The sequence below is a fragment of the Eptesicus fuscus genome, chromosome 6 (genome assembly GCF_027574615.1).
Source record: "Eptesicus fuscus isolate TK198812 chromosome 6, DD_ASM_mEF_20220401, whole genome shotgun sequence".
NCBI lineage: Eukaryota > Metazoa > Chordata > Mammalia > Chiroptera > Vespertilionidae > Eptesicus > Eptesicus fuscus.
This window is the reverse complement of record NC_072478.1, coordinates 86,675,226-86,819,404: the sequence shown is the minus strand read 5'-3', so window position 1 is coordinate 86,819,404 and position 144,179 is coordinate 86,675,226. Positions and strand designations below refer to the sequence as shown.

At 47.5% G+C, this 144,179-nt stretch overlaps 1 protein-coding gene across 1 annotated transcript; it reads right to left on the bottom strand.

Moving 5' to 3' along the window:
• Window positions 1–28,189: 28,189 nt before the first annotated feature.
• ABLIM3 (actin binding LIM protein family member 3) lies at window positions 28,190–129,895 on the bottom strand. Its single transcript, XM_008152183.3, has 24 exons — window positions 129,649–129,895; window positions 129,165–129,264; window positions 90,450–90,587; window positions 83,569–83,752; window positions 81,120–81,232; window positions 75,234–75,360; window positions 70,937–71,030; window positions 65,283–65,370; window positions 53,607–53,665; window positions 51,388–51,459; window positions 47,303–47,458; window positions 45,735–45,764; window positions 45,115–45,244; window positions 44,307–44,405; window positions 42,909–42,956; window positions 40,921–41,055; window positions 39,186–39,250; window positions 37,721–37,868; window positions 36,641–36,670; window positions 35,904–35,962; window positions 34,136–34,196; window positions 33,437–33,444; window positions 32,820–32,900; window positions 28,190–30,331 (listed from the first exon to the last, which is right to left on the bottom strand). The coding sequence occupies exons 2-24, from the start codon at window positions 129,175–129,177 to the stop codon at window positions 30,218–30,220; spliced, it is 2,052 nt and encodes a 683-aa protein (XP_008150405.2). The 5' UTR covers window positions 129,178–129,264; window positions 129,649–129,895; the 3' UTR covers window positions 28,190–30,217.
• Window positions 129,896–144,179: the final 14,284 nt, after the last annotated feature.

Here is a 144,179-nt window from a genome sequence, read left to right as displayed (position 1 = left end):
CGCTTCTGAGGTTCATGGCTAGAAAGTGTCCCTTGAACCCTCTGTTTTTTTTTTTTTAATATATTCTCTTTGATGGACAATGACCAGATATGAGTTCATGCCATAGATACTAGTGACCAAGTCTTACTTTCTCTGCCTCACTAGGAGGTTCCAGGGCACAGGGACCCTGAGTTTTTTCTCTGTCACCCCTCAGAGCTGCACCTGGTTGCTGGCGAGAGGTGAGGAAATGCGACCCGCCTCTGGCTTCCCAGCACCCTCCTAGGTCAGTTTTCTTCTTGGTTCAAGTGGAGCTAAAAAAAAATCCCCCTTGGTTTCTTATCAGCTGGATCTGCTCTCAGCAAACCCTTCAACAAGAATGGGCAGGAAGAATAAATATTTATTCTACAAATGAATAAATCTGATTCCATCTTCAAAAGAAAGCTTTAGTATAAATTATCATAATTTCTCCATTCTAAGATGCCACTGATTTTAAGATGTTTTATCTATTAAAAAACAGCTTTTTTGGAAAAAACACACAGAAAGAGGAACAAATTCATATATCAATTATAAGCTATGTTCTGATTTGTTTTCAAATTATAAGTGAAATTTTATTTAGAAAATTATAGAGGTGGTAGGGGTGAGTCAGCTGGGCTGCACAGGCTCAGGAAACAAGTTACAAAAGCAAAAGAAGCTTAGGAGAGAGGAAGGCAAAGGCAAGGCGCCTGGGGGGAGAGGGGGAAGAGAAAGGCCCCAGCATGCTCCTGAGGGGGAGAGCGCCAGATATATTCTGATTTTTAAAAAATATGTCTTGGTATCAATGAAATTTAAAAAAATATGGTCCGATTCAATTTTTATTTTCTTTTGGCTCGGTTGGTCTCAGATAAAAGGCCCCCAAACCTTGACCAAACCACTGTGAAGCATGAGCAGGTATCGGCAATGTGTCTTGGCCAAGTCCCAGCCCTGAATCCCTGTGGGCTGCTGGGTCAGGGAGGGCATGTCATGGCCACCCATGCACTAGTGGCAGCTCTGAGCCCACAAATGAGTGGACAGGTGTTTTCTCCACAACGAAGATATGTCTGTGCTCTACCTGTACCTTATGACCACATTAGTGGTGCCGTGGAAAGCCAACTGTGACCTTAGGCAACATGCTGCCCATTGGGCCTCAGTTTCCCCAGTTGTAAAATGAGGGGCCTAGGATTAGATAGGTGGTTTTCAAATGCTCTTCTGATGAGGCTGTGGCATCTGTGTAGCTTCCTTAGGGGCTGCCTTGGGAGTAGGAGGGATGCAGTGGGCTGTACTCAGTGTTCTCATTTCTACTTCACCCAAAGCAGCTCTATTGCTTAAGATTTTGTTTGCAAAAGGATTCTGGGGCTAAAAGTAGTTCAAAAAGCACTGGTAAATGGCCTTCAGCCAACACTACTCTTAAATACAAACTCTTGTATGATCTAAGGACAATGCTTCATTCCTCAGTCTGAACACACCCTCAGAATCCTACTCACCACGGTGCTCCAACAGACACGCCCAACTCTACATTCTAATCCAGGGACTGGCAAACTTTCCCTTATTTTAGGCTTTGCAGGCCAAACATGACCACTATGACAACTATTCAACTTTGCCATTGTAGTGAGAAAGTAGCCATAGACAGTGCATAATGAATGGGCATGGCTGTGTTCCAATAAAACTTTATTTACAAAAAGAGGTGGCAGGCTGGAGTTGGTCCACGGCCTGAGGTGTGCAGATCCCTGCCCTATAATACTTCGACCTGACAGGTGAAGAAACTGAAGCGCAAGGAAGAGATTCAAGGAACTGGTTTGTTTGGGATCCCCGTCTCCCGGGCCGTGAGTGTAGGTTCGCTCCCTCGCCCCTGCATTGCTCACTTAGCCGTGACTCCTACCCTGGGACTACACAGCTGAGGGAACGGTGCCTGGAAAAGGCACGTGCCCACTTCTCCCTCTCAGGAGATCAGCTTTCCCTGGTTCCTAGAGGGCTATAAAAAGCCTGAGCTCGCCTCCTATGGGACCTGCTGTCAGAGCTGGAATGACTGCAATGCTGCCACATTCTGCCCCCAGTGTAGCCTGACAACTGTGTCAGGGAGAAGAATCCTGCCTGGCTGGCTCTGCACCTCCACCTTGACCTGGGTGCGGCTGGGATTCCCGAATGGAATTTTAGATGGAGCACAAACCCTGCCTGGGCCCTTTGGGGCAGTCTCTTTGTTAATTCCAGGAGGATCAGAGCTTCTTGAATTCTAAATACCAGAACTCCTACGGCCTCAGCAGTAATGTGAAGGCTAAGAAATCAAATCTCACTGGCAGCTGCCTGGCCCTATTGTTCAGATCCCTTTTCTCTCCCCTGTTTCTTGGCAGCCTCCCCGCCCCTGCCGTGAAATATTTACCTGGTAAGTTCTTGCGGTTTCTCTAACAGGGCCTTCATATACTGACCTGGGAATGACTCTTCAACATGCATGGAGAAGCAATAGAAAGCAATGGTAAAGGACTTAGGTTTGAATGTAAAGGACTTAGGTTAGGCAGGGTGGGTAAATAAACCTTTCTAACCTTCAGTTTCTTCATCTGTAAAATGGGGAAATTGAAATATATACATATAATTGAATTTATAACTATATATATAATATATTTATAATTATGTAATGAAAATAAATAACAGAAAATAACTTGAAAATGCAAGAGGGGACAAAGTCATGATAAATATTCCCATTGAATTTCCTTGGGGGGATGGAAGGAAAAAAAATATCACAAATATATCAATCACTTCAAATAGTCTATGAATTCACACGCTGACATGAGCCACAAATACCTCTCTATAGGGGCTGTACTCATTAGCCTACCAGATTTTTGTCAAAAACTACAAAACTTTTAATACAAAATTGTGCTTATATATTGACTAGAGGCCTGATGCACGAAATTCGTGCAAGAGTAGGCCTTCCTTTCCCTGGCTGCTGGCACCGGCTTCCCTCTGGCATCTGGGACCCGGGCTTCCCTCCGGCAAAAAGTATAATATGCTAATTAGACCAGATGTCCTTCTGGACGACCTTCTGGATGAAGCTAGGGCTGCAAGGGAAGCCCGGGTCCCGGGTGCCAGAAGGAAGCCAGTGCTGGCAGCCGGGGGAAGGAAGGCCTACTCTTGCACGAATTTCATGCATTGGGCCTCTAGTAGATAATAAAAGCCTACTATGCAAATTGACTGAAAGGTGGAATGACGGGTGGAATGACCAGTCGCTATGACGTGCACTGACCACCAGGGGGCTGACGCTCAATGCAAGAGCTGCCCCTAGCCCATAGGCCCGAGGCTGGCCAAGGTGGGTACCAGCAAGGGCCCCTAATGGACCTGCTGGTTGCCTGGCAGAGGGATGCGACTGTTGGTGGCGGCAGGGGGCAGGGCCAGCAAGCAGGTGGCGCCAGACCTGCCAAGGTAGGTGCCAGCGGGGCCCCCCTATTGTCCCAAATATTGGCCCTGATTGCTAGCCAGGCCTAGGGACCCTACCCATGCACGAATTTTGTGCACCAGGCCTCTAGTATATTGATAATTCATATGCATGCCCTATCTGCGATTTTAGAAAATAGAAGCTACACATTGTACAGACACTCAGAACTCATAGCAGTATGCAGCATTTTTGGATGGAATTTCTCCTGCAATAAAATTAATGGCATATTTTATGGACATAAGGCTAAGTTGCTTCAACTTCATGCTTGTTGAGAGGATTAAATGGCTCGACATACACATGTAAACTGCCTGAGTCATGGTGAACACTCATTGGCTATTATTATTAAACATCTGCTCTGTATTAGACATTGGAAATGAGATGAAAAGACAGTTTAAGACCATAGGACTCATATATACATGGAGGAGGCATTTCAGTTAGTGCAGTGAAATCTTCTAAAAGAGAGTGGAGGGCCCAGCTGTTGTGGCTCAGTGGTTGAGTGTCGACCTATAAACCAGGAGATCGAGGTTTGATTCCTGGTCTAGGCACATGCCAGGGTTGTGGACTCGGTCCCCAGTGGAGTGTGTGCAGGAGACAGCCTATCAATGATTCTCTCTCATAATTGATGTTTGTTTCTCTTTCCCTCTCCCTTCCTCTCTGAAATCAATAAAAATATATTTTAAAAAAAGATGGTGGAGGTAACCCAAAGTCGGAGAAGAGGTCAAAGCTGGGATGTGGCAGGGGAGTTTTCACAGGGAAGTAAGTCTCTTTCAGGGAGGGAGAGTAGCAGAGTCATCTTTTTGAACCTCACTTTTTACACCTGTCCAATGGGAAGAATGTTTCAGCTGTCCACTTCACAGGACTTTTGCCAGAGTTGAGAGAAGCCACAGGAGAGAAGCGCAGGGCTGGAAGGGTCCCAGAAAAAGGGTTTTAGTGGTCAATTCTCTGTGTGAATTCCTCTTATCACCCAGGTTCCTTCTTACCCATAGCAGCCCCCCAGTGAATGACTGCTGAGTGAGAGCATGTGTGATCTCCAGAGGTTGCCAGGCTCTGAAGGAAGCATGCTATGATGCTCCACACCCCTGACACCAGCTGAAATGGGCAGAACTGGCAAATGTGAGAAAGCTTCTGAAAGTTAAAAGCTTCCTGAAAATGTATGTTCTCATACTGCAGAAGTGCATGGATGAGCCAGGACTAAGGTGTGGGATTTCTACTTCCATGTCCAGATCCATTTCTGGCACCGTGTGCTGGGACATTTATTGGGGGGTTTGTCTTCTCAAGCTAGAGTTCATATAAGCCATGGCAGAGTCCATGGCAGAGGCAGGGCAGGTATGGAAGGAGAAGCCTCTGGGTAAACACAGTGCATCTCTGGAGGAACACTGCACAAAGATTTTTGGGGTGGGAGTGTGTTCAGATATACAGGGTATCCCCCAAAATGTATACACACTTTAGCAGCTGATGGCTCAATTTTGAAGATGAAATGTACTTTTAAAAACACTGCCTTTATAATTATTCAAAATGTGTGCATTCATCTTTTGGGGACACCCTACATTATGAACTATAGTAGAAAATTTGCTTGGCTTTTTAAAGTTAAAGTGAGACATTTCAGAAGGCTACTTTGTGTAGCAGACCCAGACCCCAGAGTCCCACTTGGTAGAAAAGTGTGAAAGGCAGTGCTAGAGTGAGCAATAGGTGTTTGAGCAGGTTCAAGGGTCATGATAGAAGCAGTACATTAGAACAGTAAGGAATCAGACTCACCTAGAAGCTTTGCAAAAAATGCCCATTCCCAAACCTCACTCCATTGATCAGACCCATTGTAGGATATATTTTCAGTAGGCTTCATAGGAGATGATTCCGAGCCCAGCTGGACTCAGCTGGTTGAGAAACACTGCTGTAGACAAATTAGGAGTAGTCCTTAAGACAGGCTGGAGAAGGCGAGAGTAGAAAGAGGAAGCTCCTATAGGAGATGACAGTATATAGGAGAAGAAGCCATCCAAGATATGTTTTTCAATAGAAGTCAATAGGATTCAGAGTCTTATTGTATAAAGGATGAAGGCAAAGGAAATGATGAATAATGATTAAGTTTATGTTTCTGTCCCTAAAATGAGAATCATTGAAATGGAGAAGCCTGGAGCTTAAAGGGGCCATATCCAATTCCATTCTGTGAATTTTGTTTTTCCCCTTGTTTCATTTATTCATCATCTCAACAGACATTTTTTTAGTACCTACTATGTGCCAAGCATTAAACTAGGTGCTGGAGAGAGCTGTGGACAGGTCAGAAAGGCCCTGCCCTCACAGAGCTCATATTAACAGCTAATTCAATCCCACAATTAATTGTGATTGTGAAAATGGCAACCAATGAGAAAAATAGGGTGCTAAGAGCACCTTGAAAGGGAGATGTAGCTTTGGAGATTGGGAAAGATTGCCTTGAGGAAGTAATGTTTGAGCAGATTACTAAGGATAAGTAGGAGTTAACCAGGTGAAGGTACAAAGGCCAGTGTGAGGAGAGCCCACAGTAAGAGATGGACAGGGGCCCAAAATAAGTTTGTGACAGCCAGGGAAGAACCTTGAGGGTGACCACAAGGATTGTAACCTATTTCTTAAGAACATTGGGAAACTACTGAAGGTTTAAGCATGATCAGATCTATAGTTTTAAATAACTGTCTTTAATTGCATCAGTTCCTCTTCCCAAATTCCATCCACAAGCAGAGATAATTTATAAGTCCATTAAAATCTCTGATATAAGGTATTCTATATATATAAAAGGCTAATATGCAAAGTGTCCCTTTGGGAGTTCTACTGGGAGATCAGGAGTTCAGTTGCTCGCTATGATGTGCGCTGACCACCAGGGGGTGGTGCAGAATGAAGGAAGGCCCCAGTCTGCAGCCGGAAGGCCCCCATCGGCCCTGATCGCTGGCCAGGCCTAGGGACCCTACCCGTGCACAAATTTTGTGCACCGGGCATCTAGTATTTAAATAAAAGATGAATGCTTTAGGTTGAAGTATATACTCCTCGAAGTCCTGTTCTCTATAATTTGCAAAAGGGCCATCTCTATGGAAACACTGTGAATATTAAGTGACAGGTGTTCTTGACCTATATATTACTGTGGTCCCACAGGAGCCATTCTGTGGCTTCTCTGATTTGTGACCATTCAACCTCTGCTTCATGATGTCCCTGAACAACTCCAATTCTATTATTGATAACTCTTCATTTGTACACTTCTAGATCGAGCCCAAATTAAGCGTCTGTTTTACTTCTTGAATAGCTTTCTGGAGTCTATTACCTCTCTACAGGACTGATCCCAGATCCCCCCTTCAATTTTAGTCTCACTCACAAACAGCTCCATTTCCTTCAGTAGCTCCTCACGTGGTTGTGTTGTTAGCAGAAAAAGAGAAACAGGAAGGGTCATCTGATTTGGTGGTGAATAAAATGAGTTCAAAATTGGGTCACTGGGAGGCTGAGTTGGGACCTCCGAATGGAAATGTACCACAAGCAGGAGGTAATGCAGGAGTAACTCATGGCTGAAGATGGACATTGAGAGTCTCCTCTTAGAGGGCTTGGTTTTCTACAGGAGTGAGTGTAGAGAATGGGCTGAGGTGGAGGGGGGGGGGGATGGTAAGAGGAGAGAGAGGGGCAAGAGCCATCAAAGAAGAAAAAGCAAGTGAGCCAGTGGGAAATATGGGACATAACAATTAGTAAGCACCCAGCATGGGCCAGGCACTGGTGCTGGGCAAATATTACCACATCTCAGTGTCTCAGTACTGGGTGTCATTCTTGCTGCTTTACAGACTGCAGAACAAGACTTAGTTGGGTCACTTGCCTTAGGGCAGGAGAGGCAGAGGCCATGAGCATGTATAACCCTGGGACTGGGGGATGGGAGAGGCAGAAAAGGCTTCCTGGAGGGATAGAGTAGTGGCTATTTAACCTAGACTTGTTTGATTCCCAAATCCATGCTTTTCCCATCTCTTTAAAGTTGGAGAATACATTTAGAAAAAAGTAGAGGGCCAGCGGAGCTACAGAGAAATCCAGGAGAGGAGACTTCAAGTAGGTGAAGGTTAGACAAAATAGAAATCATTTGTAACCCTTAAGAGTGGGCTTTCAGCAGAAGGTGTGATTAGAAGTGAGACGGTAGGGAATGAAAGAGAGTGTGGGAAGGAACAGGAAGCCAAGAGTGATAATTTATTTGAGAAATTTGGCCAGGAAAGGAAGGAGGACAATGTTTAGGGGTGGCGGGGGTATGTGTGTGTGAGGGATTGATTTTTTGTGTAGTTGCAAGTTTTTCTTTTTTTAAAGGGTAAGAAGGGTATGAGAAGCTGATGATATCCAAAAACAAGGTTGTTTTTCCAAACCAGAGATCAGAATGGAATAATGATATGCTTTTGGCAGAGGGTGGGGAGGGAAGAACTTATTTGGCAGGGTGCTCACCCACGTGAGAAGGGGGGCTTGAAACTGATATTTGAGGGAGAGGCAGAAAAAACCCTGACTAAAATGGAGAAGCCAAACACTAGGAAGACTGACTGGGACAAGGAGATGGAAGTGGTGCCCAGTGACCAGCAGAAGCCTCTACAGGGAAGAGCGTGAGCTTAAATGCCGTATGACCACATACATCCATTGCAGAGGGTGGCTAAAATCCAAGTAATTATATTTGATAAATATAACATCTATCATTTATTGAATATTTCATAAGTGCTAGCTTTTCCCATGACACTCCAAATGCAATGGAACTGGAGTTCATAGAAATTAAGTAATTTACCCAATTCATACAAGATCACACAGGTCAAAAGTTGCAGTCACATTCAAACCCCAATTTGTTCATTCTCTGACCCACTCAGTTCTACTGAGTTGCCAGGCTGTTAAAGGTGACCTCACAGATGTTCGGATGGAAAAGATGAGTTTGGATGAGTATGCCTTTCAGAAGGACAGTAACTGATAGAAGTGGTGGAGGGAATGAACTCGGATGTCAGGGAAGAGGTATGGGAATTCACAGCCATGGGGACAGGCTCATCATAGAGTAGCTACAGGCTGGATGGTCAATGGAAGCTTTGGATAGGGAAGATGTGGCTTTCCTAATCACCTCAAAGCTGATCCAACAGAAGGCAAGACACAGTTAGAATGGGTTCTTTTATCATCTCTTGAACAATTTCACTTAATGAAAAGCAGAGCTTCAAATTATTTCTTGAATTGCCCAGTAGACAATATGATTGCCAAAAGAATATAGAATGCAGCAAAAAACCTCCCATCTTGGGTTGAATTTGATTAATTGAAAAATAACTAGGTGTGAAGTGAAAAGGAAAAGAATCTTAGGGAAATCAATGACTTTATATGAGCCAGGCAGATCAGAAAAAACCTTGGCCATTAATTTGGAAAATCAGAGAAAATTTAGACCAAAGATCTTAAAGAGAAGATGGCTTAAAAACACTGGAAAGTTCACAAAAGCAAAATTGTGAAGACACAACCACAGTCAGTAGGCATGAATATGTATAATAAATAAGAGAAAATGGACACTCAGAAATGTCAGTTGGATAGTGGTCCAGTTATTGAACTTGGATTTCCAAGAGACAAGCACCAAAGGGCTCCAGAATACAGAGAAGGTCATGACATGGGTCCTGTCTCTGAGTTGTACAAAAGCTGACCAAAGTAGGAACTCAAAAAGTGTCACCAGAGTCAGACCAGCATGTGGAGGGACCAAGTAAAGCAATTTTATTATGTTAAATCTGATTTTAAAAGATTGTAATTATCATAAGAGCCAGCATTTACTGAGTGGGTCCCATGTTCTAGGCATTGTTTGAAGTATTTCCCATGCACTTAATATGTACAACAACCCCAAGAAATAGGTATTATCAGTATTCATATTTTATTCTCATATGAGGATGAGTTAATTACTTGTCCGGTAGAAGGTGGTGCATTAGTCTATAGCAGGGGTGGGGAACATCCAGCCTGCGGACCCATAAGGCCTGAGAAATCATTTGGTCAGGCCCTGCCAAGGCATTAGGGTTGAGTTAATTAAAGGTTTGATCAAATATAGCAGGCAGGATTTTAAGTTGATAATTTCGTATGGCCCTCGAATGATGTTATAAATATCCAAATGGCTCTTGGCAGAAAAAAGGTTCCCCACCCCTGGTGTGTGCAGAGAAGAGGCCATGTGAGGACACAGTGAGAAGGCAGCTTGTCTACAAGCTCAGAAAAAAGGTCTCACCAGAAATCAACCCTGATAGATCCCGATCTTGGACTTCTAGCCTCCTGAACTGTGAGAAAATACATTTTTTGCTGTTTAATCCAGCCAACCTGTGGCATTTTGTCATGGCAACCCTAGCTGTCTACTATACCTGCCAAGCCTGCTTTCCTATGACGGGGGGAATAATGATTAGTGCCTGATCATGGCCCCTATCCCACCACTTGTTCCAAGAGTAGCCATGTAAAAAGCTGAGCGTGGTGCCTGGTGCATAGTAAGAGCTTGATGATTTCAGTTGATAATGTTGTTAATGCAGAAATGTGGTTTCCTCCACAGTATCCTGGCCATGACAGTCCCCCTCCCCACATGTAGGTGTGGGGTTGAAACTAGACCTGCACTTCTGAAACCCTTTTGACAATGGAAGATTATGCACACACCCTCTTGGGGGCAGAGGCACAAGAAATGTCTGCTGGAAAGATTTTTCAAGTCTCATGTTTTATCTTCAAAGCACATACAGATTTTGCATTCTAATGAATACTTAGTCATGTTTTGCTGATGAAGTGCAATAATTTATCATGGCAGACAATTACAACTAAGGATCTAGACAGATAACTGGGCCTGTGTGCCCCATCTACTTTGCTGGCATTTTGAGAAAGCCTTTACAAGTCACAAAGAACTGTTCTGATGTGAGGACTTAGTAATATTCTCTTTTTAAAAAAATCAGCATTACAGTTAACCTGAGGTGCACTATAAAGTATGTTTCAGATAACTAACTGAACCACTGTTAGTGAGCTCCTACTGTGTGCCAGCCATTGTGTCAGCAGAGTGTCATCTACTTCCAGCCTTCCAGAAGCTCACAGTGGGGCAGGGGAGGTACATGCTAAACAGTGATGGGCAACCTTTTGAGCTTGGTGTGTCAAACTTCGCCAAAAAACTGAGCATAACTCGGGTAGTGTGTCACTTTGAGGAAAAAACATTATTTCACAAATGTTTCATCCTCAGGAGCAGCAAATGTTTCATCCTCGGCATGCGGCCGCCTCGGCGGCCGCGTGTCATCAGAAATGGCTACGCGTGTCAGTGCTGACACGCGTGTCATAGGTTCGCCATCACTGTGCTAACAGGTAGTTGGATAACTAACTTAGTTATGGCCCATTGTGATGAGAACTGGGAAGGAGAAGGAAAGGAGCCTTGGAAAGCCTGCAGTGGGGGAGAGGGTCAGAGCCCTGGAACATTCTGAGCCCTAACAGATTCCCGGGAAGTCCAGCTTCCTGGGGAGAGTGCTCCGGAGGCTGCCTTCTGAAGTGAAGCGTCGGTTATTAAGTACTTACACTTGATCTTCGCCAAAAGGCCGAGAAGCGATCGTTTATTAAGTATTAAAACTAAGTGAATTATTGTCACCCTTGGTGTGTCTGAGGAAGACACAGTCTGCTTTCCATAATTCTGGATTTTTGTACCGGGGCCTGACAGGGTGGAATTTGACAGTTTGGGGGGGGTGGCGGCTAATTGGGTGGGGGAGCTGTGCTCTGCTTTAGATGTGTGATGTGGGAGGTGGGGACAGAGGAATGAGGGACATCAGAGGTGCGTCTTTTCTCTTTCTCCTTTTCCTCCCCAGGAAGTGTGGATACTCTTTCCAGACTTGTCTGGTGAGAACTGCTTTATAAACCTTGAACTGGGAGCCACGGGTCCTCTGCAGCCCTCTGGACTCTGGCTTTATCTGTAATGCGAGTGCAGGGGAGGCTGCCCTGACACTTGCTCATGCACAGGTCCCTGCCCCCAGTGCCCTCCTAATTGCTTCCACACCCCTGGCCGCTCTCCCCCCCACCCCCCCAGCCTCAGCACAGCACACAGGAAGACGGAGGAAGTGTGAAAGATGATTGTAGGGAGGGGGAAGAATTTTCCACTTAACCATAATAACAAGAATAATAATGCCCCACACTCACCAGTTTATCAAGCGTATTCACACAGGCGGTCTCTTTGGATCCCCGAGGTGGGGGTTTAGGACCTTGGGTGTCCCAGCCTTAGACACGGTCCCCATGTCCAAGCAGGCCACCTCTTTACAGCCTCATGCCCTTTGAGATGTCTAGGCCTTTTCTTAAGCACAGCCCCTACTCTCTTTTCTCAAGTCACTTCTGATTTCTGCAAGCCCCCACCACTTCTGCGCAAGTTCTATCAAATACACTCATCTGAGAGTTCAAGCGGGAAGGGGTCTGGGAGACGATGGCACTGGCCCAGAGAGCAGAAGGGACTGGGCTAAGGCCACACAGCGTGTCAGGAACAGAGCCAGGGCTCAGCCCCCGAGCGCCTGCCCTTTCTCCTCCCAGTGCCCTGGGCAGCTGCGGGCTCCCATCTCCCCGGGCCTCCCCCCAAGGCGCACAGTGGGGTCTTCGCATGTGGGGTGTTTCTGGACTGTAACCTGTCAACCTTGGTGTACCCCTCCAGAGGGAAATGGGGTGGGAAAGCCCGCCGGACTCGGGAATCTTGTGGGGGATTCTTTTATGAAGTTAAGACGGAGTGTATGAAACGCTGGTTTTACACACAGGAGACCACTCCGCTCCAGGACCGACAGGCGCCGGGCTGCCTGGGGCAGCAGGAGGCACCTGCACACGCAGCACCGGGCCTTCCATTCCCCGCCCCGCCGCCCCACGGTGCCTCTCCCCGCCACCCTCCTCTCTGGCCTCCTGTTTGCCCGGTTCTCCCTTCCCCGCCCCGTGCAGCAAGTGCGGCCTTTGCGGCTCCTCTTACCCCGGCCTCGGTCCATAGCGCGGGCCAATGATCGCCGCGGGGCGGCCTGGGCGCTCGGCGCGGGTTGTGGTGGCTCCGGCGGGGCTGGCGGCGGCGGCGGCGGCGGCGGGCGGGCGCGCTGCACTCTCCAGTCCGCCCCGCGGGAGCGCCCTCCGTGCGTCCCCTCCCCCAGACAGGATGCCCGCCCGGCACCCCGCCCGCCCCTCCACGCCTCTCCTGGAAGAGACCGGGAGCACGCCTCGCCCCCTGGGCCGCCGGCCGGCCGGTGTCCCCTGTCCCGCACACGCCCGTGCCACGCCCTCCCTTCCGCACGCCCTCCAGCCCCTCCCGCTCAGGCCCGGAGGACTCATTTTCCGGTTGCCGCGCTTTCGTTCCGCGCCGCTGTCCTGTCCTATCTCCCAGCCCAAGCCCTCTTCAGATTGCCGAGGCGAGTTAGAACATGCCTCCCCCCTCCCCCATGGAATCAAAACCTCTCTCTCGCTCTGCGGCGGCCACCCATTTCCTGGCTTTGGGTTTACCATCTTCAGTGGACAAGGCTTTCTGAGCAACGTCTAGTGCCAGACAGTGGAGCAGGTGCTATGCCGGTGTCACTAAGGGTGTGAAAGAGAGAGGAGTGAAGTAATAATAATAAAAAACAATACCTTGTACAAAGGCAGAGAGATGAGGAAGGGCCTGAGAAAGAGCATCCGGCCTTTTCCTGGACTGGGGATTTTTTCTTTATTGCTTTTATGGGTAGGTTGAAATTAATGTTGGCTTTGCAAAATTGCCTGGGCAGTTTGTTTAGTGTGCCTGTGAGCACTTTGAGGAAATGTGGTGCAGTGAAAAACAACAATGGAATTTAAGTCTGAAACTTGTGTGTGAGGTCTTACTCCACTACGTTTTAAATGGGTAATATTCTGCCTTTGAGGCTTGCTTGCTCATCTGTGCTGCGGGAAACCTCATACTGGCCTAACAAGACTGTTCGCAGGGCAAATGAAATGATGATACAAGCCCACTTTCTAAACCATAAATAGCTATAAAAATGTGAACATTATTAGTTTCCAACTTCCTCTTTGTTCCTGCCCACTTTTCCAATTTGAAAAGGTCAGTTTAAATTCTAAAGCAGACAACCAACAATTTACAAGTGGATGAAGTCCCAGAAGTTCACTACTTGAACTCTGAAACTCTTGGAATTAAGATTATAAATTGTAAAGTTCCAAGACTAGCCCGTTAATAGTTTAAAAACATAATATTTATTTCACTTGAAATAATTTTATGATAGAGAACGTCACTATTGCAAAAACAGATGGAGGCTTGGGTATTAAAGCAGTTCTCACCAGACAAGTCTGGAAAGAGTATCCACACTTGCCGGGGAGGAAAATGAGAAACTTTCAGGGACTTTGGAGGTTTATCAGAGAATTGGAAAGAAAAGTCAAAGGGCTAAGAAGGATTTCTATGTATCTGTAGAAGAATCTATGTGTGGATTAACTGAACTCTGGTCTGGAAAAGATGTAAAAAACTGGAGAACATGGTTTGTGCACAGTTCTAAGGATTAACAAAAAGGTGTACTCTGGTTTAGATAATTACCCATAATGTCCACTTGGTGGCAGTGTTGACTAAATTGACTACAGCTTGGTTGTGGTCAGGAAAATGGAATGAGATGGATGAGGAGGCTGCTTGTGGGTTTTGGCAAGGAATAATTATATATATTTTTTCTGTACTTTTCCTTTAATGAACTTTATAGTTACCCTAAAAGCTATACCCACTTATCATCAGTTCACTTAGGAATGTTTATTGCACTCTGTGTAAGTTTCTATTGGGAGAACTAACACTAAGTAGGAATAATCTCTTCAAGTAATCTACAATCTAGGAAATAAATATGTACAAAATAATTTAATTACAAATTATTATGTGAAAATCACCTGAGTAGGAAAGAGTGCTTTTTTAAAATGATGTTTTTATAATAGATTTTCAGAGAGAGGAAGGGAGAGGGAGATAGAAACATCAATGATGAGAATCTTTGATTGGCTGCCTCCTGCACACCCCACACTGGGGACTGAGTCCACCACCAGGGCATGTGCCTTGACCTGCGACCTCCAGGTTCATGGGTCGATGCTCAACCACTTATCCACACAGGCTGGGCAGAGATAAAATGTTTTTTAGTTAAAACAAAGCAAGAATTTCTCACTAATCATGGCGACAATACTGGAAGACAGACATTTGGGTGAGTCTGCATTGAGGAGATAACATTACAAGCAGAGAAAACATAAGAGCAAAGACACAGAGATAGAAAACTGCAGGCTCTATCTGCAAACCATTTGGTTTGGCTGGACTGTGGGGTGTCGGGTGGGAAGCACTGGGGAGAGAGTGGAGAGGGGGCTGTGGATGCCTGGTTTTCTCCTCCCCCTCACGTTTCCCTGTTAAGAGTACAACTACCTGGAAAGGGTTTTTAGGATCTGCCTCATGCCTTCCCTTTCGTTCTTGCTCAGTACCAAGTCTTCCAGGTTCGCCTGGTGCTGTCTAAAGAATTCTGGGTGAAGAGCTTCAGCTCTGTAAAAAACGATATCAAATTCGGTCCCGGGAACAATACCAGGAAGAAAGCTTTCAACTCCCTCATGCTGCCAGTCTTGTGAAAACAAATGATACTCTCCAGCCTCATTCTTAGCTTATCAGGTGGAACTGGGAAGCCATGGGAAAGGAGTATTTGGAGGCTAAAGGTTCTTTGTCCCAGTGAGAGAAACATACTCTAGGCTTTTAACTTGTCACCTTGTCCCCAGGTCTGCTTCCATGCTGGCCACCAGAGTGATCATTCCTTGATCCCAATTAGATTCCCCCTAAAATATGCGATGGCTCCCTCTTGCCCTCAGTGTAGAGTCCACATTCCTTATTAGTTATTTAGGGTGCCTTCTTCACTGAGCCCCAACCTCAGAGTAGACAAACATTGATCTCAGGAGACCTTGGAAGACCACAGGTTGGGGGTTCGAATCTGGATTTTTGAGCTGACTCTGTTGCTGTGTAAGTCTCAGTTCTTCCATTGGGTCATCGGTGTAGAATTTCCTACTTACTTCTCTCCTTGCCTCTCCCTGGCCCTTGGATTGCAAGCACTGCAGGGGTGAGTGCTGTGTCTTACTTACTGCTCGATCCTTAGCGCAGTGCCTGGCACTTAGCAAGTGGTAATGTCTTGTGGAGTAAGCCAGTGCGTAAATGCTCAAGTATTCAGGAGGCTGCTGTGAACTCATGTGTCATTGGGGGGTGGTGGTGTCATTTACCCTCTAGGATTGTTTGTTTGCTTATTTGCTTGCAGAGGGAAATGACATTGCATTGAGGTGTTCTGGGAGCAATGCCTCTGTGCTTTCCGCCCTCATTGCGTGTTGCTGTAGACGTGCAGCCCAGCCCGAGGGGCTTCTCCTCGCCTCAGGGCCCCTCTCCCAAGCTCCTTTGTGCAGGGCAATCCCCCAAACCCCTTCCTCGAATGTCTGCTCAATGCTGGTCACTGGATGAAAACCTCTCTTGTTCCCCTCAGCACAATGTTGCCATTATAGCCCCTATCCAGGAAAATGACACATGCCTGCTGGTCCACTCTGGGCCCCGGAAAGCAGATAGAGATCTGAGGGGCAGCTGCTGGGAGAGAGAGTTTCACGGATGGATGAAAACTCCTGCTTTTGTCATACCTTCAGTTTCCGTTCCAGGGCAGGGGCTCCTACCTGCACCCAGGCTTCAGGGCTTAGTCTCAGTAGTCAACAGTGGCTACTGCACTGGTTGTATCTGGAGGAAAAGGAACTTTTGTTTTCATGTCCAAATGCTACATGAAGCCTCCTTTTGGGTCCTTCCTCCAGAAAAGAGCACCCTTGGCTCCATAAATGAGTCGCACAGACTGAAGCACCTGCAGGGCCAGGGGGAGGGGGAGGTGTGTGTGAGCTGGCCAGGGGGGCAGTGGCAAAGCAGGGCACTCTTGTTTCAGCAAAAGGCCAGTAGCCAGCAACCTGGGCCAGTGTGGCCAGTGAGAACATGGGACTGAAGTGGCCAGATGTTCAGACTTTTTAGGAGAATCCATAAATCCAGATTTTAGTGTAAAATCTCTTTTGATGTAAAAATGTTGGTAACTAATACCAATTGATTTAAGACATTGCAAAAGCCAGTTAAAACACCCCTGTGGCTTAATCTGGCCTACAGCAATCCCCCCCCCCCCCCAATATGGAACTCTGAGGAAAACTGTGGCCCCAGGAAGACTTCTGGGGAGTCTGTCCAGCTGGGTGCCTCCACCCTGAGGGACGAGATGATGCCCAACAATACAGCACAGACTAGCTCTCCCCCAAAAGGCTGGGCACATGCCCATCTTCACCTCTAGGCATCGGGCTGACGCCAGGCTGCAGGCCCAAAGTGAATTTCTTAAACCTGAAACTAGAAAAACTCTCGAGCCAAGAGGAGCCTGAGAGATTAGCCAGTCTGGAGCCTGCCTTTGTCAGATGAGGAAATTGAGGCAAGAGAGGAAGAGGTCTTGCCTGAGATCACATACGACCTTAGGGGCAGAACCAGGAGTGGTACCCCGAGCTCCACTCGATGACACCAGAACCCCACTCCTCCTGCCCCCACAGTGTCACTCTCTTCAGTTTGTGGGACACACAGAGCTTGACTTTGCAACAAGGTCGATCTGAGTTTGATACCCAGTTCAGAGCATGATCTTCAACCTCTCTGAACCCCAGATGCCTCAGCTAAAAATTGGGGCTAATGACACCGCCCCCACAGGGTGGTTGTGAGGCTTAAATCGACCATGTATGTATGTAAAGTGCTTGGTGCCTCACCTGGCACGGAGGAAGCGCTCTCCAAATCCCTCTGTTTAGGGAGGACTTGTGCAGTGGCCACAAGCATGGGCTTTGGGGTGAGACATCCCTGAGTTCAAGTTCAGGCTGTGCCTCTCACCTACAGCTCTGAAACCTTGAATGATCTTATCAAAGACTCAATTTCCTCATCTGTAAAATGAGGATAAAAGTAGTGCCCGGAGGATTAAATGAGACATCTTAAGCACTTAGTGCAGGGCCTGACCCACTGGCGGAAGTGTGAGTTATTACTGTAATCAAGGTGGGTTTCCTCTGACGATGCTTCTGGGAATTGTAAGGGCGACTGAAGTCCCAGCCACACACCCAGGCTGCCCCCTGCAGGGTACTTTTTGTAAATCACAACATTAAATTCTGCCAGGTTCCCCCTTCTCTGCAGGGACACCTGATAGTGCTATCATTTTGTCAGAAGGACACATTACTTGGGACAATTTCTCCTGATCCAGGTGGGCAAGACGGTGTGTTAGAGAGGCAGTCACACTTCTTTTGTATCCACACGAGGGCTTTGGGAACAAAAGGGCCCTTGGGTCCAGGTCCTACATGCATCTTTCAGTGACTGACCGAGGCAGATTTTGACCCCTTCATATGTATTCACTTGGCTGCCCTGGCAAGTTTTCCCTCTCACCCCATGATCCCTTGGGGCAGCTGCCTGCGCTATTTAACCCTTTGCACTCGCTTGCTTTTTTCATACGAGCTGCTACCGATGCTAACCGTGTCGAGTCACACTCAACATCCGAGTGCAAAAGGTTAAGTTGTCGTCACTCTTCCTCACTCGGACAGTAAAGGCATGCATGCCAGACTCCACTGTCAGTGCTGATTCACTCTGGAAGCCAGTGTGTCTTTCATGACTCCTTTGGTGGCAAGTGATAAATCACAACTCAAAGCAGTTTAAATAAAAAAGGAACTTATTTGCTCCGAGGGTGACAGGGAGTTGAAGGGGTGAAGTTGGCTTGAAGGCAAGCTCAGATCCCCAGGAATACAAACAGTGTAGTTGCTACTTTCTCTCAATCTCTTACCTTCCTCTGTTCAGTCTTCATCTTTACATGATTCCTTCTAACTGGCTAAGGCCTCAACCTCTCCAGGCCCGCACGCCTTGGTAGCAGAGGTTCCGGGGGACAGCGGCATCCCCTCTCCCTGTAGTCCAGCACCGGCCCAGAGGGGGCACTGACAGTCTGGCCAAACCACTTGATCTAAGAACGAGGGAAATGCTGTGGGGCAGAGGCGCACCTCTCCTGCAGCCACGTACTGTCCCCGAAGCACATCATTCTGTCCTTGCCACCCTATGAAATAAGTGCTCTGATTCCTATTTTGCAGGTCTAATTGCACGTGTTGTATTGATGTGCTAGGGTCGTCATAACAAACTACCACAGACTGGGTGGCTTAAACAATTGAAATTTGTTTTTCAACAGTTCTGGGGGCTGGAAGTACAAGAGCAGGTGTTAGCAGGGTTGGTTTCCTCCGAGGACTCTCTCCCGGGCTTGCAGATAGCTGCCCTCTTTGTGCCTCTTCACGTGGTCTTTCCTCTGTGCATGCAACCCTGGTGTCTCTCCCTGTGCCCTGATCTGCTTTTATAGGGACCCCAGTCAGAGTGGATTAAGGCCCACCCTAACAGCCTCATTTTTACTTAATCATGTCTTTAAAGGTCCTATTTTTAAATACAGCCACATTCTGAGGTGGGGGGGGGGGGAGATGGGGGGAGGAGGGATGGGGCTTCGACATATGGATTATTTTTGGGAGCAGACACAATTCAGCCTATATAACCTGTGCCTGGTGGTGAGGCTGAGTCCAGTTGCTATGCTATAATGTCCCTGCCGAAGCTCACGGAGATGCCCCTGGAGGCAAAGGCTTTATCCCCCAGAGCAGCAGGGGAGGGCAGTGTATCCAGGGAAAGCCTTAGCAAGGGCCAGGGACTTCCTGCTGGCATGATGCCCCGGACCAACCGGTGGTACATGATGGTCTTGGCTCCCTGAGGTGGGCGGGGTTAACCCGGGCCCTGTTCGATTGTCAGAAGAGCTTGTGTTTTCTTCTCTCTGTGGCACCTTCTGCTAGTTTTCCCTTTGGCTCCCCAAAGACCAGTTGTCATGAGGAATTGAGGGAATACACGTCCTCTCTTCCCAAAGGGTGGAATTCAGACTACTGGTGAAGAAGTGAGATAAACTCAGATGTTACACAGGCCAACATATTTAAAGATTCGATGAAGTTGTCTAAATTTGTATTTAAAACATATAACCAGTCCTTACAAACCCATAATTTCAATGATATTGCTTAAAATAGAAACCGGGTATGAATTAATTGAAATGAAAATATTACATAAGCAGTACTGACTAAATAAATAATCTTATGAACATTGTGAAGGTGATGTTTGAGTGACTGCAGTTTGGGAAACACTGGGATAGTTCCGCCTGAGAAGGAAACGCTTCCTGTCATGGGCATAGTTGTCGCTTGACTTTTGTGACCTGATTCATCTGCACACCTGGCCCTCATTTGCCGAGAGGACTAACCCTGGGGCTGACTGCAGGCCTGGGGTCCCCCTGCCTGTGTCCCTCCTGTGCCAGCTGGACCAGGCTCAGTGAAGAAGCCAGTGGGCCCTTGGGTGGTAACGAGAGGCTGGCCGTCATCTCCAGGGCTTCTGGGTTTTATTTATTTAAAAGGGCCTCGCTCCAGGGCTTCCGAATAGCTTGGCTTCCGAATGGCTTGGCAGCGGCTCAGAGCTGTGTATATAGAAGCAGGTGTTTATCACTGTGTAGTCAAGGTTTTTAGCAGCTCAGAGTCTGATGAGGAACGAAGCATGTAAAACTTAGTTCCCAGGGGCATTAACAGAGCCGGCATCATCCTGCCATGTTAATTGCTATGAACTTCAGCAGTGCTCTGTTCTCTTTAAATGTTAAGCCCGTCTGCACTGCGTTCGGCTCTGCTCAGTGGCTAGTGTAGCTGCTGACACCTTCCACAGCCGGTCCCCATGTTTCCGTGCCAGGTGCCCAGTGAGGACGAGCGGCGCTGGAGGCAGTGGAGCTGCTTCGTCCTGATCTGCTCACTCGGTGGGCCTGATTCCGTGGCTGCAAAATGTGGACATTACGCTCTAACCTCCTGTGACTTCTGTGCTCTCCTTCCCTCCTCCCCCCCCCCCCCCGCAATTGTGTTCTGGTTTATTAATGTAAGATTGCCCCCCAGTGTCCAAAAAGGTTATATGCATGGGGAAAGGGCTCCTTTCTAGAACTTCATTAAGCCTAGACACAAAATGATGTTGCGTTTGTCCTAAAAGGATGGTGGTTTAGAATAGTGCTTCTCAAACTGCACTATGTGTATGGAATATTAAATTATTAATGATTATTATCTTATTAAAACACAGAGGCGGATTGACTAGGGACACGAGATACAGCATTTTTTACAAACTCCCAGGTGACCCCAATGCTGCTGGTTGGGGAGCACACTTCAGTAGCAAGGCTTAGAGCGATTCTCTCTGCACCCGATATATTAACAACCACAGTGCAAGCCAGACAATCTCCACAAAGTTTGAATGAATAAGAGGTGTCCTTCTAGACCCTATGCACGTTCTGGTCCCTGCTTGCCTTCCCACCTCTTCTAATCTCACTCGCCTCTTCATCTCCCTCACTTGCTCTACTCTGTCCTCAGTTGCACTTTTAGTTTCTCAAATGTATCAAGCTCTTACCCACCCCAGTGCCTTTGCATATGCTCTTCTAGAGTGCTCCCCCCACCACTTTTCCCTTTTTATCCTTCAGTAAATATATGAACTGAGTTCCTTTCTGCTTCTCTCTCCAGCGGCGTATTTATTGTTTCTGTGGCAGTTATCTTCATGCACCATCTCTTTTTTGTTTATTTACTTACAGTCTGTTTTCTCCTCTAGACCAGAGCTACACGAGAGCTCACACCTGCCTTGCACATTGCTGGATGCTCAGAGCTCCTGCCTGGCAGCATATGCTCAATGAGTGAATGTTGGTTGGGTGCACGTGTAGGCAGGGAGCAAAGGAACATTCCTGACTATCCTTTTGCGCATTTGAGCCACCTGAATGGAGGGCTGTGGTGGGGATGGTACTTAGAAGAATGACAGAATGAGAGGTCAGGAAAGGAGCCTCTTTTGAGTCACATCTCATCTTCAGAGATGTCAAAACATGAAAAATGTGTGTATCTTAGGATAGATGAAATACAGGAAGTCTAACATCTCTTAATCAGAGTTTTGTCAAAGTAGTTTGTGAATTATTGGATTAAACAAAGTTACTATAGTACTTTGCAGACTTTTGCCAATGAGCATTGTGAGTGTCTAAGCAGGGGCGGGCAGTGGCTGTGACTGAGACACTGTGATTCATTTATCCTGAGGCTATTCCTTGTCTGCCCTGCTTCTCTCCCTTGTCAGCAGGACATCTGCCTCCCACTATAGAGGCTGAAAATGCCAAATGCTCAGTTTCTGAGCCTTCTTTGCAGTAAGGTCATGGGTCTATTCCCCAGTTCTGGCCAGTGGGACCTGCGGAGCAGTCTCCTGAGGATTTCTGGGAAGGTCTTTTGAATTAAAAGAGACATACGAAGGGAAGTTTCTTTCCTGCTTTTTGATGTGGTTGTGTGAGGACCTGATGGCTGGAGTCACAGCAGCCTTTCGTAAACATGAGGGGGTCACACCTGAGGGCACAAGCCAGTGTGCTGATGGTGAAGAGATGCAGAAACACCTGGGCTTCTGATGGAATCACTGAGCTGCTTAATTGACTAGCCCTGCACCTTGGACTTCCGGTTGTGCAAGACAATGTGTGTTCTCATTGTTCAAGCCATTTCTAAGAAGGCACTCTTTTCTTGGAGCTGAACACATCCTGACTGATAAGAGTGGATAGATAAGCCGGTCTCTCCAGTCAAACAGCTTGGAATTGGTCCATGACTACCAGGGTAATTATGTACCTTCTTCAAAACTGTTTCCTCATCTGTGAGACAGAGATAAGAATAATGGCCATCTCTTCGGTTGTGACAGAGGCTTAAATGAGATGGTGGATGTAAATTCCTCAGCATAGAACCTGGCTCATTGTTGGTACTTAATAATGAGGAACTATTACTATTATAATTTTTCTTTTTTTTTTTTTTTTTTTTTTAAATTTCTTTATTGATTAAGGTGTCACATATTTGTCCTCATCCCCCCATTCCCATCCCACCCCTCTCCCCACGCATGCCCCAATCCCCTGTTGAACTTAACCGTTGGATAGGCTTATATGCATGCATACAGGTCCTTTGGTTGAACTCTCCCCCTTCCCCCACCCTCCCCCTACCCTCCCCTATCCTCCCTCTGAGGCCCGATAGTCCGATCGATGCCTCCTTGCTTCTGGTTCTGTTCTTGTTCCTCAGTCTATGTTGTTCATCATTTCCCCTAGATGAGCGAGATCATATGTCACTAGATATATACTAATAAGAACTGAATGTGAGACGAGCAATAATAGTTATGCTGACAGGCAAATGAATCAATCTGTAGCGAGCTTCCCCCTGGAGCAACAGTTCTTTTGAGACCCAATTTCAATGTCCAGTAGTTCCTTATGTGTACATGTCAGCACTGACCCCTCAGCTCTGGATGGTGGACAAATGGTGGTAATGGAGGTCCGACTCCCTCTGGTTTGGTCTCGGCCGAACCCAGGGGCACGGCGTCACCCAGACTAAGGGGCACGTGGCCTCACCCTTACCCAAGGGGTGCGTGGTCACACCCGGGCCTGGGACCCAGCCTCACCCGGATGGATCCAGGGGCACACGGCCTCACCCGGACCCAGGATCTGGCTTCACCCGTACCCAGGGACTTTTGGCCTCTCCCAGACCCAGGGGCACGTGGCCTCACCCGGGCCTAGGTGCACGAGGCCTCATCCGGATCCAGGGACACATGGTCGCACCCGGACCCAGGGACGCTTGGCCTCTCCCAGACCCAGGGCCACTTGGGCTCACCCGGGCCTAGGTGTACGAGGCCTCACCCGGATCCAGGGACACATGGTCTCACCCGGACCCAGGGACGCTTGGCCTCTCCCAGACCCAGGGCCACTTGGGCTCACCCGGGCCTAGGTGCACGAGGCCTCATCCGGATCCAGGGACACATGGTCGCACCCGGACCCAGGGACGCTTGGCCTCTCCCAGACCCAGGGCCACTTGGGCTCACCCGGGCCTAGGTGCACGCGGCCTCACCCGGATCCAGGGACACATGGTCTCACCCGGACCCAGGGATGCTTGGCCTCTCCCAGACCCAGGGCCACTTGGGCTCACCCGGGCCTAGGTGCACGAGGCCTCACCCGGATCCAGGGACACATGGTCTCACCCGGACCCAGGGACGCTTGGCCTCTCCCAGACCCAGGGCCACTTGGGCTCACCCGGGCCTAGGTGCACGAGGCCTCAACCGGATCCAGGGACACATGGTCGCACCCGGACCCAGGGACGCTTGGCTTCTCCCAGACCCAGGGCCACTTGGGCTCACCCGGGCCTAGGTGCACGCGGCCTCACCCGGATCCAGGGACACATGGTCTCACCTGGACCCAGGGACGCTTGGCCTCTCCCAGACCCAGGGCCACTTGGGCTCACCCGGGCCTAGGTGCACGAGGCCTCACCCGGATCCAGGGACACATGGTCGCACCCGGACCCAGGGACGCTTGGCCTCTCCCAGACCCAGGGACGCTTGGCCTCTCCCAGACCCAGGGCCACTTGGGCTCACCCGGGCCTAGGTGCACGCGGCCTCACCCGGATCCAGGGACACATGGTCTCACCCGGACCCAGGGACGCTTGGCCTCTCCCAGACCCAGGGCCACTGGGGCTCACCCGGGCCTAGGTGCACGAGGCCTCACCCGGATCCAGGGACACATGGTCTCACCCGGACCGAGGGACGCTTGGCCTCTCCCAGACCCAGGGCCACTTGGGCTCACCCGGGCCTCGATGCACGAGGCCTCACCCGGATCCTGGGACACATGGTCTCACCCGGACCCAGGGACGCTTGGCCTCTCCCAGACCCAGGGCCACTTGGGCTCACCCAGGCCTAGGTGCACGCGGCCTCACCCGGATCCAGGGACACATGGTCTCACCCGGACCCAGGGATGCTTGGCCTCTCCCAGACCCAGGGCCACTTGGGCTCACCCGGGCCTAGGTGCACGAGGCCTCACCCGGATCCAGGGACACATGGTCTCACCCGGACCCAGGGACGCTTGGCCTCTCCCAGACCCAGGGCCACTTGGGCTCACCCGGGCCTAGGTGCACGAGGCCTCATCCGGATCCAGGGACACATGGTCTCACCCGGACCGAGGGACGCTTGGCCTCTCCCAGACCCAGGGCCACTTGGGCTCACCCGGGCCTCGATGCACGAGGCCTCACCCGGATCCTGGGACACATGGTCTCACCCGGACCCAGGGACGCTTGGCCTCTCCCAGACCCAGGGCCACTTGGGCTCACCCGGGCCTAGGTGCACGCGGCCTCACCCGGATCCAGGGACACATGGTCTCACCCGGACCCAGGGATGCTTGGCCTCTCCCAGACCCAGGGCCACTTGGGCTCACCCGGGCCTAGGTGCACGAGGCCTCACCCGGATCCAGGGACACATGGTCTCACCCGGACCCAGGGACGCTTGGCCTCTCCCAGACCCAGGGCCACTTGGGCTCACCCGGGCCTAGGTGCACGAGGCCTCATCCGGATCCAGGGACACATGGTCGCACCCGGACCCAGAGACGCTTGGCTTCTCCCAGACCCAGGGCCACTTGGGCTCACCCGGGCCTAGGTGCACGCGGCCTCACCCGGATCCAGGGACATATGGTCTCACCTGGACCCAGGGACGCTTGGCCTCTCCCAGACCCAGGGCCACTTGGGCTCACCCGGGCCTAGGTGCACGAGGCCTCACCCGGATCCAGGGACACATGGTCGCACCCGGACCCAGGGACGCTTGGCCTCTCCCAGACCCAGGGCCACATGGGCTCACCCGGACCTAGGTGCACGCGGCCTCACCCGGATCCAGGGACACATGGTCTCACCCGGACCCAGGGATGCTTGGCCTCTCCCAGACCCAGGGCCACTTGGGCTCACCCGGGCCTAGGTGCACGAGGCCTCACCCGGATCCAGGGACACATGGTCTCACCCGGACCGAGGGACGCTTGGCCTCTCCCAGACCCAGGGCCACTTGGGCTCACCCGGGCCTAGATGCACGAGGCCTCACCCGGATCCTGGGACACATGGTCTCACCCGGACCCAGGGACGCTTGGCCTCTCCCAGACCCAGGGCCACTTGGGCTCACCCGGGCCTAGGTGCACGCGGCCTCACCCGGATCCAGGGACACATGGTCTCACCCGGACCCAGGGACGCCTGGCCTCCCCCAGACCCAGGGGCACGTGGCCTCACCCGGGCCTATGCGCACGAGGCCTCACCCGGATCCAGGGACACACGGTCTCACCCGGACCCAGGGACGCCTGGCCTCCCCCAGACCCAGGGGCACGCGGCCCCACCCGGACCTAGGTGCACGAGGCCCCACCCGGATCCAGGGACACATGGTCTCGCCCGGACCTAGGGGTGCGTGGCCTCTCTCAGACCCAGGGGCACGTGGCCTCACCTGGACCTAGGTGCTCGAAGCCACCCGGACCCAGGGGCGCGTTACCTCTCTCAGACCCCTGGTCGCGTGGTCTCACCCGGATCCAGGGGCTCACGGCCTCACCCGTACTCGGGACCCAGCCTTACCCGGATCCAGGGGCCCACGGCCTCACCCGGACCCAGGGTTCAGATTCGCCCGGACCCAGGGGCACATGGCCTCACCCGAACCCGGAATCCAGCTTCACCTGGACCCAGGGGCGCGTGGCCTCACCCAAACCCAGGGGCATGAGGCCTCACCTAGACCCAGAGGCGTGTGACCACATCTGAGCCCAGAGGCTCGCAGGCTCGCCTGGACTCGGGTCTCAGCGGGGTTTCGTCTTCTTGATCCCAATTCCTGTTGGTCAATTCCCTCTCAGCAATTCCTTCGGTCATTTTCTCAGAGCTCCAGGGCGGCTGCCGCAGAACTCGTTGGGCGGCGGGCTCGGCAAGGCTCCGGTGTGCCCGGTACCCGGCGGTGGGCTGGTCCGGTGTCGCTGCGTCGGCCCTTGGGTGGTCTGCAACGGTGGCCAGTCGCTGAGCGTGCGCACCTGGCCACTTCGGGGCATTGAGATTCTTGAAGGACTCGGAGGTCAGCAAGCACGGAGTCTCCCACCCCATGTCTCCCAGGGGCTGGTCTGTCCGTGCTCGGCAGCGAGTGGAGCCGTCCCCTCAGCCGGAGACCGCCGGGGGAACTGCGCCGAGCACATTCCTGGCCACCATTGTGTCGCCTGAGCCATAGTTCTTAAAGTGTGGACTTTGGGTCACCGGCATCAGCATCATCCTGCGTACCCCTCTCTTTTATTCTAGTTGTAGAGCATCTGCTCAGCCAGCCCCCCGGTCTTTCTGGCTGGTGTCTGCTCTGCTCTCCCGTCATAGTCTCAATATTGTTGTGGTAGGCAACGATCAGGCTGCCGCCCTATGTCTCCATCTTGGTCCTCCTTTGTACAGTTAAGACTTGATTGTTGTTGGTGTCACTGGGAGGAATTGTCCTCCAGGCCAATTGGCCGTGAGGACCCTCTTTGTCCATATAGGAAGAGTTGCTGTGCAGGAGACATGTTTGTGGGCCGGGTCTTGATGCAGCAATGCCTTGGCGCTCACTGAGTCTGCCTCTAGAATGCCTCCCTTATGCAAGTGATTGAAATCTGGTGTCATCTCCCACCAACCACTAGATGCCCTCGTTTTTGGGTCTCCAATGCAGTGTGGGTCAGCCACTACCTGAGGCACTCAGCAGGAAAAAGCTTCTGCTCAGCTTGGCTGGGGCGGAGCTACAGGGTGGAGCCTACAACCTTGGCTTCCTGTCAGCCCCGCCCTATGAGGCTCCTGGGTCTGTGTCCCTCTGTATTCCTTGCAAACACCTCTGAGAGAAACGCGCCCTGGAGTTTCGCCCACTGCCAAACAGTCCAGTCCCTCCCCTAATGAATCTGGACTCCCAGATTCTCGCCTGGAACTGGGCTTCAGTGCAATTGGAACTGGGTCTCAGCGCAGTCTGGCGTCCCTGTCTCCTTCCCAGCAGGGCCACCCAGTGGCGCAGGCAAAAGTTCGTCCTCTGCGCACCTTCCAGTGCGCGCGTCTGGAGCCGCCGCTTCTCTGTGCCTCCGCCACCACAGCCCAAATTCATTCCCCCAGCGTGCGCCTGGCTTCCCAGGGATTCGCCCGGAACTGGGGTTCAGTGCAGTCGGAACTGGGGTTCAGCACGGTCCTGAGCTTATGTCTCCTTCCCGCTAGGGCAGTTCAGTGGCGCAGGCAACAGTCCGTCCTTTGCGCCCCTTCCCGTGCGCGCCTCTGGAGCTCTGCCTTCCCCCGCTCCTCTGTGCCTGCGCCCCACAGCCCAGATTCATTCCCCCAGCCTGCGCCTGGCTTCCCAGGGTTTCGCCCGGAACTGGCGCTCAGTGCAGTCGGAGCCGGCGCTTAGCGCACTCCGGAGCCTTTATCTCCTTCCTGCCAGTGAACGCCGGCCAGGCCGTCAGCCGCCCCTTCCTCTCCGGCTCCATCCTCCCCGCAGGCGCGCGTGCTCGTGTCTCCGCCAGTTTCTCCATACCTCAGGCTTTTACGGCTCCCCCGATTGTCCCCGTGGCCTTCTCCTTCCCCCCATCTGTGGGCATTTCAGTCCGCCAGCTCTCCTGTGGTTCTGGACGATGTCCGTTCTGACCTCTAGTTGTGCCTTTGAAATTGTTGTGCCCGGCTGCAGGTTAGGTGTTTCACCTATGCCGCCATCTTGGTTTCTCAGCACTATTATAATTTTTCGATCACAGAATCTTATTTGTCCTTGGAACATCCTCTACCATCTTGCAGGACCTGTGTTCTGCAAGACCCAACCTGGTTGATGCTTACCTCATCAAACTTTCTTATTTTACAGAAGGAGAAACTAAGGCCAAGGGAGATCTGCTCTCTAGACTCTTATTTTGAAAAAAATGTGTGTGGTTCAGTCTCTTCCCATGTCACTCGTTTCCACTCCCACTACGAATGACAGAAGGACACAGGTCTGGGTTGAAATCATGTGCCTTTATGGGAAACAAAAATATCCAACAATAACAAAAGCCCTTCAAATCTTGCCAAGTTCTCAACCAGTGACAATGAGGCAGTTTCAATGATTGCGTCTGGCTGGGGACATTTCTAAGGGGTCAGGACAGTTGAAAGATATTGGCCATAAAGAGAAGTAACCGAGGGGGTTGATGTTTTAAATGAGAGCATAATAGACCTCCCTTCCGGTCCCTCATCCTTTCACCCTTTCAAGTTACAGTCTCCTCCCAGTTTACAAAGAAGCTTCCCGAACTTTGCTCAAATGCAGTCTCCTCTAGAACGCTCTCCTTCGTCTGCACCGACTGCCATCTGCCTTTTCAGTAATGTCACAAACACTTTCTCATGCCATCTCCCATTACTTTCCGCCTTACGCCCATCACATTTGAGTCCATGCCTTGTTAGTAGGCACGTCCCCCAGACCAGGCCCATGCTGATCGTCCCAGCGTCCCACCTCCCTCTCCCGTTCAGTGCTCAGTATACAGCGAGTGCTCAGCATCAGCAGGTGCTCAGTGAGGGTGTGTTGAATTGAAGTCAGTTCTACAGTTGCCATGTCACATCACCAGCCTCTTGAGAGTCATAATTGTCATTTCCATGCATTGGTCCTTCCTCCCAAGATCTCAAAATTGCCTGACTCAAGGCATCTCCAGGAAGGAACAGGCCCCACCAGACATCACCAACTCAGGGTAGAAGGTCTGGAAAGGGGAGGAGAGAAGGCTAAGCATTCACCCCATTCCAGAAGGCAAGGAGGCAGGAAAAGCAGCCACTGGGGAAATCCAGGAGGATCTGAATGGTGTGGGCCAGTGCTTCATTCTGGAATCTCATGAGCAGCCATTCTTCAGAAAGTTTCCCCTATGGTACTTGGCCCACTTTGTAGTGGGATTCAGGTCCTAGTTGGGTTGCCCTGCCAGCCCTGGGACCAGCAGGCATAGACCAGGAACCTTTCTTGGGAACATGGCCTTTATTACCTTGAGAGGGGTGATAGAGGTTGTCTGTCTAGTTGGTCGGTTAGAGCTATGGTGGGAACCTTAGCCCTGTGGTGTGTTGAGTTGTCAGGCACATAGATTGTAGTAAGGCTGAAGAATACAGGCTGCAATAATGGGCCTCTCCTCCAAAGGGGGAAGGGGTCAGGAGGTGCTGGGAGCAGTGGGGGGGCGGGGGGGGAAGAGGCCCCAAGAGGTTCTGCAGCTCCAGTTCTAACAGGTGCCCTTCTCTGTCTTACACTCCTTGTGCTCCCAGCTCCCAATCCTTCTCTCTGGTCCTCATGGTAGGGGCCAGGCAGAGAGGGGCCAGTTGGAAGTGGTGGAAGAAAAGGAAGCGCCTTTTCCTTTACCATGAGTCGTAGATTTGAACCAGGGAGAGGTTAGGATCAAGTACAGAAGGAGGAGGATTGAAGAGCCGAGGAGAGGCCAAGTCCCTGGCCACCTCTGTTTACTGCTGTGAGGAGCAGTCCCGAGGCCCACACTTCTAACTGCATCACCCCCAGAGAGCACCGAACTCCTAATTGTGGGTGATGAGAAAATTCTGCAAGGGCTCTCAAAGGTGCTCAGTGACTTTGGGAGATGGCTGTGGATCCACCCATGGGAAGGCCCCTCTGGGGCCAATAAGATGTGAAACCGCATGGTCAGCGTCCACACTCAAGACTGGAGAAAAGAGCTAAGAAGCAGAGAGAAGAGACCTCAGGCACCTCCTTTAGGAAGGAGGGTTGGACCTTGGGGGACTCAAGTTAGGACAGATGTTTCAGTATAAAAAGGATCCCTAGTAAAAGGATGGGCGTCCCCTCAAATTCCTTCCCTAACCCCATTACATTTAGAAAAGAGAAAGTAAGGAGCATAAAAATATTTTGATGATGTGGGCTTGCCTGACAGCACAGAAAAGCAAGTCTCCTGGCAGGCAGCGTGTCCCATTACACAAGAGGATTATACTGAGCTCCAGTATAGAGACTTTACATATATCTTTATATAAGTGCATATATATTTATAGAGCCTCTGTCTAGAACAGCCGGGCTTGCTTCTTCAGTTCATTCCTCTTCCAGAGGGCCAGCCGGTCAAACTCAGAGATGGTCATGCCGAAGACTTGGTAGAACTCTTCCTGGGACAGGTGGCGCTAAAAGGAAGTGGGAGGGGACAGAGAGGAAACAGCTTGAGGATGTGAGGTGTAGGCTGGGGGCTGGTAGAGGCAGGAGCGGTCACTGTATGTTTCCTCTGGGTGCACTGTGCCCGGCAGGGTGTCTGACCCACAGAAGGTGTGTGATGAATATGTGTTGAATGGATAAATGTGTGAGTGAATGTTTCATCGGAGGGACCTCGGGGGCTGGTCTGATTGAAGAGGCTGCCCCCACTTTGGATTCAGGTGGGACTCATGCTTCACCTAAGTGCCTCTGGATGCATCCAGGTTAACCTCACCTTTCTACATCCCTGCTACACGCATTCATTCTGTGTTTAGGAGTGTGTATGGATTAATGCTACTCCTTTGTCCTTTGGGGGAAGCTGGGGGCATAGCCAAGATATTAGGGTGTATTTCCTCTTATTAATATTTTTACAAATGATCTAGATGGCCAATCCTCAGGCTAGTCAATGAAAAACACTGCTGTTCATATTCATCCATCCATTGAAATGTCCTTTCATCTCTTTCTTATATGAAAACAATACGTTGTAAAATAAAACATTGCTTTGCATTCCATGGCAGGACCTCCACCCACCCCTGCTTCCCACCTTCTGCCTGCTCTCCCTCCCTTACAGTCTTGAAACTTAATATGTTGCCAAAAGCTTTTAGATTTAGAAATATGTGGCACTTAAAATGTGGCAAAATATCAATAATTGGTGCATTTAAGTGAAGGGTAGATGGATGTTGATTTTGCTATTCTTGCAACATTTTGAGTTCTGAAATTTTTCAAAATAAAATTTTAAATTGTGTGTTAAGAAAGAAATATATGTCATATATCCTGCCTGAAAACTTATTGGAATCACTGAGATGACCTATTGGTAGCAATTATAGTAGTCAATTGATTTAGTTCAGTCCACTTCCTGAACTGGTACAGGGGGGTAGGGCAGTGTTTAGCCCAGTGGTCTCAGCTCAGGCAACACGTTAGACATGCCCGTGAGTCTCTGAACACTGAAGCCGGAGTTCCTTCCCCAGGCGGCAGTTTAACAGGTGGAGCCCTGTATTGGTATTTTAAAAAGCTCCCTGGGTGGTTCTGGCGCTCAGGGAAGGCCGTGCTTCCCTGGTCTGAGCTTCTGGGTGTCCTGGAGGGTGTAGCAGAGCAATTGGTTTTCAGGATGAACATTTCCATCCCTTAATGCTGGTGCTCACAGAACTGCCCTGGGAGCTGTCCCCTTCAGCACTGGAAGACACTCACTGCCAGACAGTGAAGGGAGGCCCTTGGCTGAATCACCTGCTTCTTCGCTGCTACCCCAACATGCTAGGGCTGGAAGGACTCACTCGCATTCCCCTCCGACTGCCCCAATCCTCTCTCTACTCTGGGTGAATTCCTCGCTGTCAGGTCAAGGTGGTTGATATGCTTCTCCTCCCAGTCTAGACCGTGTGGTAGATGACACACGATCTTGGCAGGCAGAGGAAATGGATCTGTATGCTAGACACAGGGCTGGGGGAGACTGGAGGAAGAGATGGATGACACATTCTGGGGGAGGCTTGGGGAGATTTGGGGCACAGGCATCACTAGAATGCAGCCTGGAGGAGTGAGAAGGCTAGTGGGATGGGAGGGGCAGTCCAGGGAGAGGCAGGAAGAGGCCCTGGGGTGGAAAGGACAGAGAGTGCTCTTGCATCAGAAGTGACCAGGGACTGGAACTCCAAGCCAAATGTACTGGGTGGCTCAAAAGCCCAATGCCATGCTCAGGTCACATCTGTGCCTTTATCTATGCTGTTTCTATTGCATGATGTTCTCCTCTCTCTCTCTCCCCATCCAAACCTGCCCACTTTCAAAGTCCAGCCAAATCCTATCTCTTTCTGGAAGCCTGGTCCTCCAGCCGAGCCTTAGTGGTCTCTGAGTAAGAGCAATCCCACACTGGCGAAGTGCTTGCTTTGCAGGACACTTTTGTGTATTGTTTTATTGTGTCACTTGGCAACTGGAGGGAAGTATGACAGTCACCCTGCCTTACAGAGGAGAGCTAAGGTTTAGAGACATTGTCGCTTGGCCAAGCTGCCCACCTAGGGATGGCAGGATCAGGGTTGGAACCTAGGGAGTCCGATTTGAGGCCTCCTTCGGCTTTTACTTCTGTAGTGCTGCCTCCCTGTTCCCCTTGTCACAACACTGGTTTTCTCTACAATCCTGCATAAAACCAGGGCTGACTTTCTTCTTATCTACCAGACTCTGAGAGCAGGGACCAAATCTAGCTTCTTTGTTCATCTGCAGAATCATCAACTGCAGGTGGGACACGCTGTGTCTGTGTTGCACAGATGCTGAGTGAATTGAGGAGGCAGCACAGAACATCATGGAACAGAGCCTCTACTTTTTCAACAAGCTGTGTGACCTTGAACCCATTCATTTCCCTGGGCCCTCCTGAGCTGGGTGAGATCAGGCAACTACTAGTATCCCTTTGAACCCAAAGGCTCCTGCTCAGTTTTCTACACTTACCTCTAAACGTGTCCGGTCCACATCCTTGGGCAGTCGGTTTCTTCCTCTTGTGGTCACCAGCAGCAGTTCATAAGGGTAGATCTAAGGATAAAGGATGGGGGTAGGAGTTTGCAGATTGGGTGAGGGCGGTGGGCTTGTCCCTTCAGCCACATTTTGTGTCTGGGCTCCCTCCTCTACCCAGAAAGAGCCAGAAGTTAAAGTCTGGAAGGAGGGCTGGGTCTGCCTTCCCTGGGGTTGCCTGGCAGCCTCAAGCCACCCTTTCCCAAAAGGCAAGGGTCCAGAGTCCCTTGATCTGCTAGGGATAAGCTTGGTGGCATTTGACATTAATGTGGGCACAAGGCCTCCTGAATGTAAAAGGTGGTATCTGGTGATTTGGAAGTTTCCAGGCAGTCTCTGAGGTCCACGGGGAATGGTCTGATTTCAGGAGGCAAGAGTCGTAGATAAGGATTTAGGGAAAGTGGGCCAAGGAACTGGAAATGTTGGTCTTAAGGGGACCCTTGGGGTTATTTATCGAGGCCCCCATTTTCTGCATAGATAGCAGTGTCATTCTCCTGTTGGTCCCAGTGTAGCAGGTCCTAGTGTCTCAGAGACCTCCCAGGTCTGTGCATCTCCTTTACCTTGTACTCTGTAGAGAGAAAAAACACACAAAATGGAAACACATTGGTCTTTGCTGTGCATTCTAAACAGGCCTCTGTCTTAGAGACCTCGTCCTTGCTGAATTCATCCCAAATCAAGGCTGGTAGGAGTATCATGGATGGTGGGAGATAGGGGTTGGGCTGATCCAGAGATATGGTTTTAGGGGAAAAAAATGACTTTTGAGAGATTTAGAAGTGAAATAAGACGAGTCTGAAGCACAGGGAAAGACACACCCCCTCCATTGTCTGGGGAGCCATCCAAGTTTTTATGTGAGCTGCCCTCCTGCCTGAGCCTGCTTGAGGAACTGGTGAGGCTGGCGGGAGAGCCTCTGGCAGACTGCCCACAGCTCATGGAAGTTTTGCTGGGAACAGTGTGCATTTGGCTCTGAGTGTTTCCCTGCACCCGGTGCTGGCAGCAACTCCAGCTCAGCCGTGCCGGGACAGCAGTGCTCTGGGATGGCTCCGGGAACCCAGATGTGACAGATGGCCTGGAGGTCACCCAAGGCCAGGGATTTGAGGGGATGAGAGGTGAGGAGTGGGAAAGGGAGGGACTGGGAAGTGAAAGGGAGTGGGAACTTGGGGTTTGGACAGAGCCCAGCGTGGGGCCCGAGTCTGTAGCAGTCATTTGCTAAGGGTCATGTCACAGCTATGAGCAGTGCATCCCAAGTCCCCGTGACTCACCTCGCATGCCCCAGTTGACGGCATTCATGCTGTCGTAGTGGAAGAGGTCCGCACTGGGTGTCTGCAGGGGAGACAGAGCCAGGGCCGGCCTGAGGCAAGCTCACCTTGCCTCCCTGAAGTACTCACCTCTCTCCAGAAAATGGACCAGGGCGTGTGGGACATGGGGCTCTCGCAGAAGCCTCAGTCTCCAGTTGGGGTAACTTAACTCACTGCCATATCTCTAGTGCCCAGGCCCAGCACATAATAAGCACTCAGGAAATAATCATTTATTGGTGAATTACATCTCATGCTTTCTTTCATGAGATCTACCCTGGCAACCCTATTTAAAAATGCTGTTGCCCTCTCCCCAAGTCCGTGATCTCCCTTATCCTGCTCAACATTTCCTCCTTTCCCCAATAGCACTTACTACCTTCTACATTCCATATAATTTGACTTGTTTACTATTTACTACTTGCTTTGTTTGTCCCTACAAGAATGGAAGCTCAGAGGGCAGGGGTTTTTGTCTTGCTTGGTCACTGATGTATTCCAGGCACCTGGAGTTGTGCCTGATGTACATAAAGTACATTAAATAAATAACTGTTGTGTGAGCAAATGTCCAGGCTCTGAGCGCACAGAGGACAGGGCCTGTGTGTCCTTCAGCAGGAAGCTTGATTAACACCAGCCGCCATGTTCCAGTGGAGCTCAGATCCCTTTCTTATGCTCGACCCTAAAGTAGTCTAACAGGTGTACAGCCTCCACTTCTGTCCTTCTGCAGTCTCTAGTCCATACAGCAGGGAGTCCGGTCACACAGCACAGTTACTGGAAACCCTCTGAAGTCCTTACCAGCGTGCAGGGCCATACTGACACCCTGTTGGGCTTCATCTCCCGGGTCGGGCTTCATGCTCACTCCATGCCAGCCCTCCCTGCCCTGGGCCTTTGGACACTGTGCGTCCCTCTATCTGGATGGGTCTTGCTGGTCTTCAAGCAGCAAGAACCTTTGTGCCCTCAGGCCTGGCTTAAATCCATCCCTCTCTGACTGCCTTCTCTCCTTGCCCCCATGCTTTGAGCTCCATCTTAGCAATTAGGACCACCTGACTGCAGATCCCACCTTTACTTGCTGGTTGTCTATCTCCCCAACTAGAACTCAAGCTCCCCGGGAGCAGCCACTTTATTCACTGCGGTACCTCCAGCACCTAGAACAGTGCCTGGCACTTAGTAGGTGCTCAGTTAATAAACATCTATCTCAATGTCCCTGCTTTCCCCATCACCTGTCCAGGCACACAGCCTCTCCTCTTGCTAACAAGGCATATTTTTAATTCTCTTTAGGTCCTTAAACCAACTTACCGTTTCTGGGAAGGTTTTATGTTGCAGGCCATCAAAGAGCTCAGAGGGCTCCAAGCCATGCCAGGCAAGTGGAGCAGGCAGTCAGATGTGGGCTGTGGGCTTGAGTCCTGGCTCTGCACTTACTGGGTGTGAGAGGCTGAGCAGGTCACCCCCTCCCCTCTGTGCCTCCATAGTAACTACCTCGCAGGGTAAAGGAGTTAGTGCTTGTAAGGTGCTTAGCACAGTGCCAGGCATGCGCCAGCCTCTCCCGGGGGGCTCCTTTTCACACAGGGCTCACAGGGAGGAGAGCAAGCATTGCCTTTGGGTTCCTTCAGTTGACCCACCTCTAGCCCCAAGGCCTTTGTCCAGGTTCCACCCCTAAGTGATCACCATAAGCACCACAGCAATGAGCTAATGCTGGAATCGCCAACATCGCAGAGGCAATGTCCCCGCATAGGCTTCTTACCCTGTGCAGCCCGTTTCTTCTGTAGGCAGGCAGGGAGGCGGACTTGGAGATGAGGGGATCTGAAAAGAAGAAGCAAAACAATTGCTAGGGGGCCAAGCTCGGGGCCCCTCTCCCTGAGCTCATCTGGCTGCAAATGGCCAATATTACTCCCAACCCCGGGGCTGAAGGGGCCACAGTGGAGGCCACCAGCTCCTCCGATTGCTCTCCAGGCTTGCAGCTGACTAATCTTAGGGGTGCCTCAGTCTGACAGAATTCTAGGCCCACCCAAAGCACCCACTCACACAGTCTTCTGGCCTTGTCCTGCACACATCTAGCTTCTTATGATGGACTCCTGTCCTGGCCACAGGGTGGCTCTGGACAAAGGCCCTGGAATTGGAGGTGAGAGCTCGGAACCCAGACAGGTAAGCTCTCAGATGGGTGGAAGAGGTGCATACTCTTTCTTTCCCTCTGGGAGCTACTGGGCATGTCAACCCTCATTCTAAAACCAAAAATTGAGGCCCACCAGCTGACAAACACAATGGGGTAGACCAGTGGTCGGCAAACTGTGGCTCGTGAGCCGCGATTTGCTGCTCTGTTGACTAATGAGTTTTCCAACCACTGGGGTAGACTATTGGAGAGAAGGACTGTGCTGGGACATCCATGTTATATGCTCATCACAGCTATGGGGGACCTGCAGCTGACTCAGCTCTGGTCCTCACAGGACAACATGGGCTGAAGGTAGGGTGGGCAGAACATACCACTGTCAGCCAGGTAGTGGGACCGAGGGGCTGCAAGAGAGAAAAGCCACAGGTCAGTGTTCATAGGGACAGACAGACATGGTGGACAGACACACAGGAGCTGGAGGGGAGAAGGGGTCTCTTTCACTACCTCCTTTCCCACTGGTCAGTTTCCAATTGTACCGCATCCTACCTCCCCTCCCAGCTCCTAGACCAGCACCTGGGGCATAGCAGGTGCTGCATTTTATTTGCTGCACAGATGCCACTGAATGTGTTGAATTTTGAGCAGCATTGGCGGTGTACTGCACAGAGCCCAGAAGCAGAGGTTAAAATTAGTGCCTCTCAGTGGTCAAACGGGGAACTAGCCTGGTTCTGCCATTAGTAGATACTAACTTCTTCAAGTTACTTAATCATGCTTCAATTTTCTCATCTCTTAAATGGGGAGGGAGCATCTCCTTTACAGGGTGATTGTAAAGATATATGATATAATATAGAAAGGAACTAGCACAGTGCCTGACACATGCAAAACACTGAATGAAACTGGCTTTATCATCATTCCCACCACCATCTCCTTTAATCTCACCCAAAGTCAGGGTGATTATCTTTGATTAGGTTACTACTCATCTAGTATTGACTTGTATCCATCAAGTATTGATATGATGTCAAGATGATTAATCTTGACAAGGTTATTACCCATCAAGTATTGACTTGAGATAGGATTTCCTGGCAAGACTGACTCCCACAGGGGTAAGAAAGAGAGGAGGCAGACAGAGCATGTGTGTGTCCAGGAAAAGGGATGGGATTACAGTGACTCTTAGGGCAAACCGCTTGAATCATTTCTCTGCTTTGTGTACCTCAAGAGGGGCCCCTTATATCTTTGAGCCATTCAGACAATTAGAAGATGTTTTTGTTTACATTGAACCTGATTGGAAGTCACTGCTTCAGATGCCCCAAGAAGCAGAGTGACTGCTCAGCGCAGCACATGGTCTCACTTAGTGCCCTGCAGAGCCCCTTGCCAAGTCTGTATTCTAGAACCAGGTGAGACCATAGCAGTGGGGAGGAGAAAGCCCCCACCAGGCAGGCCTCCAGAACAGTGCTTACAGCCATTGAGGGACATGTCATAGCCAGCTGTGTGCAGGGCCTCCCTGCTGCTGGTGGAGCTCCTGGGCGGGGTCCAGGGATCTGCATAGGAGCTGGACCGGGCCTTCATCTCCTCTTTCAGAATCAGCCGGCCAATTCCGCTCTGGAGCTGGGGTTGGGGAGAAGCAAGATGAAGTTAGATTCTAACTGTTAGAAGGAAGCAAAGAGCCCTGAGGTGGAACAGGTTTGGAAGAGGCTGATTGCCTGGACTCTCTATAGTGAACCTCTGTTATTTTTGCCTTCCCAGTGTCCCTCCCTCCTTGTAGCCCATATTTTCTTCCGGGACTTCATCTCTCCTTCACAAGTGGTCCTGTGGTCTGGGTGGAATTCACATAATATAAACTTAACCATTTTAAAGTGAACAATTTAGTGGCATTCAGTACAACCACAACCTCTATTGAGTTTCAAACATTTTTATCACCCCTTAAAACAGGCGTCCTCAAACTACGGCCCGCGGGCCACATGTGAGTGTTTTTGCTGTTTTGTTTTTTTTTTACTTCAAAATAAGATATGTGCAGTGTGCATAGGAATTTGTTCATAGTTTTTTTTTTTAAACTATAGTCTAGCCCTCCAACGGTCTGAGGGACAGTGAACTGGCCCCCTGTTTAAAAAGTTTGAGGACCCCTGCCTTAAAAGGACCCTGTACCCATTAGGCAGTCACTCCCTATTACCCTCTCCTCCCAGTCCAGTCCCTGGTAATCACCAATCTATGTTCTGTCTTTATGGATTTACCTATTCTGGATATTTCATGTAAGTGAGATCGTATAATATGTGGGCTTTTGTTTCTCGCTTCTTTCACTAAGCTTAATGTTTTTGAGGTTTATCCACATTGTGGCATGTATCAGTACTTCATTCCTTTTTTATGGCTGAATAACATTCCATTGTATGGATATACAACATTTTTTAAATCCATTTGTGAGCTGATGGACATTTGGGTTGCTTCCACCTTTTGGCCACTGTGAATAGTGCTGTTATGAGCATGTGTGTACATTTATGTGAGTACCAGTTTTCAGTCCTTCTGGGTATATATCTAGAGGTGAAATTGCTGGGTCACATGGTAGTTCTACACTTAACTTTCTGAGGAACCACCAGTGTCTGCAGTAGTGGCACCACTTTCCATTCCCACTGGCAATGCATGAGAGTTGCTGGCACTCACGTGCCACTACACGAGAAGAACCTGCCTGAGCAGGAGGCCAATGCAGAGGCAGCGGCACCAGAGCAGAGGGAGATGACTTCCTTATGACAGTTTTTTGAGCAGCTGCATCTAGTTATACTTGAAGCTAATCCTGCCATTTGACTTTTCAGTTATGCTATTTCTTTTTCCCATCAACAAATGACTTTGAATTTGGTTTCTGCCACTCACAAGTGAAAACATCCTCAGTAACATACCATCTAAGCATCTCATTCAGCGGGGTGGCCAGCTCACCTTGTGCATGCTGCGGTCAAAATCGTCCTCCTCTCCTCCAGATGAGAACCTCCTGGCTCGGGGCACTGCCAAAAGACAGCGAGGATCAGCTCCTGCGTGCGCTGCCCACTCAGCCTGCTCTGCGGAGAGGGCGCAGGGGCAGTAGAGCCTAGACAGGTGGGTTTTTCCCTTATGTGCCACCACTTTCAAGCCAAGTGACCCTGCCCAAGTGCACTTGGTGAGCTGCCGCTCCACCATGGCCTCCTGTACAGAGGTGCCCAGCATCCCTTTCCATTCTTGGGCTCTGAGGTGGGCGTGAAGCTGACTGCCCAAACAGAGCTAGTAAGCCACTGTGTTGGCACTTTGCTTGGTGGGAGAGAGAAGCCCTTTTTCTGCCCAGGGTAGGAGGTAAGCCTGGACCTGCCGGAGCTCCCGCTGCTATGAAGAGGGCAGAGTCAGCCTGAGAATGGAGCCACCCAACTCGGGGGACAGGATAAGTCCTGATGATGTTCATTCACCTCTAGATCCAGCCGTGCCACGAAACTTTCAGTCATTTGATCCAAGAAATCCCTAATTTGGCTTAAGCCAGTGGTCAGTAAACTGCCGCTCGTGAGCTGCGGTTTGCCGCTCTGTTGACTAATGAGTTTGCCGACCACTGACCTAGACTCTCGATTCCAATAATTACAGGCTGTTATTGTTCCTTGTGATTAAGCCCCTATCCCAGTAGTTGGCAAACTCATTAGTCAACAGAGCGCCAAACCGTGGCTCGCGAGCCGCAGTTTGCCGACCACTGGCCTAAGCCATTTGGAGTCAGGTTTTTTGTTTGTATTTTTGTGATTGAAGCAGTTTCATCTAAGATTCCCCCCTCTCCCCGACACCTGCTGGCTGTGCAGCCTCTGAACACTTCTCTCTTATGGACACTGGTCACGGTCCACTTCGGGTCATAGTTGTGCTGGTGTCTTAGCTCCTTTCTAAATGGAGACTTCTTTGAGGGTGAGGAAGGGGTCCTCTCAGCTCCTCAGAAGGTTAGCCAAGGTGTGTATTGAATCAAAATGGCACGTGATGAAAATTCCTTCCCATACTTAAAGGAAACACTTGGGATGCCAGATTGGTTAGGGTCGCACCTTGAGGACCACTAAGACTCTTTTCCAGGTGCCTACAAAAGCCTTCCATCCATCCTCCAAACTGTCATCCACCCTGCAGCCAAAGTGGTCTCTCACAAATATAGATCTGATCATGTCACTCTTAACGGCTTCCTACTGTTTAGGATAAAGATGAAAACCCACAAGGCCGGTGGGATCTGGCTCCTCATCACCTCCCCCTCCCTGCTCTGAACTCCGGTTAAGCTGACGGCCGTTTCTTTCCCCCCAACTGCCCTCCCATCTTGGGCTTTGCAGATGTGCTTCTACAAAGCTTCCTCCTCACCCTTCCTGTAGCAGCAGTCTCTGCATCTGAGACGCTTTGTCATCTCCTAGGCTGGACAGCATGCCCCTGTCATCAGCTCTCTTACCTCCTGTGTCTCACCTCCGGTATATCACCTCCTGCTCTAGTTAGGACCTGTGTCTTCTCCCCAAGGCCAAGGACATGGTCTGGTTTGCTCCCCAGTATTTCTCTAGGGCCCATGGCTGGTCCTCAATACATGTTTGCCGAATGAATAAGTGAATGGTCATGTGAAGGAGCAGGTGACTATCCTGGCCCTGTGTCCCTGGTATAGGTGACAGGGCTCTGGCCTTGGCTACCCTGCAGGGAACACTACCTTTGGGGGAGCCATGGTAGGTCCAGTACTCAGACTCTGAAGCATAGTAGGGGTCAGGAGAGTAGGCTGGACTGTACTTGGAGGCCTGGCTGATGTCTTCACTTGTTTTGCTCTTGGTTGCTGTTGACAAATCACCTGCAAAGGACCCATAGAGAGAGCTTTAGGGAGGCAGAGTATTCTAGACCAGTGTCTTGTACACTGTTTCCCATGTCTCAGCCAGGCTCCATCCCAGGGGAGTAAGGCCACAATATGGAGCACTGGAGTTGGAAAAACACTGAGGTCAAGGCCTGCATTTGACAGTTGGGAATCTGAACACCAGAGAGGGGAAGGTGTTTGCTCAGAACCACATGGCAAGTTAGACCAGAACAGGATCACACCTCGCTCAGGGATCCTTCTACCACATTCCACGGACTCCCAGGTGTGCTCCTGAGTGAACACTAAGGCCGTGGCTCCTCCAGGTGAGATTGGGCATGTCCCAGGTGAGCCCTTGCCCTTACCTTCCTTACCTTCTAGCAGTTGACCTTGTTGTGGAATTGAGCCACATTTAGGGTGGGAATTGGCAAGCAAGCCCTGCTGCATGTTGAGTCAGGTCAACCTGCTCACCCTGAGATGCCACATCCTTCTTGGGGAGACTATATGACCCAAAGGAAGGAGCACTGGACAGGGAGGGAGTCAGCAACGCTGGGTTCTTCGCCCAGCTCTGCCACTTAACTCAGTTGTAACACTGGGAAAGTCCTTCCCCTCTCTGCCTCAGTTTCCTCTTCTGTGAGCATCAGAATTAGTCTTTTGGCTCAGAGGCCATCCAGCTTCCAGCTTCCACATGAATTCCACAGCATGGAGTGACCATCAAACCTATCGCAGCCACAAAACCTTCTGGGGCAGTGACTTTAGCGTATCTCAAAGACTGGCAAGAGGCTGGCTAGGGCAGAGAGAGGGCTGGCTTTAGGACAGATCCTCAGGAGAGAAGCTATAGGGACAAAGTCTACACTCCTGGCAGCCAGGGCAGCAGAGGGTCCTGGGATGGCCCTCAGCCAGCTCCAGGCTGTGCCCCCTCCCCCAGCAGCACTTGCTCCCAAAGCTTCCCAGTTCTCTTTGATGTGGTTCAGTCAGTCCCCAGCCCCTCTCCTTCAGCCCTTTCATCCACCATCTTATCCACTCAGCCACTTCCACCCCACACTCCCTGCTTTGGTGCTGCGTCCCAGAGCCATCTGCAAAATCCCGCAGTCCTGAGGGCTTTGAGATCTGGGGGCCTTTTCCAGATGTAAAGTCAAACTAATTTTGTCAGGGTTGGTGACTTTTTGTGGCCACTTGGGGCACATGGTATGGCCTCTGCAGCCACACACAGACGTGCACATGCTCAGAGACTCCCCTCGGCCCCAGCCCAGCCCCTTCCAAAATCCAGGATGTTTGTCTAAATTATCAGGTTGTAAGTACCCAGAGCCACTATTTATACTTGTACCGCCCCTTCCACTAGCTCAGTGAGATCAGAACCTGGCTCAGGGCTGCTTCTGCTGGCTCCATGCTCCACCAACTCTGTTATCCACCTAGACCCGTAGGCACGCGAGGGTGACAGGGTGGCAGCTGTGCCTCCGTATCCTTGGCTAAGAGATGTACCCACTGCACTGAGGCTCAGTAAGTGCTCCTTCAGGAACCGCCAGGCCTCAGAGATGAATGACTGAGCGTCAGTGCCCTGGGAGCGCCCCTCCCAGCGGTACGCTGACAAGGGTTACTCTGACCATGGAGTTTAGGACACCAGACAGTAGGGAAGGGGGATTGGGGAGATGGCGGCAAAGGGTGTAGGGGATATGAAGCCTTCCTTGCTCTTTTAAAATGTCACCACACTCTTCTCCAGTGTCCCCTGGAGTCAGTAAGGCCCGAGGTGCAGCCTTGCAGGTGCCCCTCCTGGTGACCTGTGCAGCGCCATTGGCACATGTGTTAACTGCCCCACATCCCTTGCCTGGCCACGCCCACTCTGCCTCAGACCGTACCATGCCGTTTGTAGATCGGGGGTTTCCGGTAGATGTTACTTTCTCCAGCTGCCAGACAGACCCAGAAGGGACAGTAGGGAGGAGAGGGAGAGAAGGAGAGGGAGAGGGAGAGGGAGAGGGAGAGGGAGAGGGAGAGGGAGGAGAAAAGGAGAAAACAGTTGGTCAGTTGATCTCAGAAGAGAGAGATGGTCCATAACTTTTCCCAAGGGTCCACCATCTTTTCCCAGGTGGACTTCTTCTTCCAAAGCTGAGCTTCCAACCTTGTACCACCAGGTTCCAGGAAAGGTGAGATGAGAGGAATGGATGGATTCAAATGGTGCAGAGGAAGGGACTTGGGGCTTGAATGGTGGGCATGCAGGCAAAGGGTGGGCACGTGCTCAGCAGGCCCCATGCAGGTCGGGCCCCACTGCCTCCACCCAGCAGCCACGCCTCATTCCATGAGAAAGTGCCCTGAATGCTGCAGCCATGGTTCAGCGTCATCTCCTCCCACTTCCTCAAAACAGACAGGATGGGAAAGGAGTAGAGGAAACAGCAGGACAAGCTCCCGGGAAAAGTGAGTGGGGAGTGAGAACCTGCACTCAGAGTTGGGAGAATAGTCTAGGCTGTAACTCAGGGTGAGATCTTGTCCAGATCACACCTACAAGCTCACCTGTCACTATCCCTCAGGCTCACCACCTCTGGCCACACTGGCCTATGTCAGGGCCTTTGTACTTGCTCTGCCAGGGTGTTTCCCCCTCGGATCCTCATAAGGATGATTCCTTCTCATCTTTTGGCTTTAGTGTTATCACCACCTCCCAGAAGCCCTTCCTGACCACCTCATCTAGCCCAGCCTCCTGCACCCCAGTCACTCTGTTTTATTATATCTACAGCACCTACTGTCACCTGAAATTATCCTTTTACTTATTTGTTTACTCATTTATGATCTCTCTCCCCACATTAGAGCATAAACACCATGAAGGCAGGATCTGGGCTACTTTAAGTTGCAGCCTCAGGGTCCAGAATAGTGCCTGGCTGTACAGAAAGAATAACAGAGGCTCAGAGAAACTAAGTAACTGGCCTGAGGTCACCAGCTTATATATAAGCAGCAGGATCAAGATTTAATCCCCAGTTTTGATGCAAAAGCCCCTGACTTTCAGCCTGATTACTGCTGTGTTCCATCACGGCCCCTCAACATTCGAGGCACTTCCCTGGGCTACTTCCTGGCGGTCCTGACCAAGGTTGATTCTGTGAATAGAGTGAAAGACTGTGGGTGTATCAGGGCTGGAGGGCGGGTTAGTTCCAGTGATGATTAGGGAGGGTCCCCAGGAACTGGCTTCTCCTCGGTGCCGGTGCAGGGTATCTGGCAACCCCATGAAGCATGCATCCGTCCATGCCGGGAGTTCCGGGCTGGCAGCCTACCTGGGATGTGAAAGTGCTTGGGAGCCTGGTAAGAGGTTGGAGTGGAGGACCTCACATCTAACTGGCTATGGTATGGAGAGCTCCGGCCACTCTCGGGCCCTGGAGCACACAGGCAGTGGTCCCCAGAGAGAACAGAGGCAGAGAAAACAGGCATTAACGCGGTGGCAGTCAAGGCAGCAGTGAAGTGTGGGGAGCAGGGACAGTGGGGAGGCGGCTGTGCGCTCATGCACTGTGTCTGCAGAAACAGGCCTGACCCTGTTTTCTTGCTTCACCCCAAAGTTAGGTTTTGTGGGTTGGAAGAATCCACTCCACCAAGCTTTAGGAAGGCATTTTTACCCCGCCCTCCCACCCTCCTGCCACTTCCCTTAATCGCTTTGCTGGCTCCACCCTTAATCTCAGGGCTGGCTGTCGACGACCTGACTGGCCTGGGTTGGGCTGGGCTGTGGGTGAAGGCCAGGCCACAGCCCCATATCTAGTCCTTTGGTTCTATCCTCTGGACCAGGCAGGCTTAAGGCTGAGGACTGAAGTGTCTTCTTCCAGCTAGGGCCTTTGGGCTGCTTGCCACTCTCCTCTCCTAGCAGCTCACCACCCATTCCCCACAGCTGCTCTTCCTCTCCCCTGCCAAGGGCATCTGCAGGGACTCATTAAGGCCCAGCTGGTCACCTGGGTGGCCACAGCCCTACAGAGGCCATGCTGTAAAACAGAGATCTCAGGAAAGCCCTATTCTGTCTCCACAGCTGGGAACATCAAACCACTGTGTTGTCCCCCTGGCTCTTCCTGTCCCTTTGGGGGCTTCCCCCTTCCTTACCAGAGCGGTAGTAGTGGTGAGGTGAGCGGGAGAAGGTAGGGGACATGCCCTGCCGGCTGTAGGTGGGGGAATCGATGTATCCCGGGCTGGAGGCCCGTCTCTGCCGGAGGTCCAGGTTCTCGTAGATGTCCTGGGGGAGGAAGTGGGGCTGTGAGCAAGGCCAGCAACTAGGCGGGCCTATGGCCCAAGGGTCTGGTAGGCAGGTGGGGGAGTGACAGAGAATCTGGGATTCTAGGGGCTGAAGCATGGTGCTGCCCTTCTGAATAGAGACCCCTCCATAGGTTACATGCACAACCCAAGGAAGGGTGCAGAGAATTTCTAGGGCCTTCACCCATCACTCACAGGACCTTGAATGGAACCTGAGGGTCAGGTCCCTGGAATCCTGGCCAAGGATCACAGAAGCACTGGGGAGGTCTTCTCTGGGTAGAAAGGGTACATCAGGTTTGCCCCCAATCATTTCTACCCTTTATGCCACCACCCCTTCCTCCAGGTCATCCTCCTATCTCACTATTACTGGTTGGGTCAAGGGCTCGGGCCCCTTGGGGTGAAATCAGGGGCCTGTTTGGTCAGCATCAAGGGACACAATTATATAAAAGGTCTCCCCAAACCAGATTAATTACCTGGGAGTAGGGAGATAATGTTCCCAGCGACTTAGAAGCGAAGAGTTTGCAGGCAGTCATGGAAGGAGAGAGAAGAGGGTGAGAGAGAGGGACAGAGAGCAGTTAAATGGTTCAGCAAAGAGTGGGCATCCGCTGCCCTTGGCCTTCCTGTCCGGATAACCCTCACTTAGAGTTCCAGGGTAGCAGTGTTGACAGGTGGTAGAAAACCTTGAGGTTATGCCCTCCTTTTTCAAATGGGAAAGCCAAGGCCCAGAGAGAGAATGGGGAGGCTCGGGACCTCTCAGGGAGGCGGCGGCAGGGTCTTCACCTGGACCCAGGCTTCTCCACTGCAAGCTCAGAGTCAATTCATGACCCTTCCTTGTCCCTTTACCTGTTCACAACCCCTCTGTGGTTCATGAGGACAATGCCTGGGTAGGGGGTCCAAAGGTAGGGCCAAGCAAGGGCCAGGCTGGTGCCATCAACACGGGAGTTGGCCAGAGGGTGGTGTGGGAAGCTGGAGATGGAACGTTCCCTCCACCGAGGGCTGCTCAGCCCTAGAACATCAGAGCCAGGTTGGGATGTCTGTCCAATGTTAACACAGCTTCTAAAGTTTCTAAGACAAGTCAGAAAGGCAAATTTTTAGGTGAAATCTCCCAATGTTTAAATGTTGAAAATGAATTTACATTTTTAAAAGATATTTTGTGAGTGAAACAAAACAAATTTCAGGGGTGGGTGTGGCTTATGGGCCCTAGTGGGCCATCTCTGCCCTTAGGAAAATCAGCTTCTACCAAACACTTGGTCCCCTTTTCCTGGTCCATTTCAGGGGCCAGAACACAGAGAGTCTCAGCACCAGGCTCTCAAACCAAAACGGAAGCTAGTCCCTCTAGAGAGGAAGGGGACAGTGGTGGAACAGGGACAGGAAACTCAGTCTGTGCCCCCCACGCCAGGGGTCCTTCTGCTCCATATGCTCTCAGCTCAGGAGTCTGGGATGGAGTTAGAAATCTCCTGGGATATCGATGGCCAGTACCTCCCAGATAGTGGCCACCCTACCTTCTCCAGAGAACACTTTCTCTTGTCCAGGAACCATTTATTTCAAAAGCCATCTGATGCTGAGTGTTTATAAGAGTTCTTCTCTTGCTTTGAGTTCAGGGATTTAAGGCCAAGTGCAAAAACCAGAGAACCTACTAACTAAGGATTATAAACCCAAATGGCCATTAATCGTGGCAGGGGATAAGAGCCATTGGCTGTGTATAAAATTTCCCCACTGTAAGAAAAACAGTATTTCAAGTGATAAGTAGTTACAGGTTCTCAGCTTCAATGTTGGGGTTCTCAGGAAGTGGTGGGGACCCAGGAGAACTGCTCTCCATCTCTAAAAGGTGGAAATACTGTGTCATCAGCTCTAATTTTTCAAGTAAGTCATATTTTTGGATGAAATCACCTGATTTTAAAATGCTAATTGTAAATTCCAGTTTAAAAGAGTCTTTGGGTCAACACTGTGGAGGGAAAAGTGTCTGTGATGGAGGGGACTGGGGACCCCATGGACCCTCCTCTCCTCCAGCAGCCCCAGAGAGAGGGGCAAGATGCCATACCTCTCCATAGCCACATCTCTCCAGCATCTCATCAGACGTGTATCTGGAATGAGGCTCGTAGGAAATGAGGTCGGGGCGTTGTACCTCGTAGATGGACTTAACCTTGGGGAGAGCTGCCAGGTCTTTGTAATTAAGGATCTCATTATCCACTTTAGCCTGGGGAAGAAGGAAATGGACAGGAAAGAAGCAGAAAGATAAGAGGGAAAGGAGAGAGGCACAGGGAGAACAAGCTTCTCCAGTTTTCACGAGAAACAAAACTTTAGGATGGAAGACTTGCAGAATGTGAGAATAAGATGTCTTTGAGGCCATCCATTCCAACGGGGCCAACACTGATTGTGCACATATGATGTGTGAGGCCCTGTGCTTTACAGGACTTATCTCCTCCACATGTCATGACATCTCTGTGAAGTATCAGGGTGTTGACTGCCTTCTGACCCCACAGAGTGAAGATACCCCATTCACAGCATTCTTGAGGATGATGAAGAAGGCAAAGACAGAAATAATCATGGTAGAAATTACTAGCTGACATTTAGTGAGCACTTCTTATGAGGCAGTCTCTGTTCTAAGTCTCTTATATGGATTAACTCCACAACTCACAACTCTCATAGTACTAATATTATCCACACCTTTAAATAAGGAAACAGGCACAGGGAAATCAATTGACTTGCCCAATGTCACATAGCTAATAAGCAGCAAAACCAGAATTCAAAGCCAGCCAGCCTAACCTGAGAGCCTGCCCTCTCCAGTGGCCTCTCCTTGTTCCCTAGGGTGGGGCGTTCACTGGCTTACAGCTGTCAAAGGGCTGCATCAGAAAGCTGCTCCTCACATTGAACTGAACTGAGCCTCTACTACCTGACTTTGCCTGAGCTCAGTTTTCTAGAAATGCATGGATGAGGAGAGAGCTTCCCCTTGCAGGGGACAGCCCATGTCTCATGGTTTCTGAAGCCATATTCTTTCCATGTCTGCATCCTCCTTCTGTGACCGGTGTATGCTCTGGTTAACAGAATCTGTCCCCCCATAACTACTGTGCTCTCGAGGTGCTGAAGTGAGGTAAATTAAGAGAGTCACTAGAAAGGGCATCCAAGGAGACTGTATTATCCTCATAACATCTCCCAATGCTTTGGGAGCCAGGTAAGTCTCAGAGCCATGACTAGTACAGAGAGAACAGCTTTCATAAAGACCTTAAAAGCATTGGTATTTCAAACACGGCCCTTCCACTCTTCCATCCTGTCCCATCCCAGTGCTCTTTGGGCACTGTGCTATTCATTCCCCTTTTCTCCTAGACCCACTGTCTACTCTCCTTGCCCTGACCTAGGCTCCAAGGCCCCATGGACTATCACAGGCCCCCTGTCTTTCAGTTGGGTTGGCCAAAGGGTGGGGGGAGGCACCTGCAGAGTGGGAGGAGAGTGAAGAGGCTGTGTACTTGTCCCCGTGGCACCTGTCTTGCCTGGCTGTGGTTGGGCATCGCTCCTGCCTGGGACTGCTCTTCCACAGCTCCAGCTCTTACCATCCTTTCCCTTTAGGCTGAGGGTGGTGACAACTTCCCGTTCTTATAGTCCTGGGATGCTGCACTAAGTGGGTCCCCTAACCCTGCCCACACCTCTGCAAATGCTCCCTTCACAAAACCTGTCTCACTTAAACCCTTTGAGGTATGCCACCTCATTTCTGCCAGACCCTGCCAGGGTCAGACATCCACATCTGTACCAATTTGGGGGTGTGTGGGTAAAGGAGACCTCATTTGCAAAGTCCACTTGCTGAAGTAATTGCTGCCTTTCATCCTGGGATATTAGATCTTGACCTTGAGAACTCTTGGCATCTTACAAACTTGTTTCAACCCATCAATATTCATCTCAACATTTTACTCCAAACCTCTGAGACACTAAATTTATGTTTCTTCGTATAGCTGCATTGTTCCAGGTTATAAATGAGTTTATAGTGATTGGACAGAGGCATCCTAACATAATTAGCCAGGAAGGAAGGGACCATGAGGAGCTGATCCAAGTCAAGTCACCTGGAGATGACTGTAGCAGTCAGTGGGGGATGGAGCAAAGTTTGAAAGAACCTATCCTCTCCAGGTACACTAATAATTCTATTTTAATACCAAACCTCAGTATTTATGAAAACTAAACCAATACTCTTTCCTTATGCCTATTATTGCCTGTCCCAAATGTGGTTGGATGGATTCTTCCCTGACTTTGGAAGCCATATTTGGAACAGTCTGACTTAAAGCATGACTCACAACACGTGTGCAGTCATTCTCCTGAGTAGCTGAAAGTGAGGCATCATTAAGGGGAGAGTAGGAGGATACAGAAGGGAACACACATGCCTATGCGAGGATGTGGGGGTAACTGATCTCAATGTATAGGGCCCCAGCTGGAGGGCACAGTGGCAGGTGTCCCCAGTTGCTGTTGTTCATCTGTAGTCGAGCTGCATCTCACAGGGGCAACTCTACGAGCTGCCTCCAGGGTGAACACCATCAGGACCTAGCTTATTTCACAAAGGTTAGCAAGGCTCCTCAGAAGCACAGAGGAGACCAGCCAGGGATTAAGGGCTCTACAGTGCAGCTCTCTATATCCTGAGTTCGTACACCTTGGTAACTCTCTTTGGGAGACAGACCCACTTTGGTCAATAACCTTCTCACGGTATAGGCCCCGAAACTAAGCTCATTAATCCTGCCGTGGTCTGCCCCATTCCTTGTTCTGACAGGAGTCTTCAGTGCATACAGCCTGTGATCAAAGTCGCTTGTCTTTTGTGGGAGCCGCATGAAGGTATTGACCCATATTGAAGTTGCAGTCAATGGTTACTCTTACATCTTTTAAAAATTTAAACAGAGGAAGAAAGGAAAGGAAATAGTCCCATCAATAGTCATAATCCAGCAATCAAGGAGGAAACTGGATGTGGATTTGGAGTGAAATAATGATCAGGCATGATGGGCAGGGCCCACCCGGGGCTGGCAGGTGTGAGGACTGTCTCTAGAACTTCTTATTAGGGTTTCCTGCTCTAGACATTACCTCCAGCCCCCACTTCTGGTCTTCTTGGATCCTTTGCTTTGAGGAATGCTGAAATAGTCTGGCGTCAGCCGGACTGAGGTTTGCTTACTGTCAGTCCCTCCTCTGCTCATCGTGGTCCTCTCAGGCTGTGCTTTCCACTCCTCCTTTATCTTACTTCTATTTCTCTCTCAGGTTTGAGCTTAAATGTTTCTTCCTAGGATTCTACTCCCAATTGACCCTAGACCATCAGGTTAATCTGCAGCATCATCAGAGCACCCTGTACTTTTTATTCCTAGCACCTATCAGAACTGCCACTGATTATCCATGGAATTATGAGCTCAACATTATGGATCAGGTTGGTGAGGCACCACCACCTCCCCAGTGCAGAAGACAGCATGTAGTGGAGTAGACACTCAGTATGCATTTGTTGAATGCATGAATAAATTACACATCCAAGGTCATCTATCTCAACTCTTGTCCCTTTTGCCACATCCCTGGCAATGATGAATATCTATATTGGAATGCCTCTAGGGGTGGGAGCTCAGACACATGCACAAGGTTTACTCCATCCCTGGATTTCTCACACAATTAGGAAGCTCTTTTATGTGTTTGCAAATCCTTTACGGCCATGTTTCCACATTCATATGGCTTCTTCCTCCTTCCTGCCTCTTTACCTCACCCACTGTCTCCACATTGACATCCCATTCAATACCCACTCTGAATAGGACTCTTAATTCCCAATTTTTCTCTTGCCCTTGTCTCAGTTAAGTAATGGGAAGAATGGGCATTGCACTGTTTCAGAGCTCGTCCAGGGCTCTTGCTGTTGCTGCACTTCCTTTCTCATGCTCCTCCTGATCTCGATATTATCCCTATAACTGTTACTAAGCTGTGTGCTCCCCAAAGGCAGGGGCTGTGTCCTCCCTGTCCCCACTCTATCCTCAGGACCCAGCACAGCGCCTAGCACATGTTGGCACACTGGACAACAGTGGACACCAGCTGGATGAAAACCTGACAGCTGTCTCTATCCTAAGAACCTCTTTAGGTTCCGGGCTCAGGGATAAGAAAGTCCTCTCTGTGCTGAGAAGCGATACATACGCAGATGACTCGGTTGGGTGACCCAATGCTGGATCCAGGGGGTGAGATGGAAGTTTCAGACGTTCGCCTGTGCTGTGGGAGATACAAAGACAGAAGGGGTGAGAAGCTCACCCCAACTTGGTGGGAAGGGGGAGACGGGGTATAAGAACCCAGCTCTTCAGGGAACATTAGCAATACTATTAAAAGCGCTCTCTGGCTATTCTGTGCTTACTCTTTACTGCCTTTTAAATCAATGTCTGAGTGTGAATGAAATCAGAAATGTACGGGACTTCAGGCTGTTGGACTAAATATGGATTTGTTTTTACATATTTGTAATTGGCCTTTTAGGTAGGAAGTTACTCTTAAAACTTTCTATTTGAGGTAATCCCAGCCAATAATGTATTTACTTAAATGAATAAAATTGGTTAGCACTATTCCAAATGTAGTTTGCTTATACGAAATATAAAAGTAGGTTAAACTTCATGTAATTGCACAATAGTCCTAGTGTTTATAGTATATCCATTGCAAATTGACATCAACCTAAAGGATAAACTTAAAAAATCTTTCTCTAAACAATGGCAGTGATGGACTAACGGCTTCCTTAGCAGAACAACACCGTGTCAATCTCAGTGCATCAGAGAGTGGCAGCCTGGTGTGGTTAAAAAGTAAACAGATTGAGCATTAAGGACCACTAATGAACTATGTGATTTTAGGGATCTTGAATTTCTCATCTATAAAATGAAGGGGTTGGTTTTAAGGATTGCTAAATTCCCTTTCAGATCTCTCATCCTACAACTTAAAGCATTCTGAGTGGGGCTGTATAGCAGTGTTTTGTGGACAAGCGTGGCTCTAGTGGAGATGAATTTAGGTGGAACATTTGGTAATACAGAATCCTAGAGTGAGAGAGTAAAATGTGAAGTTCTATTTCAGTCCTCTCAGATCAAGGGGCAAGTCTTAATTTTCTGCTAATACATTTCAACAACTGTCTTGACAATTGCTAATTCCCCAACACCCCCTCCCCTGCCTTTTTAACAAAGAGTGCAGGCAACATGATCCAGCTAGAATTTCCAAGAATTATTCTTGAGAATTGTATTCTTAAGAATTATTTCATTTCCATCTAATTTATTTTATGGTTACCTTCTATTTATAGCAAGTAATACTGGTTTTCCACATGGTGCTATAACATTTTATTTAAAAATAAGTTTAGTTAAGTAAAAAGTAGTGAGTTGGTGTAAAGAAAAAGAAAAATGTTAATTATATAGTGATACAGGTGGCACACAGATATGGCAAAAAGCATCAGGATTGTAGGGTGACTGAAATTTGAGAAATGCCACCAAAGAGGCGGACATTGAGGAAGAAAAGGATGATTAGGTCTTTTTACACCTTAAAAGAGAGAGGCCTTGGAAGAAACAGGAAAAAAACCCCACTCCTGGGTCAAAAAAACTATACATCAATAAACCATCTCTTTCCCAAAAGTTACATTAGATGGATGAGATGGCAAAGGAGACAGCATTTCACCAGCTGGTCAGAAATTGTACACATATGTTTTTACCTGAGACTCTAGCAGGTAACTTTTAACACGGTCCCAAGGGACCAAGTTGATCTGAGGACCAGAGGGTAGGGGCACCTTGGAGATCATCGAGTGCCCCCAACACACACTCCAGGTATCTCCTGCACAGCATCAAGGACCGAGGAACAGGGCCCCTCTCTGCAGTTCTTGGATCAAGAACCCAGAATCACAGTAATTCAGAGGGACACTGGTCCAGCATGTGCCTGGAGACTGGCTGTGCTTCTGCCTGGCTGCATCACTGTGGGCAAATCCCTGCCCTCTTTAGACCTTGGTCTTCTCACAAGCAAAGCAAAGATAAAATGTCTTCCCCACCTGCCCCATAGTTAAATAAATCAAATCAGACAGTGGCTGTGAAGATCTTTTGCAAACTCTCAATGCCTGTGACAATATTAACTATTATTATTAATAAATGACCTTAGATTGGGGCATCTCAGAGACGTTGCCATCTTGGTAAGGAATGGTTAGGGTATAGCCTCACCCCAGAAACACTTAAAAACTTACATTTAGACACTGCTGGACAGTTTTCAAAGTGCCCTCACATCCAATGTCTTAATCCCGCCCCGTGAGGTGGGTGTTAGGCACACATTTGGGAGCATGCACACTAAGGAATTGCTTTCTATTAAAGCACAGTGCTCCCAGCCTGTGGCAAAAAGTAGCTGGGCTTGCTTACCTTTAACTTCTTCTCTGCTCGGGCTGCCTGTTTGCAGATTGGGTGCCAAACCTCAGAACCTGGGGGCCAGGAAAATAACAGAGGCTCAGACCTTTCACACCTATCAGCATTCAAGTCTCTCCCCACCCTCTCCCATCTCCATTTACTCCCTCAACAGCATATGAACCCTACACAGCAGCCAGGAGGACTCTTGCTTTTCCTGGCTCTCTGCTGCTACAGGGATTCAACCAGCCATGCACTCTTTCTGCCTGTCCAAATCCTACCCATTCCTCAAGGTTAATGCCTGACATGACATCTTCTTGCAAACTTTCTTACCTGCCAGCTGAGAGTGACTTCTTGCTTCTCTGTGATCCATAGTTCTTTGTATCTCTTAGCTCATATGGCCTTAAATCATAGTAGCTTGTAGATTTATCACCCCAACTAAATTAAGAGCTCCTTCTGGGCAGGAGCTGGGCTTTATTCATTGCTGGACCTCCTGCAGATCCAGGATGGGACTTTGCTCTCAGTGGAGTCTCTGTACATGTTTGTGGGGGTGAATAGATGAGTGGACGATTGGCAGTGAGTGACACATAGCAGGTGGTCAATAAATGTATGTTGAATGAATGAATGGCAGTGGAGGTGAAATAAAGTGACAGACTGTGGTGAACTCCAGCCTTCCATTCTCTTCAAAGATTGGTGACAGTCTACCAGAGCTATGACATTTAAGGGGAAGAAGTGTCATGATGTATATTCTGCTTAAGAGCTTTGACTTGACCTGCTAATTCCTGAAAGACTCCAAACTCTTCAAACTTAGAATATTGCATTTCATTGTGGGTGTGAAGCCAGTTGGCCAGCCCCAAACTGAGAGGCCAATTTGGAAAGGCATGAGCAACAGGTGGCTGGTCACATGTTGAGGAGCCCCAAATATTACACATTCCCCAAAGAAGGGACAGATGTCCTGGATTAGAAGAAAAAAATAGGAACATGTTATCCCACTGGTGCCATTCCTCTTGTAACCAGCCCTAAAAGGAAAGGAGCCAGCAAATGGCTGGATTCCTGAGCACCCAGATGGCATTTGTTTGTCTGGCTTTGTTTTTGGGATATACTCACCATTATGGTTTGTTGCCTGGAACTCCAGGATTGGAATACTGGCTAAGTGACAGGAGGTTGATTTAAGGTTGAACAATTAGACCCAAAAGAGTGGTGAAGAGAGGATGGGCCTGGAATAAGGAGCCCTGGGTTCTTGTGTTTGCTCAGCCTCTAACACCTCCTCTTTAAGGCCCCAATTTCCTCATCTGAATAACAAGGAGGTGAGGTTTGGGTGGTCTTGGAGATTATTTTTATCTCCAAAATTCTAATTCTAGAGCCATTTTGTCATTTGTGGGATAGTGATCTTAGATTCTTGTTTGCTGACAGTCTTGGGTGTTCCTAATGATTCCACACACGTTTAATTCCTTCTCTGTCAAGTGCAATGGCTCTCAGAGCCCAGTAGAGGGACTCTGGGTCTGCAGCTTGATCCAGAAAACTCAGGGTGTGTCTACTGCCAAGTGGTGGGTGGGGATCCTTGCTTCGGGGAGTTAGAGCATTTCCGGGTCCTCTTTGAGTTGCTGCCCAAGCCACCAGGAGTTGTTTACCACTCTGGCTCTGGAGGAAGCACATGGATGATCACTGTAGGAAATGGATGAGGTGGACACAGATGTCTAAGGTCATGAGATTAAGCAAAAGAGGCATAGGAAAGATAAAAAGTCAGGCAGAAGTTCTCGTGGGGGAAATCATGTGTAAGGGGAGGGCGTCAGATGAGATGGTCTCTCCAGGCCACTGACATATCTGTTCTGAAATAAAGCTGAGCCACAGATGGCTTCAGCACTCCGTACACAGGAAAGCAGGTTTATACGTTGTGAGGGTTGAGAATCAAAGGGAGAAAGAAAATATAACAAAATGAAAAAAAAAGTTTGGGAGTTGGCAGAATATTATTCCAATTAAAGAGGGGAGGCATTTGTTGGTAGATAGCAATAAACTTAGATAAATGAAGGTAAGAAAAGATGATTTGTTCATGAAGACCTCTATGAAATTATGGTCTGGCGAGCTTCCGCTTTGAGTTAATATATCTACAATGTGACATTAACAGAACGGTGGCATCCAGAGTGAAGAGGGGGGTTATTCTCTTCTGTGAGCTTTATCCTCAGAGTCTTAAACAGTGCCTGGCTCATGTGAGTTTAATAAAGAAACAGATGAACAACTGGTTGGCTTTCACCTTTGTATTTTTTTAAAAAAGACACAGTGATATGCATCCAGAGGGTGATGGTAACCATAACAGAAAGGTGAAAAGGATTTTTTTTTGAATATTTTAATGCTTCTTTGTGGGAAGAGGGATAACCTCATTCATCATGTCTTATAAAGGAGAACAAGGACCAAAGGCAAAAGTTTCAGGGAAGGAAAATTTAATGTCTGAAGTTTGAAAGGGCTCATTCTGCAAGTAAGTTTCCCGTCCCTGCAAGTATTTAAGCAAACAGTGGGGGTGTAGATGCTCAGCAGGGATATTGTTGAGGAGATACGTCATGTGGTAGTGACACTCATGAACATTTACTATCCCGCCCAACCATGGAGATTTTATGTTTCTATCTTAACAGGCTTCTCTGTATGGAAAAATAATTATTTACTCCATCCAATATAAATTCTATAAGAAGCAGGATTCATTTCTGTCCGCTCTACAGATATACCTGCAGGGACAGCAGATCCTTAATTAATACTCACTGAATGAATGAATAAACAAAATAAACATGAAATTCTATTTTAGGCCAGTAAAATTCTCTAAGCAGGCCCAGAGATTTGGACAAGAGGTAGAATCTAGACTAGGATTCAACAGCTACAATTTCAGATTGTCTACAAGAATATTCACTAGATTGGGGTTTGTTGGAGTGTGACTTGTGGGCCACCTGTCCAGCAGCCTAGTAAAACACAGATTCCTGTCTCCCCCCCCCCCCCCCCCAGAAGAGCCCCTGAAGTCCATTTCCTGGAGGTGGGGCCTGGGAATCTGTGATTTTAATAAGCTCCGTAGGTGATTTATGACTAAATTGGAGAACCGCAGGGCTAAATACTGTTTAACACTCCAAATTTGTTCCCCTGGAATGCCATTGGGATAAAGAAATCAATTTTACAAGACGGGACTCTTGAACTTGTAAAAATTCAACATGTTTTTGCTTGTTACAAGACTCCTGGTTCCACAAGTCACACTCTCATCCTCTGAGACTGTCACCCACAATTCCAAGTTCTGCAGTTAAAACCTCCTGTAAAGGTTATGGAAGTGAAGGATTAGCCATTTCTGTGTCAGCTAAATCAGATAGAGATCTAATTCTCTAAGACTGTCCTTGGGCCAGGTATTAAGGCTGTTTTTAGTCTGTAGCAGAGTCAGCATTCAGTCTTATCTGACTGGTTATAGCACCTGTAACATTTTGGACTTATTTAATGTTTGGGAACCCACTCACCTCTCTGTTGGACCTTGAAATTCAATTTGCCAACTCATTTACTTTTTTTGTATTAGTGGATATTTATGCCAAAACTGGAACTGGTGCCACAGTTTTCCAGAATGCCCAGCTGGGGTTACAAATGGAGCAGTGACTGAAGCTGGCCCAGGGAAGGTTCCATTTAGGCAGCACAGTGTTTTCTTAAGTATTTTTGAATATGAATGCGCTAAGGCCCGGCAGGTGGCCCGTGACCCTCCCTGCTGTCTGCCTCCCAGCCCTTCTCACTTATCTAAGAAATTTGAGCAGGCGATTGAGTTTTCAACCCTGATCCTAGCCAGCCTGTTCTTCCTCAGCAGGTTTCTTGTCTGGATTTCTCTTGACCACAATAGGGTGGAATTTCTGAGTTCTGCCTTTTTTGTCAGCAGCACTACCTTTGTGACGTAGACTTGCTAGGGCCTTGGAATGGCTCCTTTAAAGTCCCTGCCCAGATAAACAAGTGTGGTGAATCCATAGAATGGAATATTATTCAGCCATAAAAAGGAATGAAGCATTAATACATGCTACAACATGGATGAATGTAGAAAACACCATGCTAAGTGAAAGAAGCCAGACACAAAAGGCCACATATTAGATGATTCCAGCTAAAGGAAATGTCCAGAATAGGTAAATCTACAGAAACAGAAAGCAGATTGGTGGTTGCCAGGGGTTAAGGGGAAAGGATATGAAGAGCAACTGCTTAATGGATACGGTTTCCTTTTGGGGTGATGGCATTTAGTTGCAGAGCGTTGTGAATGTACTAAATGCCACTGAATTGTACACTTTAAAGTGGTTAATTTGATGTTATGTGAATTTTACATGGTGGGTATGTATAGGAAAAAACTTGGCGTGTATAGGTTTCGGTACTCTCCGTGGTTTCAGACATCCACAGGGCATCTTGGAACGTATCCCCTGCAGATAAGGGTGGACCGCTGTACATGCACTTAGAACAGCATCTGCCTTGGAGTAGGCACTACGTAAGCGTTAGTTGTTTTTGTTCTTCTTCTTATTTTCCCTCCCCTACCAAATAAAAGCTGTCTGCCAGGATCCAGTTTGGGGAAGGGAAAGCAATAAGGAAACACTTGCAGGGAGTGGGTGGTGTTTACTCCCCCGGGTGAGCAGGTGAGCAAGGGGCTTGCAGCAAGCAGACGACTGGCGGTGCAGGTGGAGTCACTAAGCAGAAGCCTGACTTGGCTGCCAGTGTGCCCTTCTGGGAGGTTGGGCTTGTGCCCAGGGATGAGGGCACCTCGGGAGCAGTGGAAAAGACCAGCTTGCCTGGAGCTGACATGATCAAGTGGGCTTGAAGCTTAATAAAGATTGAGGGGCAAACCTGCTTAGCTACCATGAAGCTGGTTACCATGGAGGATATGAAGTGGGATGAGGAAAGGAGAACGGCAGTACCGAGTAATTCACAGGAAATAATAGCTGCTGAAAAGAACAGTTAGGACAGTAATTAAAATGTGTTGAGTGCTTAGTGTGTGTCAGGCACTAAGTATTTTTATTCTTCTTCTTATATTTAGAGAGCGCCTGTGCCAGCTCTTATGCTATACACTTTATAACAATAGTACTCAACTGAAAGATAATAATGATAACTAATATAATAATGGTAATAAAAAATAATCAAGATAAATAATAATAATAACATTTATGAGCCCATATGCTGAGCCCTGTGCTAAGTGTTATTAACAATAATGATACTATTGACAAAAGCCAAAATTATTAGTGCGTGGCATCATGGGGAATGGTTATTTCTACATTACTGGCTGTTTATTATGAGCTCACACCGGCAGAGCTGGTGGTGCCGGGCTCTGTACTAAGCCTTTACCATGTATTCACTCCTTTAATCCTCACAGCAGCTCGGTGAGGTGGGGCCTATGGTTATCCCTGTTCTCAGATGGGCAAATTAGGGTTTAGGGAGCTTAGGTGTTTTGCTGACCTGCCAATCACTGTCTCCCCACCCTGGCTAGGTGTGGGCATGTGACCAAAGTCAGGCTTCTGGGAGTCTCTCAGGAACTCCTCTGTTGAACCTTGCAAAGAACTCTGCCCCTCTGCACCCATGGTGTCCAGGGGCTGGCCATGCCGCCCCACCCCTAATGGAGGCAGCCAGTCTGCAGCAGGAGAGCCGAGGACACACACACAAAGCAGCAGGGAGAAGAACCACCTGCCGACACCCAGGGGCCTCTCACCCCAGCTGTGCTGCTCCTCAGTGCTTCTCAGTTATGTGAGCTGTTCAGTCCTCTCGTGCCTAATGTCATTTGAGTTGGATTTCTGCCACCTAAAAAGTCCAGACTAATAAAACATCTCATTGAGCTAAAACGTGAGTATCTGACAAGTTCCTGACTTGCCCGGCAGGCAATTTTGTTTCCCAGAAAATAGAGGAAGCAACCAGGGAAATTGCTACTGTGGACCTAATTTCGACCAACATGGACAAATTGGCTGGTGAAGTGGATGTGACATGTAACTGGTTAGAAAATGGCCACATTGTCTTGAGTCGGTGGCAACCTGAGAGGAGCAAGTTGGAAACAAACTTTAAAATACAAACGTAAAACGACCACACTGTAATATCTATAGGATTTGAGGTGTTTGGTAACCCTAAAAGTAAAAAAATTGCAGCTCCTAAAAAATTAAAATGTACTCTATTTAAAATATGCTTAGTAGAGTCAGACTTTAGGAAATATCAATTTAGCACAGTAGCAGGATATGTTTGAAGAGTCTAAAATTATGTAGCAGGATTGGGAAAACATAAGATTTAAAGTTTTTAAGCATAACTCCTACAACCTAAGCTGTCAGGAGAGAGATCCAATTTAAAATAACAATGCTAAACTACTAAATTATAGCAGCCACTGTTACGTTAGTGCCCTTTAAAGTGTGGTTTGATGAGATGTGTAGGTTAGTCTGAGGGCTGGCATTCCATAAGCCATAACAACAGACGACACCTCTCCTAGACATCTATTGCTCAGCAAACCTCTTCTATGGTACTTGTCAGAGAACAATGAGGCCTCCACTAAATATCAATCCAGCTGTGCAGACAGACACACTTCCTGGTACCGGGCCCTTGTATTATCTGAACTAAAAAAAAAAAGTGATTTGAAATAGACTCAGTTATATAAGAGAAGGGTATGGTGTGATTATCAAAGAAAGCTTTCAGTTTTGGATTTGCATTACCACAGAACCCAGGCTCTTCACTTTATTTTGGGCCATGGATACCTGGCAATTTGATGAACGCTACAGACCCTCTCCTTAAAGAAACACCTACATGCAACTTTGGCAAGTGATTTCAGGGTATTCACTGAATTCAGGAGGCCAACTGTGAACCACAGGTTAAGAATTCTAATAATAAATGAAAGAAAATGGACTTAAACCCTAGCAAAACAGGCTAGCTAACCTTGGCCCAGGGACATAACCTCTCTAAACTTTTTTATTCTCTAAAATGCAGCTATTAATTGCTTTTGGTTCATAGGGTTGTAATGATAAAATGGTATATTGCAGTTAAAACTCAGTGTATGGCACATACTAGGTGTTCAACAAATATAAGGCATTTTATTTATCTATTATTACTACTATTATTATCAGGACCTATAATTTGTATAATATATTCCTCAGCAGAGAAGAGTTTGTCCTAGGATTTCATAAATGACTTCCTGCCTGGTGGGTTTAATTAAATATACAAATGATAACCGGGACCTGTTTAAAAATGTGCAGCTGAACTCCTGTTTCCAAAGTTATTCTGAGGACATGGGGGTATTTAGTGTAGACAGAGGGAGAGAGAAAAGTCTATCTTTCCTTTTTCCGAGGTATAGGCACATTTAGAACAAGAACAATATTTATCTCATGAGCCACATTTTGGGTTTAGAAAAACTCCTACTGGCCTAGCAACTATAGCCTTTGTGATTTCCGTGTAAGTTTTGCCCTGACCCTGCAGCATTTTGGCTATTATTTTGCTGCACAAAATCAGTGATCTAATTCTCTGGTGAAGCCCAAATGAAGGGTTTAGACACAAACAGATGAGAAATTTGGCATCTTTACAAAAACAGTTGCAAGACTGAATGCACAGCAGAATTTAAATAAAAGAAAACTTACTCTTGTCTCCTGGGACCTCAGAAGTTCTCACCCAGACAGATGTCAGACTTTCCCCAATTAGAGCCCATCAGAAAGCCATCGCACAGCAATTATAACACAAATAAACTGCCCAAAAGAACCTCCCCGCCCCGTTGCCAGCACTGTGCATTCTGTGTCTGGCTATGGAACCGACAGGCTGGGTGTATGCACTTCGCAGGCTCCCGAACACTGTCTCCCCTGTATGCTGCTCTGTGGGGCACTTTGCAGCCTCACAGCCACCTCCCGAATATTCATGAGGACTTTGTGGAGTGTGCTTGTTCTCAGAGCACTGGCCATGTGGGCTTGCCTCAGTTTCTCCACTATGCAATGCTTCCTCCCACCATGGGCCTTTGCACCTGCTGTTCTCTCTGCCTCCACAATCTTCTTTCCCTTCTTCACCCTCCCACCTCCTACTCACTTTCAAGATCTTGACTAGATCAGGAGCCTTAAAACATCTCCATTGTTCCCAAATTCCCCTTCACAGCACTTATCACACAGCTTCTCATTGAATATTTGCACTTCTGTTTGAGTAAAGTCTGTCTTCCCTTCCTAAGAGTGTACACTCCACTCGGAAGCAGGTACACCTGCCTCTTTCATCTCTGAGCAGCCAGCACATTACAGAGAGCCTGCCGCATAGCATGGCCTCAGTAGGAATGGAAGACAGTGTAATTATCTTCATTTTATAGGTGAAGGAAGAGACCCAGAGAAAGAAGTAATTTCTTAAGGTCACAGCCCATTAATGAAAGTGCTGACCTTTGAACCCAGGAATCCCTGCTCTAAGCCAATTCTCACCACTCCTGTGCTGCCTGGGAGGACAGTTTTCTTGCTATTTCAGGGGAATATCATCCCACCCAGGGAGGATTTCCAAGACAATCACAGGCCAAGCTCTCAGTAGTAGCAGAACCTCCCTCCAGCCCCCACCCCCCATGGCTGACATCCTCCCCAAACGCCCACAGCCCAAGTCAGCATGACTCTAGTGTTGGATGGCCTGGTCCCCCTCATTCCAGGATCACTCAGCATCTCTCAAGGCAGGTCCTTGAAGGCCCTGCAATTACTCCCACTCTCCCAGGAGCCAGGAGGGTGGGGAAGGGGATAATTAAGGAGGAGGGTACCAGGCCCTCCTTCATCACCAAGAATATCTCCTACCTCCTGGAGGCACTTGCACCCTAGGTTTGATTGTACATTCTCTCTCATGATCACAAAGCTGTTCACTTCATCACTTAACTCTTTCAGCATTCTGTGGAGTTCTGGTCAAAAGCAGAGCTTAGAAGGTAGTGATACATGGGGATGGGCACTCCATGAGCACAGGGAACTTGTCTGACTTGCTCACTGCCATGTCTCCAGTTGTTAGGGCAGCCCCAGGCACTCAGATGATGCTCAATAGATATTAGTTAAATGAATGAGCTAAGAGGTTACCATGTGTCAGGAACCTAGCATACTTCTATATATAGGGACTGTTAAAAGCTGATTTGATAGGCTAGGCAACTGAGGTTCAGGATGTTAAGAGACTCACTCAAGGTAAAATCTTAGGAAGCAGTGGAGCCAGGATTGAAAGCACCACATGGGGAAAGATTAGGATGGAGAATTCAGGCAGAAAGGTAAAGGTGTTGATTGCTCTACGGAGGTGAATGTGGGGGCAGTTTTAATGCTAGGAAATGTGTTAGCCAGGGAATGGGGAGGGGAATACCATGCAACAAATTTTCAAACCAAGTGCAAAGTCCAGATTCCCAAGGTGGTCAGGGTCCGTAAAGACATCATGCAGGTGCTGCTGCTTACTCAGGTGGGCTTTCTAGCATGTAGCACATGGAACCACCCTGGGACCCAGACCCCGAGGGATCAATGCTCATGAGAAGGGGCAGTTTAGCCCTTGCAGGGACCTGAGTAAGCAGGCAGGACCTGGGTCCCAGGTCCCAGGTCCCGGGTCCCGGGAGGTGAGGTGCAGAGAGTCCTGGAGTGGGAGTTACAAGGCCAGTCCTGTTCTGCCCCCTTCACATTCTGGCTCACATGAAAGTCTCTCCCTCTCTCTGGGTCGTATTATTCCCATCTGTATAATGGGGGTTGTTACTTTAAAGTCTCCAGTGACCTCTGGGATCCTCCCACCTCTAACACCTGTGTGACTGTACATACAAGTAAGTAGTTGTGGAGTCACAGCATCCAACCCAGGAATTTCTGCTCCAACATTCGAGCAGATGATAAGAGATTCTGTTGAATAGCTCTAGGTCTGGAGTTCTTCATCAAGGACGATTTTGCCTCTAAGAGAAACTTAGCGATGCCTGAGATATTTTTGGTTGTCACAGTAGGAAGAGGGTATGTTATTGGCATCTTGTCAGTAGAGGCCAGGGATGCTATAAATACCCTGCAATACGAAGGACAGTTCCTGTTCCAAAGACTTATCTGGCCCCACTTGTCAGCAGTGCCATGGTTGAGAAAACCTGCTCTGGGCAGAGACTCATTTGATCTTGCAGGAACTCCTGGACCTGGGCATTTGTGGCTATGACAGGTTCACAGGAAGTTACATTCTGTGTAACTGCCGCCCTGGCCTTAGATCTGCATTGTAGGGAAACTGTAGCGAAACCCACAACTTAACACACTCACTACTCCCTAAGAGATATTCACACATCTGGGCATGGCTAATCACAGCAGTTCAGCCAACAGTGACCACTTATAGAGTGAGTACTTGTGGGGCCAATGTCAGGAGCAAGAGCTCTCAGGGAGCTGGTCCAGACTCTAATGCAAGCTGGAGGGGACCAAGTGTAGACAAAGGGATATAGGGTCTCAGGGAGAAGGGCGTGTGTTAAATTGTGGGTGGGGTCAGGGGCATCTTGGGGGTTTATGAAGTGGGTAGTGACTAAACTGGGCCCAGAATGATAGGATTTTCAAAGGAGGGCAGGGGAAGACAAGTGTCTTTGTTGAGGATAAGGCATGCAAACAAAACCAGAGGCATGGGGGCCATGTTCATTTGAGGGGCTGAACACCATCGTAGCCACAAGGACAGGCCTGGCCCACCCCTGCCAACCTACCTCTGTACCTCGGCCACACAGGCTCCCCTAGGTTCCCAACACTTGCCATTTCTTTACCCACCTCAGAGCCTGGCAGATTCTGTCCCCTCAGGCTGGCGCACTCCATCTCTGCCCTCTTTACCAAGCTAACACCCACCTATCCTCTTTCTCTGGGAATCTTCCCTGATGCCTCTCCCCACCCTGTTATGTGCTCTCATAGTCCCATACGTCTCCTCTTCACAAAACTTATCCTGGTTGACAGTTATTTGTGTGATTATGGACTACGATCCATCTCCCCCACTGGACTGTAGGGCAATGGGTGTAGGGCTGTGGTTGGGACTCATGGACCCCGGTGGAGAGCCTGCACATAGTAGGAGCTCAAAAAATAGTTGTTGAATGGATGAAGAAACAATTGAAATTGGCAGCTTAAGTGTTGGGTTGGTTCAAGGCTAGACAGGCAGTTTGAGACCTCATGAGGGGGTCCTAAATGCTAGGTCAAACTGGTGGGTAAGGAGGGGCCCTGCAGACCTCTTCACAGGGCTGTGCCAAGAACTCCGTGATGCCCTTGGATGATGGACTGGGAAGAGGATGGAGGATTGAACCTGCTGGACCCTGGGAAGCAGGCCTGATTTGCTTCTAAGAGAGTGCTGGTTCCATCCCCTTCCTTTTTGTGCCTCCCAAAAGTTCATGGGAATCCCCAGGCAGCAGCCTGGTGTGATACTCTGAGATGTGGGAAGGAAGAAGGGGAGATGCTGCAGATACTCTGCAACTCAGGCATCCCTCTGAGGTTTTCTGACCCCGTGGCCTTGTTCAGCTCCACCTCCCACCCCCAGGCAGAGCCAGGGGAGTCTGCTCAGAGCACTGCCAGGGAAGCAGGCCAGCCAAGCAGCGGGTGGAGGCGCAAAGGGATGGAAGGCAGATTACATGTCACTTCATATTAGCCACACCGGCAACTTTCCCGAACCACCCAGAGAGGGGCGAGTTAATTGCAAACCTGAGGATAAGCCAAAGGCAAAATAACACTGAAATAAAAGGCGATTGTATCTCCTTTCCAGTCATGAGTGGATTGGAATGCCTTACAGGGGGTCTGATTTGCTTACCTGTGAGGTACATCTCCTCCCCTTCAGTGAACATCTGGTGGCAGCGTACACATCTGGCACATGTTGGGTGGTAGTGCTTCCCTCCTGCCTATGGAAATAAAAGGGAGAAATAGGAGACAACAGACCTGGGGCTGTTGTCGTGGGGGTGGGGGGCATGTTGGGTTTGAACATTTCCTGGGCATGTTAGTTTTGCTGGCATCTTCATGGCCCTGAGGTTGGATGGGAGTCTACACAGGAGAGTCCAGAACTATCTAAAAGTTCATCTAGGAAGCTCAGTAATTACACAGCATGGGCCCTGATGGCAGTTTGGGGGATTTCCCCGGACACCCACACTTCTGTTCTTGCAGAAGAAGGGCCCTTTGGAGGCCACCAGTCCCACCTCATTTCCAGATGAGGAACTAGGCTTGTTTTGAGGACATCCCAGCATGTCCCTGAGGATGGGGCCCTCACCACTGATAGCGCAGCAGATGCTTTTATAGGGTACATGGGCCCAGGAGATAATAACATTGAATCACTGGGGGGAAAAAATGTTCTCCTTTTCAATCCTCTATCAATTCTTCTGATTTATTTTCAATGAGAAAGTACCAGTTCGGTACAGTATGCCTTTAACATCTATCCCAAACTTACTAATCTTCCTTTTTAAGAATGAGAACAGGAGCCTCCACAAGCAGTAAAATCTAGCTAGAACTATACTTATTTTTTGGTTATGAGCAATATCACAAGTGATCCTGGCTTTCCTGTTATCTATACATATAAAAGCCTAAGTGACGGTTATGACTGAATGACCAAACGACCTGTTGACTAATTCCTTTGACGTGCACTGTCCACCAGGGGGCAGACACTCAATGCAGGAGCTGCCCCCTGGTGGCCAGTGCACTCTCACAGCCACCCTCCTACAGCGGGCCAACCTCCCATGGTTCCCCCGCTCCCCCCAACTGGGCGAGACTGACCCGATTGGCCCAGTTCGCCGGCCAGGCTGAGGGACCCCACCCGTGCATGAATTCGTGCACCGGGCCTCTAGTTATATATATTTCCTTATATGTAAGCGAGCCAACTTAAAGACAATTTAAAGTATTAGTTAAGAAAGAGTACGCAAGGTTCACAGACATGGCAAATATTGTGAGAGTGGCAATGGAAGGACAGACTCTTAGTACACAGGAGACAAACAAAGGGACCCACAAAACCAGAACCTGTTGTCAAGCCTCCGATTCCCAGGCCACTCCCGTGATTGTTGTACCTCAGTGCCTCCACCCCTATCTCCAGCTCACCCTACTCTGGTGAGCCCCCTTCCCTACTCCCACTTTCCTTCCCTACCATTATTTTAAGGAAAAATGAAAATGACTTGCAGCTGCAAATTTTTTTTTAGCTTCAGAGAAGGTCTGACTCAAGTCTCACTGAAGCCGGGAGCAATGCTGGAGCTGGACTCCTGAGGGCTCGTCACCAGCCCCTCACTCCCCTCCACGCTGACCACTCTGGCACTATAATCCCAGCCAAGAGGACTTAGTGTGCGGAGCCCTTCAGTGGCAGCTCTGGGATTCCCACAGGGGAGGGGCTTGGTGCACTGGTTGGGCTAGAAGGTGGGGCTTGTTTTGAAGGTGTACTTTGCATGTTAGGGCAAAGTTTTTTTGGGGGATATGTCTGGGGGAAATTGATGGATATTGGGAGGGGTTGTTAAAGCACCTCCTTAATCCCCAAGCCATCACGTGGTCTGATGCTAACAAGTTCCTTCCAATTCAAAAATTATCATTGTGTAACACTGAAGGCCTGTTTCCAAATCATTTTTTTGGGGGGCGTGGTGGAGTCTGGATATAGGCTTGCTTATTCCAGAAATACTTGATTTAGTCTAAAAACTCAGCAAAAATGTGAAAATGACATATTTTTTTAAAAAGGAAAATAAAACAACCCCGCCACTATTCCTTGTTTTACTCTGCATTGTTTTGTGGTTCTCACAATAATAAGATGTCCTTATTGTCAGCAGACTGTTCAAACTCTGGAAGGAGCTTGCTGTTTTCCCAAGCTGAGATGTCATGGCACTGATTCCCCCACACCATGGCAGGGATAATTGGTTTAATTAGTAGCCTCTTCCCACTTTGTGTCTCTTTTTCATTTGAATTATAGACCTGTTTTTCCACGGTGGCAATAGCATGTTGGCAAAACTAAAGCTTGGCATCTTCCTAAATGTCATGCCCACCACACAGCTTCAGCCGAAAGAGGTACATGCCCACTTCAGCACCCTGGCCATGGATGGCGTTGAAAACAACTTGAGGGAGGGAAGAAAAAGGGAGGGAGGCTGCCAGAGCAGCTGGCACCAGCATAAGGGAAACCAAGTCAGTGAGATAAGATGAGATATCCTGTTTGGTAACAAACTGAAGTCATGAAAATAGTGAATAAATATGATGAAGATCTATTACCTGAACAAGGGGGCCATATTGGAGAGCACCACACACAGGGTAGGAAAAGCACATGGGCACCAGGTTGTGGTTCTCCTTGGCCAGGACACTGACTAGGAAGGAAGGAGTATGGCTGGTGCTCAGCATACTCAGCTCTGTCACTGAGGAAGGGATTGTGGGGTGGCCTGGGGAGGGGATGGGAAGGGGAAACGGAATCTAATTAAGTGCCTATTGTGTACCTGGCAATGTGCTGAGCCCTGTAGTGGGCAACTGTTGTTTTTGCCTGGCCAACATCCTTCCTCCTTCTTCCAGAAATAGCATCAAGCCTTTCCTGGGTGGGACTTCCCATTCCCCACGTCAGTCCATGTGGTTAAGTTAAGTAGGGCTGACACCACCAGCGTATTCCAGCTCTGGTCCAGATACTGGTTCAGAGATGAGCCTGAGATTGTCTAGTAAGAGGCTGTCCCAGGGTATTTGTTGAGTTATCAGAAAAGAGAAATTCTCCTTCCATTGGGGATGCTGGGTGATAGGACGAATAAGCCTGGAGTCACTGGGGTCCAACTTCCCCATCATGAAGGAGAACCTTCCTGAGAGTAAAGTCAACAGAAGAAAGTGGAACCAAGATGGCGAGATATTCCAGATGCATTTGTTTGAGCACTTGATTCAGCTGTGCCTGAAGCCAGAATTACTCCTGGGCTCTTTATTATTAGTGTGAAATAATAGAAAAATATATGTTTCCATTAGGAGTGAAATAACAGTAGTATTCTCCATTGGTAGATAAAGACTCGAAGACTCAGGGAAAGTGACTTGCTTAAGGTTTCATGGCTAGATGTGGTAAAATTGGGATGGATCCAAGTCTGTTTCACTCCAGCCATGTATTTCTCATGACATAACCTTACTTCAAAAACCCCTGAGTGGCTGAGATCTGTGGGCAGCTGTGTGGGATAAAGGGGTCTGGCGTCCTAGAGTTTGCTCTCTCTCTGCCAGAAATATTGCGTGTGACCTTGGAAAAGCATCACATGTGTTGGGGCTCACTATTCTCATCTGTAAAGTGAGGAGGGTGAACTAGTTGACTCCTAAAAGTGTCTTCCAGCTCTAAGAAAAAAAATCAATATGTCCAAGATGCTAATGGAGCCTTGTACGAACGGAATCAATTGAAACGCAGTCACAACAGCTTCCCTAGGAGAGGAGGCTCCCAGGACGCTAAAAGAGAGTAACAGGCAGGGAAAGTCAGCCACCACCGGCAATTTCAGAGCAGCCTGGAAAGGCTGGGACAGTTCCCATTTGCAGCCCTGCGTGTAATCCAAGTTCTTTCCCTTCTTGAAGGAAAAGTCTGCTTTTATGATCTCCCATCCCACTGACCTTTTATCCCACTACACTCTGGATGCTCCTCCCATACAATCCTGCAAATCCAACAATGGCTCCCCTGCAGGTGACTTGCTCCACACTCCACAGTCTTTTCTGAGCCCTTAACTGCCCTGCAGAATCTGACCACCACTCTGACTGACCTGGCCAGCTTCCTGAAGGTCTGGCCTCTCACTGCCCCTCCCCTGTTCACCACCTTCCCGACTGCTCTTCCTCTTCCTCTAGTAACTCCTCAGCCTCCACCTGCCACCTGTAAGCAGCGAACCTCCAAGGTTGCCTTCAGTGCGCGCTCTCTACCTCTCACTTTCTCAAATCCCGACGACTCCCGTGGTGCTATTATTCAAATCCTAGCACTTTTTAGGTCCCTACAGGACTGACGGTTGTCTCTGGGCTCTGATCCACATTTGACTGCCCTCTTGAAACCACCCTGGAATTTCAGTGACAACCTGTCCCAGATGAACTCACTGTGTGTCTGCCCAGCTCTGCAGAAGGCAACACCAGACTTCCTCTCACCCAGGCTTGACACTTTGGTTCAACTGTTGGCCGCTTCTCTTTCAGTCTTCATGTCTACTAGTTGCCTCACAGTTGCAGAGCTATTGGAATTCCACTTCCATGATCTCGGAGACAGGGTGGTTGGTCTTCCCACGGCCACTGTGCCTCCTGAGTCCTTCCTGTGGGGTCATGGCCTCCTCGCTGGTCTCCCACTTCCAGTTTCTTTCCTTCAAATCTGGCCCATGTACATCCGGCTGTCCTCTCTGAGGTGCAGCTCTAAGCAGGTCACTTCTGCTAGGTCTTCCACAAGCCCCCGCTGCCCAGTGAATTACATACAAACTCTTCACCCTGGTATCGGGCCCTTGGAAACCTGGGCCTAATACCCTCCCTGCCTGTGCTCCTGTTTTAGGCCCTATCTGCCACGTTGCACTTCTATGCTCCCTGGAAATGCTTAATAGTTTATCAACTCTGCACTTGCTTAGCGTATTCTCTCTGACTCCCTACAATTTTTAAAAAAAATCTTTCTGGGTCCGTTCTCCTGCTGAGCCTAGATGTAGCTGCAGAATCCTTCTTAGCATAGTGCTGACTCCAGAGAACCACAACCAACTGACCAGATTTGTTAGAATGAACGATTCTGCTCCAGCCATCCCCAGCCACTGTCAGATAGGAAAACAGGAGTCTGGAAAGGCAAAGATACTCACCTCCAATCTGAGCATGAGTTAGCAGTTGAGTGAATATTAGAACCCAGTTGTTCCTGCTCTTAGGCTATTGTTTTTCCTTCACACCAAACTCTTTCCTGTTTCTAATATTTCAAGGTAGGGGGTCCCAAAGCTATGATGGTTTTCTGGGCCCACAGGCGTGGGGAGGAAGGCCAGGAAGGCAAGTGGATGGGGCTCAGGCAGGGGCTCAGCAAGGGTGCTGCAGGTTGTCTCTCACTGGCAGAGCAAGCTGTGCACTGGAGGCGGAGGAAAGCTGTTGCCATGGTGATGGACCAGCCAGAGAAGGGCTTAGGGAGCAGGCTGCTAGACAAGCTGGTTCTTAAATCAGCACATTTACCAAATGCTTAAAAAATAAAAAAAAACAGCTTCCATTCTTTAGCAGGGTTGGGAAAGAAATCATAATTGTTACTCACTAGCAATCTACCTGGGTCTGATAGGTTACTGATATTCCCATCACAGCATTTTTGAACCAGGAATAATTTTGTTCAGCTTCTCATTTTGAGGGTACCCAGAGAGGCAAGGTTATCTGCTCAAGGTCAATTAGCAAGCTAAGCTGTAGCAGAGGAAGTGGGGGAGGGGGAGGCTATGGAAGAAGGGCGTAGGGTGACTTCTCTGTCTTCAGTGATGACTTTTGGGAGTCACAGGCCTTCCTGCTTAAACATCTTCACAGTTACCTGTACCCACTCACCTCCAAGACCCTGCCGCTGATGTATCGGTCACAGGTCTCGCACTTAATGCCAAACTGGGAGTGGTAGTCAGACTCGCAGTACGGAACGCCATCCCTGCAAGAGGAAATCCACACAGGAAGAGGAAGTTGGAGGTTCTGTGGCGGGGGTGGGGGGGGGGGGGGGGGGGGCGGGAGGAGGGGGGGAAGGGGGAGGGACGGGGGAGGTTGGGGGGGGAATGGTGGGGTGGGGGTGGTGGTGTCTGTGGAAGTTCCAGGACCTGCAGTTGATGGGGACTGGGCCAAGATTAGGAGCACTGGGGGAGCTCATTAAAAATCCAAACTCCCCAGACACCCCTCAGATCTATGGACTCAGAGAACCCCTGGGGGCCCGGGAATCTGTGTCTTGACAAACTCCCTAAGCATGTCTGGGAACCACTGGTCTGCTGCTGGTCAGGTGTTCCTTTTTTACTCTCCTTTCCCTTCCCCACACATTCTCCAGACCCATTCTCTGAAGACCCTTTACCCCAAAGGGCTCTTTTAAAAAATATTTAAACTTTATTAGGAGTTATTGTATTTAGCATAGATAATATTTGCCTTTGGCACATTACAAAGGCATAAAGGGAAAAGTCTTTACCCTCCTACCAGCCCCTCCCAGTTTCTCTTCCAGGAAAACCAGGAGGTAATCAATGTGATCAATTTTTTGTGTATCCTTAAGGGCTCCTCTTCTAATTAAAAATTTCACCTGTGGTGAAAGAGTCTCCTGATGGTGCTCCTGGATAACCAGATACCAGGAACCTATCCTGACCACTTCCTCTGTGCTCCATTCTTGCCCAGTGCTTATAACTTATCAAGCAGTAATAAGATTGTTGTTAATTATTCTTATACTACCCCCTACTACTAATTAATTATTCTTATACTACCCCCTACTACTAATTAATTATTCTTATACTACCCCCTACTACTAATAGCCAATGACATTTATTGCTTGGTGTGCGGCAGGCCCTCTGATGGTGTTTTACATAGATTATCCCATTTAATCCTTAAGGCAGCCATATGAAGTCGGAACTGTGTGAATGAGAAAAGACAACTTGTTGGGCCTAGAGTTAGATTCATACCCAGTCAGTCTGTTTTCTCACCCAGATTTTCATGAGGATTAAAGGACGTGTGCCGGCCTCTAGCGAGCACCTGGCAAGTGGCAGACAGAGGAACCCCCGTGATTGATGAGAAGGGTATTCAAGGAGGATGTGTGGGGCTCAGCTACCAAGGATCAGTGTGGAGATAGTTGGGAACTTCAGAGCGTTTAGTTCAGTTCTGGGCCCTGCATAGCTCTAAGGACTCGATCTGGTGACATCTCACTGAGTGCTGATGTTGTTTGTGAGAAGAGAGGAACATTTCCCCCACTTTTGGGTGTGACAGAACTGGCTCACACACAGAAAGACTAAGGGACAGGCATGTCATTGTTCCAGCTCCAAGTTGTTGACATGCTGGGATTGCTGGGAGCCCACCCTGGGCAGCAGGGCAGTCACTGTTTTCCTGAAGGAGAGGCAGCAGTGAGGACCGATGCCCAGCAAAGTCTGGAGGTGAGACTGTTGTTTGTGGGTCCATGAGACAAGCCTCCCTCCCTCTATGGGTGTGGGAGGGTGACTCAGCAGGGGATAAAGTCATTTGTCAGGACGTAGGGACAACGAGCCAGCAAAATTTGGGTATAAATGCCAACACCACTGCATTTGGACCCATGGGTTGGTAAGGCCTTGGGGAATTTAAAATATATATGATTAAAAAGAGAAGAGAGCCCTCGCTGGTTTGGCTCAGTGGATAGAGCGTCAGCCTGCGGACTGAAAGGTCCCAGGTTTGATTCTGGTAAAGGGCACCTGCCTGGGTTGTGGGCTTGATCCCCAGTAGGGGGCGTGCAGGAAGCAGCTGATCAATGATTCTCATCATTGATATTTCTATCTTTCTCTCCCTCTCCCTCTCCCTTCCTCCCTGAAATCAATAAAAATATATTTTAAGAAAAAGAAGCAAAAGTAAAATTAATACTAGCTGGGTACTTATTAGGTACGAAGCACAGATCTCTGAGCCTTTATACAACACAACCCGATGAGGTAGGTCAATTTCTTATCCCCATTTTTATAAAAGGAAACTGAGACTCGAAGAAATGAAGTGTCTTGCCAAGGTCATGCGGGCTGGGCTTCTAACCTAGGCATCAATGCCAGAGCTAGTGCCCTGAGCATCTGCCATTCTGCTGCCGGACAGAGGAAGAGCCCAGAGCCAGGCTGCAGAGGCCCAAGGTGTGGTGGGCAATCTAGGCTGGGCCTCCTTGGGAGGAGCTCTGAGCAAACCCTTACTCCCCAGAGAACTCTGACTTAGGCTCCCAGACTCACTAAGGGCACTCCTTTTTTGGCAAGCACAGAGGAGAATGCTAAGTCCTACTAACATGGCACTCAGTATGGTCTCAGTGATGCGGCCTTAGGTCACCTCTGCAGCCTTGGACCCTGCTGCACCTGTGCACACGCCGGAGCTCCAGGCAAAAGACGGATGTGCCCCACACCTCCCTACCCTTGCCCAAGCTGGGCATTCTGCCTAGAAGCTTTCCTTCATTGTATTTTCAAATTTCATCTCCTTTCTAAGGTTCAGCTCAAATACCACCATCTTTCATGAAGCTCTCACAGATTCCAGATTCCACTTCCTGCTGGTTAGAAGTGATCCCTCCTCTCCCCGAATATTCCAAGCCATCGCTTGGGCCTCTGACACAGACCAGTGCTGCCTGGCCAGCATCCGTCTCCCCTTCTGCCAGTATCAGTGCCTCGTCACCCCTCCCCATTGCAGTTACTGTGGGCCACAGAGGGCCTCTCTCTGTCTCTAGGGGTCACATCCTCCTGGCCAGTGATTGGTCAGAAATGGGCATGTGACCCAAGGGTGGCCAAATCAGAGCAGCCATGGGATTTTTACTGGAGTTCTTGGGAAAGAGGCCTCGCTCTCTGCTGTGCTAAGCTGATAGAAAGAAAGCTTAGAGTTGCTGATGCTCATCTTACCACTTGGGGAGGGTGTACTTGAGAATGAATTCAATACAGAGGAAAGCAGAGGGGGAAAGAAGATAGAGATAGAGATAGAGATAGATAGATAGGTAGATAGATAGATAGATAGATAGATAGATAGATAGATAGACTTCTAAAGTGCTAGACATCTCAGTAAGCCCCTGGATTCACCACGCAGGAAGCTAGTATGCCTCTGGCCTTCCTGTTCCTATGAGTCAGTGAACTTCTATTTTTTGCTTTTAAGTGAGCTTGAGTTTGGTTTTCTGTCACTTATGATCAAAAAGGTTTTAAGGAATAAAACTTCTCCTGAGCTCCCTATCACATATTCCCTGGGGTCATAATTCTTTATGTATATAGCTTCTCTCCCTTATTAGACTATAACTTTCCTGACAGCAGAAACCATGTATGCTGTACTTTACATGCTCACTAGGTCCCAGTGTCGGGCCAGAGCGTGGTACTAGGACGTGTTCAGGTCACAAAGTGTCAAAGCTGTGAGTGTCTGTGGCCATAAATTTCTTTTAGGTTCTTGAGTATAAATGTGGTCACTAGGTGGCTTGTCAGGTGCTGCAGTGTGAGGCCCCTAGAAACTGGGCCCTCTCTCCTGACGGCTTTGTGTGCCCATCAATCATCTCCTCTCATCTCAATTAAACTCATTCAACAACTAGATTATTGACTGTGGGTTGGGCACTGTGCTGAAGGCAGCAGTGGATAAAAAAAAGTCCCCACCCTGGTGAGGACAGACATGAAATATTACCGCTGGAGCAAGTTACTCACTCCCCCGAGCCTCAGTTTCCACAGTTTTTAAAATGGGGATAAATACCTCATGATGGTAGTTATGGGGTTTAATGGAATAATCCATATATAGCAGTTAATATGTTCCTCGTACATAAAACTCAATTAATGACAGCAAGTATAATTATCATTACTGAAAAGTTAACATGGATAAATATATAATGGCAAATGGTGTTAGCCTGGATGAAGGAAACACACAGGACACTATGAGGGCCAGTAGGGAGGACCAGAGGTGGTAAGAGATGGTATGAGGACAGGGTGGCACCTGTGACCAGAGGGAACGGAAGGAGCATGCGAAGAAGGGAGGAGAGATCTCAGGCAAAGGAAACACAGTGGGAGGCCCAAGGTGGGTGAGATGCTGTTTGAGGCTGTAATGTGGTAGCTGGATGGAAATGAAGGGAGGTGATGCTAGAGATGCAGGCGAGGGCCGATGGGGCAGCCTGGTAGGATGCCCAGGCCCAGGAAGCCGGTGGGAGGGGAGGGAGACCCACTTGCTGATGTACTCCCCGGTGAGGATGACGCTGCAGGTCTGGCACTTGAAACAGCTGACGTGCCACTGCTTGTCCAGTGCCAGGAGCGACTGGCCATGCTTGATCTCCTCCTTGCATCCGGCACAGTCTGCAAACACAAGAGGACGTTGCTGAGGAAAGCATCCCGGGCCCCTTGAGCACTGCCATCATCTCAGCCCAGGTCAAGGACACCTCTGTGAACACGTTTTCCCACAACAGCTCCCACCCTGGCCCTGGCACCGTCCAGAGCTCCACTGGGGGAGAGAAAAGGCCCCTGGAGCCCTGGCTTCTCGACACGAGTGTGAGGGAGAAAGAAAGACTTCCCAGGGTTCCTCCAGAAAGTTCCTGCGTGTCGTCCTGACCACTGTTCATCCAGAGCGGACCCTGTGCTGCTTCTGGCCTGCTCTCAGGTAGCTAGCAAGCCCATGCTGCTCTCCATGACCTGGACCTGCAGCATCAGCACCACTGGGAGCTGCACACAGGCAGCAGCGAAGGCCCCACCCAGACTACTGCATTTTATCAAGGTCTCGGCTCACAGTCAAGTCCGAGAGGCACTGCTCCAGGGGATAAGCTTAGAACCTATTTTTTCTCACCCTTAGGCTGTACGCTCAATGGCAGTATTTTGTAGTTAAATCTCTTCTCTCGCCTAGCACCATGCTCAGCATGAGTATGAATGAGCGGGCCTTACAGCATCCAGGCAAGGATAGCATTTACCATGCCTGGCCCCTCCCCAGTGTGCTTCTGTACCAAACATTTGCCTCCCCAAGCGGCAAGGATCAAAAAGTCTAATGAGACTGTCCCAAACCAGAAAGGTGCCCTCACTCTCCGTCCCCGTCACCCTGAAACGTGCACTGGGGCCACAGAATATGGGGGGCCCGGCAGCTGCCTGTTGCTCAACCAATGTCTGGGGAGGGGCAGGAAATGGAGCCAGCGTCCAAGGTACTTGGGAGATGCTGGGAACTGGGGCCTAGCCAACCGGATGGCCCACTCTGGAGGAGGAAAGGGTCATGAGGCAAAGTTTACTAGAGGACAAGCCTCCCTTTTGGCTCCATAAGACAAATGCACCTTGGAGCAGTGGGGAGAAAGACACTGCACACCACGTTGGGAGAGCCTGGCTGGAGGCCCGCACATCCAGCTGGGAGCCAGTCCTGGGAGAGAAGATGATGAGTCTGCAAGTCCAGGAAGGGGGTGAGCCCCTGCAAGCTGTGGGAGGTCGGGGCCCTGATGAAGTGTTGTAGGAGGCTGCTCCCATAGTACCCGCCTCTTGGCTATCAGCATCTTTCTAACATCACTTAGCACAGGCCAGGGGCAGGAACATTTCTGATTGCAAGATGCTTGAAGACCCAGGCTTTCAGATGGGGTCTGGGAAAATATTCTGGGGTTTATTTTTTCTTCTCCTGGGATAAACTATCCCCAAACCCCCATTACAGTAATCACAGGCTTTAGAACATAATAGTGTAGAGAGGCTAGGTATCCCCACCCCTTTTATAGACAGACAGGAGTCTGAAGTGACTTGCCCATGCTTGGCATATAACTGAGGCCCCTAGTTGTTGAATATAATCCAGGTATCTAGTCTAGCTTTCTAGGTCACAAAGACTGCACCTGTATCTCCAGGAGGGTAAAAAATTCCAGAGGGGCTCAGAGATCACAGAGCATTTGGTCCCAGTTTCACTCAATACAGGAATCTACAGCATTCGTGACAGTTGGGCGCCATTCTCTGCTTAACCACCTCCAGGGGTGGGCAGCTCACCCCTTTTGAGGAAGTCGACTTTCCTTTGGACAAGCAAGATGGTCAGGACTGCCTTCTTTATATGGAGCCAAGACCCAACTCCTGTGACAGCCCTATTTTATGAAACCAGGAATAATCTACCTCTCTCCCCACATGACACTGCCTTCAAATATTTAAAGGCAACTACAGTTTCTGTCCTATTCTTCATTTCTTACACTTCGCTTTTTCTTGCTTGAAATGGTCACCCACTGGTCAAATTCACTTGTGGATTCCATGCACCAGGGCATGTTATTGGCCAACAACACAATTCTCTACCTCTCCAGTAAGCTTATTTGAAGAGGTGCATTCTTTCATGGACACTTTCTAGTAATGAGTCCCATCTCTCTAAGTTGTAGTGATCTACCTGGGATGAACTGAGCACCTTGAGTTAAAATTTAGGAGGTGGTAGTATAGTGGTTAGAGGTTGGGTTGAGAGTTTAGAGTGAGGAGTAAGAGGCTGGTGGAGGGGAGAATCCCAGCTCTCCCACTTAATAGTTGTGTGACTGCTAGGCCCCAGCTTCTTCATCTCAATATTTTGCTTATAACTTTGGTGTGAAGATGAACTGAAATCAGGCCTGCGAGGACTTAGCACAATGCTTAGCACATATGTGCCCAATATGTGATTGCTGATTATTATTTCACATTCTCATGTTTTTAACCTATATTCTCTGCATTCTCCAATCTCTGATCTGAGGCCAGAAGCAATATCCCTATTGTCGGGAAGGCCTACTGACCCTGAGAACTCTGGCATACCTTTTTCACGTGGTTTTTATTTTCATGTTAAACTGCTGGTCCTCCATTGTTCTGGCTTCATATTTATCAGAACTGTTTTTGCCTTTCTTTCGCCTTTCAATTCAGGCACCCGATCCAGGAGCCCACAAGTCTCATGTCATAACCACACCCTGTTCCTAGTTGGTTTCTGCAAGCCAGCTGTCCACTGCTCATATGTTCCTCTCTATTCCAAAATTACAACCTTCAGCTGGCAGAAGGTATGATGCCTCCACCTGTTCCTCCCAGATTCCTCAGTTTATTGAGGTTTCAAAAGACCCCCAGATAGCCATTTTTATTTTTTTTTAACTGCTCCATTCATTTCACTTAGATCAGCAAAAATGAGGGGGTTTTGTGAGTCATAGCAAGCTCCCCACCTTGTTTTAGGCAACTAATCCAGGCACAGACCCCCTTCCTAATTAGCAAATCATGTCTTTGATTGAGGGTGCTAAGGGAGTAGGCTCCAGGGCCAGACTCACATCTCTGGGCTCACATCCCAGTTCCATTACTTACTATCTGTGTGATTTTGGGCAAGTTATTTATGCTCTTTGAGTCTCATTTTTGTCATCAATTACTCTTATCTCCCTTACAGAGTTGTAATGATTAAATGAGATATTATATATAGAAACCTTAGTGTAGCCTAGCTGGTGTGGCTCAGTGGTTGAGCATCGATCGTGAACCAGGAGGTCATGGTTTGATTGCTGGTCAGGGCACATACTTGGGTTGCGGGCCCGATCCCCAGTAGGGGACGTGCAGGAGGCAGTCGATCAATGATTCTCTCTCATCATTGGTGTTTCTTTCTTCCCTTCTCCCTTACTCTCTCTGAAATCAATAAAAACATTAAAAAAGAAAAAAGAAAACTTAGTGTATTGCTGGACAATAGTAACAATCAATGTTAGCAGTGGTGATGGTGGTGATGGTGTTGATAGTTATAGTGGTGATGATTGTGGTAGATAATGATGGCTGTGATGGTGATGGTGGGGGCGAAGATGATGGTGGTAGTGATGGTGTTGGTAGTTATGGTGGTGATGGTTGTGATGGTGATGTGGTGATGATGGTAATGCCACTACTGCTGCTGATTCCTGTCAGTGAAATCTGTGAGGAAACATTTCTTCTTCCTATGGAAAGTTACATGATTTTTTTTCCCTCTTAACAGTTCCTGAGTATCCTTCTTGACCTATTTTGATTAGATATAACTCCTGCTTTTTCAGAAAGTCTTTATTCACCCTCCAGATAAAACTCACATTCCTTTAGATAAAAAAGACATCACATTTTTTTTCTCCTTTTTCTTTCTCCATGATACCTTCCTCATCTTAGCGCTCTCTAGAATTTGGTTTTGGTTCCCTCTTTCCTTTGGGAACTCAGCAGACCTTCCAGCATTCCCTCTAGTCATTTGCAGCAGTGACAGGGACGACCTTCGGGCAGAAAACATTTCTATGACACATGTACTCTGTCGATGCACAGATTGATGTCTTTACTTTGTGAGTAATAAGATGAGCCATAGTCCTGGGTACTCCCCCCGGAGTTCTGCCCATATGCTCACTTGCTTCCCATTATCCATTCTTCCTCTACCTCCTGACCTGCAGAATTATGGTGGAGACATTGAGCAGCCTCTCCTTGAGGACGCATTCACATGCAAGAATCCCACACTCAGCTGAGGAGCCTCCCACCTGTCCGAGATCCGATGCATGCAGTAACACAAAACACAAACTGAGAGAAATAACGATAGATTCAGGAATCTTCTTCTCCGTTCACCTTTGACGTGCTTTCTAGATTAAACCTCCAAGTGGACAACATACCTCACATTATATTAGAGAGCACTTTACGCACTATGATGTATGTTAGTCTGATTCCTGTACATTAATACATTTGCATTCTACAAAGCTGGGTAAAGTGAGCTCCAGGGAGGCTACATAACTGCTTCGCATCACACAGAAGGCTGGCAGGCCCCCGACTCCCAGCTCCCTTCTCTCTACTGCCTCACAAGTGGTCCCACTGGCCTCCGGGTACTTCAGCAGCATCAGTCACAGGGCCACGGTCCTGCATCCCAGCATCCTGGCCTTGCTGCTATTCTGCATGATGCTTTCAAAGAGTTATGAAAGATTACAGTGTATGCACTCAGCCACCTTGAGATGGTAGAAACCTGCTCAGAGCAGCAAACTGTTCTTGGGAAGGGCTATTCATCCTACAAACAGATCCAATTTGACTGAAAGGAAGGAAGGGTGAGGGAGGGAGCCTTCCCATGGTCTTTCTCTCCAGCTCACCACCTTGGGAGGACTCTAATGGAGCCCCTGGGAGCCGACCCTGCTGACTCGGGTGTTGTGTGCTCACCCACCTCAGCAGGATGTAGCCCTAGCGTGCTGACTCTGCTGCTGCTATGGCTGACAGCCCCCCGTACCAGCACAGTGATGCAGCACAGGAAGCTAATGGGTTTTCATTGATTCTGCCGACAAGGCCAGTGAGTGTCATGTAGCATGAAGGAATACCGGAGCCTGGTGTGGTTTACTGAGACCCAAGGGGCCGGGTCCCTGTGTATATGTCAGCAGCCTGACAAGGGTGTCTGGGAACAGTGAGTTAGACATCTTACTTCCAGACACACTTGAGTGGAATGGGCATTCCACAAATTAGAATAACTGTTCCAAGGCACACTCTTGATCCTTAGTTCCCCTCCCATGAACCTGTGGTTTAGTGATAAAATATGACGTTTGCTATAGCATGGCGGATGTCCTCCTCATCCCTAGATGGCGATCCTCAATCTTACGAACAGAGAATGAATCACCCAGGGTGCTTATTAAGAATGAAGATTTCTAGGTTCCTTCCCATAAGTCCAAAGTGGGCCTGGAACTGTGTTTTTCCCAGTTCTGCAGTGGTACTGATGCAGCGGTGTACAGAACACAGTCTAGGAGACACTAGCACAGCCCTTGTGGTTCGCTCCCACATGTTCTCTTTTGTAAGACATGTCTGAGAATTCCTTTTTAGTGGGGCTTGTAAAAATGGAGAACCACTGGCAGCAAAACACTTGGTCAGCTCCATTGGGGTGCCCTTGGGAGGTGGATGCAGAGGGGAGATAAGATCAGGAGCCCAGCTCATCCCAGAAAAGCCCACCCGATGGCACAGGCCATCACTGTTTATAGTCAGGCAGCTGCTCTCCCTGCATTTGTGCTTAGGGAAGCTTGTCAGTCTGGGCCACATGCCAACTGGGTCATGATTCAGAAGTGCTCCAGGGTGGGAACCTCCTGCACTTCTCTCTAGGCCTGCAGAAGCCATAAATGGAGCTGAGACAGGGGAGCCCTGGGAGACAGGGAGGTAGGTGCCCAGTGGGGAGGACTCACGGCTTGGTCCGCGGATCTTGATGGGTTTACTGCTGGTCATAGACTGGGAGCACGTCTGACACACACACTCCTTCCCGCTGAAGGTCACTTTGTCTCCAATGGGGAAAGGCTTCCTGCAAGGGGGCGAGGGAGAGAGTCAATGCCTCTTCTCTGGAGGGATTCTGTGTCTACTGGTGCTCTGACAGCACACGTCCTCAGCGCTCTTTGGTAACACACACAGCTTGCCTTCTAGAGCACCAGATAAATTCAAGCGCCGTTCATAGGGTCAGGCTGACTAAGCCACTCAGTTAGGGCCAGGGCCAGAACTGGAAGCCCACTTGGGCTAGTTACATGATTTCAACATGGGGAGAGTCATGACACTTAGTTAAGCATACATTTCTTATCAGGTGAATGAAGTGGTTAGTAACTCCTCCTCGAGTTTGTTCTTTCTGGAAGGACTGTTTGCATCCCAACCTGATTTATCTCTGCACGTCTAAGAGAACTCATTAAGCTGCTGAACTTACCATCCAGGACCTTTAGAAGTCCACAAACAACCTCTTCCTCCCGCAGCTTGAGTTCTCATCTATGCAGTTTGAGTCCTGCAGCTCCGAGTTCTCAAGCTCGTACATGGCCGTCCTCCCTAACTAAGTATACACTGCATCCAGTACCCCACACTGTCCATCCCACCACCCAGCTCCTCTTGCACCTGGTTTTGGACACTCGTCAATACAGACTCTGAGCATAGCCCCTGACATAGGCTGCCAGTGGCTCCATTGCCCTTGTGTTAGCAGTGTGGGATGATGGAGGGTGTCCTGGGGGCAAGAGTTGGGGAGCAGCATTTGCATAGTTTTGTGGTAAAGGGGCATGGCATGACCTTGGAGAGGTACCACATCTCTATGGCGCTTGACAAAATTTTATACTGTATGGACCCTACTGTGCTAACCTCTGGTGGATCTGGGAATCCAGAACCCAGGGCCCAGGTTTTAAGAGATAGAGGATGAATGAATTCCACCTCTTTCACACTGTCATTAGTCTCAATAAAAAAACCCTTATCAGTAACTAACAAGTGGTTATTTTATGGGGAGGGTAATCCTATATAATAAGAGAAGAATATGCTAATTATCTGTTACTCTGTGAAGCGTAACAACTGACCGTGTAATGACCAGATCACGGATCTGTAGGAGGGTGGGGCATCGAACTACAAGCAGGCAGCGGAGAGCTACAGGAGGGGGCAGGGCAGCAAGCTATGAAGGTGGGAGGAGGTGAGGAGGGGGCAGGGGGAGCTACAGGAGGGCAGGGCAGCGGGTGGAGAGCTACAGGAGGGCAGCAGCGAGCTACTGGCTACAAGCTGGTGGTGGAGAGCTACAGGAGGGGGCAGGGCAGCAAGCAAGCAGGAGGTGGAGAGCTACATGAGGGCGGCAGTGACCTACTGGCGCATGGATTCGTGCTCAGGGTTACTAGTTAATCTATAAACTCCTTTCCCAGCTTAAAAATGTGTATGTGTGTGTGTGTGTGTATATATATATATATGCATATATATGTGTATATGTATATGTATATAAATAAAACATATATATATTAATATATATAAATAAAACATATAGCATATTCTTCTCTTATTATATAGGATTACCCTCCCCATAATGTATGTTTTACTTATAACTTAATCAGAACAAGTCCATAACATTATAACGTATTTGTGGGCAGGATTGAGGTTTTTTTTTATTTTTTACCTCCTTAATGTGGTACTTGGCATACAGTGGACCCTTAATGTACACTTAAGTTAACAAGTGATTGGGATGCTGGGAGTGGGAAGGAGAGAAAGAGTGAGATTTCCTTCACCTATCAGATACCCTGAGAGGCTAGATGATTATCATTATGATAATGAAAATAATAATAATAATAATAAAAGTGGACACAATTATGTATCAGCCACTGAGCTAAGGTCTTTGGGTGCCTCATCTCATTGATCTTCGTGAAAATCCAACGAGGTTGGAATGGTTTTGATGCCCATTTTACTGATGGAGAAGCTGAGGCTTAGGGAGTGGGGTCACTTGCCAGGATCCTGGAGGAAGGCTATACACAGATATCCCTGTAGCACAGGTAGCTGAGTGTGGGAGTGTGGCCAGATGCACGGCTTCCAAACTGAGTACTGAGGTTAAGGAACTCAGTGGTTCCTTTGGGCCTTTTGATGGGAAATGAGAGGCTGAGTGTGGGGGCTCAGGTCCTCACTATGCCTTCATTGCAGGACAAAGTAGTGTTTTACATTAGATCACATTTGACAGAAAGGGTTCAACTGTTAAAAGGTTTGAAAACCACTGGGCTATCGGATCCTTCCACCCCTGAGATTCTAGAAACCAAAGTGTCCGGCCTAAAGCTCAGGAAGCCCCAGAACTGCCCGGGAAAGACCCTTTCTTCCCTTCCCTGGGGGCTCAGCAGAGGATCCGGCCTCCGCTGGCCACCTGCTCACCTGCACAAGCTACACACGAAGCACTTGGGGTGGTAGGTGCGGCCCAGGGCGGAGATGACCTCGCCAGTGATAAAGTCCCGGCAGCTGTCGCAGCGGGTGCCATAGAGTTGCTGGTAGTCCTGGGTGCAGATGTACTCCTGGTTCTTGAAGAAGAAGCCCGACTGGGCCAGGCCGCAGCCACACACTTGAGGAAACAAGGAGGGAAAGAAGAGCAGATTGAGTCCAGGGAAGGTCTGCAAGCATGAGGGTCTTGTTGGAGACAAGGCCAGTATCTGATTTGGTCATGAGTGACCAAAGAATGGTGGCACATCGGACTCATGGGTCTTTGGGGCCAGTTTTCCTTAAAGTATGGGCTGAAGACCACTCACATCAGGATCACCTGTTGGGCTTCTTAAAATGCAGATGCTTGGGCTTGAATCAGACTCCCTAGGGCGGGGCCTGGGATCTGCATTTTAACACACTCCCCAGCTGATCTGGTGCACGCCGACTGAGACCACTGATGTTATACAATCCTCTCAACAGTGATTGAAAATTTAAGGCCATGTGGCTCACGCTATGCTACATGCTGATGTATCATGAATTTGATAAAGAATCATTCAGTTATAAATTTCTGAGGCACTTCTTCCAAGCATGACTCTGGGCTAGGTGTTTTAGGTATGGGACCATGCACTCCAAATCCCAAAATGGACTCAATTTACAATGGCAGTGGGATGGATGATTTGAAGATTATAATCTGTCCTCATCATAGCCAAAAAGGGTGCATCTGTTTCCAGGCATGAATGATAAACACAATCCCCAAACTGTGAAGAGCTCATAATGTGTGCAGGGGAAGATCATACTGAACATAAGTCATGGTGACAGGCCATGGGCTGGTGCAGGTAGAACGTTCTGTGAGTGGGGAGGAAAAGGGAGCACAATCAGTGGGGGAGGCTTCTTGGAGGAGGCAGCTCTTAAGTTGAACTTTGAAGAACAGAATAAGCTGAAGCGTAGAGGCAGGAAGTTGCAAGTGATATTTGTGTGGAGATAGGGCTGGGGAAGGAGTGGTGTTTTCAGGGATTGGAGGGCAGTACTACATGGAAATATTGACAGGCCAGTTGGAGGAGGGCCCAGGTCTAGCTTTGTGCTATACTAAGAAGCTAGGAATGGTTTTCCCTTTAGTTTTTAAAAACATAAAGAAGTTATTTCAAAAAACATAGACATATACAAAAGTAGAGAGAAGATGTTAATGATTCTTCATTACTGAGTTGCAAAAATGATCAATTGTCTTGGTAGCTTTTGAATAGAGAGGCACCATGATTTTATGAGGCATTTCATTAGGTTTTGGGGGTGTCCTTTTGGACAACATGAAGATGTATACAACAGAGAATAGAAGAGTAAGTGGATATAATCATAGGTGTCTGAACAACTGAATCACACGTGACTCTTCCTCGAAAGAACTTAGAAAGGTGGGAAATGAGATTTCCTTGAGAGTGGAGTTATGAAGTCAACACATAATGGGCAGAGCAGAAAGAGGCAAAGTTTCTTCTAAGAGATCGAATGGCTCTCAGGGCCACCAGAACTTCTGAGTGTATTGATCCAGCTAAAGTAAGGATGGGCCCTTGCTGGTTTGGCTCAGTGGATAGAGCATCGGCCTGTGGACTGAAGGTTCCCAGGTTCCATTCCGGTCAAGGGCACATGCCTAGGTTGCAGGCTCAGTCCCCACCCAGTGGGAGGTGTGCGGGGGGCATCCAATCAGTGATTCTCTCTTATCATTGATGCTTCTGTCTCTTTCTCCCTCTCCCTTCCTCTCTGAGATCAATAAAAATATATTTTAAAAAATAATAAAGCAAGGATGGGCCAGCCAGAAAGGGGCTGGTCGGCAATCAGAGGCCTCTGGAGAGTCCATTCAAACCCTCAGACCAGCTGCCTTGTTCTGAGTACATTCACCAAGCAGCTGTCTGATCGTTTGACTTTCTACATAGATTGCCTTTGGGAGAGAAGTGACTGGTTAGAGTAACATGCGCAGTGGTCGGCAAACTCATTAGTCAACAGAGCCAAATATGAACAGTACAACGATTGAAATTTCTTTTGAGAGCCAAATTTTTTAAACTTAAACTTCTTCTAATGCCACTTCTTCAAAATAGACTTGCCCAGGCCGTGGTATTTTGTGGAAGAGCCACACTCAAGGGGCCAAAGAGCCGCCTGTGGCTCGCGAGCCTCGGTTTGCCGACCACTGCACTAGAACAATGGGGAGTTACAGCTCTTGTTTACGTTAATAAACAGGCACTCTGGTTTTCTACATTGGTTTCCTGAGGATTTTATTAGCATGAGTCAACTTTCTCAAGTGTGGCCAATAGTGGGGAAACCAATGAGACAGAGTTTCCAAGCCTCTAAGTGTGAGGACCTGGCTTGGACAGGGTGACATCACCCCAGTAAATACCACCCCATCTTGAATAAGGAAAGTTGTTCTGCAAAAGCAGCCAGGTTAAAATAGGAGCGAATTCCAGGTGGATGCCAGAAATATTTCGCAAGTGTTTGTTCACCTTGCAGGCCAGAGGCAGGCTTTCAGGGCCAGGATGAGTGAGGAGGGCAGCCCCAGATGTCACAGCACCAGGGGGCCAGTGCAGCACAGCAGGAGACATAGTGGTCTGGGAGTCAGGCCCCCTGGGCTTTGGTCTTGTCCTGCCACTAACTCTCTGGGTGACAATGAACTTGGCCCTCTCTTGTCTGGGGCCTCAGTTTACTTATATGTAAAATGACCTGAGCTTTTCTTTGACTACCATCTTGTGAGTCCAGGGAGAAGGAGAGCTTCCTTCAGGGCTCACGATCAGCCTAAACATTTTAAACTCGGTGTGAGGTAGAGCTGGAGGCCCTGAAGCCCACCCCTGTGGAGAAGCTGGGTGAGTGGGTGGAAGTGGTGGTAAAGGTGAGAGGTGGGGGAGGGTTCTTCTTCCATCAGTCTTCATGAAAATTCATCACATCAAACAATGCCGGGCCTGGAGGGCAGGCAAGGCCAGAGTACAGGCTGTTCTGAGGTATGCAGGTGGCCGATCAATTGACTTCATGGCTGTGGAATTAGTTAGGTCATGGCTTACGACCTCATTGGAAACAGCTCCTGTTTTTTCCCTTCTTTTCTCTCTTTTGTTTCCCCTGTCAACTCCACCCCCAGAGTCACCTCTCCCAGTGGAGAAAACCAGAAGGCCACAAGAAAACTTAGAACAATGAGTTCCTTCTTTTCCCCCAAGGAGCTAAAGGAGGAAGTTTTTGGTAGAAAGGATGCTAAGGCTGATAAGAATCTCAGGGGCTCCTGGAAGTACAGTGGGGGGCATGGGGATGGAAGGCGAGCTGGCCCACGACAGGTGTCTCTGGGGAGGCCCCACAGAGGGTCTGTAGTGCAGAACTGATGTGGAATCAGCATACCCAGGAAAGTCATTATTCCGGGAATCAAAAATATAAAATCTTGCCCTGGCCCGTTTGGCTCAGTGGATAGAGCGTCAGCCTGCGGACTGAAGAGTCCCAGGTTCGATTCTGGTCAAGGGCACATGCCTGGGTTGTGGGCCGATTCCCAGTGTGGGCCTGCAGGAGACAGCCAATCAATGATTTCTCTCATCATTGATGTTTTTATCCCTCTCTCCCTCTTCCTTCCTCTCTGAAATCAATAAAAATATATTTTAAAAATATATATATAAAATCTTAATTTTAAAGAGAAGCAGCTCAAATGCTTTGACAATGAGCAGAATATGAAAAAAAATTGAGAATGAATGCTCTCTGGAAATACAGAGCCTAGAAGGAGGACTTGCACACAGCCTGGGCACGTTTCAGTGGAAAATGTACTGTTTCGTGGATCACTGCCCATGTTCCTATTCTACCACTCAGATGTGACTTCGAAAAAGTTGCCTCACCTCTCTGGAGCTCAGTTGCCTCATTTGTAAAATGAGGTGGTTAGGTGGTAACTGAGGACACATCCAGATCTGAGAGTCCAGGGTTCTGGCATATAATTCTGTTGATTTTCAACTTTTCAAGCAAGACTGAGTTTTATGAAATTTCAAAATCAAAGCATTAGAATGGCCCCTGAGGGTGATCTAGCTCATTACTTAAAATATTTAAATTATGGAATACATTATGCATGCAGAAAATGTATAAAATATGTACGTGCCGTTTAAAGGAGAAAAATAAAATTCACTCCTAGGCATCTGCTGCCAAGTTTACGAAACAGCATTACCAGCACCTTGGGAGCCTATGTGCCTCCCCCTAAAGCACCCCTCCCCCACACTATCCCCAAATGTACGTTGTTCCCTTGCTTTTCTGTAGTTTCACCGCCTGTGGTGTATCCGCAAACAATACAGGGTGGATTATGGACAGACATTTCGATACAAGTTTTTTTCTCTTCTACCCAGTGCCAAAGATGGTACAGCTGTGTCTCAGGATTGTCTCCTTCTCCACAGCCAGTTTATTTCTCATCCATCTAGACCTTGAGAGTAAGACCTTTGGAAGGGGAACTCTCAGGCCTCCTGTTAGATTCCTGCTTTGGCCAGGCTCCAGGCTTCGCCTCCCGCTCTCCATGATCCACATAGCCATCAAGGTAAAAGCTCAAGGTCTCCCAGGTTTAGCATAAACCGTCAGGATTAAATCTGGCATTGGCAGTCCCGGCAGGATTTCTGCTTTTATTTTTGCTTTTCACCTCTTCCTTTCATGTCGGCACAGTAGTGTGTATTAAAAAAGTTGTAAAAGAAATTCATAGAGATTTTAGATTTTTCAAATGAGAAGGTTATTTAGTGTAACTAATCCCTGGAAACAAAATCCTCTCATTTGTTTCATCTCTAACTAAGCAAGTTGACATTGAAAATAATACTCTTTTCTTCCTCCTTAAAGTCCTCATTAAAAAAGATTCTACCACCTCCCTGTGATAGACGTCAAAATGGCCAAATTCTTCCCTTCTCTGCATTCACACCCTAGAAATCTGATCTGCAGATCCACCCAGAAAAGGCAACGTTTATTTCTCAGTGATCTTTTTTTTTTTTTTTTACAGATTTACTTATGTATTATAATTGTTTTCCTACTAGTTAACACAATTATACAGGTTTCAGGTGCACAATTCTACAACACATCATCTGTACATTGTATTGTGTGTTCACCACCCCAAGTCAATTCTCTGTTCATTACCATTTATCTTCCCCCCCCCCAGCTCCCTTCCTTATCCACCTCCCTTTTCCCCACCCCCCAGTATTTCTCCATAATCTTGAATCTGGGTTGGCCATTTGGCTTGCTTTAGCCAATGGGACATTAAAAAGTGTGACAGAAGCTGAGGCTTGAAAAGGTCTTGCTGATTGCACTTGAATTCTGAGACCACCATGCGAATGAGTCCAAGCCAAGCAGCTGGAGGATGAGGAGCCATATGGAGCCACTCAGGTCAACAGCCTGCCAAACACAGCCAGCTGACCCACCACGTCATCATGATGAGGCAGGCAGAGATAAGCAGAGCCAGCTCAGACTGAAGGAGCTGCCCAGTTAACCCAGAGAATCATGAGCTAAAACAGTGATGGCGAACCTATGATACGCGTGTCAGCACTGACATGTGTAGCCATTTCTGATGACACGCGGCCGCTGAGGCAGCCTCATGCCGAGGATGAAACATTTGCGAAATAATGTTTTTTCCTCAAAGTGACACACTACCCGAGTTATGCTCAGTTTTTTGGCGAAGTTTGACACACCAGGCTCAAAAGGTTGCCCATCACTGAGCTAAAAGATTGTTTTAAACGACTGAATTTTGGCATAAATAAAAGACAACAGATACATTCTCTTAAGACTGTAATTGCAGAGTCATAGCTCATACCTCCTTATAACAATTCTATTATCTTTGTCCTACCTCAATTTCTGGTGATATAAAAATGGTCACTCACTAAGATACTCTTGCAGGTCAACTTGCATTAAAGGGGTTTGCAAATTCTCAATATAAAATTTAAATCACATCAATTAAAATACACCCCATTTATGCTTCCATAAACAAATTGGAGAATATTTAATTTGTTTGCTCAGTGCTGAATTCAGTTAGATCCCAAGGAAAGAAATCCAGGATTTTCCTCAGTGGCAGGGGAAGTCAGTCTCAGATAGATGAGGCTGAGGTTGGAAGCAGTTACCAGAATGAAAAGATCTGGAGGTTTTAATTGACCTTAAATTCAATATACATCAATGGTGTGGAGTGACTCCTCAGGAAGTATCAGTCACATTAATGCAGTTCTTCACACTGTCATAGAATAAATGTTCACCTCAGAGCCATGTTGAATTTTAGCTAGGACAGCTTGCTTTTTATTTATTTATTTTTTAAATATATATTTTTTAAATTGATTTTTTACGGAGAGGAAGGGAGAGGGAGAGAGAGTCAGAAACATCGATGAGAGAGAAACATCTATCAGCTGCCTCCTACACACCCCTACTGGGGATGTGCCTGCGACCAAGGTACATGCCCTTGACCGGAATCGAACCCGGGACCCTTTAGTCCACAGGCCGATGCTCTATCCATTGAGCCAAGCCGGTTAGGGCTAGGACAGCTTGCTTTTTCATTCACTCTCAAATGGATTTTTAGGCACAGGGCAGGACTTTTTTTAACAGGTGTAAGGTAAGCTTGCAGGATTGCCTTTTTCCTTCTGGGTCAGCACTATCATTCTGGGGTCACCAGGCTCCCTCTCTCTCTCCCATATCCCAGCACTTCCCACCCCCTACCCTCCCTCTTCACTCCATACTGCTTAAGGGAGAATTATCATAACAGGCTCGAGGGAAGTCTCTTTAGGTCTCTCTCTCTCTCTCTCTTGCCTGTGTTTGTTTTGGCTACCTCTGTGGCATGTCCCTGGGATGGGAGCAGGGCCAGGAATCTGAGAAGGAAGCTGGGAAATTGGGCCTCCTACCTTGACAGGTGAAGCATCTGATGTGGAAGTGGTTATTGTGGACTCGAACCACTTCCCCTTTGCAGGTGTCTCCACATCGGTAGCACTGGATGGCATTGGAGCTGCCCCGGGGATTGTAAGGATTCTGTTGATAAGGAACTGTGGAAAGAAACAAAGTGATCACCATCCATAAGGCTCTCATTCTTTACAAAGGCTGTCATAAGACATCATTATAATCTTAACTGGAAGAAAAAGCAGAAAGGGTGCAAATGCTGAGCAAAGTACCTTCAATACACCATCAGGCTGAATATGCCATCTCAGGCATCATTAGAAGGGGAGTGGCATTAAGATTGGAGTCCATAAATCTCCTTAGGCAGGCAGAGACCCAGGCATGAGTGAGTATAAACTTTTCTTGCAATGAAAGAGGCCAAATTCCCAAATGAAGAAAAATAAAAGGGGAAGTAGAGTATTTTAAGTTAAATAATCCAGAAATACCATTTTTAGGGTGATCTCTGGATGAAAGCCGGGCCCCAAACTTCTCAAAGGGAATTTAGGGCTTGCAGTTGACTCAAGGGTCACAAAGAAATGGGTGGCTGACAACGGGCCTTTTTGTTAAGCAAGTTACATCCCCTCTTGTACCTCGGTTTTCACATCTAGAAAATGGGTGTGGTCAATGGTAGCACAGACTTTCTATAAAAGAGGCACAAAAGGAGGCAGTCTAGTTGGAAGGAGGTTGACAAGGGGACTCATCTTAAAGATGCCTTTGAACAGCACTTTCCATAACATTGAGAAAATGTCAAAAGTGCATAATTGAGAAAAAAGAGGTGGTGGAGATGTGAAGGGGCTGAAGTCACTGGGGGTTGGAGCTCAGTGGGCAGCATTTAACGGTGTTCGGTGTTCAAGAGCTCTACTAGCCTATCAGGTCTGTTGTTCTCTTGCTTTGGCCTTCTCATGGCTACTTTTCTAAATCTCCCGTCCCTGAGGTAGACTTTGCTTGACCATTCTAAAATCTGCTCTCCTGAGACTTAATCACAGTAGGCACCTGCCTAGAACTCAAAGTATCAGGGTTGGGAGGGATATTAGCAGCTGTCTGTTCCAACCTCACTATGTGTAAACTGTTGGAATAACTGTGCTAGTGAGGAACCGAGTTTTCTCTTCTATAGGAAGACCCCAGTGGCACCATGAAAGAATCACTGTTACTTCATTCTCTCTCAATGTGGAAAAGTCCCAAAACTTCTGCTCATTCTCTATTAGGGCAAGGCTCACTCTTGTCCTGGCTATAAAGATGATCTGATGGAAGGGAAATTGGTGTCTCTTTAAAATTAATTAATAGAAAAGCAAAGGCTATTTATTCAAAGGTCGCTATAGTAAGGGAGTCAGCCCCCATCACTGGCATTTTGGTAGAGACTCAAAGGCAGGCAGAGAAGTGGGAAAACTTTCTGGTGGGAAAGGGAAAGATCCAGGTTTTCCTGACTGGTGGCTATGGGCCTGGGGAAGTTCTAGGAGGCCAAGTAGAAGTAGGGTGTCCTATGTGACTGGTTAGGGGTACACATTTGACTCTCTCTAGTTGGTCCTAAGTTGGAAGCAGGGACAAAAATTAGGGATGAGATCTGGGTGCTTCACTGATTTTTTTTTGCATTCAATATTATATTCGTTTCAGATGTACAGAAAACTGGTTTGACATTTATATAATTTACAAAGTGGTCCCCCTGATAATTCTGATACCCACCTGGCAATACATAATTTGCAATAGTATTGACTATATTCCTTATGCTGTACTTTACATCCCTGTGACTATTTTGTTGCTACCAAATTTGTACTTCTTAATCCCTTCTTGGTGTCTATCATTTAGACATGTTGACTTACTGGCTAAACTCTGAATAAGCATATTATAAGTTACTCTGATTCACAGGAACCTTGAACTGCCAAGGAACTTAGAGATCACCTAGTTCAGGGGTTCTGTACCTAGTGTGATAGTTGTTACGTCTGTTCACTGAAATTTGAATCTGTTATTCTAGGCACATGAAGGATTGTACATGATGACTTGCTTGGCAATGAAATGTAAATGGAAGTTGCATGTCACTTCTAATCAAAAGCCCTATGTGCCACTATGTGATCTGCCATGTTGCATTCCCCATAGCCCAGCATCCAATGATACCCCAGTTGGTGTGTAGGGACATGTCAGCTTAGATCCCTGATTTAGCAGTCTAACGCATGATGATCAACTACCAAGAGCAAGGAAACATTTTTGTGGTTATAGCCTATAAGATTTTTTGTTGCTGCAGCATATCCTGACTAATAAACCTGGGTTTAATACTTCTTGCTAATTAAATACAAAATTTGGTGTTATGTACATTTTCCTATAGCTTTCTTCAGATTTTCAAAGATTATCTCCGTAACCCACCCTCCTCTTTTTAAAGACATAGAACAGGAAAGCAGGACTCTTGATTATCTTCTACTTAAAGGGATCCTGAATCATACCTGTTCTGTAGGGCAAAGAGCTACTTCCTTAGCCCTGATGGTTGCTTCTGATAACTTTGCTATCTGAGGTGAGAGAATAATACCTTCACAGTCTTTCTTTCATGGAATCCATGCCCCTTAGTCAACTCTTTTTCCTGTTTTTAATTTAAGACACAAATTAAATGAGTTAGCTAGTTAACTAAATCACAAGTTAACTTATTAAGTGGATTAATACAATAAAGCATATAAAAAAGTGCATCATGACCATAATATTCTCCCCACAGCTCAGTGAAATTCTTCCTTCCTCCCCAGAATGTCCATAAACATTCTCTTTAGTCCTATCTCCTTTTCTTCTCCTCCTGTTCCATATCCTTGGAAAATATTTCATTCTCCCCTCTGTCCCTAGTTTGTGAAAAAAAATATGACCTTGTTTATATGAGCAGTGTGGTGATCTGCTATTGCTGAGGGAAACAAAGCTACAAGTCTGAAAATAACAACAAATAGTATAATCATTCCCAATGATCAGAGCTCTAGAAATATCCACAAGTCTCTCCAGAATCACTGCACAAATTTTCATCTACCTCTTCTAACTTAACTTATCTTATTTCTCAAGAACCAACTTACAAGATCAATTAGATTTTTCCTGATTTGATTTTCTGGGGAAATGAATTTGTGATCATGGTCTTCAGTGATAACCCAGTCTTTGAACAACTCAGATAAAAAGGCAAAAATCAGGGTGAGGGGATGGATTGGGAAAATGGGCTTTCTGGGGCCATTTACTGGTGGTGCCCCCCGCCTTGACTTTGTTGCATCTCTCAGGATGAGGTTACTGCTTTGGTGATGCTGACTGTGGCTGGACATCCACAACTGTCTGAATTTTGTACAAAGTCCCATGAACAGAAATGCATGCATCGCTGGTGTGAGTTCTTCCAGATTGCTGATGTAAGCTGTGATTATAAAAGGGCAGCAGTGTAGCAAGATTTGAGCTTTAAGATGTGTGAAGACCTTTCCTTATCCAGACAGTACCGATAGAACTCTGGTGGTCCAGGGAAGCTATGCCACATCTGATCCTGGAAGCCACCTCATTTCCAGTAAGATTTTGTATCCTTGGCTAATTAAATCAGCAACCTAATCTTATTCTCTGTGTGTGGAGGTATGTATGGAGGATATCTTTCTTCCCACAGATCTATAATCCCCTATCCTGAAACACTAATATTTTATTGTTGATTTTCTGCTGGTTATTATTTCTACTGATTTAAAAAAAATTTTCAGTACTTTTTAAAAAATTTCTTTATTGATTAAGGTATTACATATTTGTCCTCATCCCCCCATTCCCATCCCAAACCCGTCCCCACGCATGCCCCCACCCCCCTGTTGTCTGTGACCACCGGTTAGGCTTATATGCATGCACACAAGTCCTTTGGTTGATCTCTCCCCCCCACTCTCACCCTCCCCTACCCTCCCTCTGAGGCCTGACAGTCTGATCGATGCTTCCCTGTCTCCGGGTCTGTTTTTGTTCATCAGTTTATGTTGTTCATTATTTCCCATAGATGAGTGAGATCATGTGATACTAGAAATACACATATAAGAACAGAAAATGAGACAAGCAATAATGGTTATGCTGAGAGGCAAATGAACCACTCTGTAGTGAGTTTCTTTCTGGGCCAACAGTTCTTTTGAGTCCCAATTTCAATGTCAAACAGTTCCTTATGTGTACATGTCAGCAATGATATTTCAGTTCTGAATGGTGGACAAATGGTGGTAATGCAGGTCCAACCCTCTCAGAAAGTCACATGATTTATAACATTTGTCTTATGGCAAATGTCTTTTTTATTCTAAATTGACTTACACACGAATTTTTGAACTGCTTCATGTGTTAGGAACTATCCTTGAGAGCAAGGTTTGAGAGCAGCCATGGCCTCAAAGGACATTAGCTCTGCTTACTTGTGAAATAATCTACAAAGTTAAAAAGTTTAGACACACAAGTCATGTGATATTTCTGACATGTGTGCAGGGAATTTCTGGCTTCTGTTTAATGTTATTTGGCCAATAAAGGGCACATGGGAGAGACATTCCCAGTTACTAGTCCTTAAGCAGTGCTGGCCAATAGAACTTCCCGAGTTATGGAAATAAATGTTCTATATCTATGTTGTCTAATATAATAATCGCTAGCCCTATGTGGCCATTGGGCACTTGAAATATAGCCAGTGTTACTGAGGTACTTAATCTTAAATTACATTAAATCTTAATTAATATAAACTTACATTTAAATAGCCACAGGTGGCTAGTGGCTGCCATAGTAGAAACTGAAGCCTCATAGCTTCACAAATGGTATACCAGGCATTGAGAGGGGACAGTACCTGAAACCTGGTTGAATTCTATTTATATAAAAATAACATGTGCAAATTAATTCAGGAATACCACCTCAGACTTAAATCATGTTTTATGTGTTTTTTGTTTTTTTTTTATCCCTGAAGAGTTTTAAAGATGTATTTAAAAAATAATTTGCAGTAGGAACCATTACACACACATTCACCCATCCTGAATTTGATTTGGAAACAAAAGATTCTGAGCAGTGAAATAAATACTGATTTAAAAAAAGAAAAATCACAGATTTTCAGGCACTACAGGAGTGAACAATCTTAATCTTTCCAAAAATAAAAGCAAGAAAAATCAGTTGGCGATGGCTGTCAGTATAATATTTTAAGACAGAAAATTAGCTAGTCAATGCCTATGAGATTAAAAATTAAGGGTCTGAAACACTAAGTCCTCTTTTATACACATACCAAGTCTTTAGCGTTCTAAAAGCAAATACAGTTTAATTCCATAATTAAATTTGCGAGTAAAGCTTTTCCCAAATGTTACAAAGATAATTTAAAATTGTTGGAGCACAACAGATTTGAAGGGGAGGGGCGATGGCCTCCTGGTGAGGTAAAAGGAGCCATGTGTTGAACAATCCAGCATCCAGTTCCCTCACCTGGCTATTCCCCTTCACCCTGTTCTTCATCTCCTGTGTTTCTCTCAGACAGAGCTGGGGGAAACCTGGGTTCTAATTCCCTCTCTGCTGATACCTAGCTTTATAATCGTGGGCAAATCATCTAAATTCTCCTGGTCTCAATTCCCTCTGTAGTCACTGAGGAGCTTGGACACAATGATTTATAAAATGCCCTCCAATTAAAAAAATGGAACCAGAAGCATGAATATATGGAACAGACTGGCCAGTGCCCAAGGGATGGGGATGGGGGTGACTGGATAAAGAAGGTAAAGGAAGTAGCTAAAGAACAAATATGCATAACCCATGGACATGGACAATAATTTGGTAAAAGCCAAGGAAGGGAGAGGTGGGGGAGGTTGGAGGTGGGCAAATGGGGGAGGGAGAGAAAGGGGACTCCTACAATGTCTACATTAAAATTAAAAATAGGGGGACAAGAAGAGATAAACCAAAGAACTTACCCTATATAATAAAGAGGTAATATGCAAATTGACCCTCACACCCTCACGTCACAAGATGGCCACCCCATGTCATCACAAGATGCCCGCCCCCACGTAATCACAAGATGGCCACCCCCACATTGTCACAAGATGGCTGGCAGGGGAGGGCAGTTGGGGGCGACCAGGCCTGAAGGGGTGGACAGTTAGGGGTGATTGGGCCAGCAGGGGAGCAGTTAGGTGTCAATCAGGCTGGCAGGGGAGTGGTTAGGGAGCTATCAGGCTGGCAGGAAGAGTGGTTAGGGGCAATCAGGCAGCCAGGCAGGCAAGTGGTTAGGAGCCAGCAGTCCCGGATTGTGAGAGGGATGTCCCCTGAGGGGTCCTAGATTGGAGAGGGTGCAGGCTGGGCTGAGGGCCCCCCCCCCCCCGACCATTGCACGAATTTCTTGCACCGGGCCTCTAATATACTTATATACATAACCCATGGACATGGGTAATAGGGTAGTGAAGACCTGGGTGGGAGGTAGGGACTGGGTGGAGAGGAGGAAGGGGAGGAAATGGGAGATATCTGTAATACTATCAACAATCAAAATATATTAAAAATAAAAACAGATAAGTAAAGATAACATCACCCATTTATAAATTCATATGCAACACATCCCTAGTGTTTTCTGATCAGCATAAGGTATTTGTTAATCTTACCTGAATTTTACTAGTGTTTTTAATAATAAATACCTATGTACAAACAAAAAAAATTGATTCTGGCTCTGTGAGTCCTTTTCTGTACTTCTTTCTCTCCCTCCACACTCTCTTCTTACCACTAACTGGTCTCACTTTTAAACTGTGTTGTATGTTATCAGATTTATTAGTCACTTTTAAAAGCAGATAATGGCATGCTTCCTCTCTCATAAAAACATGACCTAAGTTACGTTCTCTTTACTGATGTGATGCCTGCACAATACTTTTCCTCCCCGGAGGGTCACTTGACCTTGTAGATGAAAGTGTTCCCACATTCTAATAGAGTCATCTTTAAAATAGTCTTTAAAAGGTAGAAGCACCTATGTTATGCTGGGGTATAATTAAAAGAGTGACAAAACTGACTTGGAGACAGTATAACAACTGTGAATAATGGGCTGGAAGTGTAATAAAAACTGTGGGGCTTCTGGTTGAACCGTGAAACATCAAGCAGAGAATGAACCGATTCAGCAATGAGCTCGCAGCCGCCCGGGGCCCAGGAAAACAAGAGGGTGCAGCAGCTGTCACGTCAGCTTCCCCACCACTTCATTAGAGCCCAAGTACCCTGGTGTGTTCACAGGGATGCGATAAACACGGAGGAGGAGACCCCGGTGTGGATCGAGGCACCTCACAGGTAGAAAGCTGTCTGCCTGAAGGTCAGGGTGGGGTCTGTACATAAGAGTATGTGGTAGTTACCAATAGGGACCTTGCGTTTGATTTTGGAGTTGAATCATGGCCACGACACTGGTCCTGTTTGCTGGGATAAGACCACAGAGATGTGGGGCCCTGCACTGCAAGCGGGGAGAAGCACAGGCCATAGGTGAATGGTGTGGATGCTGGAGTCAGGAGCGCTGGGTTTGTGTTCCCCTCCTGCCCCTTGCTGGTCACGTGACCTTGAGCAAGTTAAGTGTGTGGCACCCATCTCAGTTCGCTCCCGTCTAGAGTGGGAATAACTCAGGCCATTTGTGAGTATTACATTACTTAGATTACATAAAAGTGCTTAGTACACTACTTGGCATGTAGCTTGGGCTTAAATATTAGCAGTAATTAAGTGAAAGGATCTCTGAAGCTGTGCATTCCTACTCGTAACCTAGTATAGGAATTCTTTCTAAATGATCCCCATCACTTGCCACTGAGCTTGGCTCGAACGTTGTCAAATCCAGTTTTGAAGCAGTCCAGCTTGGGCAAAGGTTTTCTGGTTTTCCCTCCTTGGTGATTGTCGAGAAATAAACAACCCTTGGCTGCAGCCCCTTCGCCACCTTAAGTAACCTCTGCTTTCTTCCCCATCTCTGAGTGCTTTCTGTTTATGGGTTTCTGTAGGCCACAGAGGTGGGTGGCTGACATGCTTCTGATGTATCCTGCAGAGGAATGTGTGAATTGGGTGTTTCCTGTTGTGGGAATGAGAGGCTATGATTTATGTTATCCTGGGGCGGTGTATTTTGGGCACATCTGCTGCTTCCAGGAGGACATGTTCGAGTGTTTGTTGTGTGTGCTTACTTATACTAAGTGAGCAATCTGTTTTCTGAAAACTCCGATAGGGAGACTGTGAGAGCTGCTTTTGGTCACCCCTAAGGGTCATGCACATCTGTGTTCATCCAGTGAATACCTGGAAACCAGACTTCTAGAGCAGCGGGGGACTGAGAGGTTATCTACACACTAGACTGTGATCAACACGAGGGCAGGAACCATTTCTGTCATGTTTGCTGCTGTACCCTTAGTACCAGGCATTGAATAAGTGTTCAATAAATAACAGAATAAGTAACAGAATGAATAAAATGAGTCCAATGGTTTCACTTCACAAATGAGACAGCTGAGGCCCAGAAGCGAGAAGGGCTTCATCTGAGCTCACACCGCAATTTCTGCTTCCATCAGTGCAGGGGGGTACCCTTTCTGGGACAACAGAATGAAAAACAAGGCAAACCTAGAGGGTGAGCTGGGCTGGTACAGAGCCCCAGGGTCATGGAAAGGTGAAGAGAGAATTCATAAAAGACGACATCACCATAGGGGAGCCATGCTGAGGATTAGCATTACAATAGCTGGGGTTTCAGGATTCAGAAGCATAGCAGAGTTTAAGGAGAATGAGACATAAGAGGGGTAAATGCATAAGGAAAGGTCTGGCAGGATAAGACATAGTATTTAGAGTGTGGTTACTCCGTCAGGAACTGTGCTAAGCAATTTACATATGTCACCTCATTGAATTTTCATAACTCATGAGGGGATATTATTATTTCCCTCTTTTTACAGATGAGGAAACTAAGGCCCAGCAAGCTGAGGTCACTTGTCCAAGGTCACAGTTAGTCAATGGCAGAGGTAGGATCTGAACCCAGGCAGCCTGACTCTGGAACCTGTGTTCTCCCCACTAAGCTCTACTGCCTGCCACACAAAATTGCCAACAGTGGTTACCTCTGGGGAGGAAGTGGGCTTGGGGAGGCTAAAAGGGTATCTAATTTTTCTGCCAACAGTAATCATCCATCCATTATCCAACTGATTACAAGGATGTGTATATATATATATTTCACAAAGACATAAGAACTACAGTGGAGGGTACTAGAGTCCAGACCAGGAAACAGCATCTATGGCAGATGATGAAGAAGCAGGGATGGCTGCCCCCCAGGCCCAGCCTTGAGCAGCTTCCCTGGCTCCGGCAGGTACAGCCCGACAGGTGTGTGTGCCTGGCCCCTGGGAGGCAGGCTCTGCAGGTGCTGGCAGCTGCAGCAAAGCAGAGGTCGGAACACCCTAGGAATCCCCAGGTCCTTGCACAGATGGTCCCAGCCTGGCCACAGTTTCCCGTGTCAGCAGGTCAGTAACACAGTCTGTCACCCCAAGACGGTATTGTGAAACCTTTGCTGCAACAGAAACTCCTCCACAGCCTCTCTGCCAGGCTCACCCGCCTGTTCCACGGTCATGGCGTGTGGTTGGCAACATGGCTCACGCTGCCTTCTCCAGAAATGTGTTGTCAGGACATGTGTCAGAGCCGCACGCTCTTGGCCGGGCCGGCTGCTCCTGCCTGACAGCCAGCTGCCACGCTACAGCTCTAGCAGGATGGATCTGGGCCAGACCCAACGGGCCCTCTCCACAGCGGTGTCACAGGCGAGGAAGCCCGAGGCGCCTCCCGTGACAGCAGTGACGTACCCTCACTTGTATGAAGTCACCTGATAACATGGAAACTGCATTTTGTCATTCCTTTTGCAAATTCAGAAAGTTGTCCAGCTATAATGTCCCAGAGTTAACTTTTCACTTATTTCTATATTAATCTCCTGATTGTAAAAGAAAAACCCCAAACCTCATTTCTTTCTTACAACTCAACTAGGTTTCTATTTCAAGACAAGCAGAAACACAGTTTCCGCCAGTCCCCCCACCTCCACCCTCACCCCCGCCCCACCCCTCTGCTGCTCGCTGGGGTTGTGTTGGCACAGGGCCTCTTTCTAAGGACTCCAAAGATCTGAGTCTCATTTCTTCCCCGAGGCTGTCCTCCCCACCCCTGGGCCAGGAATCCTTCTGTTAGCTGGGGGAGAAGGAGGCCTTTCTGCCTCCTCTAACTGAGGCTGTCTCTAGAATCTTTAGCTTTGTAATAAATCCTTCCTGTTCTGAGGGCACAGACTTTTGAAACTCAAAAGCCAGGAAGCGACTCCTCTTGTCTCTGGCTTCTGCTGCCCATCCCAGCCACAAGGCCTCACTCACTGAATAGAGGGAAGGCGGCAACCGGGGTGGGCAAGGGAAATACCAGTTACCAGTGAGCATCTCAAAAATATCATCTCGCCACGCTTGGTCAAGGGTTTTAAAAGTAAGATATGCAAGAGTGCTGTGCAAGAGTGGCTGAGGAATAGACAAGATCTGGTGGAGAAGGGAAAATCCCCAGGGCATTCTCTTGTCACTCTCTGTCCCTCACTGCCTTCCCCAAGCCCCCACTCAGGGACATGGAGGAGCTGTAAAAATAGCTCAAAACAGCTAACGTGAATTGGGCAATGACTACGTGCCAGGCCCTGTGCTAAGTGCTTCGTCCCTATCTCCTCATTTAATTCTTACAACAACTCCACGAGACAGAGGCTATATGATCCCTACTTTAAAGATGGAGCAGCTGAGCCACAGAGAGGTTAGTTCATTTGCCTGAAGTCACTCACGTGTAAATGCTAGAGCTAGTGTTCAGACAGGCATCAGTAGGTCTAGGAGAAGCTCAGTTCTCTCTCCTCCCTCTCCTCTCCTCGGGGGGCCTTCCCAGGAGAGCCTCCTCCTGCCCAGTGTGGCTGAGGGGAAAGGGGGATCTGCCCATGGACCCCCAGCAGGGAGACCAGGGCTGCCTTGCACTGGAGCCTTGTGGCACCCTCCCCAGCATCTCTATAGCTTATCTGAAAAATACTATTTGGGTTTCGTCTGGGGTCCTGGAAACCATGTTGGAAATAGAGGAACTCCAGGAAGCCAGCGATTGTCTTCGTGCTATGAGTGACTCAGCCCCTTGGCCTCTGAGCCAGAGGTTTTAATACTTACACAATGTTTGCTTCCTGAGGCCCTGGCAGGCCATCAAGCCCTGATATATTGTGGGAAACCCAAGATCATCAGCTGCCACCGGGCTCCCCTGGACTTGCAGGTTTTCAGTATCAGAGTGGAGGGCATATAGCAAACATCTCGTCTGGAGGTTTCCACTTTTTTTTTTTTTTAAGCTATGAACCCTTTCTTGAAATGAAGACATGGTCTCTAGGTTATATTGATTCCACTAAAAACTCTGCATGGAATGCACACATGATGACCTGGTGCTCATTCAGGGAAATCCCCTCGACCGGGGCTGCTTCCATTGGATGTGGCTCCCAGACATGCTTTATTTGGGCGGCCTGGTGTTTGTTTTTAAACCCTTCCAGATCACCATGGTTCCTACCTCTTCCTTTGGCCTCACCCCTGGCCGGCTTCCCTCCTGCACTGCCAGGTGCTTGCAGGCACTGGCGTTGTGATCCCGCCTAGAGCTGAAGAGCAGCTGTGACTGCAGTGGGTAGGGCCTGGCATGTCACCTACTTGTGACTCCCTTGTTTCCCCAGTGATCAAGGTACCTTCTGCCCCTTGTCATCCACATTCCTGCCTTTATAGATGTAGCCCTGAGGCTTGGTGAGGGGAGGCACTTGCTCAGGGTCCCATCATGCTGGCCACACCAGGACCAGCAGGAAAATACCTTCTTTTCAGATCAGGGATAGTGTCCTAAGGACAGGCTAAAGTGAGGTGTAGGTCACACATGTCAGGGAATTCTCAAAGCCATCCTAAGCAGCCTCAGTTCTCAGAGGGCAGAGGTTTCCTGGAAGCGTCCTCTCTGGTGTCTGCAGTGCTTATCCCATTGCTCAAAGTTCTACAAAGGCTTTTTTTGATGGCCTCTGCAGTCATCCTCTCACCAGACGCGCCTACAGTGTGACGACAGCACACTAGAGGCTCCCCTCATAGAAATCTGACCCGATAGCCAGGCCCAGGGCTGATGGGACAGCTTGCCATCATTCCACTGCATACCATCTTCCCCTCCCTCTCTCCCTCCCTCCCTCCCTTTCTCCCTCCCTTTCTCCCTCCCTCCCTCCCTCCCTCCCTCCTTCTTTCCCTCCTTTCCTCCTTCCTTCCCTCTTCCCCTTCCTCTTTCCCTCTCTCCCTTCTTCCCTCCCTCTTTCCCTTCCTCCTTTCTTCCCTTCCTACCTCCCTTCTTCTTCTTCTTTTTTTTTCCCTTCCTCCTCAGTCCTACTAAGATTTCTATTAATATCTGGTTCTTTCTTCTCATCTTTTTACTCTGCCATTAACTTTTGGTGAGGTCTCAGGCAGGGCACTTCCCATTTTGGGGTCATTGTGATCTCTCAGTTTCCTTTCCAATCCAACATTCTATGCATTTTAAGCACAGTTTCAATACAGAATACTTTCAGGGGCCAGGCAGGTAACGTCAGTGGAAAATCGACCCACAGGGACCAAACTGGCAGGACTGGCCTACTTAAAGAAGAAGAAGCTCCTGGGTACCAGAGGATTATTACACGTCAGGGTCACAAAAAGAGCTGTGTGTGTGTGTGTGTGTGTGTGTGTGTGTGTGTGTGTGTGTGTGTGTGTGTGTGTTGGGGGTGGGGGACTGGATTCTGCCCATGGGCCACCAGTTTGGGATTGCTGCTTCCAGACAGATAGATGACCACAAAGTCACTTCCAATTACCATCTGCAAGAAGTCGCATGTTCACCACATGCCTGTAGGACCTGGAAGAACAGAATACTCCCGAAATGAGGCCGTGCAGAGCCCCAGGCTGGAGAAGAGAGCACCCTATAAACAGGTCACTCTCAAGGTCTCGGTGACATTACTCAGGGACAAGCAGAGGTTTTCAAACTTTTTGGGGGACTATAACTCACTAGAAGAAATCAAATTTGCCAAATGACCCAGCACACAAATATGTGCAACAAAAGTTTCACAAACAAAACTTATTCTAAGTACACATAATATGTCCTGATAGTTTTTTTTATTCCATTTCATTGCAATACTTTATGCCATTTCTTATAAAAATGTTGTGTACAACCCAATCTATCTATATATAAAAGCCTAATAGGCAAAGTGTCCCCTCGGGAGTTAGACCGACCAGGAGTTCGATCGCTTGCTATGATGCACGCTGACCACCAGGGGGCAGCACAGAATGAAGGAAGGCCCCGGCCATCAGCTGGGGAAGGGAGGCTGCTAGGGATCCTACCCATGCATGAATTTTGTGCACTGGGCCTCTAGTAATATGTATAAAATCAAAGATGAAAAGAATGATAAAGATTATTCTAGGTTTGCACTGTCCAATATGGTAGCCATTAGAATAGGCTATGGAACCTGTTAGATCTGGGTTTAAATTCAGTCTCTTCCTCTCATAGGCTTTAGAAGATTGAGCAAGGTGCTATGTCACCAAGCCCTACCTTCCTCATAGGTAAAGTGGTATCAATAGTATTTACCTTTCAGAACTTTTGAAAGGATCAGAAATAATGTACATAAATCACCTACCACATTATCTGGTATATTTCAAGTGCTGTGCCAAAGCTTGCTATAATAATGATAATGATAACAACAATAACAACAATAATAAAATGAAGGTAAATATTATGGAGATGTAAAGATAAAGTAAACACAGCTCCTACTTCAAAGAAATTCCAGGATGGTGTAGGGGAGATTATTTTTTATTGTTTATCTAATGCTGAACCCAGTACCTGGTACTAGCAGGCAATCAATTCATATTTTCCAAATAAATGAATGATGAATATATATATCCCTAAATGCTACAGTCTAAAGTAGAGTTTGGTAAAGGGATCAAAGAAGTCCAAACATGGAGTGCTAAGATTTTTATGAATTATTTCTGATTGGGTAGGGGAAAAGAGAAAGAAATAAAAATTGGGGAAGGCACCATGGAGAGATGGCATTTTAATATTTTTAGTAGGCTGTTGATACATGATATGTAGGACGAAAAAGTCAAGACATGATAAGTAACCAAGAAAAAGAATAAAAAGACTAAAAGATAATAGGAGGAAAGATGAAGAATACTTCCTTTGGAAATAAAAGATTTTTATAAAAACAAAGGTCCTCCCCCCAAAAAAATCAAAGGACAAAAGTTGCCTTTTCATCTTTAGGAAACAAAGCATCATTCTGTTTCACATTTAATTTGTATAGTCTGGGGGAGTAGGGAAAAATGTTTACTCTCTTGTTTGGCCCATGTATAAGGCCCTGCAAACAGCTTTTTTTCATACATAAAATGTAGTGGACATCTGTTGTTTTGCTTGTTCAGCATCTGCTCTCTGCTTCTTCTGGCAAAAGAACCTCTGTTTCCCCGGGGAAACCCATTCCATGGGGTTTAGGTGGGCTGACCCTATTCCAACACAGGACTGGAAAGTAGCCCACGCCTAGCCAATCAGAGAACCCCAATCCTCTTTCCACGTGATTGGAAGACATTGACTTATCCCTCTCCGGGATTTTTCTACAGGAGCTCTCGTAGAAGCCATCTGGGTTGCTAAGCCAGAAGGAGGTAGTCTGGGGTGCCTGGTGCCATCTTGCCCCCACCCCCACCCCCCCACCCCCCCTCGCCACAGTGAGAGAGCCTACTCGAGATGGAAAGAATGAACAGGTCCCCAATTGCAACACTTTACTCTGTGGATCCAGATGGGCCTGAAGCCCAGTCATACTAACCAATATTGTATAGTCCCTTTCTAAAATAATGAGTTGGTTTGGGTTGGGGTTTTGTCACTTGCAACCAAGTACTTATATCCTAATTAATCACAGTTTTCTGTTGAAAGTCACAATCTATAAATTAAATTAAACAAATATTCCTGGACCACTTCATGCTGGACCTCATGTATCTAAAATGACCCACAGCTTCTAGCTGAGGACACAATGATGGATGAGATGAACAGGTCCCTGCCTTCATGTGACTCACACTCCAGCTATGGAAATGGTGGGGAAAGTGCTAGGAGGGAGGAAGGGGAGAATGGTAGGGGACACTATTGTTTCTTTCCCAACAGACATTCATCTCCTCATATGCTAACCTCTCTCTCCTGGGAGGGAACTCATTCTTGTTTATCCTTCCCTGAGCAGCCATATCTTTCAGGAAAGGTTGTGACCCCTCCCAGTCTTGGGGAGGGAATCTTGATTGATGAAACTGATTCTGATAATCTCATTCTTTGACAACTGATTGACTTAGGCAAAGGCATGTGATATACCTCTGGCCAGTGAGACACAGGGGAGGTCAGGTGGAAATGAGAGGTTTTCTTAGCTCTTTTTGACTTCTGGAGGTGGGTGTTCATCTGGGGCCCTGGAATGCAGCCTTACTGCCCGTGATGAACTCTGAGGGGAGCCACTTAAACTGGAAAAAATCCAGTGCTTGTGAATGATGCTGAGCCTCTGAATTAACCAGCCTTAGATCTGCCCCTCTTTGGACTTCCTATTCTGTAAACTGGATGTGTGTAGATGTTTAAGCCACTCTTAGTCACTTGTTGCTGCAGGCACTCTATGGAACCAAGGATGCTATGCTATGGGAGCATCCAAGCAGTCAGGAAAAGTTTCCTGCAGCCACTCTGGAGACGAACAAAGACACACAGAGGTAGGTGAGAGCAATGGATGATTAGCAGAAGTCAATGGTGGAAGTGAAATAGGAACAAATTTCTCCATGGAGGTGCTTTGTGCTGCATGAGTGTTTGTCAAAGTCATCAGCTAACTATCTGTTTCAGAATCACCTGGGGAGGAGGTGTGGATTGTCAAAGTGCAGATTCCTGGGCCCTACCCCAGACCTACTGAATCAGACTTTACATTTCAAACAAGCGCCTATGGAGGGTCTTTTCTTCACTGAAGTCTGGGAACCCTTGGTTTAGTGATCAGGAAACTCACACAATCTTTGGCACTGAGATGAGAATTTTAGAAATCTTGATATCTGATACTAATGCATATTAAAGGGCTGTTAGAAAACATGCCAAATATCCTTTGGGTATTACACAGTATATTTTCACTGATGTGTTTGCCAACCTTCACATATGTTTAAAAAAATTGACTGGCAATGAAATGATGTTCTAATAAGGTAGATTAAACACACATTTAATTCACTCAATCCCGGCAGATGGTTTTTGTTTTTAAAAATTTAGCCTTTCTCCCCATCTCCACCAGCTCTGTCCCAGCCACAAACATCTTTCACATCACCATAGCCTTTCTACCACACATCTTTCCTAGATCAGTGGTTCTCAGCTAGGGGACATTTTCCAACCCCCCGACCCCTCCCACCAGGGGTTATTTGACAATGCCTGGGGACATCTGGTTGTCATAACCCAGGTGTGTGTGATGAGTGTGGGTATGTGTTATTGGCACTAGTGAATAGAGGCCAGGGATGCTGCTAAACATCTTAAAAATGCACAAAATAGCTTCTCCCCACTCCCAGCAAAGAATGATCTGGTCCAAGACGTCAGTAGTGCCAAGGGTGAGAAATTCTGCTTTAGACAGATCCTCGACATCGCACAGATCTTAGGTCAATGGCCCCTCACTGACTCCCCTGCTGTTTTTGGTTCTCACAGTCCTGAGTACCGTCCATTGATTACATTTTCAGTTATATAGTGATATCATTAGTCGTGATTATCTGCTGAATCTCTTTTTCCTTCATTAGACTCTCAGGTTGATGAAGGCAGGGACAGTATCTATTGCTCACTCCTCTAGTCCTCATGCCAGCACAATATCTGGCCCACAACACGTTTACTATAAACATTTTTAAAATAGATGAAACTACGTTGTGCAAATTCCTGTGCAATCATAAAACACACTAGTTAGCATAGCTCCTATCTACAAGAAAATGACATTCCTGCAGGGACTATCCGAAAAATCCATATTACAACATAAGCATTTTGTAGTAAAAGAAAAGCACAGCAGCAGCAGTTCTAAAACTGTCTGGTCTCAGGACTCCTCTACATACTTAAAATTTATTGTGAACCTCAGAGAGTTTTTGGTTTGGTGAGTTGCATCTATTGTTATTTATTGTATTAGAAATCATATCTGAGAATTTTTAAAAAACAAAATAACCTAGATGCATGCATGCATTCCATTAGCAGTCAGAGTGATGACTTCATCTACTTCACCTCTGGAAGACCCCACTCTGTCCTCATGAGAGAATGAGAGTGAAAAAAGCAAAACACTTCGTAGGGTTGTTACAAAAACAGTGTTGATCCTGTGGACCATGCAAAGGGTCCCAGGCATTTTCAGGGTCCCTGGAACAACTTTGAAAACTTTGTACTAAAGGAATACTAATGCCATAGAGATAACTTCCTGCAGAGGAATCAGGGCGGCTACTTGGAAATGCCACACCTGAGCTGGCCCTTGCAAGATGGGTGGCATTCAGACACCCCACATAGACATACACCTCTTCTGCTGGCCCACTACATGGTTCTATATCAAGAGTAGGCAAACTATGGATGGAGAAGCAATTCTGGTCCACTGTCTGTCTTTGTAAATAAAATTTTATTGGAAAATAGCCATACCCGCTCATTTACGTGTTGTCTATGACTACTTTCATGTTAAAATAGCAGAGTTGAATAGTTGACCTGCAAAGCCTCTGTCTGGCCCTTTCCATAAAAATTTTGCCAACCCCCATTCTTTAGAATATTTATACATGTAAACATATAAATAAACTTGATGTTGAATGACATTTAAAAAAAAATGCACACCCCCCACCCCTATATTGGAGTTGAGGTTAGTGAGTGGGCAAAGAGGTGGGAAAGAAATACCTCTATCAGGTGGGGTGAAAAGACTATTAGCTTGGTCAGTCATACTGACACCTTTGGTTTCTAGTCTTCCAACACAGCGGGAGACTTGGGGCAGATCACTTAACCATTTTGGGATGCCAAGGAGGATGGGTTATACAGGGAAAACTTTACCAACAGTCAGAACTGTCCAGAGATTAAATAGGCTGCCTTTCTAGGTTGCGAGCTTCCCACATGTGGGAAGCTGGTTGGGGCTGCATGACCACCAGGCTCAACAGACAGGAATCAGATCTTTGGGAATCAGATGGATAACTGTACTAAATTAGGGAGCACAAACTCAGTGCTTAAGGGGGTAGGTAGGTCATGCTAATGAGTGAGTGGGCTTGGGTAAGATGAAGGGAGCGAGAGATGTGGCCAAACAGGCATGGGTGGCCCCTACTTGGTTTCATTGGTTTCCTGCCATGTGGGGACATGAGCTCAGTGAAAGCAGAAATCTGGATTTTAAAGTAAAATGTCCCAGTTTTAGCATGGCTCAAATATTAAACAAATAAAAAGAATGCTATGCGAGTCAAATAAAACACATTAATGCATCATTTTGTCACTCAGACCACCAGGATAAGGTGAACTTTTGTGCCTTTTCCAGCTTAAATATGCCTTGATTCTAAAATAAAAGCAATCCCTTATATTTATTGAGGGCTTTTGGATTTTCAGTGTCATGACATCTTATCTCATGTTTTTGTATTTAATAGCACACTGAGGACTAGAACCCAGGACTTCCTATGTCAAGTCTAGTGTTCATGTTATGGTTGCAGGACCCACCATACCAGAAAAAAGATCTGAACTTAGCAGAGTGGATGGGTGGAATAAAATGGAGATGGGCAGTGAAGGCAGAGAGTTCATCAGATTGAGCAGGAGGAGGGCTCAGTAACAGGAGGTGGGTAGACATTACCGACTAGAGCAGCACACGTAGAGAAGACAGTCCATCTGGGTCTCAAGAGGAGCTGCTCCACCCAGACTTTCCTTGACTTCAAAGGTCCAGAAGCCAATAGATTCCTGTTTAACTTGAGTAGTTTGAACTGAGTTTTGGTCACTTGCAATTTAAGAGTTTCTACCAAGTATTAAGGTGGGGATTAAAATGTTCTATGGTAGTACAAACACAGCCATAGACAATATGTAAATGAATGGGCATGATTGTTCCAATATATATGTTCCGATATAACTTTATTTACAAAGATAGGCAGTGGGCCAGAATTGGCCTTTGAGACATAATTTGCCCACATGTGCTATAGAATTATTCACTGGGGAGCAGAAGAAGTATGTGTCTATGCTGAGTGGCCTGATGCCACCCAGCTTTAAGGCCAGCTCAGGCATCAAGTGGCTGGGTTATTAGACTATATATCCCTATCCACTATGACATTCAAGGATGCTTTGGCCTGATTTGTCTCAGGATACAGAGGTATTATCTCCATCGTCCAATTCAAGCAATGTTTTGAGGGAAAGTATCCGCCAACAAAATGCCTCCAACCATAAATACCAGTTCTATAACTGAGCATATGTTGGTGGAAGCCTCAACTCATACTGAGCCAGTTAAAATGCAAGGAAGGACAGCTAGCAGATCTTTCAAGTTAGAGTCCAGGCTGTTAATTACTTTTGCAAAAGCAATACATAAACATGCAGATGGCAACTGTAGTAAATATGATCATCTATATATAAACATCAAAATCCAACCCACTCCTCAAGGCCTATCTTGTATGAAACATACTTCTAGAAATATATCCGGGTCTCTCCCCTCACTCCCCTCCACATATGAGCTCTCTTTCTTTTTAAAACGTCAGGACATGTACTTCTTGTGTCTAAGCAGTGGCTCTCAAACTTGAGTATACATCAGAATCCCAGGATGTCAAAACACAGCTTGCTAGGCTCCCCCTCGCCCCTGAGTTCCTGATTCAGTAGGTCTGAGTGGGGCTGAGTTCCCAGGTGATACTAATGCAGCTGGTCTGGATACCACGTTTTGAAAGCCACACTGACCTAGAGCATAGTGTGATAATATCGTCACTTTTGTGCTTGCTTTATTTCCCTAGCAGATTGTAAATTACTTGAGGAGGGATGCTACTCATGTTTACATACCCTGGAGTATTCTTGTGGGCATTAAACAAACATTTAGACACACCCATGGGATGAAATGAGGAGTTAAGTTTTTGGTCAGGATAACTTGACAGCTGTTTCCTACAACAGGTATTTCTTGCGCCCACAAGGAAGGCAAATGAAACAGACTTGTTCCCAAGAAGTAACCAGTACAGGAAATTTCTGTGGCTAAACCACACTGAAATAGAAATCACAACACAGTCAAGTTTCAAGTTTAACATCTGGTGGAAAACCAAAACCAAAATGAAATTCATCAAATGGTTATGCAACTTTTCCTATACATAATGTGGTTACTAGGTGTGTGTGGAGAGGGTGGTGGTGGACAATAACAAATTGTGGTTGGAGCATTGTCCCATACACCAAAAGATTGTGGGCATGTGCCTAGGCTGCGGGTTTGTTCCTTGAACAGGGCGCATATGGGAGGCAACCAATCTCTCTCTCTCCCTCTCCCTTCCTCTCTTCTAAAAAATCAATAAAAACATATCCTCAGGCAAGGATTAAAAAAAAAAAAAGAAAAAAATGCTGGCGGTTATCTAAATACCTTTTATAGGGAATCCAAGAAAAAAAGTATGCTGGGAATCAGAATGTGACTGTATTTGGAGACAGGGTTTTTAAAGAGATGACTAAGTTAAAATGAGGACATTAAGGTGTGCTGCTATCCAATAAGACTGCTGTCATTATAAGGAGAGGAGATCAGGACACAGACATGCACAGAGGGAAGGCCACGTGAAGACACAGGGAGAAGATGATCATCTACAAGCCCAGGAGAGAGGCCTCAGAAAAAACCAGCCCGGCTGACACCTTGATCTCAGATTTTAGCCTCAAGAACTATCATAAAATAACTTCTGTTGCTTAAGCCACCCATGAGTGGTATTCTGTACAGAGGTCCTAGCGAACTAATATAGATGCCAGATCATTATTTTAAGTAGTATGAAGAGTATAAGAGCTGCAGGGAATCAAGACCATGAAATACCCCTCAAGCAGAAGATGTCCTGTACGACCTACCCCTAGTCTCAGTCTTATCATCTTATGCCTGGGGGATCCCAACAGGTCCTAACTGGCCTCCTTTTCCCTCTCATTCTCCACACAGTAACCAGAGTGATGCTTCCAAAATGCAAATCTGATGATGCAAATCCAATGATGCTTGATCCTGATCCCACCTCCTCCAGCGGCATTTAACACCATTCAGTGGTTTCACTTTGCTCTTGGGACAAAGCCAGACTCCTTGTCATGGTCTCTGAGGCCCTGCATGGCCTCTCCCAGACACCACCCCGCCCCAACTCATCTCAGACCCACCTCCCTACCAGCAGTAGATGACAGCCACACTGGCTTTCTTTCTTTTCCCTCAAACACATCCTGCTCCCTCTCAACACTGGGAGATTCCCATTTCACAACAGACATGCCAGAGGCCCTTCTACGTTTACATGTGTTACCCGTCCTGGAAAATGCATGCTGAGGCAGACAGCTTTCCCCAGGAAGAAGTCCCGACTGCTCAGGCCCCACTGCCTTCGTCACGTAAGTCACTGGTAGAAACTGTCTCAGGAGCAGCTGAAAAGTGTCAGAGCATTGACCGAGCTGTCTGCAGGGTGTTCTTCCCAAACTAGACCTGGCAGATGCTGGGGACAGGCACCATTCACCTGGGAATTGTAAAAGGAGCTGAAGGGTGAAATTCTGGACCCATCGGCCAAAACACGTCAGCTGCTCTGATGGGCATGATGAAAGGATTCTTTCTTTTTCGTCTGGGTTGCTCACTGTCCTTCCAGACACAAAGAGAGGAGCAAAGCCTCTGTCCTATGCTCACTGTTCTGTATATCTTTTTATCACCATTTAATTATAGAGAGCACACTTTCTGAATGAGATACTAAAATGCATGGTTGGACGCATGACCTAACAATGGATCGAAGTACTTGAAATCAGGACAACTTAACCAAAGGATACTAGATTCATAATGAACTGACTCTTTCTACCTTGCCCCATTTACCTATAACCCAAATAAAGCTGGATCTGCCTTGTGCTCAATTTCTGTGTAGAATTATATTAAATTTTAATGAAGAAACATAGCCAGCAACCAAAAGTAATAAAAAACACACAATTCAAATATATGCTTCTCTCTCAAAGAATAGGCAAGAGAAGAAGGCATCTACTTAAAAGTGGCAAAACAGAGGCCAATTCAAAGGCTTTTTCATTCATTGACTCATTTAATTGACATTAAACATCTGAGTCAGGCCAGATGACATGCCTCCTGTTTTACAGATGAGAAAACTGAGGGTTAGGGAACTGAAGAGGTGCCCAGACTCGAACACACCCCTTCTCACACCTAGTTCAGGGAACTTTGTTTTCTACACTAACACACACCACTAGACTTCCTTGCCACCATTTTGCATCCTAAAATATTATTATTATTTCCTGGGACTAATGTCAGCAAAAAATGATTATTGCCGATATGAGTTCACAATATCCCAAGAGATTCATTACCATTTGATTTTGAAGCCCCAGTTAAGAGCTCAGACAAGAGGGAGCAAACATCAATGAAGCATACAAGCATTTTCACTCTCACAGCCTCTCTAAGCTAGATTAATGTTATTTAAAAAAAATCTTACCAGAATACCTCTCTTCTAGCCAAAGAGGCATTCTGTCCCCAGTCGACTCTGGGAACCCTGGTACAATAATTAACATGTGGGCCAGAGGCCCAAACTCATTGGCACAGGACAGATTCTCGGATGAGAAACAGTAGCCCCAAATCCTACTCACATAAAGGGCTTATTGACATTATCTGTTGAAAGGAATACGGATTTCAAGGGAGACAGCAAGGTAGAGAGAAAGCATAATTTTGGCTTTGGAGGATGTAGGTGGGGGGAGGGGCACACATCTTCCCTATTTCAAAGCCCCTTACATTTTCACCAGAGCATTCCCTAAGTTCATACCCTCAGTGGACTTTGCTGCTGCCAAAGAGCATTTCCCCATAGCACTGACGTCATGAAGCCAAAATAATCCAGGTCAGCCAACACATTCCAGTTCTAAAACAGAAGGTTTCAGAGTTCTTGCAAATAGGATTAGCTGTGGGTGATGCCGGGTGCCCTGGGCTCAGGAGTGATTGCTTGGCCTGGGGCTGACTCTATGGAGAGAAATGGCCTCAGTGAGGGTGTTCAGATCCAGAACCCCTTCCTGCCAAAAAGGGGGTTTGATTATTAGAGGGAGAGAGAGGAAGGGGTTTAGGCCGAAAAGCTCCCCAAGATGGGTCAGAGGTCTGAAAAGTGCCCAATAAGTTGATGGAGACACAGGCATTCATTCCACTTGCTCTTGGGCCCTGTGCGGAGCATGGATGTGGAGGGCCCTAGAGATGGAGGACAACTCCTGTGTATTAGGTAGTTAGACTGTTTGTGCTTCAGCTTCTTCTTGACCTAGAGAAAGATGCAGAACCCCCAGGCTGCATCCCAACAGAGGGACCATAAAGCATAGCTACACATAGAAGGTGTCCCAGCCTTCCTAAGGACAGGATATCCTAAAGTTGCCTTGAGTCCCTTGACACAGAAAGCTTTTCCTGAGTGAGCACGCTACAGTGGCACCAACATTATTCTGGTGTCACTTTTCTAGCACCCAGCAAGCCGCAGGGAAGACCTGGCTCCAAGCAGAAAGTGCCAAGTCAGCATAAACAGATAAAGTCCATGCACTAAAGCTCAAGTTCATTGGCGCAGTTATCTATTCGGCAATATTTACTGGCTGATTTCTATGTCTAAGGACTGGGGGTACATTGGTAAATTAAAAAAAAAAAAAGCATTTTCCGCTCATTTGGGAGTTTATAATTCTGTGGGAAAGATACGTAGTAAGTAAATAAATAAATAAAATAAACAGATAATAAAACTGTGACAAGTAGAATGAAGGAACAGAATAAGGGGTGGGGACAGACAATCTGAAAGTAAAACATTTCATCTGAAACTACAAAAAGGCAAGGAAGACAGTCATGGAAGACCAGGGGCAAGAGCAGTGTAGGTGGAGAAACAGCATGTACAAGGGCCCTGAGGCTAGAAAGCCTATGGTGAGCTCAAGGAGGCTAGTGTAGCTGCAATATCAAGGCCAGGGAGAGACCTGAATGAAACAAGTTGGAGAGGAGGCTTTTGAAATGTACAATGCTCAAACGTTTACCAAGCACATTCCCTGGTGTTGTTATAGTTGAAACAGCCCTTTGAGGTAAGCAAGGCTGACAGGATGCACCCATTGAACTGATGAGGATACTAGCAGATACCTCAGAGTTACTAGGAGAGCTGTGATTTGGAGTCAATCTTCCGTTTCTAAGCCTAGGAATCTTTTAAAGGGTCTTTCTCTTTCTCCCTCTTTCTAGTGAATAATGAAATATATGTATTATAATTACAATGAGTTTAGACAAATACATAAACCCATGTAAACAACATCTTAATCAAGATAGGGTACATTTCCATCACTCGAGATAATTTGCTGCCACCTTTTGCAATCAATCACAGCTCCCCACAACCAGAGGCAAACTCTGTTATGGTTTCCATCCATATAGATTAGTTTTGTCTGTTCTTGAACTTCATATAATGGAATCATACAGTATGCTCTTGTTTGTCTGGCTTCTTTCACCCAGCATGCTTTTGAGATTCATTCATGCTGTGGCATGTACCAACATTTGGTTCGTTTGTTTGCTCAGTCGTATTCCATTGTGTAAATGTACCACACTCTGTTTATGCATTTGTCTATAGATGAACATCTGGTTGTTTCCAGCTTTGGGATGTTATGAATTAAGCTGCCAGGAACATTCTTGCACAAATCTTTTTGCAAGATATACGTTTTCATCTCTCAAGGGTAAATACCTAGAAGAGTTGCTGGATCCTAGGTAGGTGATTGATGAGTTGTTAAGACTCTCACAGTTTTCCAAAGTTGTTGTACCATTTTACATTCCCACCACAATGTATGAGGAATTTTAGCCATTTTGGTGGGTGTAAAAAGGTGGTTTTGATTTGCATTTCCCTGATGACTAATGACGTTGAGCACTTTTTGTGTGCTAATTGACATTTGCATATGTTCTTTTGTGAAGTATCTGATAGAACTTCTTGCCCATTTTTGCTGCTTTGAGTGTTCTAAGAAGTCATTGCCTCTCTCAAGGTCATGAGATATTCTCCTGTATTTTCTTCTATAAGCTTTAGTTTATTTAGGTCTATGTTCTATCTAAAATTAATTTCTGTGTGTTGATTAGTGATGAATGGACTTGTCAAGTAGGAGGACTTCTTTATTTTTATTTTAGATTTTACTTTTTATTATGGCATAACTTGCATAGAGTCAAGTACACAAATCTTAAGGGTAAAGCTCAAATACTTTATATATGTAAACATCCATGTGGCCACATTCAGATCATTTGAAGACTCCTTTTTAATGTCGAGGATATTTGTTAACTTCTCTATATCGGTATTGCATTTAAGTAATAGTTATGGCAGCTTCTTGCCATATTGATTTTTCCCAAACCCATGCATTTGACAGAATGTTATGCATTTGAAGCTTGGTGCACACATGGATTTATAAGCTTCAGCAATAATCCTCTGGTTCCCCAGTGGTTTGTGGCTTGCAGTTGGGGAGCAAATACACTATACTCTACAAGAGGAGTGCTAGGAAATGCACATGAATAAACCATGTCGACTTATAGCAAATGAGCGGAAGCATAAGAATGTTTTAAACAAGGGCCAGGGACTTCAGAAGAGGGCATACAATCACTTCAGGGGTGGATCTGAGAAAGCTGGAGTGGAAGAGTCTTTTAGCCTAAAGATGGCTAGGATTCTGATAGATGGGGGAGGTAGTAGGAGGTAATTGCCAATGTCAAGAACAGCTAAAAAATGTACCTTAGTTAGAATCCAACTGAAACCAGTGTAAGCAAAAAGGGAAGGTTTTTGTTGTTGTTCTTACAACCAGGAGGTCTGGGGTGGGGGTGGTAGGTAGCCTCTGGCCTCAAGTCTGGCTGGATGCAGGGGCTTTACTACATGGTCAGAGAGCTGACTTTCTCTATTTTCAGACAGCTTCTTCTAGACAAGGATGGCCACCAGCATCCCCCACCCTCATCTCCTCAGCTCAGCAACCTCAGTCGAATGAGTACTTCTCCTTGCCAGTATCTTCTTATCCAATTTCAGGAAACACTCTGGCAGGCGTCTCTTGGGTTAGTGTCTACTGATGAACAAATCGTTGTGGCTAAGGTAGATAGGAAACTCTGGTTGGCTAGTCTAGGTCATATGCCATCCCTGGGGGAGGTGCAGAACATAACAATGGACAGCCCATTAGTAATACAAGGAATCGAGAGGAGTTCTTGCAAAGAATCAGAAGGAGGGATGATAAAACATACTGGACAGACAACACAGCACTGTATTGCATTACAAGGGAATGTGGGCCTCAGGTAGGAAATGTGAATGGGGAGCAAAGCAGGAGGAGGCTTTGCTCTGGGCATTGAAGCACTAGCCTGGAATGTCTGTATTTGCCCAGCGGGGAGAGTCTCTGGCCTGAGTGTCATTCTCTGCAGCCCAGGAGCTGGCTACTGAACAGATTCTAGGGCAGCTTGGGCAGCTGGCATTTGGTGGCCACTTGAGAAAAGTCATACATCACCAGAGTGTGAATTACGGGGTGTACCGAATATGAAGGCAGCAAACAGAAAAGAGACAGCTTTAGACAGTCCTTTCTGCGTCTGTACTTCCAGTGCATCTTCTCTATTATATTTGAGGTAAACTCCCCTTGTAGTTACAAAGATGCACTAAATAAGGATTAGGCATTTCTGTGCCATCATTTTGCATTGGAATGTCAAAATTGGAAGATATCTTGGAGGTCATGTAGTATAGGGGTCAGCAAACTTGGGGCCATGGACCAAATCACTCTCTTTCTTTTTGTGAGTAAATTTCCCAGCACAAATGTATTTCATTATTTCACCACTATTAAACATTATTGTTTTCTATGTGCCAAGCACTGTGCTAAGCATTTTGTGTCCAACCCCTCACTCAGTGCTCCCCAAATATTCCCGTCTTAAGAGGAAACAGGAGCTTTGGGGGTAAAGGGAGTCTCTGGAAGCTGCACAGCTAGTAAGTGGCTGAGCTGGAATTTGAACCCAGGCAGTCTGACTCCACAGCTCCTGTGCTTATCTAATACACTATCTAGGCATCTCAATTTGGTCAGTAACCTAGTTTTCAAAGTATCAGTTCTCACAGCCCCAGAAATCAGAATCAGATAACAGGTCCACCTGTGGGCATAAGGGTGGCAATGCCGACATGAGTGCACAGCGGGCTGTGGAACCACTGCCATCCTTTTGGCAGCCCACGCCTCCCCTCTCCCACTCACACGGGCACCACTGCACTTAGCCTGCCCTTCCCTGCCTCTGGGCTCTCTGATCCAGCAGGTATGTGTTGCCGGGGAGATGGTCCTAAATAATGCACAGCTCTGGTCGGGTCACTGCTGAGCTCAAAACCTCTCATGGCTCCCCATTGGCCACAGACTGTAACAAATACTCTCCAGCCTGGCATTTAAAACTCTCAAAGATCTGATCCTCACCAACTCCCCAGCCTTATTTCCTCACTTTCCACCTACTCAGACGCTACAGAGTGTAGACAAGCTGGACTTCCTGACATGTCCCCAAACACTCTGTATCTGTTTATTTCGCCCTCCACCCCCCCAAGAGCCCAGGATGCAGACGTTGTGCAACAAGGCTTTGTGGAATGCTTGCCTGGGAGAAGAGTGAATAAGCCCATCTGGAATGCCCCTTCCTGCCCTTCTGCTCCGCCTAACAGAAGTTTATTCATTCCTCAAGGTCTTCTCCATGCACTATCCCCCAGGTTTTCCAAAGGCATTTGGCCTTTCTTCCTCTTCACTTTCCCCTCTCAACACCCATGATGGCTTCCTCTGTCCCTCGGTGATGCTGGAAGGAGGCAGTCGGAGGTCATGCTCCCTGTCCTGTGCATCTCTTATCTCACAGTGCCTGGCACATCGCCATACACAGCGCGGGGATTTGTGTCATTGCCCCAGTGAATGGGAGAGCAGGGCTGGGACATCCAACAGGAGACCCTAAGAGCAAGCAGCCCATGACCTTCATCACAGTAAAATGGGGAGAGACAGTGAAAAGGAGGAAGAAGGAAGGGGTGAAGGGAGGCCTCAGAGTAGGATCGACATGATTGCAAACACCTGCCCCCACCACATCCTAGCTCGTGTGACTGTGGCCAGGTGACTTTGCATTTGAAGCTCATTTCCCTTTTATGCAAAATGGAATACAATGTTCCTCCTTAAGTTCATCTATTTATATGTTTATTAGGCTTTGTTACCTATTAAATGTGAGATTTGGGATTAATGACTTCTTCTCTGAGCCTCAGTTTCCTCCTTTGTAAAAATGAGGATATTAGTGTCTACCTCCTAGGACTTTGCGAGGGTCAAGTGAGTTTATGTCTGCGAAAAGCTTAGCTCTGTGCCAGGTACACAGTAAATGTTCAACAAATGTAAACTGTTATTAGCAATCATTACTCTGTGTGAAGCACTGGGATGCGTTTGGAGGACTCAACAGTGAACAAAATGACAGGTCTGTCACAGAGCCATCAAGTGGCTTATTGTCAGAAGGGGATAATAGACAGAAATGAAGAAAACAAGCTATTGGATAAAACAGTTAGCAACTGTGGCAAGTTCTGTGAAGGATGGTGTGAACCAACATAACATGGAGGCCTTCCTTAGATGCAGAATGCAGGCAACGCCCAGGTAGGATTGTTGCAAGGATTAAAAAATAATACACGCAAAACATTTACACTCAGATAGGCTATAGTTGGAAAAGAATGTCTCTTGATTAGGAGGAGGGAAAAAATTGATCTGAGGCTAAGGCATTTCAGATGTGGGTTGGGCTTCTCTTTGTTCCAAAAATGCTCCCTCCCACGTGCCTTCTCCCTACATGTCATGGGCCCAGGCTCTGTCTCTCTCCTTTGAATGAGGGATTTATGGTCATTTGAGGTTCCTGTACCATAGAATCCTGGCATGATAGGCAATTCTCCTTCTAGAACAGCACACGTTGACTGTGAAAATATCTAATTTTATGGTTGCCTTATATCATCCTTGGACAGGCAGGATCCCGATCTCTGGGCTGTTTCCCCGGATTTCACAAAGCAGGGACAGACCTCCCGCTGCCCCACCCCCGCACGCCGAGAGCACCTGCTGTGGGAAGACTGGCACTTGGTGGAGGGTACTTCAGGTGCTTAAAATAGATCAATTGTGCCATTCGACTATTGCCACGCAGTTGTTTCATTGGCCTTGATGGTGCCGTGAGGGCAAGAGATAACAGCCCGTGGAGAAAGACCTGTGCTTTGCACAAAATTAAGCAGATGCGAGGAAGAAGCTTTGGAAATGATACAGGCAGTGGAGCGTGGAATTCTGCCAGGAGAGGGGGTGGGGCTGTTGCCGGAGAACATAGCAGCAAGCACAGCACTGGGAGCAACAGGGCGGCAAAGTGGAGCCTGTCTGGACCCCTTGTCTGCTCGGTGACACACTTAGGAAAGAGGCTAGAGACTTCTGTGTTCCAGGAGTCAATCCAGTAGCGTCGTGTGAAATTGTCAAGGGACCACCCATACTCTGAGGCGAACACAAAACCAAGGTGAGGGGCTGGCTCTGGCATCTCCCTACTGCCCCCTCAATGCCCTGTCCCTGGCGTGTTCGAGTCCTTCCACTGTTCTGGCTGCTCTTTCCCGGGCATGCTCCCCGTGATCCCTGTCCACCCTTGAACACAATGCTTCAGACACAGCCTAATCAGGGTTCTGCGGAGCAGTGCTACAACCTCTTCCTGCCCGTGCAGCCTGGAATCACATTGTCCAGCAGCCCACATGGCTCCATTCCTTCCTGCCAAACTTGAGATCCACCCACCCCTCCCCCACCCAACTCTCACTCCAGTGGCTGTGCCTGTTGTCAACAACACTGGGAAGTTGTGGCAGCTGAGGAGGGGACGACTTCAGGTCATTTTGGAGAGGTATAATGACCAGATGTGGACACAGACTGAACGTGGGAGAGTGAGAGAAAAGGGAATGCACATGACCTACTTTCTAATTACTAATTTAGGTGAGTGGGCAGATGGAGGTTCTAGCAATCAACTGGAACCAAAAAGTTGAAGCAGTTTTCCCCCTTTATTCTCTTTAAAGAATAAGTTTATTAAACTGTTGGTTTATGTAAGTTTATTAAAATTTAGGCTGAAATACATTGGAATACCCAGGTGGGCAACTTAGCAGATAGTCAGGAGAATGAGTCTAGAGCTAGAGAAGTCTTCGTTGTAAAGAAAAAGAGAGCAAGCTTTGCATGAATAAATTAATTCATCAACTATCTTTTGAGCACCTACTACATGCCAGGCATGGTGCTCTGCTTTCTATGAATTATTTGCTACCCTGAAGAAAATCGGCCCTAAATGAAGAAATGAGGTTGGCATTATCTACTTTCTCACCTTTCTTTCTCAAGCAGGAGAACGCCAATTTGACAGAGGAGAGGTTTTGAGTAGCCATATGGGGGTCAGTATGTGGCTTTTCAGTAACCACTCCTTAGCTGGGTGGGTGTATAAACTGCCCTTACTGTTACGGAGCTCCAGCTGTTGACTTGATGTCCTCAACTGCACCAGGCATGTCCTCTATGCCAGAACAGCCTCTGGAACAGTTCAGCCTCCCAGGGCACCTTCCTTTGGGCTGGAAAAGGTGCCCAGAGCTGGAACCAATTATCCAGAATTTCCTTCCTTCGGTCTGTGCCTCAACCCCTACTACTAGGTTCCCCTGGAAACTAAACTGACCTCTGGGAGATGGGGCGGGACGTTGTTTGCCCAACTGTATCCAACAGGATATGATATCTCCCTCCTGGGAATAGCTCAGCTGGGGAAATAAGGACATGCAGTAGGGTTTTGCTCACTTCAAGAGGACCTTAATAGCATGGCAGTGTTAATCAATTGCTAACTCCAGACAGGACTTTCTTTCATAATAATTAACAGATACGCTGCAGTTTCCACATCTCTGTGTGAAGATACACTTCTCTGTGTTTGATGTTACATGGATCTCTACTAGATGGGGCTTAACAATTCAAATGCTTACAGCAGCAAGGTAACATAAAAACATTCAGCTGCTCTTGTGCAAGTTAACAGGAGGTGGTGGCAATGGTGGCACACTGGAGACCAATACCCGCACCACCGAAAACAGCAATCTGACTGACTGACTGTTGTCACACAGGAAAATGGAGCCAGGGATGCAAGACCTTCTAGTTGTTTCTTTCAGAGAAGCTATAAATCCTAATTTTGATTTCCCAATTTCCCAGTGTTGGTAGATGGTTCAAATTCATTGAAAACCTGGTGTAGGGCAATTACAACATGTCCTATCATGCTGGTCACCAGCTGGCCCTGTTTGATCTGTGAAGGCAAAGGCCATGTCTGTTATGTTTACTGCTGTGTGCCCAGCATCAGGCCCAGTGCAGAGGTTGGCCAGTAAATATTTGTTGAGTGAACAAATGAGTAAACCAATTCTTATTCCCCGTATTGGACATTCCCAGAAACTAGGCAGATTGAAAACCAGTACCTTGACTGTTCATTCCGTTACACTAGGAGATGTGACAGTTGTGCATAATGATCTGAACGGAGGGTCAGGTGGGGAGTGTGTGTTTTCTGAAGACAGACCAACTGGGGACTACCAAGCCACTGGGGACCTCCTACATGTGAACTCTTCCCTTCAGGTTCCCAGAGGTGGTGAGATTAGGGTTTAAACATCAAAAGTAGGCAGATAACCTCCTTTCTGACATGTGTTTTAACAATAAACTATCACTAGCCCTGGGGAATAGCTGATATTCGGAGGAAACCAATCCACAACAAAATCTTCTCCTGGGGGGTCATTTACTTAACAAATACTATGTTATGGCTAGAATTGTGTACCCTAAATTTATATTTTGGAGTCCTAATCCATAGAACCCCCAAATGTGACCTTATTTGGAAATAGGGTCTTTACAGAGGTAAGCAAGTTAAAACAAAGTCCCAGTACCATTGGTATCCTTATCAAAAGGGGAATATGGACACAGAAACACACATAATGGGAAAATAATGTGACGAGAGAAGGGGACAAGACCAAAGAAGGGGCCTGAGGACAGGAGGAAGCTGATGACATGAGAGAGGATGGATCTTGGCCCATTGTACATGGTATGCATGATGTTTCAACCTCAAGGATGAGCCAGCCCTGGGTTTTGTGCCTAGGAAAGCCATGCCCTTCAGGAGCTCTGGGTGTTCCGACCACGTGAGGAGCACAGCATTTATGGGACACAGAATCGACTTTGGTGCTCAGGGCCTCTGGCACCCTGGGGTCAACTGCATCTCCCGTAGACCAAGGAGAGAGGCCTGGAAGAGAATTTTCCTCATGGCCCTCAGAGGGAACCAACCCTGCTGAAACCTTGCTTTTGGACTTTTAGCTTCCAGAACTGTGAGGTAATACATTTCTGTTTTTTAAGCCTCCCAGTTTGCAGTACTTTGTTATGGCAGCGCTAGCAAATCAACATACACTGTTTTTATTTGTTTTATAGACACTTGTTACATGCCAGGCACTGTTTTAAGCAATTCACAACTATTAACTTATTTATTCTTTACAACAACTCTATGAGAGAGGCACTATTAATTATGTTCCCTGTGATTATCATTAGAGATGAAGAGCTGAGGTACACAGGGGGTAAGTGACTTGCCCAAGGTCACACAGCAAGTAAAGGGCAGAACTGGAATTTGAATCCAGCTACTTAGTTCCATTCTGCGCCCTTAAGAGCTACAGGAGAACAATTTAATTGGCAAAGGTGCTTATATACTTCTGGTTGTTTTCTATTCTTTTACAATGGTATCTGGCTAATGTTGGGTATCAGCCAGTTGTTGACCATTCACCACGGCAGATGTTATCTCAGCAAGATAAAGCTTTTGCCAGATAGGAAAGCTGGAGTTCAGAATTGATATCACTTCCTTTATGCAATACAACTACTCTTAAAATCACATTGTGATTTGCAGAGATGTGTTATAGTCATCATATTGTTATATGGTTTTTCAATTGTTCCTTACATTATTCCTCTCTCCCCCCTTAGCCTCAAGTAATCATCTGTCAACTATGGTTGCATTGGGAAGCACTGTTGTTGTGTTTTTTAAATCTCTGTCCTTATAAAGTATACAATCATCTGTATTTTATCTGTTTTGCAAATATAGACTTTTTTTTAGAGGGCATCCTATGTGCTTGTATTTATAAAAGCACATTTTCTCAAGGAATTCTTAGAGTTCCTGACATGGTCAACGACATCAGCAGAGGAGGGTCATCATGCTCCTTGTGCTGCATATCTTTAGTTCTGAACTCCCGGTCTCTCCAGATCCACTCTGCTCCCTTCTCTACCCTGCAGTGTACCGTGGGAGGCTGACCATGATGTGCCCTTCAACTGCCTTCCTTGCTCTCTGTCTCTTGGTTGGATTAGCACTGTAGGAGATCCATGGGGTTGCCATGCATGGACTGGCTGCCTCTTGGGAGCCAGGGGCCACAGCTCCTGCCAGGCAGTCCTTACCCTATAGCTTGCTGGGTCTCTGGGTTCCTTTATTTGTTATTTTTTGCCCATCAGGCCTGGGGACAGTTGTGATATGAGTGGTAATGAGCTGCTGTTACTATCCTCCTGGTACTGGACCATCCTTGCTTCTCCTCGTTTATTTCTCTACACCCTTCTTGCACACTTGCAAAGACGCCTTCTATTTAGCTCCCTTCAACTTGCCCATCTGTTCCCTGCCAGGACCCTAACAGATAGACTCCTCTTCTCCTTCATCCTATTAACTCAATCGGGTGTTAGGCCACATAGGCTTTATTTTCTAAAGGATCTTTCCCCTTATTTCTATTCTTACAGCCATCAAAATCCTGGCCCTCAGAGTTTTTCTGAACTAGTGTAATTTTCTCTCACCTAGGATCCTAACTTCCTGCATCGCCCTTTTCAACCCATGCCATATACAACAGCAGGTTAATAATCTTCCTGAAAGCTATGGCTTCCCTATGGACAGAACCTGGTGGTGGCTACAATACCCCCAGCAAAAAAGGCTAATTTTCAACCAGAGGGGGGTTGGCTTTGATGGTATCATCATTGCAGAACTTTGCTCTACTCAGCAGCCAACTCAATTTCGGGTTCAGGTCCTTCCCTGAGACTCAGTGCCAATGAGTTTCTCATGTTATTTCACTTAATCCTCACAACAACCCTGTACATTGGCATTACTGCTCACATTTTACATACAATAAAATTCAGGATCAGAGATAAGATCTATCCTGCCCAAGATCACAGAGAGAATACACCAAAGGTCTTGCATTTGAACTCATGAATCTATAATTCAGAGCTCAGGTTCTTACAACCCCAGGATGGTGTTGCTTATCCCATGACATCTTTGTGGGGGTTGTATGCCCGCTCAATACTCTCTTCAACAAAACTTGTTGACATGCCAGTCCATGATAGAGACCCAGGAAGAGGTCTGAGGGCAGGAGGAAGGTGATGATGGCTCTAGGCACCTTTGTACATGGTGTGTATGATGCTTCAACCTCAAGGATGAGCCAGCACTGGGTTTTGTACCAAGGAAAGCCATAGCTTTCAGGAGCTCTGGGAGTTCCGACCCAAGTGAAGAACACAGCATTTTATGGGACACAGAAATGACTCTGGTGCTCAGGGCCTCAGGTATTCTGGGGTCAACCATCTCCCCTCGCTTTGGACCTAGAGGCTTTGGAAATCCTGGGCCGACATGGGAATGGGAGACACTGACAGGGGATAACCAAAAACTTTGTTGCCTAAGAATATGCACTTCAGATGGTGGTGCCCACATGGCTCTAGGGTTTTGTGAGAGCAAGGGATCTGGGGTCAGCTCCCTCCTTGCTGTGTGGTTCAGGAAAATGACCTGGATGAGTGTGTGATGACAGACTGGAGGCTCTGAAGGAACAGGACCAAGGTGCATGGAGAGTGCACATCAGGGGGATGCTAGCTGGGCTGGGGAGCTGGGAGGGCTTCTGCAGCTCAGGAAGGTGAAGAGACCAGCTGGGGTGAGGGGGGAGTAGACAGAAGAGCAGGTGCTAGAGGGAACGGAAGGAGGTATATGGGATGGGAACATGGAGAGTGGTGCAGTGTGGATGAGACAGGCTGTGAGCAAGGCTGGGCCAGGCCACTTGGGACCTGCAGGTCTCACTGAGGGGTTTCCTCTCACATCTTAAGAGCAATAAGCAATGAGCATTTGTAAAAAAATAATTTTAGAGATGGAGGAGGGAGAGAGAGAGAAACATCAATGTGAGAGAGACACATTGATTGGTTGCCTCCAGTTCACGCCCTGAACCCAAAACCTAGTTATGTGCCCTGACCAGGAATCTAACCTGAGACCTCCTGGTGCACAGGATGAAGCTCCAACCAACTGAGCCACACCAGCCAGGGCAGGATCCGAATTTTAAGCAGAGTGTGATGTAGAGGGTGGATGGGGAGAATGGAAGGGGCTGGAGTGGATGACGGGAAACCAGTTAGTGGGCTGCCTCAGTAGGTCAGGAGACAAATGACGGATCCTTGGAATTAAGTTGGGCACAGGCCAGGGCAAGGAAAGGCTGGCGGTAGACCCAACAAAGGCCAAGGTAGAGGCAATTGCTGTTTTCCCTTTCCTTCCGCTGAAGCTCTTTGAGTGTGCTGTCTCAGTCTTAGCCCAGGGTTCCTGAGCCCTGCGTGTCCTGCTCATGCATTTCCTTCTCCCTGCAGGGAGCTCTCCTTTCCCTCCCTATTGGCTCTGAGGGCCAAAGCCCACCTGTTACATTCTGCAGGTCTGAACCACCACCCACTCCATCATCTCCAAAATTACCCCTTTCTCTCTAATTCCTATCCTGAAGCTCAGCTGGATTTCAGAAAAAAGGAAAGTGCACAAAAATGAAACAAGAATGCACACTGAGGTGTCGCTGAGTGACCACTCCCCCGTTTTTGACATCTAAGGCATGTGTTTCTTATTGATAAAAGCAATATACATGTATTTGCAAAGCATTTTTCTCATAATCCAGTGTAATCCTGAAAATCACACTTCTGGGGCTCCTGTCAATTTATGATGACGGTATAACATCCGAGAGGTTGAGTGATCATATTGTCATAATGCTCGCTAATGTCATAAAGCCAACAGTGGCAACTGCCAAAACAGCCACTGCAGTGACGACGACAGGCTGACCACCATCGCTGACATGATGCCAGCCATGCCCAAGGCTCCACATTCTGAATTTTACACAACACATTGACGTGTATCTCCATTCCACACCGAAGGAGGGCCTGTCATTCCCGTTTTGTGGATGGGACCACCATGCTGTGGACCACAGCTAATAAATGGAAAAGGAGAACTGGAACCCAGGACCACCCGATTCCAGGGACCACGCTCTGTCAGCCCTTACACACTGTCCCAAGACTGCAGCCCCTCCTCTTCCCCAAAGGAAGTGATGAAGACTCAATAATAAGCTCATGCTTTGCTCCCACTTCAGTGGTGACCTTGAACCATGGATTAGGAATGGTATGCACTGTCAAACTATCATGCATCCAAGAACCCTTCATAATCCAACTATTAATTCCATGACTTGAAGAAGATATTGTAAACCCTTAGAAGATTTCACCTATGAGATGGGAGTAACAATGCAATCCCACAGGCTGGGTGTGAGAGTTTGGGGTGCTCATGCAGGTGAAATGCTTAGCACAGTGGCCGGGGGAGAGTGAGGACCCAGGAAACGGAAGTGAAAGAAAAGCTGAGATTCTCTTAGGCTTAATGTCAGGCATGAGGATTAAGTTAAGAATGTCACATCACAAAGGGGAGAGCATTTTTGCTTAGATCAGGTTGCCCCAGAGATGTCCTGTCAACACCCTGTTCTGTGTCCTTAGGACCCTGCCACACCTTCACTCCAGAGAGGTCTGACTTCTGCTCTCTCCACCTGCAGGCTCAGCGCTGGGAGGAGCCTCAGTGATGATGGAGCCCAGCCCCTGAGCCCTGAGCCCTGAGCCCTGAGCCAGTCTCTCTACAGTGTTGCCCAGGGAGCACTTCCTCTTATGGGGACTTCAGAGACCTCTAGGCTGCCCTAATCACTCTACTCTGTTTATTATCCACTAATCTCCGGACTTAGAAAAAGTGTCTAGAATGACATTTTTGTCAGTCCTCATCTTCTGCAGTTTCAACTCTATTGGTCATTATTTCTTTTTTTTTTTTTCTTAAGTAAAATCTCTGTTTCATTCCTTCAAGAATACCCAGTGTTGCTAACAGGACAAGAATTCCTTACAATTCCAGAGAGAGAAAAGGCGGGGGGGTGGTTAGTGGCTTATTTTACCTTATTTCTTAGCTCCTTGAAAAAAAGGTGAGCCCTCTTTCTGTTCTGTCATTTAGTGAGAAAGGACGCCGATAAATCCAGTTTTTGCTAGAGACAGTGAGAAGTGACAGGCTGTTCACATCTTTATTTGCCTGAAAGCACCAGATGCAGACATGTGGCCCACTAAGTGATGGGGTCTACAGAATTTTGCCCTTTTCCTGAGCCTGGTGTGGAGCCAAAGCACCGTTCCAGGCTGGCAAAACCAAGAGGCACATTCTTTGGCTGAAAGAGGCAAAGCGAGTCCAGCCTCGCTCGCTTGCTTCGCGCAGCCATGTAACACACAATGGGAGGCAGCAGAGAGAAGTCATACAAATACATAGTAAAGAAATATTTCATTTCCATCACAGTGGTTTTCGCTCTTTTCCGTTCCTCCTTGCCAACAGCCCGGAAATGGAGGGAAGGTGAGGGAACAGTGGGTTTGATCTGGACACAGTCTCAGAAGGTTCTGATTTTCCTGGTATTGCTGCTCAGCTCTAGCTTTTTTTTTTTTTTAGAAGAAACTTGTAGATTCTTATATTTGAAGGGTCTCTAATTCAACCCCTCTCCTTTTACAGACAATCTGGGATCCAGAAAGGAGACTGATGGGCAAGTCAGAGACCCAAGGAAGCGAATGTTCCTAGGGGTCCCCCGGTTCAATAACCCCACCTGCTGCTGCAGTGACCCAGCAAGCTCAGCTGATGAGGGAGCAGGAGGGGGACTTGACCCAGCCCTCCCCTTCAGGGCGGTGCCACAGCGGGTGCCCCACGGTCTAAGGGACTACAGTGATAAGAAACGGACTGGGCCTCTTTGTATTTCTGGCTGCATTTCTCAACAACTGGGGCCCAGCCCAGTAGCAAAATGTCTGGTCCTGGCTCCGCAAAGCAGTTGTTGCCTCTGGCATGATAGAGGCCGTGGCCAAAGGGCTTGTCTCTTTCTCTCCTTCTGGGCACGGCTAAGCAGCCTACAGCTCTGTGGAGAAAGCAGCTCCGGCCCACGGGGCTGCAGGCACTCAGGAGAGGGATCTCTTACAATCCCCAGACCCACCCACTGAGGGCCAGCCTCCCTGCTCCTCCCAGCTCCAGGACCAGCCGAGCTCTCCGTGGCTTTCCAGCTGTGTGGAGAGAGGTCTCCTCAGAGCCCCCACAGTCAGACAATGGCTTCGGAGGCCTTCCCAGGCATTGCTAGAAGGAGACAGGCAGCCTTCCTTGCAGAGGCAAGTGGCGCTGCCTGCCCATAAAACATTGGCAAAATGATCACGAAAAACCAGACCCCCGTTTCTCTGCGGGAGAGCACAGAAAGGACCACGAAGGAGTCTGGGGGCCCTGTGTCCACCCAGATGCCAGGATTCCTTCCTCCTTCCAGGCAGCCCTGGCGCAGGCTCCTGCACCTCCCGCCCCCACCCTGTTCCCATGGCAAAGGAGAGGAGGACCCACTTACTGCTCGTGTTCATGGTGATGCCTTTGCACTGGGTCTTTCATTCAATACGGAGGCCCTGGTTGCTTTTAAAATCTTCCGATCTTCCGACCTCACTCATCACCTGGGGGTGAAAAGGCAGTCCAGTGCCAGCTCTGTATCCTCAGGTGCTCTCTCTCCCTCTGCTGTCCCCTCTCAGTCTGGGCTGTAACCACTGGCCTTGAAGGCGAGTGGACTAAGAGGCGCAGGTGAGAGCAGGGAGGAAGAGGAGGCGGGCAGAACACGGGTGCCCGGGTCTTGCTGCCCTCGGACCCGAATCAGACGCAGAAGCAGGGCTGGCGGCGCCTGATCGCACGCACCCCCAACTACTCCAGCCCAGCAGCTCCGGAGCCCAAAGGGGGTGTGGACCACAGGGAGGCAGGGCGGGGGCAGCGCGCGGAGAGCCGGCTCCTCTGGGCAGCGCGTCCCCGCCCGGCTTCGGAGAGCAGTGACCCGCCCCCGGACCCACCTTTCGGCCAGCGTCGGGAGCCAGAGGCCCCTGCCCGGGCCCCTGCGACCGGTTCATGAATCCTGTTTCTCGTCTGGGGTCTCGAATTCCAAGGCGAGCAAAGCGAAATAGGAGAGCTCGACATCCATGATGCGGGCTCGCGGGGTGGCAGTGCAGGGGGCGCGGCCGCTCGCTGCTGCCACCTGCTGGACACGCCGACCCGTATTCAGGCCCCGCCCCACCTGGGCTTCTCTCTGGGTCCTGGGGTGTAATGGGATGACTTAAGGGGACCCTTGTGCCTTGGGGCCAACAAGGGAGTGCTTGAGCTCTAGTTTCCCTCCCTCGGTCTTAGAGTCTAAGGGGCTAGATAATGACCAGGAAATAAAGTAAGATTGGGAGAGGCTGTGAAGAAGGGATTGGCTTTGTAGGAGGACCGGTTTCACTTCCAACTCTGCTTCAGTCCAGCTTGGTCTTGACCAGGTCACTGCTGTCTCTGGCTGGTCCTCCTCCTGTGTGGAAGGGAGCAGCTGGACAAGCAAATGAGACATTGGGGGATTCTCCCAGCCTCCTAACTTACGTTACTATCTCCCTCTTAATGCCCCATGTCTCTGGTTCATTTGTTACAATTGTTTACCCCTTCTCTTCCCCACTGAAATGTTAGCACCATGAAAGTATGGGTCTTGTCAGTAGGATTTCCTATGGCACCCCCAATACCTAGAACAGTGCCTGGCACACAGTAGGTATCAATAAGTATTTGTTGACAGACACTCCAGGGCTCTTCTAGATCTAATATTGTGCAGCCCTCAGAGTGGAAGTTCTAGGAACCCGCACCTTGAAACACTGCCCTGTCTGAGGCAAACAGCTGGTATGTGGCCTCATGACTCAGTCTCACAGGTCCACCCAGTTATTGTATGGCCAACTAGCTCTTATCCAAAGTGTTTTTGTTTAGTTTAGTTTTTGTAATTAGTTCACCTGGGTGTGTATTAGAGAAACCTATATTCTGATTTTTGGGGGTCATGAGTAATTCAGTGGGGTGGGGTTCTTTACATTCCTTGTTATTTCCTGAATGGAATTCATGACCACAGAAGCATGACTTTCGAGTGTAGAAAAACAAGACTGAGAAGACACATGATCCCTGTCTATGGAATGACTCCGGTTAGAGCATGTGTTGAATCAAAAAGCTGTGAACACTCGCACCCCAACTTATAGACAAGGAAACAGTGGGTCAGAAAGGCTGAGCTACCTGCCAGAGGACACACAGCGACTGGTGGCAGAACTGGACAGGGTCTTCTCCTTTCTAGCTTGGTCCCATGTGAGAATGACTCAATGCATCAGAGTCTGGGATGACAGGGTAGGGGTAGGCAGCCACCCTCTTAAAACTTGGAAAGAACACCTTTTAGGTAAATACAATATTTCTGCCTTCCACACGGTGAAAAAAAATTGATATGGCCATAACACCAAGATGTGATAGCAATTAAAGTATCTTCAGAGAAATTGAAGGGTCAGTGGATTTGAAACACATTTTGGTAGCTTAATAGGATTTGTTTTCAATGGGGTGGGTGGGTGGGGGGGGAGGATCAGGGAAGATAATCCTAAACCTACTCACAGTGGTTCTCAAAGTTTTGTTAGTGCAACAACTACACGAGATATCTGTAAAAATGCAGATTCTCAGGCTTCTGAGTAGTTGCTCTGCATTTTAAACAAGTGTCCCAGATGATTCACAGACCACTGTTTGCTACTGAAAAGGGCAGAGGCCTAGAATTGCTGTGAAAATATAGTAAGTGATTAATAAATATTTAAATCATTCCAAAAGATTGGGCTTCCTTATTTGATTCTCCTGTTGTGTGCAATTGCTCGGTGCCAATGCTTGAAAAAGGGTATTTTTTTTTCTGGGAGAAAGTTTAGGTAAGTTAAATATAAATATGTAAAATGAACAAGGCTGTTCAGTGAACATATGTAGTTATCATCCAAAGCTTTAGTGTTCAGAAATTTTCCAATTATAAGACAAAGTCAAATAAAAGTTTAGTATTCATTCATTCATTCATCCAGCAATCATTTGTTGAATATTTACTTTGTGCTAAGCCCTATTCTAACTACTGGGGATATAGTGGTGAATGAGACAGACAAGGACCAGGTCCTCCTGGAGCATAAGTTTTATTGGGAGGGGGCAGGGGATAGACAGTAATTAACTAAGTAAAGCAAGAATATTAGGTAAACCCAATGATGGCCTGGTTCAGAGGCTAGGAACTGCTTCCAGCACATTCAGAAACTGGGATTTTCAGTCCCAGTTTCATCACTAACAAGCTGTGTGACCTTGGACAAGATACTCAGCCTCAATGAACCTCAAATTCTTCATTTGTAAAATGGGGAAAATATGGTACCTACCTCATGAAATGTTGGGTGTATTATAGTTGTTGGGTATAGTGATGAACGTAATTATTAGTGTCATCCCTCTCTTATACCTACCCTCAGAGATGGTCCTGTCATTTTTCACTTATGTAGACCTATGAGCCTTTCCATAGAGTGAGTGGTGGCCATGAAAATATGCCTTAGAATTTTCCAACTACAGGGCGCTTAATTGACTAGTTCTTTTTGTCTAGGGTTCTTTTAAAATAATAAAATCAGCTGGCTGCTGATGAATTCAGCTCTTTGGAGAGACCATTGAGCTTTGGACCACTCTAAAAGCCTCGAATTGCTTCTGTTGGGGAAACAATCTGAAACATTATAAGGCTAGGGAGAAAAGGGTTAAAAGAAGCTTAAAAAGCTACACCCGTGAGGATGTCCACAACAATCGGAGAGGCGGGAAAGACGCAGGAGGAAGCGAGGGTGGGATTCTCGGTGGAATGGGCTGTGAAAGTCATCAGGAAAGCAGGATCTTGGCTCTGGCCTTGCAGGAGAATGGGGCTGACAAGCACAAAGCAGAGGGGCCCTTTGTTGGGGTTTGTTTTGAACTTTGAGACTCCAGAATGGAGATAAACAAGTCTCACTCGGAAACAGGCGAATGCTCCTGGACGTTAGAAAACCAGGTGGCAAAACCATTGGGAGGCAAATCTGCCACCGTCTTCAAGGGGAAAGCGGAAACTTTGGGGCCAGCCTGAGCCCGGCTGCTCTGGGCTGCCGCCCTGATGCGTCTCTTCTTTTGTTATGTGGTTTTAACACTATCACTTGGGCAAGTACAAGATGTGAGAGATTTTGGCAGACATTTTATTTGAAGAAGAATTCAGGTTTTTTAGTTCATTCTTTCATTGACTCATCTTTCCTGACTTCCTGTCCCTAATTGGGGTCGTTTCTAGTTCCCCTCCCCACATTCTGCCCCCTCATTGCTATGATTTACTAACACAGGCCTAGGTCCCCAACTTTCCTTTCTTCTCACCTTTCTCGTGTTCCCATCCCGCTCCTTTCTACAGTCTGTCGTCCACATCACTGCTCCCTCCTCACCCCACTCCGGTGCTGCTCCTATTATTCACGAATACACTCTCATTCAGCCTCACCTTGAATACAAAACCCTTCTGGCCTATATAGAGTGTGGGAATGGTGGGAAGAGGGGCCTGCATCCCCATAGTTCCTACTTGCCATCCCTAGACTATTGAATATCCCATCAAAAGTGAGGACTTTTATTTTTGAAAAATGATATGTAGTTGTTAATAATATGAGATAAATCTACGTGTGTGTGTGTGTGTGTGTGTGTGGGGGGGGGGATTGTCCTGGTATGCAATTAAACAGGAAAAGAAAATTCCAGAAAAATATATACAGTATGTTCTTCTTAAGGATCATGTATATTTATGGGCATATGTATTTATGCAACACAATCCATATAATATATAATTTATAGAACACGTAGAATGCACACAATATTATGTAAAAGTTAAATCTTTTTTTTTCCTCACAAATGGGACCCCATATGTAGGTACTACATATACATATAACTATAATGCTTAGCAAAAGACCTGGAAGGACACACTCCTAGTTACCTTGCTCAAGGTAAACTTTTGGATTATGTAGTTTTAACAAAATCACTTGGACAAGTACAAGATGTGAGAGATTTTGTCAGACATTTTATTTGAAGAAGAATTAAGGTTTTTTATTTTGATTTATTTATTTTTTAAAATATATTTTTATTGATTTCAGAGAGGAAGGGATAGAGAGAGAGAGAGAGATAGAAACATCAATGATGAGAGAGAATCATTGATCGGCTGCCTCCTGCACGCCCCCTACTGGGGATCGAGCCCGCAACCCAGGCATGTGCCCTTGACTGGAATCAAACCCGGGACCCTTCACTCCGCAGGCCGATGCTCTATCCACTGACCCAAACCAGCTAGGGCAGAATTAAGGTTTTTTAGTTCATTCTTTCATTGACCCATTTATTGAATGACTTCTAATTGAGTGTTTATTCTGTGCCAAGCACAGTGCCTGACAGAAACATGGGGGAGGAGACAATGCAGAAATAAACACATAGATGTATGATTACAAGCTGTAAAGTTAGCGAAGAGAGGGCAGTAATAGACACTAACAGAAGGATGTTTCATTCAACAGGTGACATTTGAGCTAAGGCTGAAGAAGAAGGAACAGCCAGTCTGAGTTGCGGGGGATGGAGGGAAGAAGGGGGTGTGGAACTAAGCTGTGAAAGGGGGAATCACAGGTGTGAGGGCAGGCAAGACCGGCTGCTGGTGATAGGTCTCATGGCTTCTTTGTGGAAGAGCTCAGTGGGGTTCAGATGACCAAGATCATGTTCAGGCTTAAAGGGCCCAGGATGGAAGTGGCTCTACTGGGCTGAGAGGTCAGAGGTCCTGCTTATAGTCCTGATGCAGCAGGATGTGAAGAAGCCCAGGAGCAGTGGGATAAAAAGGTCTGGATGAGAGACCTGGCTCTACTCTTCATAACTGTGTGACCTTAGGCAAGGGACATAACCTCTCTGGGCCATAGATTTCTCATATAAAGCAGGGATCATAGCAGTACCCACCTCACTGTGTATCAATAAACACCTTAGCTCAGCATCAGGCACCTAGGAAGTGCTCATACATAGTTATGATGTGCCTTGGGACAACCTGACTGACTGGTCAGGTGACCTCCTCTGGGCCTGAGCTTCCACATTGATAATGGAGGGTTAGACTAGATGACTCCCGAGGTTCCTTTCACTGTAATGTTCTTGGTTCTCAATGTCCTGCGGTTGGGGTTTGGCAGAAGGTCTCACCACCTGCTAGGCTGCTGCAGGGTCCTTTGGTCCCCCAAGGGCACCCCTGGTTTGTGCTGAGACCCAGGTCCTGACCAAATAGTGGACTTCCCACCAGGAGAGGGAGCCTCACATGGTGCTCCCTCCACATCTGCGCCCCTGTCCTCCCTGGAAAACCCTGAAGCCCAGGTGGAGTTAGCAGGACACAGGCCTGTTTTTCTAACTAACAGCTTTGTGCTGGGGCCATGCTTTTCCTCTTATTCCTCACATTGTTGCATGGAGAAATGTTTCTTAAAAAATCAAAGGGGTATGCATATATGCATAACCCATGGGCACAGACAATAGTGTGGTGAAGGCCTGGGGCCGGGGCGGGGCAGGCTAGGAGGGGTCAATGGGAAAAGAAAGGGGATGTATGTAATACTTTCGACAATAAAGATTTTTAAAAAATCAAAGGGGTTCCTGAGGTCTTTGGGAAGCTTCTGGGGGAGCCGGGGAGACAAAGGAACTGGCTTTGAGATCAGAGTGTTGGGGGCTGCAAGGGAGCTCCAGGCAGACGGTCCCACCGGGGGGTTCTGCTGGGGCTTTGCACTCACATCCGACCACAGTCCCAGCCTCCTTCCTGACAGAAGCAAGAAGCTGGGGCGGAGCCAGCTCCGGATGGGAATCTGGAGATCTGAGAGCTGGACTCAGCCCTGCCATTCCCTTGGCCAAGCTGCTCTTGGCTCACTTTCCAAATTCGTATCTAAAAGGGACCTCAGCGAGCCTTCTGTCCTGGTCTTCCATTTTGCAGATTAAGAGAGGGAGTCTTACTCATTATTCACCAATCATTTCTCTTCTGCCTACAGTTCTGTTAGCCCTGCCCTCCTCTGCTGTGCTTCCCTTGAATAAAGCCATCATTTCCAGTCAACTTCTCAAGATTCCTCAAGTCCCATCCTCTCCTGGGAGCTGTCCTCTGTTCTCCTCGAGCACCTGCCCAGGTCAGTCATTAGGGGCCCACCGGATCTCATGCTCCTTCTCCCTTTGCTCCCTGCACAGAGGGATTTCATGGCTTCCCAGTGAGTTTGCTCATCTTGGGAACTTTACACACTGTTCCCCACACCTGGTTTCTCTTCCCCTGTTCCTTTGCAAAGCTGGAAGCCCGTCTCCTCCAGGTCTTAGCTTAATTGCCAGCTCCCTAGAGAAGCCTCCTGTGACCACCTAACTCAAGTGTCCCAGAGAGCATATTTAATTAATGGGTGGAGTAAAAGCCTTTCAGACACCATGGATTTATTCATCTCTTCTTAGAGTTCAGTTACAGTAACTCCCATGTCATCTTCCCCCAAACTTGGCTCTCTTCCCTCTTTATTCACGGGGCTTTTTTAAGACCTAAATTTTATCTCTGCACATGCTCTTCCACCAAATCCTTTGGAACAGTGGTTCTCAACCTTTCTAATGCTGCAACCCTTTAATACAGTTCCTCATGTTGTGGTGACCCCCAACCATAAAATTATTTTTGTTGCTACTTCATAACTGTAATTTTGCTACTGTTAATGAATCGTAATGTAAATATCTGTGTTTTCCGATGGTCTTAGGCTCTACAGCAGCAGGGTCACCTAAGACCATCGGAAAACACAGCTATTTACATTACGATTGATAACAGTAGCAAAATTACAGTTGTGAAGTAGCAACAAAAATAATTTTATGGTTGGGGGTCACCACAACATGAGGAACTGTATTAAAGGGTCGCGGCATTAGAAAGGTTGAGAACCACTGCTTTAGAATCTGCTGAGAACTCTGGTCTCGCTTAGTTATTAAGCCCCACAGCTGGGAAGTCCAGTGTTGCCTTGCGCAAGAGGAAAGGATGGAGTCAGAAGACCCGGTTTCTGGGTATAATCTCACTTCCTAGCTACGTGACTTTAGGCGACCAATGAATTCTTGCGCGTCAGTCTACTCTGATGTAATGAATAACAGTATCCATTAAACATCAGTGTGATATGTATTGCAATGATCCCTTTCCTGTGTGTGTCTTGGGGTTATTCTAGGAACAAAAGGAGAAACTGTGTGCTTTGTAAAACTAAAGTCTATGCAAAGTAGGTGGTGATTATTTTTGTCCTCATCTCACTATAAATTAGAGATTGAAACTCAGGCATTTTCACAGAATTTGCAGAAGGTGACGTCATAGCCCCTGATATCCAGGAAGGCCATGGAAAAGGGCGGTCTGTGGCGCTAGTCATTTCCTCAGGAACGCCAGGGAAGCGCGCTCCATGCTTGGAGTGATGCACTGCAGTCCACGGGCCCCCCTGCAGGTGCCTTGTAACCTCTGAGAGGGAATTGAACTTCTCCTTGTGAGGGAACCCCACAGGTCCACTCCCTGGGATCACAGAGTTCTAGGTGGCCATCACTGGGAGAGTTCATCAGATGCGCCCCTCCCTCTATCAAGTCCCAGAGGCAATGGGTATTGAGTAACACCACGCAGTGAGTTCACGGTGAGGCCAGTGATGAAAAGGACAGGTCTCTGGGGTCTAGATGGCCACGAGGTGCTTAGGAATTCCCCCGGCTGGTTCCCTTTTGGGAATTGCATCTAAGAGTCTCGTCCTCCGTCTGCCTTAGGGGGACACTCACAACGTGGACGGAGAAGAGCTTTCCCTGGAGTGTTATTTAGTAATGCAGAGAGGATTGGAAACACTTGAAATTACAATTCACAGGGAGATAAACTGGGGCCCATCTTTCCAAGGAACATTACACAGCAAATAGCAAAATGAGGTGAGTGTCAGTGTCGTGACCTGGAAAGCTCCTTTCGACCTACTGTCTGATCGGGTAAAGAGAAGTTGCAGCCATTACATGCAGTATGCTACAGTTTGTGGAAACAAACCTATAAAAACTGCCCCGTCTCCTTTTGGGCGTACACACATATGCATTTTAAGGTATAAGGAACAGCCGGGAACACTATTCACTTAATTGATAATAGTTTTTAGCTCTAATGGGATAGAGGTGGGGGGACTGACGAGATGTCAGGATTGGAGGAGACGAGTCTACGCCTTAGGGACCATATTTTATTTCATTTCATCTCTTTCCTTTTTTTTTTTTAATACAGAAAATGTATCCATCAGTTCTTGTGTAATTAAAAATTAATAATAATTAAAAAATCTGCCTTCGCCTCTATTGAGGCCTTCCTCTGTGCTGGCAGGGCTGATTCATGACCCTTGTATGTGTCACGGTGACCAAAGGGAAGGGAAGTCCACTTTCCATTTTGATGCCGTCCAGCCACTCTGCTCCTCGGGGCTCCTTTGGCCTTTGGAGGCCTGTCCTTGTAGGTCCTGAGTGGGAGCACAGTGTGGCCAAGGCCCAGAGTGGCAGGGTCCTCCTGTAACTACCCTGGTGAGCCCACATGCTGGAAGGGCCCGCACAGCACAGGTGACACAGAACCATAAAAACGGTGAGCCTGGAGGCCCCAGTTTGAATCTCAGTCCCGTTTCCATCTTCCAGGGGGACCGTGGGCAGGTGCCTGTAGCCCCAGCCTGCTGCCTTGCCCACGGCTACCACCTCCTCTCCTGGCATCTGCCCTTGCCCACTCTCTTCCAGCCACACAGACTTCGTTTCTGTTTGCTCTGCCTCCCACACTTGCCTGGGGTGGCTGTTCCTTCTGACTTGAACCCCCTTTCCTCTGACTTCCATGTGACTGGCTCCTTCTCATGGTTCAGACCTCATCTCCAGTGAATGCTGTCTCCCAGTGAGTCCTGCTAAGCTGTCCTTCCCCCACCAGTCCCTCTCTGCCACAGTGTATTGTTTACTTCCCCCAGGGCATGGAACACCCCAGAAGTGATGTTGTACAATTCATTTGTGCACTTTTATGGGCTGTGTTGTGCATTAGAAGCAGATACCTGGTCTGCCCAAGGACCAAGAATGGCATCTGGCCCACAGTCCGTGCTCAGGAAAGGTCACTTGGATGAGTGTGTGAACTGCACTTGGAGAAGGCCTCCACGCTTCCTGCCAGTCCTTACAGTCAGGGGTCAAATCCCTGAGCCAGGCAGGATTGGACCAGGAAACGAGCCCCTGGCTCCTCTTCCCAAGTCGGGCACCATGAGGCCGAAGGCGTGGGGCCTGTTGCTTGATGCCCAGGGGCTCCAGTTTGCTCATCTCAAAGGTGAAAGGGTTGGACAAGATGCTCCTTTTCAGCTCCAAGATCTCACTAGCTATAAAATATAAATGGCTTTGGTCCACGTGCTCAATCAAGATATATGCTTGAATACACTTTCTTTACTGTGCTCCTAATGTCAGTCCTCCCCCCACCTTTCCCTCCGACTCATAAAAAATGGAATACAGAGCGTGTGGCAGTTTGTTCTCTGGTCCTCTGTGATACGGGCCTTTATGCAAAATTCATTATTGAATCAAAGGCTGCACTTTTCCCTCCTCATTTGTTTCTTTGCTCTCCAAACAATTTCCAGCGTTGACATCTTTATTGGTGTCTTTGGGCCCTTTAGCAGAATGAAAATGCCGTGCATCTAGTCACCGGGGCTGTGTTCCGAGTGTGACTAAGTGGGCACGTGGAACAGTATGGAATGCTCGTCCCAGCGCTGCTCCTTCAGGCACATGGAGCAGGGAGAGAGGGGCGGGCTCCTGATTTGCCGCCCAGCAGAAGGGAGCCTGCTCAGCGTGGTCTCTGGGGCCAGGTTCTGATTTCCGCACTATGTCTCCTCTTTGTTTTGCAGCGGTAACAGAGCAGGTGCCCTTGATTTGGAGGCCTGAGGCCAAAAGCATAACAAAGCCTCTTTCTTGGGAGCTGGCGGTGTACTGTGCACCAGGCACTGTGCTAAGGACTTTGCATCCATTATCTCATTTAACTTGAATTTTTCTAAGAGCCCTGTGAGATAGGAGTTGTTATTAATCCTGTTTTTCAAATGAAGAAGCGCAGGCTTAGAGATAGGTTAAATAGAACATCTAAGCTCATGTAGTGGTGGAGCTAAGATTTTAAGCCTGGTGGTCTGATGCTAGAACCTACAGTTTTCCCCACAACCAATACTGTACACGCATAGCAAAGGACATTATACATATCCCAGAGTGCTAGTTGGCTCTGCCAGGACAAGGTACAGCTAATAATAGTAATTCCTAACATTCAAGTCTCTAATCAAGAATTTAAAATAGCAACCTACATCAGAATAAATAAATGATTGTTATAAGGAAGTAAGGTCCCATTTATTTCTTCCATAAACATATAACCACTTACTATATGCCAGGAGAATGTATATACTTTGCTGCCCCAAGTAGAGATGGCTCCTGTCCTCATGGGGCTTATGGTCATTTGATGTCTGAGAGATTTGTATAATGTGTCCAATTCCGTCCAGCTTGCTGGCAGCAGAACTGGCATTCAAACCCAACCACTGGACCCTTCAGCCCCTAAACTTCCCTGCCCAATGGGAAGGTGTCTAATTTGAGTGGCTGCCTATATTATTGGCCTTTCCCCTGATCTGTGGAAATACTCAAATAATCATTCAATAAGTTGCCAAAGATTTGGATCAGTATGAGTTGTACAGAGCAGGATTTCTGGACAGGAGCGCCATTGAAATGTGGGCTGGATAATTCTTTGTTGTGTGGGTTGTCCTATGCATTGTAGGGTGTTGAGCAGCATCTCTGGTCTCTACACACTAGGTAGTAGCCAGTTGTGACAACCAAAAATGTCGCCAGATATTGTCAAATGTCTCCATGGAGGCAACATTGCCCCTGGTTGAAACTAAGGGACCTGAGTAATGAAAAAATCAAAACAAAACACCCGTATAAAATTTTCCTTTGCTCTAAGCCAATATAGTTTTGCATACATGGGACTTATTTAATATTGGAGGTTAGCACCTCAAAATCTCACTCACTTAAAATCATTCTTGGAATGACTTGGAAGCCGGGAGCTATGGTATGAGATCATGGTTTCCTTAGGTGAGTTTGAGGTTAATTGATGGGCTTAGTTTAGGGACCATGTATGATCAATATGTGTCTTTAAACACTAGAGTGGCTCTCAGTGGGGAGAGATGCTCACACAGCGAAGGGCAAGGATTGAAGCAGATAGCAGCTCCATTGCTCCCATCTTGTGCTAATCCATGGAAGGGAGTGGCAGTGGGTGACATAGGCTACTACTTCTTAAAGTGTGGTCTGTGGACCAGCAGCCACTGCATCACCTGGAAGCTTGATGGAAAATGAAAAAGTCAGGACCTGCCTCAGTTTTACAAAATCAGAATCTGCATTTTGATAAGATTGCCAGGTGGGCCCAGCCGGTGTGACTCAGTGGTTGAGCGTCAACTTATGAACCAGGAGCTCACGGTTCGATTCCTGGTCAGGGCACATGCCTGGATTATAGGCTCGATCCCCAGTGTGGGGCGTGTAGGAGGCAGTCAGCCAATTGATGATTCTCTCTCATCACTGATGTTTCTATCTCTTTCTCCCTCTCCCTTCCTCTCTGAAGTAGGAATTCTATGGTATTCAAATACACTTGAAGAATTTAGAACCAGCCTGTGATTTAAATGGTTTTCTCTTATTCACTCTTACTTTTGTTGACTGTGCATACATAAGTATGTGGATAAATTTGTTCCTCTTGTTTGTTTGACAGCTATAGGAATGTGGTTTGTGTAGGTGAGAAGCATTTGGACTTTATTATTAGGCAGAATTGGTGAAGGTGGAATTTTGGGAATGATGTTTGGGAATGAAGGTTGTGCTGTGTGTTTCTGGTACATCTTCTCTTAAAAGTTAAACTTTAAAAATTATTTTAATGAGAGAGAGAGAGAGAGAGAGAGAGAGAGAGAGAGAGAGAGAGAGAGAGAGAGAGATTTGTTGTTCCATTTACTTAGGCACTCATTGGTTGATTCGTGAGTGGAGATCGAACCTGCAACCTTGGAGAACCGGGACGACATGCTAACCAACTGAGCTACCCGGCCAGGACCTCTTATAAGTTTTAAAGGGTGAACCTACTGTAGATGATTCCTTCCCTCTCATCCCCCTTTTCTCCCAACAAATGTGTGGAAAAACCTACCCTTACCAATGGTTAGAAATATGACCTTAGAGAAGTCACCTGACTTCGCACACAAAGGCCTGCTGCTTCACAGGTATGCAACAAGGGTTTAAGGAGTCGATGACTTTGGAGGAGCTTCATAAACGGGGCCTCCTGTACAATTATAGGTTGTTATTTGTGATCACTGTATGCAGATTATTTTCTCTGCAGCTCAAATGCCCTGCCCGTGCTGCCCCCTGCTGGTGAAGGCTTTAAATTAATTTTGGTGTGGATCAAATTGAGAAAGGAGAGCCCAGTCTTGAGGATCATTGAAGTCTATACACCTGCCCCTCTTCCATGTGAAAGGAAGCCCTGGGGCAGCATTTGCCAACATTTCAGCTAATCAGAATCACCTAGAAGGTGTATAAAACATTTCCGGGGTCCCTCTTCCAGGGGCTTCAATGATTCACCGGATAGGACAAGGTCTGGGAACCTACATTTTGATGAATCTGTCCGAGTCAGAAGGTGAGAGATTCAAATGCAGGGCATTTGAGCTGCAGACAGGCGTGCAACCTGTTTCAGAAGCACTGGTCTGTGGCATGTTCCTCAAGGTGTGATTCTAGAACCGTCTCCTGAGTAAATGTGGGCTACAATAGAAGGTACAAAAGAGTAAATGTGGGCTACAATAGTGAGTGAAATGAGGGAGGGGCCAGCGCCCCCACGCCGTGTATTGGACAGGACACCTGGGGACTGACTTGGGCATGTCTTTTCCTTTGGACTTGGCCAAAGTCCCAAGGAGCAAGATTGGCACAGTGTGAGGACTCAGCTATGTCATGTAGGGAAGAGGGGAAGGGACAGAAAAAGGATATGTTTGACTTGCTCAAGGTCACGCAGGAAAAGAATGAGACAGAGCCACTTATATTTTCCTCATCACTAAAATAGATCCATTAGACTATGAAGCCAAAAATCATAGCTGAGTCCCCACACCTTGTAGGTGAATGAATGGACCCCCATCATCAGGCTGATGTGGTCCTCTTTCTACACATCCAAAGTCACATACGTGGTGTAATTTTGTACATCAATGTGACCATACTGTGTGCAGGTCTCTTCAGTTTTTGCTTTGTAATGTGTACTAAAGATCCTTCCTAGACTCCATATCTAGACCAGCTTCATTCTTTTTCACCGCTGAGTAAATACACCATCATTACTTGACCCCTCCCATATTGATGGGCGTTTAAGTTCCTTCCATTTCTCAGGACTTCCTGCCGTGCGGCCTGCCCAGGCCTCTGGTTGCCCACGAGAGAGGAAAGCAGCTGAGGTGGACTGGTTGGGTGGGTAGAAGGGCTCCTCCTTCCTACCCCACTCACTGGGTCAGATGCCTGAAAACCTGAATTTCCCAGAAAGATAAGCTGGGCTGAGAGAAATTCCTTTCCCTGGGAGTGGTGGGGAGAGTCACTCCTGGCTTGTATTTTGCGCTTCACACACACACACACACACACACACACACACACACACACACACACGGTCCCAGCCTCTCCCCATGGAACTTAATTGTTAGTGTTGGCATGTTTTGTAGAAGCACATGGAACTGAGAGTCCTGAGTTCTGAGTTTTAATATAGGCTTTGCCACAAAATTGCCTGAAAGTATTGAATGAATGACTTCGTCTTTATGAGACTCAGTTTCTTTACCTTTAAAATGGGTTGAGACAAGAACAATGCATAGAGGAATGGAGAGATCACTGTTTAAGGACACATTCCCTGCTAACCTTCCAGGTTGAAGCTTTGGTTGCCTGCTCTTGACCCTGGGTTTGCTGTGGGAGCCAAGAAACAGGAAACTGCCTTTTGGGAAAGAGCAGTCAGCTGTTCTGGGCGAGGTCAGAGCCAGCAGCTTGGTGACCTGTTCCTGGTTCAGCAGGTCAGCAGCCCCACCTCCTGCCCTGAGCTGCAGGACCTGTTCCTCAGCTGACCCTGGGCAAAGGGACATTTCCCCTCCTTTGCAGAGGAAAGTCTGGAGAGCACCTCGCTCATAGCCTGGTCACCTGCGCCTTCTGATGGCTGCCGGGCCCCTCCACCACAGACCTGCATGGGTCTTCCTGATGGCATCAGGAACTAACCACCATGGTGAGGACCATGTCAAATCAAATCTAGCAATATCTAAAAAGAATAACACATAATGAACAAGTGGGTTTATTCTGGGAATGCAAAATTAGTTAAATATTTGAAAAATCAATTAATGTAATTAATTATATAAACAGAAAAGATAAGAAAAAAACCCTCATGATTATCTCAATATATGTAGAAAAAGCATTTTAGCAAAATTCAATATCTGTTAATAATAAAATCTCTCAAGAAGCTAGAAACAATAGGGAGCTTCTTTACCCTAATAAAGGTCAAATATGAAAATACTTAATGTTGAGAGACTACTTTATCCCT

Bases quoted from the DNA above. Each gene is read 5' to 3' on its own strand.
- ABLIM3 (XM_008152183.3), bottom strand. The intron at 81,233-83,568 runs GTGAGCAGGTGG...GCCCCCTTGCAG, and splicing joins TTCGTGTGTAGCTTGTGCAG to GAAGCCTTTCCCCATTGGAG. The intron at 36,671-37,720 runs GTAAGCACTGTT...TCTCTCTTGCAG, and splicing joins TGACATGTCCCTCAATGGCT to CCCCTCGGTCCCACTACCTG.